The sequence below is a fragment of the Aquila chrysaetos genome, chromosome 11 (assembly GCF_900496995.4).
Source record: "Aquila chrysaetos chrysaetos chromosome 11, bAquChr1.4, whole genome shotgun sequence".
Taxonomy (NCBI): domain Eukaryota; kingdom Metazoa; phylum Chordata; class Aves; order Accipitriformes; family Accipitridae; genus Aquila; species Aquila chrysaetos.
Window position 1 is genome coordinate 31,084,232 of NC_044014.1, and position 121,872 is coordinate 31,206,103.

At 39.9% G+C, this 121,872-nt stretch overlaps 3 protein-coding genes and 1 non-coding gene across 11 annotated transcripts; 2 read left to right on the forward strand and 2 right to left on the reverse strand.

Moving 5' to 3' along the window:
* Positions 1 to 394: 394 nt before the first annotated feature.
* On the reverse strand, positions 395 to 75,744 carry PARG (poly(ADP-ribose) glycohydrolase). 4 transcript variants are annotated; one of them, XM_030031165.2, is made up of 18 exons: positions 75,702 to 75,744; positions 71,893 to 71,959; positions 68,351 to 69,328; positions 65,050 to 65,236; positions 63,751 to 63,873; positions 61,780 to 61,863; positions 60,627 to 60,701; positions 43,117 to 43,209; positions 40,781 to 40,938; positions 27,417 to 27,496; positions 24,906 to 24,966; positions 24,199 to 24,274; positions 21,766 to 21,913; positions 16,197 to 16,275; positions 15,277 to 15,385; positions 10,785 to 10,890; positions 4,685 to 4,813; positions 395 to 3,913 (listed from the first exon to the last, which is right to left on the reverse strand). In XM_030031165.2, the coding sequence occupies exons 3-18, from the start codon at positions 69,289 to 69,291 to the stop codon at positions 3,747 to 3,749; spliced, it is 2,616 nt and encodes an 871-aa protein (XP_029887025.1). In that variant the 5' UTR covers positions 69,292 to 69,328; positions 71,893 to 71,959; positions 75,702 to 75,744; the 3' UTR covers positions 395 to 3,746. The 4 variants fall into 4 exon arrangements, with proteins under 4 accessions (XP_029887025.1, XP_029887024.1, XP_029887023.1 ...); XM_030031164.2 differs by lacking the exon at positions 75,702 to 75,744 and adding an exon at positions 75,222 to 75,689 and having other exon boundaries at positions 65,050 to 65,233; XM_030031163.2 differs by lacking the exon at positions 75,702 to 75,744 and adding an exon at positions 75,222 to 75,689.
* A 15-nt stretch (positions 75,745 to 75,759) lies between these two features.
* On the forward strand, positions 75,760 to 94,426 carry TIMM23B (translocase of inner mitochondrial membrane 23 homolog B). Its single transcript, XM_030031200.1, has 7 exons — positions 75,760 to 75,919; positions 76,403 to 76,461; positions 79,636 to 79,729; positions 79,940 to 80,024; positions 82,387 to 82,445; positions 85,048 to 85,158; positions 93,746 to 94,426. The coding sequence occupies exons 1-7, from the start codon at positions 75,823 to 75,825 to the stop codon at positions 93,859 to 93,861; spliced, it is 621 nt and encodes a 206-aa protein (XP_029887060.1). The 5' UTR covers positions 75,760 to 75,822; the 3' UTR covers positions 93,862 to 94,426.
* LOC115348648 lies at positions 81,553 to 81,755 on the forward strand. The gene has a single exon (XR_003925886.1). It is a non-coding gene; the product is annotated as a small nucleolar RNA SNORA74 (small nucleolar RNA).
* Positions 94,427 to 98,582: 4,156 nt separating the features above from the next.
* NCOA4 (nuclear receptor coactivator 4) lies at positions 98,583 to 111,559 on the reverse strand. Of its 5 annotated transcripts, none has more exons than XM_030031184.2 (10): positions 111,476 to 111,559; positions 105,212 to 105,365; positions 104,618 to 104,758; positions 104,409 to 104,497; positions 104,114 to 104,222; positions 103,463 to 103,534; positions 102,636 to 102,782; positions 101,400 to 102,410; positions 100,955 to 101,044; positions 98,583 to 100,375 (listed from the first exon to the last, which is right to left on the reverse strand). In XM_030031184.2, exons 2-10 carry the CDS (start codon positions 105,350 to 105,352, stop codon positions 100,370 to 100,372), a joined length of 1,806 nt encoding a protein of 601 aa, XP_029887044.1. In that variant the 5' UTR covers positions 105,353 to 105,365; positions 111,476 to 111,559; the 3' UTR covers positions 98,583 to 100,369. The 5 variants fall into 5 exon arrangements, with proteins under 5 accessions (XP_029887044.1, XP_040983358.1, XP_029887045.1 ...); XM_041127424.1 differs by lacking the exon at positions 111,476 to 111,559 and adding an exon at positions 111,323 to 111,403; XM_030031185.2 differs by lacking the exon at positions 111,476 to 111,559 and adding an exon at positions 110,960 to 111,079.
* Positions 111,560 to 121,872: the final 10,313 nt, after the last annotated feature.

Here is a 121,872-nt window from a genome sequence, read left to right on the forward strand (position 1 = left end):
TATCTTTTTAGGGTTTTATTTGCTTTTATTTAGTTGTATTTCCTTCATGAAGTTCAAAGAATAATCAAACACTTACTTGCTTACCAAAAGCAAATTGGAAATTATCATCAAAATGTCTGCATATGGCCATACACCCATATGAAATCTTACACTCATGCTAACACCCTTCCAATTTACAGTAGTTACTTCCTTTTTACATTGCTACGCAGACGGGAGCAACCACTACAATATTGTACAGCAAGAATAAATTACTTAGCTATATTTATGTGTCAAAATACTTGCATTATTAAATTTACTGCTAGAACCATCTGTTGTATTGTGTCATGTACATTCAAATGTGCTGCAATTTCTCTGTCCTGGAAAGTGTATTATGAGACAAAGCACACAATATTGCTTCAGTCAGAATTTTTTAATCGTATTCCTACAAAATCATGTAAACAGTAGCATACAGATCCAGAAAAATCAATATAATATAATGGTGCATAAACTGTAAGTTTAGAAGAACGTCAGGAACACTTCAACAGTTTATAAATTAATATATACAGTAATGGGTACTCATCATTAGATAAGAACACCTCAAAACTGAGGAACTTAGGTGCAAGAGCTGTAAAACAACAGAAGTGCTCCGACACCAAACTTGACCATGAGGCAACATTGCAATCTACATGACTGCTTGTTGTCGTTTCATATTAAGCATTCGATTTAGCTGCTAGAAAGTATAAAACAAAAGTTTTGGTAGGAAGTTTATTTTTATTTGAAATCATATAGCAAACATCCCTAAAGTAATAAAAAACCCAAAAAATTGAATACTCCATAAACAGGTTTCTAGAAGAGTGAAACTGAAGCTTACTAGGCTGCACAAAGAGGTCATTGACATCTCCATTCCATGCTAGTTCAAACAGAGCACCAAAAGGCATCTCTAGCTAAAGAAAACGTTTCAGGTAGTTTATAAATGGAGAGCGGTGGGTGGAGGGAAAAAGAAAGAAAGATGCAGAGCACGTATTGGGCTGATGCAAAATTCCTGCTTCCACATGCAGCATTCTGGGCAGTTTAGCTCTTTATTGAATTAGAAAGTCATGGGAATGTAACACCATTGATAATTTGTTAACTCTGGGCTATTTTGCTTAAAAAAACCCTCCAAAACAATAAAGAAAAATATAATCTTCAGCCTGTCTGCGATCAAAGTCATATTCAAAGTGTTCTTACAACATTGCCCTTTACGAGATCAGGGACACACAGTAGAATGCAGGATATATCACTCTTATTTAGATGACACATTAAACAGAAAATGAGTTATTACTTTCCTTTTCTCCTGTCTGTACAACCATATTTCACAGGGGGGAAAAAATAATAAAAGTATGGTAAACATATCCTAAAGAAATAAAAGGCATTCTTCCCCATATTAGAAAATTTCAGATATCAGTGAAAATACGGACTGCATAAAATGACTAGGATTATCCTGGAAACACCTGACACTGCAAAAACTCTCTTAACTGGGTACCCTATAATATGATTTTCAGAGAATCTTTCCAACATTAAATATATTTTTCTGTTTCTAGAGTTGAAGTAGAATTTTATGCCATCTTGTTTTGGTACATTTTTCATACCTGACCAATCACTTCCCCTTACAATGAAAATTAATACTGCACTAATAAAGGTGCATTTATTTACAATAAAGGGGAGGTCATATCTAGCCACCTAAAGCTTTTTGCTGTATTTTCTTCCAGTTGTTTAGGAACAAATTCTGTTCACCTTTTCTATAGGAAATCCTGAGTAGTAAGGTGAAGAACGTTTGGCAGATAGCACCAATTTTCCATCACTTGTCTTAATTAACAGGGTACATTTATCATCAGCAATGCATCTAGAAGCACTATTGTAGTTGAACCTAAATGCCCAAGTAAGAGCTTATTGTAAAACACTGTTATGCCTGTTGCCAGAATCCGAGCCAACACTAAAACTCCAGGAACAGGAGAAAAGATTTCCGCTAACTCTGAGGACGCAGGTTGCAAACACAGAAAAAGGCCTGAAATTCTAGCCCAAATCTTTTCCTTATAATGGATGGGGGTAGAGAAAACTACAGCTGGTGGGAAGAATAGAAAGAAACCCTTGAACTGCTGTTGTCTGTCACCTTTCAAGCAACACGCTTCCAAGCTGCCCACTTAGCATTAATGCAAAGGTGCAGCACTCTGAAGGTGTTTATAAACGACCCAAACCCTTTGCTATTGCTTCCACCAGAGCAGCTCAAGCAGCGAGTGCTTTATTGTAAGCCAGACTGCCAACAGCTTCCAGCATTTAATTACCATGTTATGTTTCAGGCTTGGAGAGGTTTATGTCTGACATTAGCCGACAGGATTTGGTGATATTAGAGCCCTAGTTCATTTCCTGCTGCTGTTTTTACTTGTATTGCTAAACTTGCAATAGCAACCATGACAGACCAGAAAATCTAACACAGAAGAGGCTAAACTTAGCAATTTGGGCTTAAACTTAAGCTGGGTTTAAACTACTAATAGACAAACATTTCATTGGATTGGCCTTGTACATAGGCCTGGAAAAGTTTTATCGCAGATGTATCTGCAGCTTTGTGTAAACTATTAATGTACTACAGCAACACTAATTTGGTATTCACAGAGATAGTAATAGCACAGTTTTTACACATCTTTTGCCCTCTCTTCATTGTCATTATTCCCATGCCTAAAAAGACACAGGCACAAACTCCTAACAAGACCTCACATTCTTATCTGTAGCCTGCAGACTTCCCTCCCACTGATACGTAAGTGATTTCCATTTCCTCACTCACGTTATCCCATGGAGATCTTATACTCACATATACACGTACTGTGATAAAGGAGAACTGATATGACAATATAAACACAACTAGCAGACCTCAATACAAATGATATCGCCAACAACAGTGAACCTTGAGAAACTCCAAATATACTAACACATCTAAGACCTTGTTCAATGTTGTAACAGATAGCACCAGCAAAATGGTATTGAAGAGTGTCAGGTGAAAATGTTTCCCTCTGCTAACTTTGGTCACATTTCTCATTTTCCCACCCTCCCATACTTTGTTTTTTCTCTACTGCTTCATGCTAGCTTTTGTGTCTGATTTGATAAAGACAATGCAGTTGTGAAATGCATTATAGCTCCCCCAGAATCTTCCCATTTTTAACCATTTATTAAAAAAATAGATTTAAACCAGGACATTTTAAGTTAAATGAATGAAAAAGTTGATAAGAACAATGAAGGTACCGTGGCAGTCTTAAGGAGGTAATCAAATTATGACAATTTTACAGTAAAAACGATCATTACAACCCTTCTCTCTAAAATCATCCCCAGAGTTACATGGCTGCCTGTACTCCATCACTAAGCTTACATGAGAAATCTAAGTAAGATCTCTGAAAAATAAAGGCAAAGGAGTATAGAGAAATCTTCTGAAGTCTTTCAGCAATCTCTTGACTGAACTACAAATGTGTACCAAAAAATCCTGCTTAACAAGGTATAATGCAAACCAGATTTACCAAAGAAATCTTTTCTGTACACATATGAACAAGGTTTTCATGTACGAAACCATCAAACAAAAAAATCTCGTCTCTCAAAGGTGTTTTTTTTTGTTTGGGTGTTATACATAACTACCAATGCAGTCAATATATATTAAGTTAAGCCAATTCATACATTATACCCAGCAATTCACACAATATACCAGTGGGAGGAGATGAACAATATTCTGGTCGAATACATTTATTTTAATCCTCAAAGCACAACCCTTTTTCTTCATCATCATCATCAGTAGAATCTGCATAGGACTCAATAGTGTTGTACATGAAAGAGTACAGCTTGACATCTGGTCCTGAAGTAGAACAGCTTCTGCATTCTTCATTGTAATATCTCAGTAACAGCCTATAAATGTCCCCTTAAAAATGAAAAGAAATAAAAACATGTAAGATCATGCCATATGAAGAACGTATGATTGCAAATGACTAGAAATGCACACTCTCACTGAGATAGTGGCTAGGAGCATCTCTTTAAATGAGCTGTGAAAGAGGAGGTAGACAACTGTATGAGGGGAATGTAACTGTTTCCAAGTTTGTTGAAAACATAGAGTGAGCTCCCTCAACTTCCTGCTGAGCTTTCTGCACAAGCTATCCCAACGTTAGGCTTGCATATGTGTTACTTAAAAGTGTATTGCCAATTACCTATCTTTGTGCTTCTGTCCCAGAAATTAAAGACATTTGACAATTATAGTGGGGCAATGGATACATTGCTTTTCTTGTATTGCTACTGCATAACACATCTGACCACATCTTGCAGGATCAAGCCAGAACCACTATAAGACAAATCTGTATCAAAAATGCGTAAGCAGATTTTCCCTTTTTAAAGCATTTTGAGTTATTATTAAAAACTTTTGCAAACCTTCTGTCTACCACATGTATCTGTATTTTCCAAATTCTGGAGCATAACTCCCAAGTGAATTAGAAAAGGATTCTAGAAGTCTTCTAACAGATTAACACTGCGCAGCGGACCCTGACTCAGAAGAGCTCCCCACTCTGGAAACAGGTACAAAATAAACCAAGACCTATTTGCTTGTGTTCAGGACTTGGTGACAGTAATTCTTATTGGACAATTTCTACTTATAGAGATGGTTAAGTCTCTTTGCTGCATGAAAAGATTTCTTTATGCTTACCAATAGTTTGGCCCTTCTCACAGAGAAAAGTGTGCATGCTGTAAATATCTCGCATCAGCTCCACATCTCCAAAGGTAAAATAAACAACATCACGTCCAGCCTCAGCAGCTGCCAGTATCTGTATTAAGGCTGAAACAACAAAAAAGATTACACACACGAATACAGGATAAAACAATTTGCTGAAGGGAAAAATACAGCCTAAGTTTACAGCAAATAATCACACCACCAGCAGTATGAACAATGGGTGGGTAAGTATTACTTCCACTTTTAAAACAAAGTAAAGAATACTGGGCACTGCAGCTCAGAATGTTGAAGTGTTCTGCTGGAGTCACTAGTGACAACCACCCTTACTTTCCAGATAAACAATGTGCTTAAAAATCAAAGGGTTTTTTTGGTCTGTATCCGCCCCCAAGCACCATGCAACCATTAGTTATCCAATAAATGTGTGCGACAGCCTAAGACGACAGCACCATCTTAGATCCTGGTTTAAGCTGTTTGCATCGAGTCACAAATAGCCAGGTAAAAAGCATCCAGTAGCACATCACAATTTCCATTCTCTACCACCCTTCAGAAGGAATGGAGCCAACCCTTTCACTAGCTAAGCTACACAAAGCAGGAGCTGACCCAACTTTTAGCTGCCAGGAGATCTATGGTTCTGCAGCCTCCTACTGCGCACCTTAAGGTGTCCATCTTACCTATAAGAGAAGCATGCAGCATGGAATATGATGTCTCATTCCAACCTATAAAAAACGAGTGGCAATGCAAGAATGCAATTGAGGTTACTCAACTTCCAGCTTTATGTCAAACTCGCTGGACCAAGCTGCATCCCCAAGTTCTGTCGATGGCTAACATTACAAAATGGACAGACTTTGTTTTCCTATATGGAAAAGAAAGAAGAATGCTTCCTATCTTGGAAACAGATTTTTGAAGACTCATCTTGAGAAATCATCTGGGGCATTGATCAATGGTCCAGCTGAGCCAAGCCAATGACCCACTGCAACTGGAGAAAGTGGCTCTGGTCCAGCTACATTTTCTCCCTTCTCACCCACCTCCTGACTTTTCTGCAGCTCTCAGGTGCTCGTCAGACATCTCACTGAGCCAACTCCATTCACCAACCTGGCAGAAAATTTATATGACAAAAGAATAAAAGCTAACTGTTTTCTGCTAGATCTGCAGTTGAATTGGCTGAGTGAAGGGTTTGCTAAAAGCCAGAGCTGATGTAAGGGAGGGCACCAGACCATATGGCCAAGAACAGGGAAGGGGAGAAGAAAAACCAGGACCCTTTTAGGTAGCACCAAACTATTACAAGAGTGCAGCTTTTTCACCAACCAGTACTGTGAGGCTGGAGTGTCACAGATGCATGCAATCAATCACACATTCATTTCAGGTAATGTTACAACAGTCCAAATAATGGACCCCAGCAACAATTTAATCTATTGCGGCTTGTCTTATTTCAGAGCCTATGGGTGCAGTTCTGATATTAATTCTTTCCTTTTCCACCCAGTAAGTAGAGTTAATTAAAATGTGATTAATATTGTCTTTGTAAAGATTAATTTTAAGTAAAACAGCATACGTACTGCATTACCACCTGCTACTGGAAACTAAATAGAAAGCTGTTCATAGCTCGGCTCAAGAATCTTTCACATTTTTAAACAGAGACCTAATAAAATGCTGCATTCTTTAATCAAAAAAACCTCTTGTAAACCCATAGCTAAAATTATAAATTACATGATTCACATGTGAAATTAATCTCAATCTGGGAATGATATTTTAATTAAACTACTGAACCAGCTGTGGATTTGGTAAAGCTTCAGTAGTTCAGCTTTTAAAGGGTCTAATTAACTAGCTTGCATAGGGGAACAGAACCTAATGAATCTTATTATTCATTCCAAACAAACAATGCAGTTTCATTTTACAGAAGATATTAAAAATATCCTACTGTTTATTTTGAATTGCTATAGACCTTATGAAACGAGGGTCAAAATTTCTGTCAAGAATCAGGCTTCACAATCTTCTGGGCATTGATGATATACAATACCATGTGAAATTTCCATGCTACTGATTGTCCTGGTTTCGGCTGGGATAGAGTTAATTTTCTTTCCAGTAGCTGGTATAGTGTTATGTTTTGGATTCAGTATGAGAAGAATGTTGATAACACACTGATGTTTTCAATGGTTGCTAAGTAGTGTTTAGACTAAGTCAAGGATTTTTCAGCTTCTCCTTCCCAGCCAGCAAGAAGGCTGGAGGGGCCCAAGAAGTTGGGAGGGGACACAGCCAGGGCAGCTGCCCCAAACTGGCCAAAGGGATATTCCATACCATGTGACGTCACGCCCAGTATATACACTGGGGGGAGTTGGCTGGGGCAGGGTGGATCGCTGCTCAGGAACTAACTGGGCATCAGTCCACGAGTGGTGAGCAATTGCATTGTGCATCACTTGTTTTGTATATTCCAATTCTTTTATTATTATTATTGTCATTTCATTATTGTTATTACTATCATTATTATTTTCTTCCTTTCTGTTCTATTAAACTGTTCTTATCTCAACCCACAAGTTTTACCATTTTCCTTCCAATTCTCTCCCCCATCTCACCGGGGAGGGGGGGAAGCGAGCGAGCAGCTGCATAGTGCTTATTTGCTAGCTGGGGTTAAACCATGACACTGATACAGAAAGGAGCATCACATGAAGAGCAATAGACCCTGTGGTACAGGGGTCTGGAGGAATCTGGGCTCTCTTGCCCCATGCACCCAGCTGATGTGATCCCATTTAACTCTTCTAGACTCACACCTGAAGGGATGGCTGTGCTGACATACCTTCTTCTACCACCCAGTGAGGGTGGTAGAAGCATAATACAAATCCCTCTAGGGACCCAACTATCCTCACAGGCCCTACACCTTCAATCCCTTTTACCCAGAGGGAAGGATGTTATCACCAGGGACTCCTCTCCTGCAGTACCCTTGCAGCAGCGCAGCCAAAGTCCAGAGATCGGTGCGAGGCAAGCGGCACCAGAGACACCGCAGGGGCAAGCAGAGCGGAGCTCCACTACTGCAGGTGCAGCAATGCTACACTGGGCAAAATGCCCCATACTGCTTGTGTTGTTGCCTATTGTGTAAGTTCAGAACCACAGTACTATCGTAGTAGCACCTCAATATTGCACGCATTTACATGAGGCAAGATGCATGCTTTTCTCTCCTTCCACTAATCCTACAAGGGTCTTTTTAAAGCTGACAGCAGTCTTCCTATTGAACTTCATTTTCTCAGATAAATAAGAACACCAATTCAGCTAAAAAGTACTTTCTCACAATCATTAGAAGTTAAATTTATGTATTTATGAGATGCCTTATCAGATCATCTCCTTTGCATTTTCAATAAAACAAGACTTTTCCAATCTTTAGACAGTTGCACAGAGCCCCTGCAGCTAGTAATTGTTAAATTATCCTCTGGTTTGAAGAGCAAGACAAGATCTTCCAACTTCTCCCAATTACATAAACGTACTTTTTTCAGTATTGAAAGCCTTAAGTTTATAGTAAAATTTTGTGGAAATACCCCTAACTTAACTGGAATCTGGCTTTTTTACGTACCAGGTCTTTAATTTATAAAGCCAGATTATTCTTTTCCTCCCTTAAGACAACTTCAGTTTTCACATCATCCGTGACCTTGAATGAAACCATATTTTATACACAATCATGCACCTTTAATTCATGACTAAAAAAAAAATCATGGCAAAATATCATAATGCATTATGGAACTTATCCAGTTATATCCAATTATATCAATTACTTTGGTGGTTCTGAAGTCTTTGTTACAGATCCAGATACTACTTCTGGAAGGACAAGGGTATATATTTAAGAACGTTAAATGAAAAAGCAAGTTTTTAAACTATGAAAATTGTTTTGTCATTGCAATACGCTGTCAAGCCTGTGTAGTCAACAAAAGCTATTTATTTGGGTTCAGTGAAACTGTGATACTGATAATCTCAGAGTTTTCTAAAACATACTCAGAAATGAAGAATTTATGACTCCCTATGAAGTGTAAAAGATTATTCTCCAGCGTAAGAAATTTGCTTATAATGAAACGAAACCACTGAAAGAATTTGCAGTTCAGAATAACCCTATACAGCATTTTAGAACAAAAGGGAGAAACACCTTTAGCACTTATGACATATGACGGAGTATCTGTGAACTAGAAAAGACTTCATATGGTAATCACACATCAAATGCAACTCTATTCTGACAAAACCACACATGACAAACTACTGTACTCTTTTAGTAGCTCTTAGTTTACAAAAATAAAGAATGAAGCCATCTTGTTTCTAGTCAGCATCAGCTCAGAGAAAAACATCACATACTAAATGACTAGCTCCATATCCCATAGCATATCACTGTCATTTAATTCTCTTTATTAAGTATTGATTTTTCAGAGTCAACTAAGAAATTAAGCTGAGTTTACAACAAGAGTAACTTAAGTGCAAGTTAAACCAATGTCTGTCTCTGTAAGGTCTGCCAAAAGAACAGGAGAAGACTTGAGAGTACACACATAGATTTAGATGAATTTTTCACAACAGCAGCAGTGCTGTAACTTGCTGTTAAGTGTTAACTCTTGCAGACTTTGGAAAAAAAAAAAAAAATAAGGTTGATCCAAAACCAGAGCAAAAGTTACATAAATGAAAGCTCAAACTAAAACATTAAGTTAAAATAAAACTGAGACAATGTTCAAGACTTTACATGCTCTTGTTCTGGCCAGAGTTCATATCCAAGTTACAAAGCACCACATCTCATGGCTCATTTCTTTGTCTACATCAAAGACTTTTCTTATGGGCTACCTCACCAAATAGACTCAGCTCTGGTGGTCTTTGTCATTATGCTTTAGTTTTGAGCTCCGACCAATGGGGAAAGAAGTAAAGCACTGCAGTGAGCAATCCCTATTCTAAAAGTCACATCCAGTGTTGAACAAATAATGGCTTAGATCAGATGAGCCATATTTTTATCAGAAGGCCATATGTTAAAAAAAATATACATGCGATATTACAGTTCAGATCCAAGAGGAGGCCTTATGCAGATCAAAGCATTTATTAAACCTTCCTAACATAATCAAGTATGGTCAGATCCTGCAGTAAATACTACCTCTGATATTGATGATCTGCAGTAGGCAGCCCATTTTATCTAATGGAAATCAAAAAACAACTGTCAGGAAATCAATGAGCATTGAGGAAAAAAATAGATGCTCAATGAATAAAACACATTAAGAAAGAAAACTAATGAAGCTGGTAGCCTGGTGATTGTTTGTCTCAATATAACTACCTAAAGCTGTGCAGAAAAGCAAATGTTAAATACTATCCAAATGTTTGAAAACAACAAAAATGTAAATTTCTACTTAGAACTATATGAATCAGGATATCAATTTAAATGTCAGGATCCATCAGTTCTTGGCGTGATGGGAAAAAGTCTTAAATGAATGTAGGCATGTGATATCTGCTGCATTATAAATACTCTAATTAAAAATAAAAGAACATGAGAAAGTGAGTGATATAGCAGGCAAGTCAGGAAAGAAAGAAGCGTGTCTGAGTGACTGGAAACCTCTCTGGCATACGGCAATATATTAAGGAGCAAAACTAAACATTAAGCATTGCCAGCAAGTTTGTGAAGCCTTGCAGATTACCAGGTATTTTAAACAGCTTTGCAGAGATACGAATTTTAGGCATAATCTGAAAAGGCTGCTCCAGAAAGGTCAACTGATTTATACGACTGAGAACTGCAATGAACATGTTCTTTTGTGAACTAATATTGCATGTTAGTGCTTTTGAAGGTTTCAGGTCCTTGTAAACCCAGCATTTCACCATAACGTACTTACCTCAAACTTTAAACTGAAAATAGCATATAAAGGCAGTGTGCATTTTTATTGTTTAAGGCCACAATACTCATGGCCTAAAGATCAAAGCTAATGAACCAGTTCTATGGAGAGTTTAACTACTATTCCAATTCTTGGCTAAAATGTATTAATTTGAAGAAAACAAAAAAATGTACTTGAACAACAACAACAAAAAGGCCAAGAATTAAAATTTATTTGATTCATTTGGACATTAATGAATTGCTACAATTTACCTTTTAATCGGGAGTCCCCTCCAAAGGCACCACATCCCCAGTTTCCTGTGGCTATTGCAGAGAGATGCTGAGGTGGAACATTGGGTCGAGAGAAGCCGCAATAGGCCTGCAGGCAGACAAGAGTCAGAAGATGAAGTTGACAAGCAATCTGGTGCAATATTTTCAAACAGTAAGGTGATAACAATAATCAGTATTGTCTTCTAGCAATACCAAATTCAAACTACTTCAATTCACCATTAGTCTTCCTTTAAATTTAAGGTCAATCACTAAAGAATTTAAGGCAGGAATAATTTTGCTTTATTTGGATCCAAGTTAAAAATTAGATACAGGTGCTGACTCCTAAGGATTTCATCACAGCTATGGGAAACTTTTCAGGATAGCCAGAGCAGAGAATAACTTTAACTGTAGATTGTATCACGTTTGTTGGGTTTTGGCCCATTTAGCACAAGACAGCTGAACCGCTGCGTCCAGTATTACTGAAATTCCTCAGAACTGAAAATAAAATACAAAATGGGCATCCTAGAATACAGGTCTGATGCAATAAATGAGGGTAGGAGGAAAAAGTGTGATATTCAATAAGAAATCTTGAGTAAAGGCAGATGCTTCCATGTATAGAAAAAAGGATAAATCTCTTCAGGAAGTTTTTCAACAGTACAAAAATTAATTGAATTGGTACAATTGTCTGGTACAGATTTAAGTACCCACGGTTTCACTCCAATCTGATCTAAGCTGCAAATTCAGACTTCTGTTAGTTGTAATTTAGCAGGGTACCATGATTCAGAGTTTGCATAAGGAGCACTTACACATCATCAGGTACATGCAGCTTCTTGAGCTCTTTCAAGTCAGAGCTATTAGCGTGCTTAATGTCCAAAGCATGTTTGTACAAAACTAGTGGGCCAAGCAAGCTAGTACTCTGGCTGTGTGGACAATAATTCTTCAAACTCCATCCTCCCAGTGAGGGAAATGGACTGGTGTTGCAACAGGATGCCATCTTCTTTTCAGCTTTTACTTAATGGGCATGTATTTCTCAACTCACCAGGACATGGAGAACAGAAACTGTCTTGTCAGACACAATAAGAAAGTCAGCAATTACTTGGAAGGACTTCAGCAGCAATGAAGAAAAATATCTACGTAAGTGCTCCCATATGATTTTTCATAGCAAATAAAGGATAAAGATAAAACTAATAACTTCTTTAAAAAAGAGACAATGCACCAATATTTTAAATAGGTTTCACCTAGGAATACAGGAATATGAAAAAAGCTTTCTGTCCAGTTTTAAAGCAGTTGCTTCCATATGGGAAGCAGAAGACCTGTTCCTTTTGAACTACATAAAGGAATCTGTTTTTAAGTTGTAGACAACTTCAAATATATGGTATCTCATATTGTTTAGAAGTTGTGTGATGTTTACAATTGGTTTGTTTTCATATAAAACTGTTATATATAGTTCTCACAGCTAACCATTTGAAACATAACTGTTCTGCATACCATAATTCTTAGGGAAGCATTTCTTGCCAAATATGAAGCTGTAGCTTTTTTTAATTGGTCACTATCAAAATAGGCTTAATGACATTTATGAGTGGGATTGCAAGCCCAATTATAAATCAGTTGTTGCTTAGGATTTGGAAACTGGAACTTGCAACTGGAAAAATTATTGCTAGTGAGAGTCTTTATTAGGCAATAATCTCAAGGGGCTAGCAAGGATGAAACAGTGACATCTCTTACACATATATCTGCAAACCTGAATGCTGAAATCAGATACAATGGGGTTTTTTCTTATTCTGAACAGCTGACTTTAGACAATATTAATCTTGTTTTCTGAGTATGGGTTACACCAGAAACAAGGGTCAGCCTCAGACAGTGACCTGTTGAGAAAACTAACGAGGACTGAACATCTGGTTCTTTAAGACAGATAGATCTTATAAGGAGAAATCACATAGGCTTATAAGAAAATACAAGTTGTAAGAAAAATCACTTTAAGTTGTTTCAATCATTTCCTAACGTCTAACAAAATAACAGACAAAGAAAAGAACCTCTGGACACTGGGCTCTGTCTACTAATACATAATACACTCGGATTTCAAAGCCTGTGTGCATACACTGCGCTTACTGAGTCCTGGTTTATTAAGTCATAATAGAAATAGAGTTGCAGCTTATGCCACCAACTTGTTTTCACCCATAGGAAAATCTTAAGGTTAATATTAATTTTATATCAAACTGAAAAAAACCCACCACAGTACATTTGAAAATATTTGTTAAAATATTATAGAACCTCCAATAAACTCAATGAAATTTTTACTGTAGTAAACAGAATTAACTCAGGCTTAAAATTTTCTTTAAATACCAATCAGTCCTTATCAAACATCAGCCAAACCAACACACTATATAAAAGTTGCATGGATCTACCATAATTTATTTTAAAAATCCAAACCCAATCAATAATACTGAAAATTGTAGGCAGATCATAAATTCACTAGAGTAGGTAATTTGAATTTTGTACTAAGATATCACTGAAGTTTACAAAATTTATTTGCTGTCTTTTTCAGGGCTAATTTCATTACCAACCATGAAGAAACAAGCTGATGAATGTTACTTTAGTCAAGATGCTAAGGTTTTATAACTAAATTAAATTAGTCCTTCAGCACTGTACATCGTTTCAGGGTGGGGAACAAACCACCACTACCAAAAAACCCCCATAAAAACAAACAAACAAAAAACCCCAAACCACCCTCACCCTCACCCCCACCCCTCCAAAAAAAAGAAATGAGCTTTCAGGTATATTCCCTTTCTCTTTCCAGGTGAGAACTGGGAACACACTGCCCTACGTTTGAATTTATTTACAATGCATCCTATATTATTCTATAACCTCCTATACTACAGAAAGCAGGAGACTAACAGCAGCAGTATTGTGCCCTTATATTTAACACCCTAGCTAAAGCAGAGGCCCACTGCATCTATAAACATAGAAGCACACTAAACAGACTTTATCATTAGCATGTTTTGAACCCAAATATAAGCACATTAATATAGTATAACTGTATAAACATTCTTGTACTCAACTGCCCAGTAAAAATAGCATTGCCATTGCTATAACAGGCCACAGACCTTTCATTACCTATGCCTTATACTAGCCATGCAAGACCCTCATTCCGGCCCATTAGCCTTCTTATTAACTTAGGAGAATTTGCTGTGTGAACTGGAGATTGATACTAGGCATCTTTTGTTAGGAGATAAAATTTACACATGGGATAACAGCAAAGGCCTTGAAAACATTGGCATAGGTTGAAAGCTAAGGCCTCAGAACTATAAACAGCTCACTGATGACAATTACTAGTCATTGGAAAAGTACAACCTCAAGAGCTGGGAAAAGATTGCTTTAGCTTTAAGAAAAGAAGCAGCAGCAAAGCAAGAAGTAAAACAAGTAACATGAAAATCTCAGCCATACAACATAAAGCACCTGCCATGGCTTGGCAAAGTAACCCCACGTTCCCAAACATTATGCAGCACACAGTCCAGCGCAGAGACCAAGGGCTGGGAACCATCTAGAACCTCAAATACCTTGTTTAAGGACAAGATCCCAAATTAGGGAGGGCAGGGGAGAGAAAAAAAGTTGCCCACCGCAGTTCCAGCTTTCCCTGTCAAAGAGCTCTTCAGCCTGGCAACTTTGATGACTACGAGTATAAAGGACCATAGCCATTGGAGCAGTGCAGTTTTGTATACACACAGTTAATCTAGGGTAAGGTCAAGGACTAACTGCTTTGAATACATAGTGATAATGATTAATAATGTGTAAGAATTATTAGCAGGAAGTGTGCTGTTTCTGAACATTAGTCTAAAAGTTTTGTTTAAAGGATTAAAACTGGCCTGATTTACCAGTCTTCTGAATGCCCCCATCACTGTAAGCTCTAACTGGCATGTACATACACATACTCAGTTGCAACAGCCCTTACAGCTATTGTTCAAATAAAGATATGAGATTTATGAACAGCTGGATCTGATCTCAAGAATACATCAGTATATGAAAAGATAAACTCCCAGGTAATATGGCAATACCCCAAGAGCAAACAAGAAAGGTGGAAGAAAAGTAAGTGGCACCGTATTTATGAACTGTCACCATATTAAAACAAACAGGAGGCACCCCCTTCTCCACCTTGACTGCAGGGCTGAGTAGGGTATTCAGCAGAGCCAATCAAGGGAAGAGAACTTAAAATCATCATTTAGAAGCAGGACAGGGAAGAGTTAACAAAATGTACATCCACATTTCATTTACATTTTCGAAAGTTAAATAAAATACACCTTTGAATAGTGTATCAAAGGATAAGAGTCATTCTATTTGACAAGCTGCTTCTTTAACATTGGACAGCAAAACCCTGAAGTACACCTTTTATAAGAGAGACAACTAAGCAAGACCTTCCTTAGCTGAAGATAATAATAGAAAAATATTTTAAAAGCTACTATAAACATTCAACTGCAGGCCACTGTAAGAAGTTACTGGCCTTGTTGAGCTCTCTTCTAATTTTCTCTGGACCAAACTGATCAAGGAAACGTCTGAAGTGAAATGCATCTATAGCAACAATTTCAGTGTAGCGTCGCTGCCATTCATCCCTAAAATTGGAGGGAGAAGAAAAGTAGATGACATTAGTTATTTAATATTGGTGATATAATCATGATCCAAAATAAGCAATTCCCTGCAGAGCTTCTCTGTTAGAAGAAGCTAGAAAGGTGAGCTCATAACAAACAGTGGAGCACTTTTTTTTTTTCTTCTTTGTGGGTTGGGAATGAAAGCAGCATCAGAAGTGAGACAGGTCTCCCTATAAATTTAGAAATACTCTGACTAGACTTTGGGCATAAACGTGAAACAAATCTAATTACAGACGTAAGAACACCGCAAGGTCAAAGAAAAGCACTTTGGCTCTCTGTCTTCCTCCAACATTTAAATGAGAGTACATTGTGTATGTTTCTATACCAAATGAATAATTTTGTGTATACACTGCGATAACCTTGTTGGAGAAATAAATTCAAGAGCTCAGAGCTTTCTACTCAGATTCACGATATTAAATCTTATTTTGCCACACATCAGCTGCACTGTGGCACCTGAGGTATCATTGTCAAACTTCTTCTGGCATTATAATCCACAGTTCAGTCAGTATCTTAACAAAAATTTGGATTAAATACATATAACTGTAAAAGATGTTGGTTTAAGAACTGACATATTGGCAGGTACCATTTATTAGCATTAATATCTCATTATTAATATGAGATAATTTTCTTAGCTTGTTGGCTTTACTGAAGAGAGCAGGATCAAACAGGCAAATTCTCTATTAAGGCAAATGCTAGGAAATACTTAAAGCACCAAGTTTTCAAATTTATAACATTTATTTATTCCTTCACTTGAAATATTTATGTGGAACTTTACCTTGGGGTCTTATCTTCGTGGCTTCTCGCCCACCGGTAAGTTTCTGCATAGCCTGTATACTCACTGTACTGCTCAGTACCTGAAACAAATTATTTTCCATATTACTTACAAAATATGTACATATTTTTTCACTTGACAAATCCTTCATAGGAATCACTGCTTCTCCAAATGAACATGCAGCTCTCAGAAGCAACGGAAAATAAAGACTCATAACTGCACCAAGAATACAAGATCTTCCTGTAACCAGTAGAAGCTTCTTTTCCACAGATAATGCATAGCATCCAGCATAGAACATTACAAGTGCAGATCTACGTATGTTGTCCAGTATAAAACAAGAAGATAGTTTTCAACTTGGCCACTCTCAAGTTCAATAGCTTCTCCATAAACTGCCCATCACCTTTAAGGTTTTACTGGCTAATACCTGGTTAAGAAAGACTGTGAGCCTTCGCGCCACCAGTATTTTGCTTTGCTTTTCTCTTTTTTGAGGCTACTACCCCTAAACACAATGATAAAATAGTCATTCCACTATTGAAAATGTGGCAACCCTACTTCATCACAATTTAGCAAACGTCTGGGCTGACATTTTAGGAAACATAAGAAGAAAAATATAAAGAGATTCAAAAGTGTATGTGGCAAGCTATATGTTTATATATTTTATTTCTCTAACAAGTTTTATTTCTCTAACAAAATTAAAATCCATAAAGCGAAGAAAACCCTGATGGTCAGAAACCAAGCAGATTTCCAACATGCCAGTGTTACGCAGTTTGTAGCCCTACAGTCTCTTCGAGGGCAACCTCACATAAGGATAGGTAGGACTGTTAAGCTTCCTAGTCTCATTGCCCAATACACCTCTTTCCCTTGTTATTGTTTTGTTTTACATTAGTTCAGCATGATTTCTGCGCTATGGCTCCTGACACGAATTCTCAGATGTAACAGCAGTGTATGGCACTGAATGGACCGAAAGGCCACTGCTCTCGGCTGCAGTGGTCAGTACCAAGAAGCCACTTCTGTAAAAGCTCGAGGACCCACAAAACCATGGTCTGGAACATACTTGGCTGCTCTGTGAAGAAGTCCAGCAGGGTATCTTGGCAAGCATTAAGGGCTGTAAGGAAGTAGCTCATTAAGACCTCCAGTAATTTTAGCTATTATGCGCTGCTATGCCAATTCCTTTTTCAAAGGTTTATCCCAAGACCAAGAAGGAGAGCATTTTAACGGAGAGTAAGGATCATAACCTTTCTAAAAGGCTGCTTTTCACCTCATTTTACTGAATTTCAGGACCTTGCTTCAAAACCTGGGGTTGCACAACTGCTTCAAAGAAATACTCCTAAAGTAATGCCACAGCAAAATCACCACCTTCCCCCCTGTTCTGAGCTTGCAACAGCTGAATTTCAAAAGTAGGGGACTGAAAAGAATACCTTGTTTGGAAAATTTCAGCTCATACAGGTACAGTTTGGCACAAGTGATAAACAATATGAGTAAGAAGAGAACTGTTAAGCAACCCCTTAACTACAAACAGTGACACCAGCCATGCCTATAAATATAACAGAAAAATAGGTTTTAGAAAGACGTGCAAGCTGACAGCACAAAACATCTGATTACTAAGACAGCAGTAATGCCTAACTGTTGCACAGATTGGTGATACTCTGAGAACACAAATGTTTATATTTAATATCAAAGTTTTTCAATCTCTAAATAAAAATAAAAAGTTGAAGAATCAGAAACATAAAACTATTCACTTTTAACAAGGGAATTTAAATGCTTGCTTTCAGTAGTCTCAAGCACAGGAAACACAAGCTATTAAAAACTGTTTAAAATGATGCATATACTCCAAGTCATTTTCTCCATCTACCCAAATTCACTTTAACTGAAAAGACTTTTCAGCACTTCTTTAACTCATCTGCCCTATTATCCACCCATTATTTATTTAGATTTGTCTAGATGAATAACCATACTGAGGGCACACAAATACCACTCAAGGCTTTTTGGAAAGCTGCTATGCAAAATGAGTGGTATGGTAAAAGATTCCTCACGCAGAATTCACTTCCTGTTACAAAATCAAAGTCCCCAGAATTGGGTGGCAGAATATGCCTATATATTCACACACATCCATGCTCTTGTACAAAGGACAACTGTGAGCAGCTTAAATATTCAGAAGTCAGCCTTCTAATCGAATTGTAGGCTATCAACCTTCAGTAAGACTTTTCCTGACATAGGTAAAATTCAGTTTTACTGATATGCTTGGAAAAAGTGTCTGAGCAAATAGTAAAAAAAGACAGACAAGAAAGTTATGTGACTCTTCTGAGAGCTCTCTTTAGGGGACAACTTAGCAAAACTTCCAACTTTGAAAAGGAAGCATTTTGTTTGGTGTCTAGCATGTGGAAAGAAAAGACTAGGTTATCAAGATATTGCAACAGGATAGATTAAATGACAGTCAAAGTATTAAGCTGACTTTTTCAAAAGGGTCATTGTTTTCATTTATTTTTAGGGAAGTGCAGTGTCTGATGATGAAAACACCAGGAAACAAACAAACAAGCAAATACACATATATTAAAAAAAAAAAAAAAAAATCAATAACACAGAAACTCAAAGAAATCACACAAACTCTAAACTCATGTCCCAGAAACGCAAAGTTAATGAAAATCAATGGGTTTTCATAAGTAAAGCTCTGGAAATTTGTCAGACAAAAATTGTTATTCAACTGGAAGCACTTTTTGCCTGTGAACTACTGGGATACAAACTGCTGTTTCTGGAAGAACAGAAGCACTATGGGAAAATTGGATATGCTAATGTTTCTGGTGAATCTTTTTGTGGCCAAGCCACAAATACAGCATAATAGCACAGTTCCATCAGAACATTAAAAACAAGTTACAAAAACTAAAAAACCCTAAAGTCAAAAGAAAGTATATACAAGTACCATTCAAAAATACATTCTTTGTGAAACTTGTAATAGTTACAGCATCAAACAAATGGTGAAATTGCCAAGTGTTAGTGCTTATGGGATCTCCTCCACCTAGAGAGAGTTGCAATTATTACTGAATAAAAAGGAGTACATGTGAAAAGCACAAGAGTATAGTTTTGTAGTCACCAACATAAATGCACATTTACTGCCAAAAGTGAGGGGAAGGTCTTTCTCTCCTTTTCAATCAGTTCTGACCCTTATCTTACACCACCATTAGTCTTCTGGCTCTCCAGACAGTGGCACGATCAGTTTGCTAAATCCAGCTGAAAAACAGTTTTTCCCCTCTAAGTAAATTTTCAGCTGAACCAATTATCTGATCTCATTTACTGCACGGGTAATGTGCTTAGAAGTCTCTGAAAATGCATCGCTAAGATGTAGTCAGGACTGGCCGTTGTTCAGTCAGTAGATTTAAAGCAAACATGGAATACAGCTTCATTTGCTCTTAATGCTGCCTGAGTAGACGTCAACTCAAAGAGGAAAAAAAGAAGGAAAAAAAAAAAAAAAAGAAAAAAAACCTGAATGAAAACCACTGATAGTTATTCACAGCTCTACCAGAAATGCAGCTGTGGAAATCTTTGGCATTGCTGCCGACATTTCTGTAGGTAGATGTCTGTGTGGAATAACTTGACAGTTTGCATGACCAGTTCCATATTCATTACAGCAGTGATCTTAACCAGATACTGTGCAATCACAACAAATTTAATTTCTCTCCAATTTCTCAGACTCTTCTGCAAATTTAAGCTGCACAGTTATACCCATTAGGCCGCTGAGTCAAGATGCATCCCAAAGAATGTAATTTATCAAAAGGATTGTGACACGCAGTGGAGACTTGGCTAAGAACTGAGGTGGAAAAGCTCCAGTGATGAAATTAAAATGATAGAATGGCCATTTCCATTAGAGAAGAACACCATATCACAAATACTAATTGCAAAACACTATAAAGTACTCAAGAAAACTAAAAGAATAATGCCGCAGTGAAAAAATATCCTCACCTTGATTTGTTCATGCCAAATCACTGGGTTTTTTTGCAGGGGAATGGAAGAAGGTCTTTCAAAACATCCATTTAGTGTTTTCCCCCAAGCAGTTATTACAGACTGATAGCTGTGCTCTGTTTTTACCCTCCCCGGAGGAGCCTCACCCAGAGGACAGTATTTCAACACGTTAATCTTGTTATAGTATCATATCCAAAATACACAACAGAAATCGGCGATGGCCAAGAATTCTCTGACTCGTTTTTTTTAAAAGGTAATCACAAAAGCCAATTTATCAAGAAGTTTTCATAGAAAAGGCATTAATTTTGGCAGGGTGGAAAAACAAAATAAAACACTCTCTTAAAAAGATTACCAAGTATAAAATGAAAACTAAAAGATGCTCTGCACAGTATAATCAATAGCTCAGGACAGAGTAAGATTTGCAAGATCTAAGCTCAAATTTTTACTGTGCATGCATGCAAGAGAAAGAAGTGCTTTGGAAGGACTTTTCCAAGAAATGTGTTCTAGTAACTGTACAAATTCCTGACTGTTGAGGTAGCTCAGGTAACTAAACCCAATGTTTTTTACTATAGCAGACTGAAAAATATAAAATATACATAGTGTATTACAGTATTTACCCAGAGGATCTCTCTGATCAAATATTTTTTCTTTATAGCTGTTCTTTAGAGTAAATAAAAAAATATTATAGCATCATTTTATTTTTCAGTCATGAAAAATGCCCACTGTGTTCCCATGTATAGAACTGAGCCACACACAGCATGACCTGGGCCTCTCCAGTTCTTAATGGCGACATTTGGTGTTTTGATGCTAACTGTTTTGATCCAATGGATAATAAAACATTCCAAGTTCTATGACAGAGGTGGAAACAAAAGGAAAAACGCTTTCAGAAAAGCACTGGACAGACAGCTCATCTCCATACACAGCCCCTCAACAACATACCAGAGAAGTGTTTAGTTTTTGATGTAATTAGGAACCCGTAACTAACCCACAAGTAACACAAACACATGCTTGTAACTTAACAAGATCAAATTCCTTAAGAGACATTTCCTGACTTTTTACCGTTTTTAATGGATGCTGATTTTCTCCTCTTCTAGTTCCTCCCCTTTTTGTAACCAGAAGGCAGTTCCTCTTCTCAGAGTTTTCAATCCCACTGATCACATCAAATTTTACAAATTCCAGACAGGAACAAAAAAATCCCTGCTCTAACATAACAGAAACATTACCTCCTAATAGCTGGGACCAACTGATAGCTGGTAATTGTGGCTTTTACCTATATTGCCCAACAGTATTCTTTAGCTAGGCCTAGAGACACTGAGTCCTCAAACACATTTATATAGGATAAAAAAAAGTTCTGTCTGCTTGCTGTCACTTTTTTTTTTTTAATCTTTTTTTTTTTTTTTTTTTTTGGTTCCTTCACAAAACATCTATTGAAACAGCAGCCCTATGGTCTTAAGAGGTGGGGTGAAGAAGGAAGTTCTTTGTCAAATGAGTATTTTTTTTTTCTTCTTCTTTTTTTTTTTATCCCTACAGCATTTAAAAATACTAAACTTCAACTTGGAATATATTTTATATATATAAAACCAGAGTAAGATGTGAAACATTTTCTGTGGAGACTAACCTGTGATGATAAGACATTCATTGTGATCCAAGACTTCAGTGATGAGCCTCGATACAATCAGTTCTGGGTTGATTAAAAAACGAATTTCTTCTTGAACTAGTCCTGCCCCAGTCACACCACCTCCAACAAAACGGTTTGCAAAGTCAACCTAATGAAAATATATTCAGGAGGATTATTAGATAAGCAAACAGCATAAAATCCTTTCATTTACCGAGGTAGACAGAGTCCCATACAAATTTCAATAATTCTGTTGAAATCTGCTGGTATCACTTGAAATACAAGCAGCAGGACAGAGCCTGTTCAACAGCATGTCTTTGTATTTTTTTCCTTTCTACTTCTCAGAAAACTTAAAAGATGACAAGTGAGATATTACACAGCAAAACAAAGTTTTGCATCTCAACTGCTCTGAATCCAAGTTTTGTGGGTTTTCTTTGAAGAGCACATATTTAAGAGTAAAATGCATTTCAGCAAATGTGAAAGATGAAAACAGCAAATTACAGTGTTCTTTTTGCATTTTAAGAACATTGAAGAATTACTAAGTTGTCCTTTAATAAGCATTCTGCCCCAGCTGTCCACACTGAAGCATTTTTAGATTAGCATTGCCCCTGTACCAGTTGTTCTGTACCTAAAATTTTCTTACAAATTCTTACGAATTCTCCTTGAAATACACTTGAACAAGGCAAGTCATTTGAATCATTAAGGTTTCTGCATGAAACAGAGAAGCTCTGGACTCTCTTTTTTCTGCAGTAATACATACTTTGCAAATTATGTTTTTATATAGACAACAGTTTTTAAAGGATTTGGCTTATTCAATAAAGTGATTACTATTTATGCAAATTAACTGCCCATATAAATTTATAATTTTAAAAAGTCACTTCACCTTTCAAATGCTATTAGCTTCTTACTGATTTTTATTTAGACAGCTGATGAGAGCACATTTACAGGAAGGGAACTAAAGTTGCTGGAGTGATACGAGCACCTGTTGAAATTACAAACTGATTCAGGAGTCAGAGTCAAGCCTAAGCACACTGAGAGCCGGCCACTACAACAGCAAGCGTTCCTGAAGTCTATCCTGGAAATACCACAGGACTTCAGTTGTTTTAAGATTTGCTGAACTCGATTATGATACAAAAAAGTAACATGAAAACTACCCAAACGTTCAGTGCGTCTGGGCTCCAAATGCACTTTTAACTGTGCTGAGTACCCTCACCTTGAGCCCCCATCCTCGGCCCCAGCGCACGGTCCCCTTGTCCTGGACCTCGCCTGAGACACATCAAGTATAGGCCCATGCCCAGCCCTGTCCTCTGCTGATGCCCATTTGCTGACCTTTGTGACCTGACTCATCACCTTGCCTTTGTCTGATGTCCACCAGCCTGTCAGCAGAAACTGTTATTGTCACCATCCCTGGTCTGCCTGCCCCAGCCAGCGACCCTGCCCGCTGAGGCTGGGGTCACTGTGGACTCCTGCATTGTCTTGCCTTGGTCATCCTGCTCCCTCTTGGAGTAAGCGCTCTTCATCTGAGTGGAGATATTGTGTTTGATAAGACTTGAAACAGCCAGAAGGAAAAATCCTAGGCAATACTCACTTTTACAGAGTGCAACAGAAACAGCACATGAAAAGGCATAATTCAACCTTCTCTCACCTCTGAGGTTATAGTATATTTGAATAGAGAGACAACAGAAAAATAATGATTCTTGAGCAGTTGCTGAGTTCTTAATAATTTCAATACACATTTGAGTGCTCAAGTTTCATAAAGTCATAAGACATTTTGAAGTTTGAGCAAAAAGCATTGCAGAAAAAAGTCTTCCTATTCTCCCTCCTCCTCCTCCTTTGCAGCACTTGTTCCCAGCTAAAGACGTTGTAATGAACTCTAGAAGGCAGACTTTGTTGTTGTTGTTGTTAAAGAAAAGCAAAAACCAAACAACTAATTTGAAAACTCAAATGTGTTCCTTGCTATAGACATGGACAGGACATCCTCCTTATGAATTTTTTGCTGACTGGCTCCAAGACCAAAACAGTGGTGCTGGCAGCAGCAAGAAAGTCTGCTGAACCACTGACCTGGTCACTGTCTGGGGCACAAGAATAATTTTTAAAAAATAAACTGAAACCCTTGACAACTCATCAAGATCACAGCGTGAAACTTATCTTGTCAATCTTTGATCCTGGTTTGAACCAGAAGACCTGAAGCTGTCCAGGCCTTGTGATTTCCTGTCAGTTCTTTCTGTACCAGGTACATGTGCAAAACTAGATGAGCTGGGGAATATTGGCAGTACTAAGACTGCCCATGGAATTAATTTTGATGTTTCTTTTACGCCACATAACATCTTGTCATTTAAGTCAATTGAGGATAAACAAATACCTTTGTTAAGCTGGCAGACCATAAAAGTATGACAAAGACATGACAAAGCCACATTTACTGTTAGATGCGCTTACCTGTAGCATACCTTGCCCATTGCTTTCAATGGTGCCTTCATAGGTGACATGCAATCTAGACAGTTTTTTCTGAGATCTATCATTAAGGAAAAATATTGTACAGAAAGGATGATTACAGAATCTCCACACAGAGATCCATTTTAAAAGGAAACACATCCGAACCCAAACTTCTTGCACACCTTAAACATAAGGTGGTTTAAAAAAAACCCTGGTGGATTAACAAAAATGCATTTTCCTTTCAGAAACAATTTGTAAAGGTTTAACATAATCAATTGTTCAGTTTCTCCACCTCTTCCACCATAAAACCCCAAATGTGAAATTGAAGTTCTACGTTTTTCACACAAGTTTGTCCCACATTAACTTGCTAACCAGCAACACTTCTGTTTTCATGCTGGTTATCATCCATACTTCATTATGTTTCCTGTCATTTCTGAAATCAAGTCATGTCTCTCTTTTTTTCCCCACTCAAGCAACAGCACCAAAGATGTACTACTGTTTTAAAAATTCACTTAAGACTTGTTGGCTTCACAAGCAAACAAACATTCCCGGGGCACTCAAACTACCTGTGACAGTTCACCCACTTACCTCTGTACTTTTCTCCATAACAATTCATACCAAACATTGTCTTCCAGGCCTGAATCAATTCCACGTGAATGGGATTCAGTTATTGATTTAAGAAATTTCTTACATTAACACGCTTGGCTTACCTTTCCCAGTCTGGAAACTCCTGGAGACACTGCCTTGTAAACGTCACCAATCCCGTAGGTTCTACAGGCAAATCAACCCCAGAGGAAAATGTATTAACTGCTGGAGCTTTAGTCCTTAGATTCTTTGAAGTGGTAAACTTTTAAAATTACAACAAACATCATTCTTGGCAGAAACACGAAAGCTTAACTTTCCTCAAGAGCAGCTTTGAATCTTCCCCTGACAGCCCATGCTCAAATTGAAAACAAGTAACATGAAGACCAAAATATACACTTCTCTTCTCCCTTTGGAGTTTGAGCATTTTCTTTTTCCAGATCAAGGAAAAACTATTTCTTAAGTGATTTTCACTTAAACTGTAAACACTACTAGAAAGACTCAATAGCTGAAGTAAAATGTGCTGCCACTTAAAAAAAAGAAATTGTGAAACTTTAGAGGTGACTACTGTTCAGTGTCAACAGGCAATGCACAGAGTACTCAACCCACAGATGGATGAAGCAGCAGCTCGTATTTCCAAGAAAGTCCTACTATGTCAATAAAGATGCAGTGTTAGTGGATTCCATATCAAGCCGTTTTCAGCCCTGCCAGAATGCTAGTGAAATTCACTGTATTTCAACTGAGAAAAGACTCCTGCCCGCAAGAGAAAAAGAGGAGCCGTTACTCATTGCAGGAAGGATGCATTACCACCTTCTCTCCTTATTTTACTCAAAAAAGTTCGGTTTTGCAACAGAAAGAAAATATCAACCTTTTATTAGGTGACGTCATCCTAATAAAAACTTAATTTGAGACTCATTTCTTTGCTCCAGCAAGTCTACTGTGCTGGCTTGCAAAAAAAACATTCAAAACAGTATGTAAAGCACACGTATCCTTCTGAAAGCCTTAAATAATCCTATGCTTTTCTTCCAAATTATAGGGGTGCAGGGGGAAAAAAGGGTTGCTTGCTCTTAAAAAAAGTGCAGAGCTTTCAATAATCAAGTGCTTTTCCACAAGGGAACTCTGGTATCAGTGGTGATATTTTACAAATTAAGCATTCACCTTTTGAGCAGAAAGTCTTCAGCTGATATAGTCTCCACTGTGTTCTTTTACAAGGAATTCAATTACCATTTACAATAAAGAGAGTTGCAAAATTATTACAGTAATTTATAGAGCTAAGTTACTTCAGTCTTACTAATTCCTTGGACGAAAAAGAACAAGAAATGGAGTCTTTTAAAGGTATGATAGGAATTTTTAATTCAAGAAAAGAGCACTCAAGAATCTCATTAAGTATTATTTAAAGTTATAATGTTAAGAAATCTAATACGGTAGTTTCATAAAGCATGTTCCCAACAGATTTCATATGCACAGGGGGTCAGGCACAGCTGCCTAAATTTAGGATTTGGTTTGCATGAAAACATTATTACTCAAATATAAAAAATAGCTAGTACAATCTATCTCTTCTCAGTCCCACACATAGATCATAATTTACTTTTTACCTCAGAGATTTAGTTCTATTGACATTGCTGAAAGTTTGATAGCTGAAACAGGATGTAGCTGCATTTAATTTGTTGTGAACTAGAATGATGAATTGAATCAAGTAAAGGGATTTTTATATTTAATAGCTTAAAGCTGTCTTCCTTTTAAAGCAAACCCTTCTGAGAGAATATGAAGCTAATAGTGAACTACTGACATGTAAAAAAAAAAGTCTTTTAAAAAAATACTATAATAAGGATATTGCTGCAGATGTGATATATGCTACTGCAGTAAAATCTCTTTCTCCCCCAAAATACAATATATAAGCTCTGACACAGTTCTCACAAAAATAAATCTATTTTTGAAAGCTTATGCAGATGTTCAAATTCATGGTAACAACAGAAGATCTGACTATGCACACTAAAGAAAATATGGCAATAATGTCTAAAAGAGTTGCGGATATCTCATGTCTTGCTATCACTTGTTTTATTTGAACTGGGAAAACTTCACAACAGCTTTGCTTTGTGTAAAGAGAAGGTAAAAAACCTGAAATATCAACACAAGTAGTGGAAAATCCCTCAGAACTACAAACATTATAGGCAAAGGACTAAATGTGCACGCTGCAAGAAATCTGAAGCTTGATTCAGAATCTTTTAAGCCTGTGATTTTAATGATTACATATGGTGCTAAGCTCCCTCTACATTCTCACTCTGATGTGGTACAGCAAGTAGTTGCATATATTACAAACGTTATACATATATATATTTTTATATACACATACACTTTATATATATATTTAAAGGAGAGTGAAAATATTACTCTGTTTTACACATCCCTCCACATATATATCTTGGGAAAAAGAAAACAGAATAAGCTCCGTACAAAAAATTTAATTGCATGCATCATCTATATGAGACGAAGTGACATTAATATGAATATCAGTGTACTTAGCAAGCTGGCTTTTGTTACACACTTCCACCATAATGCTGCATAGCCATTTCTAAATTTAATGGGATTAAATTTTTCATGTATCTGCTTTGTAGCTCAAAAGAAGAATAAAGGATTACTTTTTTCTGTGACTCTCCTAAAATAGCAGAAAAGGGTCTTAAGTTTCTCAGGCTTCCTTGGTGACCGTCCTTCAAACAATCTAAAAATCAAGAAATAAAAGCAATTAAATAGATATTAGGGATATAGTCCATAGTAATTAGGCTACTTACTGGTTGTGATTTGATTTTTTAACTATTATGTACATATTTTGATTAGCCTTGCATTTAAATACTCTACTGTAGAAAGAACTCTCTAGACAGCCCCTCTGTAACACCGGTTTTTAGGAGTAACACATTTGTTCACTTGCTAAATTTCTCATGAAGATGCTAAGAGAATACCTATCTCACTCATACTGACTTTGTAATATCAGAAAATGTAATTTCAATGCAAACATCCAGGAAAGCTACTAGTTTTTTTTGCAACAGACTGGCTCAGATTAAAATAAGTGACTGAGGGGTGAAAATATGTGTGTTGAGTACTCCAAGATCCAAATGTCTTACCCCACTTTCAGCTCAGTGAGTTGCAGAGAAGAATTAATGCAACCATATTGCTTTCAAGAGTGGCACGGCACCAGCAGCATTTCTAAAGAAAAGAACCTACCCTCAACAGAAATGGCTTCACCCACTGGGCTACTACTGGCATTCTAACATTCATTTGTAAAAAACCTAAGCATTAAAAAAGAAGCATCCTATTTTTAGCCATTAAGTGAATGTATTCTTCTAAGGTTAGCTGAAATACTTTTACTGCATCATCTATCTTCCAGCAACTTGAACACGCATTACTTAATTTCACTTCCAACAAAGTGACAAGGCATTGTTACTGGCAACACATAATGGAATTTATCTGGGAGGAAGAATAGCGGCGACTTCAGAAATAATATCCTTTGAGTAGGAAGTTCACTAAAAGATGTCTGATACAGTGAAAGCCCCGAGGATGTAAGATTCCCCCCCAATAAACAGTCTAAGTAAAGGAATGACACAACATTATTCATTTGTTTCCATGTACCGGAATGACAACCTGCCTTTAAAAACCAGAATGCTGTCAGGTGAATTAAGCTTTTAGTAGTGAAGTGAACTAGATTTTTCCAGTATTTAAAAATTCTTATGAATTCTTATACATGCTGAAGAGATCAATTTCATCCAAAATCTATATTAAGTCACAGAAACTGATTTTAAAAAGGTTAAAAAGGTTTTATGAAAACTTTTTTATTCTTTGAATAATCAATCAGGACTTTAAGAAGGCAAACTCCAGACTTACACAGTCTATTTTAAAATGGGCCAATATGCAAGTTCTATCAAGGGGCTGTGCTTGCACAACTAAGAAGGGGTTCGTAAAAGAAAGAGTTGATGTGTGCGCATGTGCGCGCACGCATCGTGCCTAAATGCATAAATTACCTCTGACCTTTTATCTGGAAGTCTTATTTGGCATGAATCCTTTAAACCGGTTAATTTATCTATTAGCCCGATCATGCCTTTACTATTTTTGCCTCTTTACATCAAATTGAAATCTTGCTTATATTACAAACTCTCAGGAGAGAGTTCTTCATGTCACAAAGGCCATACGTGATTCGGCATAACTAGCAGAGTGGGCAGAAGAAGTCCAGGACTAGAAAAACTATGCCTGAAATAAGTCAGATCAAGCTAAAAGGCAATGGCAAGGCAGATGAACTTGGTTTCATCCGTTACAATTACGCACCAAAATGCAGTCACTCTTGTCAAGTAGGGAATTTCAACCAAATATTTTTTAAAATCTGCAGTGTTCAGCATTGGCCTGTCTTTTCTCTTGTTAAAAGCTGTGATAACTACCTCTCTTCTTTCTCCTCTGGGATCAAAACTAGAGTAATGCTGATTTGCTTCTGAAAAATCTCATTTACAGCAGATAAATATTCCCAAAACACCATCTACAATTACAATAATAAGAGATATCTGTATTTCTGTTCTAGCCCTATACGGCTGGGTAAAAACCACAGGGCAGCACAAATGAATCTGAAAAGCTCTGGGTTCTGGCACAGGCACTTGCTGTAGAGGAATACTCCATACAGCAGGAATAGAAGAATACTGTGGCATTCAAAATTATCTGTATTTTGACCTACTAGCTATATGCATCCAGTAACTACATGCATCAGATCTTTATAGCAGCTAGCTCAAGAGCTCTCATAACCTTTCTCCTCCTCACAGTATTTGCTTTTCTTCGCTATGACATAACATAAACTGTACTTTCTCTTTGAAAATCCACAGCTAAATAGAAAAAAATAATTTTTAAAAAATTATTTATTTAAAACAAAAGCAGGCAACACCAGTCCTGCACACACGTTTTAGGACTGAATCCACTACAAATTATGTTTGTCCAAAACAGAATGCATTTATAAAGGGATAGCTATTTATGGCAGCTTGAAGACACCACGTCTTAGATTATTATGCTTGAATTTACTTAATATTTTCTGTGTCTAAAATTTACCTTTATTAGTGAGCCGGTGGCAAACTGAAGATGACTATCTGCAAACATGCTTTTTATTATATATATATTTGCAAAACACTAGTATATTACTTGGTCTGGATATATGATAATGCGCAAGGAACTCATCTTCAGCTATTTCAAGTAAGAGTGCTTTACATTAGGAATATGTTTTAAAGGCCAGTCAGACCAGTGGAAAAATCCCCACAGATTTTAATGGGCTACAGCTTGGCCTTAAACCCTCATAGTATCTAATTATTTGAAGTTATTGATATTCACTCAATTGAATTTGATTGCTTCATATGTTCTTTTAAATTTCCACAGAAATCATATCACGATTACATCAACGATTCAGAAGACTTCCCCCAAGCTCTACTAAAGTCAGAAGAAAAGCACAAAACCAACACACAGCCCCCCATACACACAGGCAGCCAAGCTTTTCTAAGCGCAGCATAAAGGAACCAGTCATCTTTGTGAATGCAACAGTAAAAGCAAGTGATATTTACAACAATCAAAAATGGCCCAGTCCTGCCCCATTAATTTAAGTGAGAATATAACATGGCAAAGTTATGAAAATTTTAACCTTGAACCTTACTTCTGAAATGATCCATTAGGCAACGTTATGAGAAGTTTTATTTCTGAAACAAGTATCTCTATTTTGAAGAACAAAGCTAGATAACAGCATCAATAAGATATTAAATAAAATTCTTCTTCAAGCTCTGAGACACAGATCCTACTAAAAAACCAACCCAAAAATGCAAGTGGAAACCACATAATCAATTTTCTGACAAAAGAACCCAAGGCCAAAACCCATTAATTCCAATTAAAGAACTCATCCAATGAAGTGCACTGTAAATCAAATGCAAAGCACCGCAAGCCCACTTTCAATCGAAGTAATTGAAATATTACCGGCAACTGCATATGTAAGCTGTTTTGCTTTGTACAAGATGTTACCACTGCCATGCAGCTAACTTCAATTTAGCAGACACAGGAGCTAAGAAACCTTGCAGGGCTGATCACCAAACACAGCTGCAAATTTAGGTCTGGTTCTCCAGCTTCCAAGCCAGGGTAGCGGCAATGTTAATCAAATAAAAGACCTCTACAGAGATACACTTAAGTACTCAAGAAATCAAGGTCAGAGATTTAAAAACCTAAGAAAGTAGATGTGTGAACAACGTCATAAACACCAAGTAGTCATTGTGGCTAAATTAAAACTCTTTCCTAGCAAATATTCGGACATTAATTCAATTGCTCTGAAGAGAAATCCTGTATATGAGAAATAAAATATTAAAAATAATAAGAACAAATACTGGGAAAACGTAAAAAAAAATTTTTTTTAATTACTCAACAACTGTCAGTAAACATACTGTAAAGTTACAAGGCAATAGTTTATGCTATTTCAATAATTGTTACAAAAATGTATGCATTTGTTTTGCATTAGTGTTTTCCTAAAATTTTAGGGTGGAAAAAAGCATTTTAGAAGTGTAATCAATATTCTGGTTTTTGCAGTCTCATTGAGTGCAAACTCAAAATTGTCTTATTTTCAACCAACATTTCCACCTTGGAAAGCTGGAGCCAAAAGCTCTAAAGAACGTGCTCTTAAGTCCTTCGAGTGCTGAGGCAAGTGGCAAATCTGCAAGATACTTCAAAGGGTGCATTTCCAATAATGCAACATCAACATGATTTAATAACATTAAGAGCTACACAAAGTGACCTTGGCATGCATATAGTTTACTGGGAGAAAGTTGAACCAGCTTAAGTAAACAATTCCAAAATACATTGTTTCTGATTAAGGTATAAACAAAATACAGTAGTTTACTTGTAAAATTTAATTTCCAAGGAGCTAAATTGATCCCTTGAGATTACTTGAAGAACTGGCTCCAGTAATTTTTACAAGCAGAAGGAACCATTACAATCATGTGGTTTAACCTCCCAGTTAAGTAATTTCATATCAGTATTTCCATCTGCAGCCTGTATCTTCCCATCCCCAGGCTGGGCTTCTTTTAAATGTTTCTTTTCAAAAAGTATAATCATGTCTTCACACTGAAATCAGAACCTATCATAAGACTCAGAAAGCTGTCCACACTGTAACAATATGAAAAAATTTGCAGTATGGATCATACTTCAAAGAATACTTCCCATTCATAAATCCATGGCATTTCATACGTGCTGTTCGCAAAAGCATGGATACACAATTTTATACTTACGGTCCCCCAAAATAACTGTGTGTGCTTTTTCTTAACTACTACAGGCACTAAAAAGCACCTTTTACTTTACTACTGTAGTTGAAGACACACTTGTATTATTTCTTGTATTTTAGCATGATCTCACTAAAAATAACATAGCATCTAAGCAAGTGCAAGCCATTTTACTAAAACCTAATTTTTCTCCTAAAATAGAAGTGGAAGAAGGATTTACAAGGAAGTAGTATGGAGAGATGAATTTCACCCAGTGAAGGGACTGAGCAGTGGGAAGGATGGAAAGTTAAGGCAGAAATGAAAATACAGAATCGACATTACCTTCAACCTCAAGAACGCAGCTAATTACTGAACAAAGCTTTAGTCTAATGTATAGGATGACAAAACACTTGGAAAAAAGAAAAAACCAAGCACCTTGCTTTTTGTGTCTTGTTGCATTTCAAGCCTAAGCTTATCTGAGGTATACATGTAGGGGTGGAAATACTGTGCTTACGTCTGTGTCCTGGTTTTGGCTGGGATAGAGTTAATTTTCTTCCTGGTAGCTGATACAGTGTGTTTTGGATTTAGTGTGTGAATAATGTTGATAACACACTGATGTTTTAGTTGTTGCTAAGCAGCACTTATCCTAAGTCAAGGATTGTTCAGTTTCCCATGCTCTGTCAGCAAGGAGGTGTACAAAAAGCTGGGAGGCAGTGTGGCCGGGACAGCTGACCCGAACTAGCCAAAGGGATATTCCGTACCATAGAACGTCATGCTCAGTATATAAACTGGGGGGAGTTAGCTGGGAGGGGTGGATCGCTGCTCAGGCATCAGTCAGCAGGTGGTGAGCAACTGCATTGTGCATCACTTGTCTTTTCTTGGGTTTTATTTCTCTCTCTTTTTGTTATATTCATTAGTATCATTATTATTATCACTATCATTATTGTTATTATTATTATTATAATATTTTATTTTAGTTATTAAACTGTTCTTATCTCAACCCACGAGTTTTATTTTTTTTCCGATTCTCCTCCCCATCCCACTGGGAGTGGGGGGGAGTAAACAAGCGGCTGCGTGGTGCTTACCTGCTGGCTGGGGTTAAACCACAACAGTATTTTACTGTCAAACTTGTATTACTCTTCATATGATTGAGGGCTATTTTCATTAAAAGGCTGAGCATTCTCAATTGCTAGCAATCTCAATGGGAACTACTAAAATTTCATACTGATACATGGAACCCTAAAGGAAAAACTAACATAGTGTTGAATGGCACAATAAACTCAACATTTAGTATTACATTGATTCCACTGGGGAGCACACAAGGAGAATCCCTTCCATCTTTCTCCTTCAATTCACACACCCCCCCGGAAAAAAAGAAAGTGCAGTTCCACAAACAGGAGAGAAAAATAAAACCCTCCCTTTTTCAAAACCAGTATCATATTTGTAATGAAGTATTTCTTTAAGCTTTGATTTGCAATGCTAAGCACAGTTGATGAAAACACTTTGTTTCAGTAAGGGTCCTGTCACAATATTATTTGACATTTTATTCAATTGTGCTCAAGGTAACCTTAGTTACACACATATTAAAGGACTACCTATAGATATTAGTGTATCTAATGTCTAGGAAATCTGTATGCATTAATGTGCACAGAGGGAGAACCCCATCATGTAAGAGCTGGAATGTGTATGTAATTATGTGTGCTTATCACATGATTGCACAGGATAGAGAACAATCTCTTTCACTCTCTAAATATATGAAAGCAATTCAGTCTACCATATAGGAATAACTGGAATTACATTAATTACCTGTATCCTTTGCCTGAAGTTCTTTTCTGAGAAAGCTGTTTCAATTGATTATGTATTGGGGAGGTCCCCCCATACAGAAATATCTATCTGCCTTTTAAACCAGAGTGCTACATCACTAAAGCTTTGCTTCAATGAAAAAGATGGAGATAGTTCCCATCAGTTACCAGTCAAGGACTTCACATGAAGAATGGAGCTGCAACAAGTGTTTCATTGCTACCATTTACGCTCCCCTTATCAAGAGAAATGAATTACGCAATGTTTCGTTCCTGCTTACGTACCTGTATTTTGTGAATAGCAATACCCCAGACCCACTCTGCTCTCCAAAGCACACCAGGGGGTGCGCAAGACAATCCACTAGGATGCAGGAAAAAAGTATTTTTGTACCATTCATAAAATAAAAAATGTTTTAAAATAGTGTTTATTTCATCTTTATCTCGTACTTCTAAAAATTTTTTTTGTGCACGTTTTAGAATGTAATATATTAATACAGTAGCACATGTATGTAATTTGTAAGTAAATAAATACACATATATTGGGGGTGCATGCTCAAAAATTTTTTACTGGTAGGTATGTGCGATCAAAAAAGTTTGGAGACCACTGACCTAGACAGCTTTAAATACTTAAACATCAATTATATAAGGTAAGATGAAAAAACCTTAGCAAATTTAAAATGGGAAATTCTTCTATCCAATATAAAATATAAACCCTTACTAGAAAGTCCTGCAGCCATTGAAAATATTATAAGTGAGAACTAAATACTATTCAGAATATTAAAGTTTCAGTTCATGAAATTTGGACTTTATATAAATCAAAAGCAGAATAATACAGATGAGAAACTCCTCCCAGAGAGACGAAAGGCAGACAAATTAACCAGCTTTCTGACAGTACAAAAGGAAACATCATCGCTGTCCAGATCTTGCACTTCCCAATAGGAAGACATATCACAACCTTACACAAGTCAGGTACAGCAACCTCAGTTCTGCTTTTCTGGTGTCTAGTGTATGTTTCTTCCACTTCACCACATGAATTCCATCCTTCTGTATTAAAACTGCCTTCCTTTTCTCTGTTTATACAGGATGTAATTTAGAGTTTTTGAATTCCCTTGGTGTCAAGTAGGAGAAAAACAATACATTCAACAATTCAACCTCACAGGCAATTTCTTATTTAGTCATGTGTCATTGGTAACGAGCTGTCGTCATCTCAAAGTTATTTAAGATCATCGTACTATTCAATACTCTTATATTTAATTAGAACTTCATCTCTAGATAGTGACTTTTAAGATTTGTATAAACAAAAAATTGAGCAATGTAATTTTGTTGGTAATCTAGATGCAAAAACTATCTTTCCATCTTAGACACACACATATACCCATATCTCTATTCTCTGTGCTTTTTATTTTGTACTTTTGTTTATTGTGGTAAGTAGCTTGGAGCATTATAAACATGCTTTAAGAAAAAGTTTTGGTGATTTAGGAGTCTTAAAGTACATCGGATTAATACTTGACTTGGATGAAATGATAAGATGCTAACTCCAAGTACTCAACACCAAGGAACAGCAGGGTAAAATGTTTTACCCTGAGGATCTAAAACAAAAGACATGCCACAGCATGGTACAACTAAGTTCTGGACTAAATTACTATATTTACTAAGCTAACAAAAAATATTCAGATTGGGTACTGTTTTAATCAGTACAGCAAAGTAATTATGCCAGATGTGTTAAGAATAGTGCCCTTTTAAAGTTGTCTATTTAAAGATTATTTCATCATTCACCACACACAAATGCTGATTTTAAATTTTTCAAAAAATTATACTCAAAGTATTCCATCCAAGGCTAATTAGAACTTGTACTTAAGGTAGGCATAACAAATCAATTTTGTCGGATCAGTGTCTGTAAACTCAGAAAACCTAGAACCACTTTTCAGAGGAGCAATGCATCTCGCAGTCCAAACCAAGTTCTCCCAAAGTTGCTAGATAATTTATTCCCCAGAGAATACTCATTAGTGTTGCAAAATTGATGTTGTTTATGTAGAGACAATTGCATTACTGGTAATTAGGTTTCAATTCTCCTGCATAAATGTACTATACAGTTTGCCCATTTCCTTTCATATATTATACATTCCATGAAAGACATATATATCTTAACTAGGGGGGATTTTCCCCTCATTTCCAATCACTTGAAATTACTTTAAAGGTTTGTTTGATAAAGAAATTCAGTCCTCGTGGAATACTGGCAGTTTCAGACCAGAGCAGCCACTAATATATGTGCCAGAAGATCCACCAGGCTTATGCCATTAGACATACTACCTTCAATTATGAATTCAGCCTCAACTGCTTTGATGGGAGCTATTACAGATGCATAGTCTCTCCAGTTTACTACAGTATTTTTTTGAAAAAGGAAAACAGGAGTTACTGTAACTTGACAGAACAGCTAAGAACGGATCTGTAGCAGTCAAAGACACAGGAAAAGCAAAGTAGGTCCTTGACAAACCTGTCTCCTTTTCAGTCATCCAGAACACTGACTCAAGATTGCAGAAGTTTTTTTCCTCATACTTTGCTTTTACATATAATCAAACTAGGTAGTTTCCTAAATTACCAAATTCTACAGTGTTAATACACAGGTCTGATAACATGGTCAACAAGGGGGAAAGAAAAACCTCCACAGCACCAAGTCTTGTGTGACAGTGGACAGTAGCTGTTTCAGCATCTTACAAAAAATAAATGCAAGAAAGCATAGGTCAATCTTATCTATAATATATTTCAAGAGGAATATGTTTTCTATGAAAGTTCCATGTTAAACCACAAACTATTCACAAAGAAGATTAATTATAAGCATTGTCATAAGAAACTACTTTAAACTGTGCAACGAACATCATAACTGTAGAGATGATCTCAGAAGAGTCAATGCAATTCATGCTCTACCTTCAACCAGCATGCAACTTTCATGGAAAATTTATCAGTAAGAGGAATAAAATGGCAAATTTAATTATTTCTTTCTTTTGTGATGGGATATTTTTGCATAAAAATGCCCAATCTATTTCCATCTTACATACTATGAAAGCGTTTTTAAAAAGAAAAATTGAGCTCTTTAAATTTAACTTGATATTTCGAACAGAAGCAGTATTTTATGCTATTTAGCATGATCTAATGTTTGGCCACTGAACAGCTGTCATTCTATCTACTAGAATTCATAAATATTAAAGCTCTCAAAGTTAAACTACAAATTCCATTTTATTACCTACATTTGAAATGGACTATGTTATTAATGACCTAAGAATCATAATAGGCCCATCCTTGCCAAGCATGAAAGGGAAGAATTCAATTAAATTATTGAGTATTTCATTATACACAGGTGACTTTCAGTCTGTAGCATGAGGAACAATCAAAATAGTCAGTGTCACAACATACTATTAAACTAAGTGCTTCAGTGTCAAAAGAGGAATGCTCACTTTTTTTTTTTTCCTTCTCTCATTTGGCAAGACCAACAGGCAGAAGAGGGGAGGTAAAGCATGGATAACTTACGTTAATACTAACACATACAATGGCCTTCCTTCCAATCAGTTGCAGCACATGCACCAGCATTCAAACAAATTGCCATCATCACTGTACTAATAATGCCAAGCACTAGTTCACCAGAAAATGCTTAACAGAGAGGAGAGGGGAAGAAAAAAAAAAAAACAAAAAAAAAAAGAAGAGGAGAGGAGAGGAGAGGTAAAAAAGAAGAAGGGTGGAGGGGGAGTAAATTCTTAGTATCTTGCACTGACTGTCTGCTGTTTTGTCAAACAGATTTGTACCTTGGGGGAAGTAGGGGTGGAAGTCACATATGCTAGTTAATACCACATAAAAACCTAAAGCAGGGAGAATACTGGGAGGGAAGAGGGAATATGACAACATTTAAATGTAGAAACTGTAATTATTTTATAGTGTATAAAAAGATATTAATGCTTAAGTCTGCATAAAGCGAATTGATAAACAACTGTTGCGTAAAATTGAAAACACAAGAAAGAAACAGTTTACACAGTTGTGTTTCTAACTTAAGGCACAAATTTTATTTTTTCAGTCTCAAAGATTTGAGGGGAGGGGTGGAAGCCTTTTGTATGAACGTAGAAAGGGCATGTGTAGTGGAATTGAGGAACACCACATTTACTAAAGAAAAAAATCCCTCAAATGCCAGCATCCGCTCAGTAATTTTGCTTCGTTAGGGAACCATGGCAGATTATTATTTTGTACCCAAAGAACAAAGTCATTCATTCAGTCATGTAGCAGATGAATTATGCTGAGGAAAGAACTAAGTCTGGAAAAAGCTGCAGACCATAATACTGTGGGGAGAAAGAGTTGCTGTGTGGAACAATCTGTTATGCCCATCCCTAAGCAGACAGCAAAGCAGCAGCCTCCAAAGCCTTTACATCAAAAACATTGTTATAAAGAGGAAAAAAAAGTCACAAACATTTTAACTTCAGTCATTGCCTACTGCCTTTTGAGTATATCCAGCTTCACAAAAGGCTTTTTTGTAAAAGCTGAAAATACGCACTGCAATGGACCAAACCTTGTTGTCTTTACAAGACTGAAACAATAGCTGAAAACTTGACATTTTATTCTCTGTCCTTGCTACTAAAGAACTAACTTTTCAGGGCGATAAAATACAGGGTTGACAGGAGGAAAAGAAATAGGATACTATCCATCCTCCTCCTCCTCATTTTAGATTTCAACTAAGTCAGGTTATACACAGTAGCATGATACAAAACTGTAAATTCTTGTCGCACTCTCTCCACCACTCACTCTCTTCAATCTCCTTTTGTTTTTATTCTGCCAGTCCCCCTCTCACTGAGACATTCCCTCTTATTTTATCCACTGCCTGTCACACCTCATATTCTACTTCACTAATCTGCTCCTTATCAAATGCAAAATACACAGGGAGGGGAAATTGTGGTCCAACAAACCATTAAGTAGAAAAAGGACTGAAAAAGGAAACTGTAACTATATAAAAATCACACAAATTGGCAAACACTGAGGAAGAGCCACTTTTAATCCTCAAGAACCAGAGGACATCACCTTCCTTTCTTTTCTCCAGTTTGGCAACAATATTCTTGCACTTAAATGAATAAAAATGGCTTTCTACCCTATGTGACTAAAAGCTGAGCATTACCTCATCCATAAGGCAAGAGGAAGGTCTGAAGATTGTCTGCTGTATTACCCCTTTTAAATAACATTGTTGGAACTTACTCTGAGTGATAGGACTAGGAAGCCATGTCAGAAAACAAAGGAGGACGGCTGGAATAGCATAGAAAATCCTGAATAGTTAATATTTTATACTACTGATCATTCTTTAAGTCTATGGCAGGAAACTATTTACCTAATAATTTGCCAAGGCTTTTTTACTTAGAAGTAGTTCAAAATATTGTGCCCCAAGTTAACCACTAGTATTACACTGTACTACAGTGACTTTACATTGCTGTGCAATGTTCATAGAAGAGAATATGAATTTACTGCACTGATTTAACAGCATTTTATTCTATAGTTGGTAAGAATTTAATTGCTTAATTTATAACATGCTTAAGTTACAACAAAAACTGGTACCTTAAAGTCCTTTAAAAAAACCCATAAAATTCAGCTAGAAGTGTGTAGCTGGTGCAGTCAAACAGAACTCTTTCCAGAACTTTACTGTCCTCTTTCACTGCTCTGAACATAGATCTTCTTTAATGCATGGATGGTACTTTCCATTTATTTGTTCTTATGAACTAATGGTGGAAAAAATATGCTGAATGGTATGGTACATTAATGCCCACCCACAATTCTCTTCTGTAACCCACTGCACTGTTGGAACACACACCAAGACAGTGACCCTGGTCTCTCTTCTGAAATACACAGTATAGAGAAACGTGTGCTAGCCCTTGAAGACAGCAAGCACCAGAACCATTATTAGTACATCAGCATGCCTGACAATTTATTCTGGGAAGTTCTAGTCTAATATAGCTCGTGACATGCATACCCAAGTGTGCTGGATCACAGGTAACAGTATTTTTATATTTCATCTCAGTTTTCAGAGCACATACACTACATATGTTAACTGTGAGGAATAAGAAAAACCTCTAGATCAATAATCTGTCCAAGCTGCAGCCTAATAAACTTAAGGTTGATCCACAGAGACTTGTATGGAAGTGTCCAGAAGATAACAAACTCATTTCTAATCTACAAGTCCATGTGAACCATAATATTTTGCAGCAGGAAATATCTCCATCTTCTTCCCCCATTTAAAATTGAAATAAGTATATTTAAAAAATAAAAGATGTGAAGAAAAATTTCTAATCAAATTTGTCTGTAAACTACCATTGAGCAAAAAGAATAAGCATGTGTTTAGAAATCAGAGTATCTTTAATTAAATTCTTATTGTGGTCTTGAAACCTTTTTAGGCTAACTTGTAGCAAAAAGGACAGCTTTATTTTAACACGCAGCTCTACAACTGCCTTAAAATGATAAGAGACTGTATGGATGCTGAAGAATCAAGTCCTATTGATCTGACTTAATGTGCAGATCACCACTGCTGACACAAAGGAGACAACAGTAACATGGCTAGGGAAACACCGACCTTTAATTTAAATACATATAGAACACTTGGAAGCACAACTAAAATATACCATTTGCAGACAAATGGCTTATGAGGAGGTAGGGAACTGTATCAGCCTAATTATGCCACAACAAGAGTGTGCCTGTGCACGTGCATGCATGAAGAAAAGAATAATTTGGAATATTAAGCGTATCTTCCTGTGCACAGGATCCTTTCTTACATAGTTGCATAGTTTTCTTGTCCCTTAGAGGTAAACAGAAAAGACAGAAGCAAACTACTGAAATTAGTGACAGGAACATGAAAGAAACAGGAGTTTCTCCTGTAAATGACAACAATAATATTTTCATTGAAGGGTTATCAGCTTCATTTACTCCGGAGTGCCATACCTGTTGAAGTTAATGTCTGGATAACTAGAATATTCAGACTTCATCTTCGCATTGCGACGTGGAAAAGTACAGAAGAAAGCATTGGCTAGAAAACTAGCAATCTGTTCCTGTGACATTGTGATGGAGTGATTCATCTTTTGTTTCAGTAGAGGTATTGGCTACCAACAAAGGAGTGAGGGGGAGGGAGGGGCAGGACAGAAGGGAGGGGAGGAGAGAGAAAAATAATTAGCTTACCCATTTTAGAAGAAAAAACAGGAGCACAAATTACATTTGTTAAATTAGAGCAAGAGTAATTTGGGCCATTGGTGAACCCTTTAATCAGCAGCACCATTAAAGTCAAGAACCGTTTATTCAAGACAATTAGGAAAAAGCTTGCTTGATAAACTGCAGATTTCTAATCAATAATAAAAAGAAAGACCAAGAAAACACTGCTTATCAAACAAAACCATGGGTAATGGCGGGGGGGGGGGGGGGGGGGGGGGGAGTAGATGGGATGCTGTAAATCCTGGGCAATCTTAAAAACTGAAGTAAAAGCCCACTTCTGACAGCTGTATAGTTAAGAACCCTTAAGGAATGCTTTCAGCTACAATAACCATGCTTTACGCTTTACAAAGAAACGTGGAAGGCATGCCACAGATCAGTCTATGACTTGCTCTGAATTTTTTTCCATCCTACTTGAAAAAATAACACTGGTAAAATTTGCAGGAAGTGCATGATTATCCATTCTTTTATAATCACAATGAACAAGAAGCTCAGCTTCACTTTGGTCTTCAGTTTGGAGTTTTATTTGACTTTAGTCAGGGTTTCTTTAATATAAAAAGAAACTAAGGGGCAGGGGGAACAAAAAAAAACCCCACCTGAGGTGTTATACATCTTCCATTTTATCGGACTTTAGCTTCCTGATTTGGAATTTTTGCTCACCACATTCACAGCATTGTATTTTTTTTTTTTTTTAATTATGTGATAATACTAGAGGCGGGGCTGGGCGGGGGAATCATTCTGACTGCTAAGGAGTCCAGCAACAATTATGATAAACCCATTTGACAGGAAAAAGAACACCATTTTCATCTCTTCTTCCAATATTCTCAGCCATCATCCTTAGCGTAGCTCCAGGACAGCTAGGCAGCTACATTTTAATCTTTCTAGTTGTGAATACAGAAATTGCTACTAATCCAGGCTGTTGAATACACAGCCCTGTTTACTCCACAAAACAAGTTTTCCTTGATTCTTATAACTACTACATTCACGTTCACTGAATCTCATTCTGTCTTCTGGCTATTTAATTAACAAGCTACATTATAATGTCCGAAGTCACACAGCTAGAGGGGGGAAAAAAGCCTGACAAGCTCTCTCTAATAAGGTCTACAAGCCTATAAAAATAGGATATTTTGTACAGTATGTTATATTGGAATAAATTTAGCTTTATGTCTAACCAAAAAAATTAGTCTGACAAAGTTCTTCACAATTTACATTGCCTAACAGTACATCATCTTTATAAAAGGCCTTACTACATGAACTTGCAAGTCTTACGCTTGACTTTGTGTTCAGAAACTTCACAGCATTCTCAAAAACTTTCCCCATCAAGTGACTAGTAAAAACATTTTTAAGAAATAGTCATACTGTTTGAAATTATCTCTACTGTAGGACCCCTGCAGCACAACAAAGTAGGGAGAGATATTCCCTGGTCTTGTCCAATAAAATCAATTTAGAAAATTGTAACAAAGGAGGTTACAAATTAGTTATAACCCTGCTAATGTGTTACCTATCATACACCTTCACTTGATCAGTCCTATTCACTTTTATCAGCTTTACTACCTACAAAACTGATTCCCATAACAGTAACAAAGAATTAGTTAATGTTTGTATGTCCGCAAGTACTGTGATGCTTTAACTAGAATAAAACATGTTTCCAAGTAAACAAAGGCTTTATGAAAATACTACTTGTAGGATTAAAAAAATTCTAAAATAGAATAATCTTAAAACGTGATTTTTAAGTAGTTCAGTTTGTAAGTGTGATTTTCAAACCTGGAATGTTTCATGGTATTTTCATTTTAAAGAAGCAAGAAGCAACTCCAGTATATAGAAAGGAAAGCATTACTGAAGTTCAGGCTAAAAGTATGACAGCAAGATATATAATTTTTTTTTTTTTTTTTTACATTCCACTATATCATTATAGAAGTGCATTGTCCGTTCTGCTCCCTAGGCCTCAGCTACATTCAACACAAAAACTATAGCTTTTATTATAACACGATCCTGATGTTTTGACCTTAGCCATTAGTTACAGTTTGCAGAAAAGTGGTCTGCCACAGAGCACTTAGCTAGCTCTATTTACTTACCTGGGTGCAGATACTAGGGAGACAGAGTGCCAGCTTGACCATATCAGGAAGAATGGACTGGAACAAATGTTGAGCCTCTGCATCTTCAAGAACCTGTTAAAAAGAAAGAAAACAAAGAAAAAAAAAGCTTTTTACCTCAGAAAAAACGATTGTACAAAAAGTTTGTGAAAACAGGACCCATCCGAAAGAAACAAGAGAAAAAAATAGGTCCTTTTAGCTTCATGCAAATCTGTAGCATTTTTCGTGGTAGTACCTCACTACATTTTACCTTGCAATAATCCACTAACAGAAACAACTCTTAAAAGTTGCAGTTGAGAAAACATGTCACCAAACGCCCTATAAACGAACCTTGAATAAGTTATCATTTGACTCTTTCCAAAGCAATGAACCAAATTCTCAACTGACAGAAATCACCACCTAACCACAAAAGTACTGGAACAATTTACTCAACTTTTATATTCAGGTCGTAGTCCAAGACAAGTGCCTGTGACATTCTCCTGTTAAGGACATATGAAACACACTGCTGGGTCAGATCAGTGGTCCTCAGCAGCAGCAGGAAATGCTATGTAAGAGGAGCATGCAAGCCTGGGCACTTTCTGCTGTCCATCCCCACCACGTTCCCTAAAGAACTATAGCCGTTGGATTACATCTGTTAAAGGGTGCAGCCTGCCTGGTCCACATGCTGAAGTTGCAAACTTTTCAGTCTCTTCCTGTAAGACAGCTGGTCCTATGACTATTTTAGCTGCCCCTCTCTACCTGCTCTAACATTCTTCCAGAGAAGGAGACACCAGAATTGACAACATTAAAAAACAAGTGGGGACACCAATGTTTCACAAGGCTTCTCAAAGCTTTTATACTCACTCACATCAATCCATTTTTGTCCTATTCACAACTGCCTTCCTAACACTGTCTGGCCCACTGTTGACACCTTTGGCTGCCAAAGTGTATCAAGCCAATGTATTCAGAGAAAGTCCAGGATCTCTCTTCTAAGTTGCAACTGCCAGTTCTGAGCATAACATCATGTACCCAGGGTTTAGATGAACCCACCCACGCCCTACACCCCCATTCATGTATCATACACCTATTTTTAGAAGGTGCAAAAGGTTCTTTACCACAGGCAATGCTCTTCTAAGAAAAGCTAGGATAGGCACATGAATGGGAGGTTGTGAAAAGAAAAGCAACATAAAGCAGTGCAGCTGCAATATGCAAAGTGGCACAAAAGCATGCCATATCCTCAAGTCTCATATTCTGCCATATGAACCGGCTGAAGTAAGATCAAGGAGAGAAAAGCATTCTCCATCTTCCTGTGCAGTGGTGCAGTTTTTCCCCTGATCTAGGGATCCAGGCACCAGATGTGACTGGCTGTTAGATTTGCATGCTGCGTTTAAGTCAAAAAGCAGAGAGAACACACAGCTTGCACTACAGCTGGGGAACAGAAGACGAAGGTCACAGTTCAGCCTTCTGCCCCCCTCTTTCCCCTGCATCCAGGGAATCTGTATTTGAGACAACTACCTTCTACCAGTTTCTAGATTAAAATCATTAAAGTTCTGAAACTGTGGCTTTAAAGCTACAGAATATTATTTTTCAAGTAAAACTGTTAGAAAATAATTGGATTTACTACCAATTTCACACAAAAACAATAGCAGACAGAATGGATGAAATGGCATCAAGGTATTATCAATTTTAGTCTCTGCAACGCTTAAGACTAATTGTGAAATCACAGGAAGTGATCTTTTTAGTCATATAATCAAAGCTTTGCAATTCACACTTCAACGGAAAGTTTCACACAGCCTTCAGAATGTAAAAAAGATACTGGCAATTTTCTTGAGAAGAGGAAAATATGGTGCCTCTGATTCAAAGCATACTGTTCCCCATAAACGCCAAGCTGAAAATATTGTTTGAAGGCTAACAACTTCTGTTCTTCCAAGATCATTAAAATAACTATAGAGTTATCTCTGTTCTATTCCCCCCTGTTCCAAGTGATATAAAGGGACAAGAGTACTCAGGAAGTTAAAAAACAAAACACAAACAAATGCTCAAAGGACAAACAACTTATGGCAAGGAAGGGGGGAAAACAAAACAATCCCAACGCCTACACAGTTACTTTCCATGCATTATGTATGCTGCTCATGGAGACATACAAACAAGGCTTTAGTTTAAAATTTTAAATTGAAACAAGAGCTTACAAAGAACAGCAAGCCTAGAAAACATGAAAATCATTTGATATAATAGAGGAGGAATCCAAGTAATATACAAATTATTACTGAAAGGCAACTTTTTTTTTTTTAAGGTTAAGAAATGAACAAGATGCATCTCTCCTGTTGTTGGCTGCATATGCATCTACATATTTACACAGTATAAGTCAGATACTGAAAATTATGACCTAACCTTTATGATCATCTGCTCTATCAGGAAACTTTCCTCTGTTCTTAGGCACAATGTTTTTAAGTGACATAAAGTAACAAAATAAGCATTTAAAGGCTGGAATTTCAGATCTCAATACGTAAAATGAATATGTAAGTTAAATCTACTCAAAAGATGACATTTAACCTCAGATGTCTACCAGGCTGTCAAATTCTGATATTCTCTCCCCTTCGGGTAACACTTCTTCTCTTTTAAAGTTGACATATAAATAGTGGCTGCTATGCTTTGCTGACTGCCACAGACTATACAGTATCACTTATCTGGTGACACATTATGGCACTGGACTTTGTCATAGCTGTCAAGACTTCAACCTTTTCTTTATGCTCCTTTGAAAACAACATAATAATAGTATGAGACAATTTCTTCCCAAAAACCGAAGCAGGGCCAGCAATTGCACAACTCAGCTTCAATACAAAATGTGTAACTACAGAGTTCACTTCTTAAACTGAAATTCTACTTTTCCTTCTCTTTACCTTCCTAATGTTGCACCAGAACATGCTCTCCTCTCTACATTATTCTTATGCATGACTTTTACCAGGCCTCCAGTAATGAAAACCTCAAAATTTGAAGCTGTTAACAACCGGAAGTGTTCTCATTGGACTTCAGACAGATTATTCTTACGTGTAAATGACAAATAAGATGGTTTTTTTTGTGAAAAGTGTTGGGTGCCATGAAAGCCTTACACTTTCAAAAGTCACTTAAAGAACACCACAACTTTAAAAAGATGATCATTGTGAGCGCTAAGTTCACAGACCTTGCCAAGAAACTCCTAACTCTGCATAATTCTCTAATCAAACCACCAAGTAGCCTAAGCATCCTTGTTTTGAGTACTCCCCTATTTAGGCAAAGGTCTCCTAAATACTTCAGGGAAGCACACCAACAGTTTTCACACTCAAACGTAGCTTGTTTATTCCCAGAAGTACCAGAAGTTCACAAAATAGTTGCTGCAGTAAGTAATCCAAGAACTCTGTTGTTTAACTGCAGGTGCTGTTGTTGGTTTTTTAGAAAACAAAGAAACAAACAAAAAAACCCCAACCAAACCCCTTTCTCCCTAATAAACTTTATCCCTAAAAATAACTCCTTGGTCAACTACTCAGTCCTCTGCTTCCCATTTATATCTTGAGGCTATAACCCATTATTGAACAGTGGCAGTAAGCCAGAAATACGTACCCTTCCTTGCTTTAAGTTTTTTTTAAAAACTAAGTAACATGAGTCATGGCTACATCCATGTAATTGTAACTTCCCCTTTCTGCCCATGGGCTTTTCCTGTACAGGTAACATTCCTATGAGGTTTTTATGAAAATGCCTGCAAACCCCTGGCTGCTTGGCCCTCATCCTCTTTTGACAACTAAACCAGCATGCCACCACAGCTGCAGCTTTGTAGACCAACCACTGTCACTGCATATTCTCAGCTATGCTCAGTGCAACAGAGCCTGGTTTTATCTGTGACAGCCTTTTCAGACTTTGAAAGCAGCAAAAAAGAACACTCAATCATGGAACGTAAAAGGATTCCAGGATGTGGAGTACTGACACCACAGCTACATCTGACAGATATCCCATGATGAAAATGCCAACCTGGAAGAACCTAGCAACAGCACACAGAATACCTGGTCACAGAAAGGAATGAAGATTTATTTAGAAGGAAAGTCTCTTCAGAAAGCAGTGACTTGTACTGATGTAAAATCCAGCACATTTAGAGCCGCATTACATATGCTACTTATTTGTTGCTACTGAAAGAGGGATGTGTCATTCTAATTCCCCAAACACAGGCACCCATCATTTTACCAGTTCCTATGTTCATCTGATAATTTCCTGAGATCCTTCAGCTTGCTGATGCTACAAGAAAATAACTTGGGGGGGGGGGAGAGGTATTCTTCCTCTGCATTAATAAGTCAAACAAGCCTACCAAAAAGTCATGCATTATTAGATGTTGTGCAGGGTGCGTGGTAGGTGAAACAGAACTAGTCACACCCCTTGTCAATGGTCTACAAAGGCAGATATCAGTTGCAACTTTTCTCACTGAAAAAGCAGTAATACTCTAGTTAGTATGAAGCTGTTACAACAAGCACCTCACTGTGAAGTAAATCTCTAGTACAGGAACATCTATATGGATTCAGTAATGTGCTTTTAACTGTGTACAATCTTTTTCAAGGCTACAACTATGCAAAGATTATGAGAAATGATTGGATTTCCCTTGTTTAAAAAAAATAACATTTCTTTTATAACTTAAGGAATTCTAAAATATTAAATGGTTGTCAACAATTTTTGGTAAAGGAAAATACACTAAGTATAGCAATTTTGGTTTTAAACAATTGATCAGTTTCCCCTTTCCTTATTATGCATACATGTCCTTTGCAGCTTCCATCAGGATTTGAAATAAAAACAAAAATATATTGTTGACTTTATTCATAGTCCTCCAATCATGCAAAAAATTATTTAGGAATGAAATAAAAGCAGGGGCTATACCCCATGGGAAAAGTATATGCAATCAGAGTTGCAAAGCATGACTTGCTTTTTGCCAAGAAATCACTTGGCGATTTCATCAGTATTTGCACTGGAGTGACTGATTAAATGAACATGACTTAGGGCTCCAATTCATAAGATGCAAATGGTTCAGTGAGCCATAGCAGAGGTAAGAGCTCTTGGCCAAACTTGCATTGCAATTTTGTAAAATGAACATTTATACTGCAGCAAAGAGGCCTGACTAAACACCACCATAAGTAATGGCCTCTTGTCACTATAAACCAGTCCTCCAAAATGTAATGAACGAGCATGCCTGACAGTCCTAATAAGAAGGATCTGAGGTAGCATGGGGTGATAGTGATGGTAGAGAGTTTAAATCTAAATCTGACAGCTCATCAAAACAAACAAACTGCACATACAGAACACAAATTTGGACAGCTCTATCTATCACATGGGAAGGTAGAGTCATCACACCAACAGGCAACCAGCACGCTAAGACAGCAATGGCTTAATGCTTTCCATTTGTTTGGTTTTATTTCCTGATATTAACTTTTGTGGCAGAACAAGGACCAACTGAACCACATTCTTAAGGATGAAGGGGAAAACCAGAGTGCTTCCTTCAGATTTTGTGTCTTTTATTTCCTAATTCTAATGGATTTTGAGTTCTTTTTCCTTCCCAGCTGCCCTAACACCTCATGCACTTTCTTAGAATTACTTTGTTTCAGTTTGTAAGTGCTTTGTACCATCAGTTACTATACTGAACTGTCTTTCCAGTTACAGCTTTCCTAATTATTTTAATGTAAGATATCATATGGTTAGAGGTGGTAATAGCCTCCTAACTAATTAGACAAACTGCATAACTTCTATGTACTCTATTCACAGTAAGTTCATTTTCCTAATCTCAGGAATAATTTTTTTCTTTTTCTTTCTTCACTATCTTCAATTTGTCTCAAATAAAAAAACATCTCTGTATATTTTTACAGGGCATTAAGACCCACATGATAAATACTTCCAAGCTGAAAAACTTGGGTTGCAAATAGAAGTGTAGCAAATAAGGGTATATATAGCCTACCTAGACATAACATCATTATTAAACCTCCTTCAAGTCTGCAATTCAAAGAAAATAACAAAGATAGATAGCAAACAAAGAAATACTAGTCACATTCCCACAAAGAGAAAGATTTGCTCAGTGCCACGTGCAAGGAACATGTAGGTGGAACATCCCATGAAGTTTAAGACAACTTGGAATGGTCTCCTGAAAAAAATTTGATCAACATTTAAAATTTTGCAGTTTTGGTGAGGATAACATGGAAGGCAAAAAACTGGAAAAAAAAATATATATATATTTGGGGAACAAGGACAACATGAACTTGTGTTTGAAGGCTTAATTTCTTTTTAAGACTGTTAACAGTCTTGTTCTATCCATAAGCATTTAAAACGCTACTTATTTTCATTCAATGCATAGACTGTACCTCCCTTCCAAAGGCTTCCATTTTACTGTCAAATGAGACTCAAAAGTTCAGTTGTGCTCTTGCACTGTTCTACAAGATATTGGTTCTTGTGCACTTTGGGATAATGTTAGCAATTTCAATTTCCCACTTTTTTTTAAAGTGTATTCCACAGAAGAACCTCCCAGGCATCCTGAAGCATCTCCCTTACCATTCCCCTCAAGCTAAGACTTTCCATTGAGATGACACTTATACAAAAACTTGAATGTACTTCAGCAATCACAACATGTGGCTGCTCCTTTATTGCACTAAGCAATATTGTTTTCATTTTCTTTTCCTTCCAGAGCAGCCTGTACTTATTTACTTGTTCTCCTGTCTCATACAGGAGTTGCATGCTTTTTGTATGCTGTTTGTGTAATACTTAAACATGGTGGAGTCTAGATCCATGACTAGAACTCCTCAGTGCCAGTAAAACAACCAAGTCACTGTCTATGATGTTTAAGTCTTTTAACTGAAAGTAAACCAACCTCAGACTGCCAACCTGTACTTGCTTTCTTCCCCTAGTCCTTGTCATAAATGCTTTTAAATATTATAGAATCATAAAAGCAGACTCTCTTGATCTGTTATTTGGGACAGCTGGGGAAAAAAACAAACCAAAAAAAACAAAAAAGCCTAAACCAGTTCTTATCAGTTAACTTTGAAAACTAATATACTAACTTAATACACCCCCCAAAAAACCAGAACAAGCTTCACTAAGTCATACTCTCTACAAAGCCTTTTCTTCTGGACAGGGAGTAGATAAATTCTACTTAAACATATTGCGCCAAACTACCAGCGTATCTGATACCTAGACAGAGACACTATGCTGCAGACCGCTGACTTGTATGCCTATGTAAAACAGATTCTTTGTCATAATGTAAAATATTATACTTATAAACAAGATTGAAACCAAGAAGCAAAGTGGGGGTCGGGGGGTGGGGGTGGATTTTAGTTCCCATTTTACTGAGTCAATGAACTTCCAAAACAGGAAGGAAACAATAAACTGTCATCTGCCTCCTTTTGTTCCCTTACAAAACTAATTCAGTAAGAAACACACTTAGCTGTCAAATCCATCCCATTTCTTGAGCACTTGTCTGATTAGAAACCAGAGGAAGGACAAAGTAATCTTTGGAGGGAAGAGGGAAAAAAACCCATAATGCTGGAATATGCAGAGAAGAATCTTATTTGAGAAGAATGCTTCTGACATTTATCAAAACCACAAACTGACACTTCAAAAGGAAAAAGGAAGACAGCTTACAAGGCAGAGGTTAATTCATTTTTGTTTAATTCCCCCCCCCCCCCCCCGAAGGCTCATTCACGTCTTCTGCCAATCCAACCCTGGGATGATCTCTCAGGTGTATCATCCCTAACAATGGCAGCTTTGTTCTCAAAGCTTTTCACCATTCTAAATAAAATCTGAGAGAAAAATGTATATTCATATTTCCATCTCCTCTTAATGGTTTCAGAAGCCCAGTTTATACTTCTAAGGTACTGGAAATCTAACCTCAAACATTTTCATTACCAACAAGTGAAACCTCAGCCCTGATTCTCTACAGGCCACCAATAGATTCCACCCGCACATTTTTGCGGAACAATTCTATCATGAGTAGAAGCATCACAAACATTTCCAAAGCAGTGGCAGAGTCCTGGGAAGAAAAGTCAAACACTGCTTTCTAAACGCTTTTGAGTTACTCTTCGGAAGTACGAAGTAGTGGAAAGGACAATGACCTCGTTTCTACAGCAGTGCTGTAACATGAAGAAAAAAAAAAAAAAAAAAAAATCTTTCATCTGACTGACATAACCCATCGTGAAAACAATCCATTTCCAGGTTCATTCAAAACTTTTACCTCTCTAAACACAGTACTTGGGGGGGGGGGACGGGACGGACGGACAATGTTTAATACTGCTTTGATTTTAAAAACATCTGCTACAAACCATAGTGTGGAAGCATTCAAAAGCCATCAGATATTTAACTACAACTTTTTTCAACCACTTTTGTAACTGATAACCTTGGCACTAAAAGCTTCATGAGACAACATAGCTACTGCCCTTATGAAAGCTGTATTTTCTTTAACATTACCAAAAAAAGGTCAAGCACAGACAGAAGTGGAAAAAGAAGGATCAACTAAAGATAAAACAATAGCATTGTAGAATTCAACAAATCTATAGACTGGGGTTTTTTTGATTGTCAGAATTATAGACTCTTGGAAAAAATATCCAGTAATTAAGATTATATTGGCCAAATAAGACCCTCAGACCATCTCCAGGGTACACACTCTGCCACCTTTGCAAACCTGCTCTTTAAAGAATGCATGGCAACTAATAACAAACTCTGCAAGGAAGCAATATAAACAAATTCAGTTTTTCAGATGAAAAAGCATGAGAAGAATTGGGAATATAATTACAATACACTTCATTTATGCCTTCATAGTCATTCTAACAATGGCAATGCCTCCTTATCGCTTCCCTACTTCCATCTACACTTTTTCAGAGAGTGTTTCTCTTGAAAGCTTTGACCATCATCAGGTTTTTTTATTCTAACTGCTCTGGACATTAAATAAAAAATAAATAAAAAACCACCCCCCCCCCCCCCCCCAAAAAAAAACCCAACAACAAAAGAAACCCTAAACAGACAAATAAATCTAAAGGCACAAAGCAGCTAAGGAAAGCCACCACAACCCAAAGGGGCTTCTCTTAGTCATTTGGGATAGATAAGTGAGCACAGGTAAATGACAATTTACACATAATCCAATGGAAGCAAAGAAATATATTCATCAGCCCCCTGCTCCCAAAACACAACAAAAAAAGCAACTATCAGAGGATAGCTTTTAAAACCAAAACATTTATATTTACTAGATTTTTTCTTTTCTTTTTTTAAACAGGAATGCTCTCAATACAGTGAAAAACTATGGAAGAAATCCTCAGGATGTACCTCTACATTGTCTCAAAGCATTAAGTATCCACAAACACTTAAGACACATTATAATTAAAACTCTACACCTGGTATGTGTAGATATCCCTTCCCTGGTAATTCTGAGTCAATAGTCTGATGCAACAGTCATTGCGATGGTGCTTACAAAACACCACTTAAAAGATACTCAACTGTTTTCCTGAGAAAGTACAGACAACGAAGAAGCAGCCTGTAATTCAGTACTCAATGCTATTTCTTCTCTACAATGCTTAGCTTCTAATGTTTTGAATGTGTACAAGATGCATATTCCCTCCACACCAGAAAAGTGTTTTGTTCAATATGGGGACAAATTCCTTTCTGCTACTGTAAAAAGAAAACCCTTCATGGCACACTCAAAAGACCTTTTCAGTTTAGATTTTAAAAAGGTAATCTGATGTAATGAAAATTGTTTGAAAACATCTGAACTAAAGTGAAATCCAGCAAGGAGCAATGGATAGGCTATTTTCAGCCTTGGGACATTTTGTTTCTTGTTTAAAAGCCTACATTTGTAGTGCTGACATCTCTAAAATGCTCACTTCTGTTAGTACTGTCCAGACAATTATAAAAATGATTTATCAAAAACCCAGTCACCAGAACAATTTGGTACTTTAAAATTCGTTCTATTCCAGTATCACTGATTACAGCAATCATTTTTTCAAGCAGGTCATTCAAACAACAAAACATACAGGAAAGACTGACATGATTCATAAGGCCTGCTAGGAAACGAGAGTGGGGTAAAGCCCTATCCCCCAAGATATGCACTTACTTAACAGTAGCAGGTGTTCTTAAACAGTTTGGTCTTTTTCAAATAAGTGAAAATCCAGAGCTCAACCATAATCCAACTAGACTATACTACAATCGCATCATCTTCAGATGTTGCATTCATATTCTTTTTTTAGATGAAAAATAGAAATAATGGTAAAAAAAATGAAAGAATTATTTCCAAAATTGTCCAGGTAATTTCCAAAATTTCTTAAGGTTATTAAGTTTAAGGTTATTAAATTCAGGTTATTAAGGTTAAGAGCACACATGCTTAAAGGCTGTATGGTTCTGTGGCTGTTTGAAATTTTGCATTTGGAGTATTTCATTGACAAGACAGTTCTTAATTTCATTCAAATCAGCTCAGTGATCTCAAAAGCAAGCAATTCTTCTTAGAGAGGAAGCAGACATATTGCCAATATTTGCACATCTGATTTTTCTGCTCAGTTCTCTAACATTTAATATGCTCCATCTTAATTCAATTACTGGCATCTGACATTTTCTGAAAGTACCAAGTTCAGGCCAAACATGCTAGTATACTACATAGCAGCACACATTCAAATGAGAAACTATAGTGTGGCAAAAAACCCACACTAAGCACATTCTGCAGATATTATCCCAGGTTTTACTAGGTTTATGCCATAATTCAGCAATTCAATAACACACATTTGTTAGCTTTTTTTCACTGAAATATAAGAGTTTTCTTCCATTTAATTATTCCTAAGTACAAAGCATTGACTAACAGAAACAAGACTCAATGCAATATGCTCCCCCACTCCTCACTTTAAGAATATTCTCCTATATCCTGGAATCTGTGCAGAACACCTGCAGTAGAAAAAAAGTGGTATCTTAGAAAGTGTGTGCACATATCTATATGAATATTGCTAGGCCAAAATTTAAATAGTAAGGATTTGTGCAAATGAAAAATAATTTCTAGTACAATAACTAACTACCGATTTTTCAAGAAAAGGAAACCAGACTTTTGGAAGAGCAAAACATCTGTAATAGGGATGTGTGATATTTATGGAAAATAGAAAAAATTGTATTTATAAAGTGATTTATTTACATATTTATCTTGCATATTATCTATTAATAAGTTTATGTATTTGTAAATTACATTTATAGAAAGTTTGAAAAAGGTGTTAAGCAAGGTTCTAGAAATTTACAGGTAGACACTTGCATGTAAAAGCAGACAGTAATGAAGCCTCATATCCTGACTGCTCTGGACTTCTAAAAGGATCTAGCATCCAGAATTATGATTGTCATGCAAGCTTTAATGGAAAAAAGCAGGGAGAAATAGGACTCCTTTTCTAATCCTGTTTCAAAACTAATTACAGCTGTAATTGTAAGACAAACATTTTTAATAGCCCATATTCTATATCATGTAAAAGCATAACTAAAGGGTGAAGAAAAATAGCAATATATTCCTTCAGCTTGACAACTGACCTTGTTTTCTTCGTATATAGCTTTTTATCAGATTTTAGGATAAGCTGAGATTTGTGCCATAAAAAACTGCTAACAGCCAGTTTTGAGGCTAAAATCAGTGAATTCATGCTTGACTGGAAAAGGACAAAAAGGAGCACAGACAAAGTCATCTGGTACGTTATTCCTTTTCCTTCATGCTGAAGGTTCTTCTCTGCAATTAAGTATAGACAGGAGAAGAGATTGGTCTTTTTAAAGAGCATTATCATGTTTCTTTCAACCTCACAGAAAAATCCAAATGTAAAAGTTATACAGCTTCTTTCATAATAGAAAAGGATTTCCTGAATGCTGAATTTATATGGGAATCAACAGCAAATATGCAGATCCTGGTCATTAAATTGATTGATTGGCTTCAAACAGCTTTCCCAAATGACAAGACAACCACAAGACATCCATAAACAGGCACTGTAGACACACACATGCTTTTTCCTACACTAAAAGCCGGAAACTGAGTATTATACAGTGGAGAATGACAGAGTGTCTTTGTAAAGATACCGCTAGCATATCCCCTTTAAGTCTTCCTACTTGCATCAAGTAGGCATCAAGGGTTTAAAGTTCTGCAGGGAGACTGGAAAAACAAATTTTAAAAGGCAAGTGCCTTCGAGTGAGGTTCATTTAAAATGTCAATTACATTTACTATTTTGTCCTCCTAAAAGAGGCTAGTGTATAGATCCCCATGCCTTTCTGTCAGCAATGTCTCATATTGGTACTATGCCACAACGGGGCCAAGGCCACTGCTGCCTCTCAACTTCAACCCAGCAAAGTCATAAGAATGTAAAAATGGACAAAAGTTCATGAAAGTCCATCAATAAAAAATGTCTAGAAAAGTCTAACAGCAAGAAAAGCAAGTAATCAGCAGCACTTCCTCACAACACTCTTTACTTGCAGTCATCAGTTTCAGAAATTTCCAGAGTCCATCACAGTATCTGTGTAGATGGTCAATGGGATCTTTCCACCAGCAATTTCTCCAAATCCCTTCAAAACCTGATGTAAAGCCATAGCATATTCCACATGCCCTGGACAAGGAGTTCCACAGCCTTTTATTCAGTATCTAAATAAGTAATTACTTTTGTCTGGTTTTGAAACCCTTACCTGCAAGGAACACTTATCTGGTGTCCCTTAACTGTTGTACTAGAAGAACGAACAGTCATTTCCTCTTCACCCTCTTTTACATTAATTTTGGACACCACTGTTATACCCATTCTGCACTTCTCTCAACTAAGATGAAAAGATGGAACAGTCCTAGCTTTGAATTCAGACGTTCCTCATATGGAAACTATTACATACATTTACACCGTTCCTGACTCCTCTCATTGTATCTTCTCCATTTCACAGACACAAATTTTCCGCCAAGATGATCAAGCTCAAAGAGGCCAGACAAACATAAAAATATTTATGGATACAATGTGAACATCTGCAAGACGTATTGTGATCCATTTTTCAGATGACTCACAGAAGCTCAGAGACAATCACTGTCTAATGCCACACAAATTTACCTAAACTCCAATCTTCGGTCTATGCTTCTTAAGAGATCAAACTTACGTCTAAACTATTTGCAATTTCCAATACATGAGTAATCACCAGAGATTACAGTTTTGACATGCCTAAATACTGGATTTAATAATTTTCAGCACTGAATAGCATACAGACATTATTTCACAAAGTAACTCTTTAAACACAAATATTTTGGGAATCCTAAATGCTAACAGTCCTGCATACATGAGTCCCTCTCTTTCTGCTTTGTATATACAAAAAAGCACCAAGAGTAGCTAAAAATCAAATTACTAGATCTGACTCCTTCCTTTTACTGAAGCATATCAGGAAAACCTATAACTTGTATAACTTGCAAGTAAGAATCAAGAATCATATGAGCATTATTCTTTTGTTTTCTGACACTGATGAAAATGCTACAGTTCTCCAAGTTTCAAAGGAGTTTAGAAGACGACTGAAATTCATGCGAGCAATAAAAGTGCCCATTGTTGTTTCATTGCCTGCAGAGTTCCTTTTTGTCACTTTAAGTGTCTGTCACATTTTTTCAGTAGATTTGTTATTAACTTAAGTATTGCTGCTAAAACTCACAAGTTTTAGAAGGGACCAAACAACTCAGTTTGATACAGCTCTACTGTAAAGGACAAAAACAAGTTGTGAGGCTGCTCACTGACTGGTTCACCTCAAAAGAGCTCAGATTTTAATGACAGAGGTTCTATATCATGAAGGTTCCTGAAGCTTCACAACATAAATCCTGCTGACTGAAGTTCTTATATACTATGCAACTAAAACCGAATTTAAAAGAAGGATCACCTTTAGAGAAAGTTATGCACTGCTTATACAATCTCATGTCATTTTCACATTTAAACACTCCTCTGTTCCTGAAAGAGCAAGACAGATGCAAGCAATAACAGGAAGAGTTCATGAAACAACATTAACAAGAATTATGTTTAAGCTCTAAGAGACTTTAAAGCAATACAATAAAAACAAAGCATGTCCAGAACAAGCAGGCCCAATCTAAAGCAGCAGACAAATGTGACTATCTTAAATTATAAAGCCCTACTTTTCTCTTTAAATAAAGTTGCTGTTGTTGGAGATTAGTCTAAGACATAAGCCTTGAATGACCTCACTAGGCTTTTTGTTTCATGCACTTGGGAAAAAGCAAAATAATTTGGTCTTGCCTGGAAGTGGAAAGGCAAGTCTACAAGAAAGAAAAATAAAAACTTCTACAGTATGTAGCACTGTTGACCAAAAGCATGTAATAAATCCCCAACCTATCATCATTCACATAAATAAAGCTCATCTACAACACATTGTGGGTCCTGAGACAGCTCCATCCACAGCAGTTTCCTCACATTTCTGTTTCTGCTTGTTGTTTACTCTTTACTGTCTGGCTTCTATGTAAGTTCTGGGAAAACTGATGCAAGGATGACTTCCAAGTGACAAGAATTTTGCAAGTAGGAAGAAAAATGTTAGCACTAATATTTTTCATCCACTAAGTAATAACTTGAATAAATCCTAAGCCTGTTTGCCAATATTAACAAACAGATGGCAAAACAAATCAATACAACAGTGTGGAAATTCCATAGAGGACAACAAAACTGTCAGATGTCTGAAGCAAATAAGCTACTGAGAGCTTTATGTACATTACTGATGGGCGCTATGAACTTTTAAAAAGAAACAAAAAAACCCCAAGCTCCCAAATTTACTTCAATGTACAAACAGGAATTTTACTTCCAAACATTAACTGGCATCCAAAAGAATCTTTTGAAAATAGTGTGAGGGCTCCCTCTTCTGACAACACTTTGGACAAACTGTAAAACTGGTCAGCCTATACATGTCAGGGTATGTTGTTTTGGAAAAAAAATCCGGGGTCACATACATGATATTTATTTCCCATGAGTTAAGAAAGCTGAAAGAGTGTTATTCTTAAAGGAAAATAAACTTAAGCCCAAGAAACTGGTAATTATTGTTATTACAAGGACATTGATTTGAATCTTACAAGTAGGATTTAAAAACAATGCATATTTTGACTGTGTAACTTGGAAAGAAACTACCTAAAATAGGAAACGCAATGTAAGACTGATATGAAAGCATTTAACAGATTAATAGATAAGGTGAGCTGTGTCCAGAATCAGAAGATAAAATAACAAATGGTACTTTATAATTCACCAAGCACAGACTTATTGAAGTAATATCTGAATACAGTGGCCTTAAATGCATCACTAAAATAGACACTATTAGATTTGTGGACCCAGCTGCCTTCTAAATCAGACCACAGAATTCTTGGTTAAGAATGCATTGGAAGCCAATAGTACCCAAGAATATAAATAGATATTTGAGGATCAGAGACTCTGTTTTAACCTTTTTCTTTTAATATATATTTGTGACTATTTCTCCCTTTGTTGAGCTGCTGCCCCTCCCTTTGGGCTGATTATTCAAGCCAGCTTTCCTTTCAACCAACCCTCTCAACTTCTGCTGAGCAAACGTCACTTGACACAGTTCCCCTGTTCCCTCAAAACAGTAAGATAAACAAGAAAATACACAAGCCAGTGGTAAGCCCTTAATCATTAACTCCCAAATACAGTAACTTCAAAAGCTACATTTCACTACAGGCTAGTATATTTAGGCATTTCCACAGAGGATCTCAACTTTTCACTCAATAGCTGCTGACTTAAGCAGACTGCAAACAGTCTTTGAAAGCAGATGCCTTGTTAATTTACAGAACTTGAAGAGTTCACACATCCCTTAATAACAGAACAGATTTAAACATCTCTCTGCAAGATGTATTCCCCCCACGTTCTGTTCACTAAATTCAATATATTCAATAAACAAAGCCAGGGTAAGATTTTGCTCCCGTGGTCTACAAGGAGCCACTGTCTTACAGTGCTTCACTGCTCCTTATTTAACATACTGCTGCACACTCTTCACCTTGGTCAAAAATCCATGTTTTGAAACAGCTCTCCTCCCTTCATCTGGGAACCTCACAAATAAATCATCATTCCCAGGTGACAGAAATTGCCTTTTCACCCTCAGTGAAAGATTGATGCCCAATACATAGTTTATTTCCCTACTGTTCCTCTCTTCTCTGGAGACAGCTGATATTACTTATTCTCCCTGGCTGATGATCTCTGAATCTAATCATGCATAGTTTCTGAACTCCCAGACGCACGATATGAACACATCAGGACAAGCTCAGTTGTGTTTGTAGCAATACGATGCAAATCTGGTACATTCCCGAGTCAGATTTTAAATAAATAGTTTGCTTGTACTTTAAAACATTCTAATAATTTAAATATGTATTCTTCAATAACACAAGATTGAACAGTTGAACAGCCCAAGTTTATTTCAGTTAGTACAAGAGTCAACAGGAGCAAAGAGGCCAAATATCCACAGGCTCTACCAGCCAGCCTGAAAAACACAGTCACCCCACAGATGAGAGGGGGGAGCACTAACCTGGCAAGATGAGCGAACACAGTAGCGCTCATGGCTAGCAAATATGATACCACCGGTAGTTTTATAGGTACCTTCTGCAAGTAATAAAAATACTGTGTTGCATGCAAAACAAAACTCATTCTGTAAAATAGTAGTCCCTATACGCAATGGAAACAGGCAATAGAAAGAACAGTTCCTCTGATCACATGAATTAAGTAGACATCTATTTTAAACATACAGAACTGACAAAATTGACTTCAAATCAAATTTAGTTTCCAATGAACCTTAATACAGCTTAGCAAGCCCCTCCCAAGACAACAGGCACACATGTTTTAAAAGCACTTCTGAGTTGGTGGAAAAAAAACACAATTTCTACTGCATCTCATTTAACCTCCCATACTGCTTTAATTAGCATAGTTTCTGAACATCAGTCAGGGTGTACATTAATAATAGTCCAACTTGCATTTGCCACCTACTATTAATTTTTATTTTCCACCCTCTTCCAGAAAAGTAATGTGAAGTCATAAAAACCATCCCAATCTTTCAAAGGCTCTGCAGTTTAAATTCATCATCTCAGCATACAGCAAAATTTTACTGCTAGACCAGCAAAGCACAGTCTATACAAACATCACTGTATTATAACACTAAAGTTGTTTAAAAAAGGAAAAAAAGAGCAATACTTTTTAAAACAGAGAACCATTACAGTGGAAATACTAATACAATTTATTAATAATTCTGGTTATAAAACAGAGAAAAGGCATTTCTCAGCTTACCTTCAGTAACCTTAGTTCTTACTGAAGTACCCAAACTACCTGTGTAAAATTTAAAATGAATCCAGCTTATAAAGTATAATTATCATTTCAACTGAAGTTACCAGCCAAATAACTGTCCACACAGATTATGATTGCAAAACCTTTACTCTTGAAAAGGGAAATAAAGCCAAAAGCATTGAGACATATAGACAAAGTAGTCACTTATATTTTTTATTTTTCACTTTTCTTCCTATTTTAGACTTGGTTTACCTTCTCACAGAAGTCAGTAAGAGCAGTGAAGTCCCATTTCTTGGAATAAGCAATGTTGTACCTCAATATAGCCTCCTAGGGAAACAGCACAACAAAATAAAGCCTAGAGATACTTAAGAGAAGAAAAATGATTTTATGAAATTTCCTTTTTGAAGGAACAGTACCATCTAGTGGCTAAAACCTGTCACAGAGCCTATCAAAATCCATAAAACTGTATTAGTACAGTGTGACTCCATGGTACTGAATCCTGTATTTTAGGTTTAGCACTGAATAAGCTTTAGTCTACAGGGTTTTCCTCCTAGCACAAAACAAGATAAGGCATGCTTGGATCTGCCTAAACCACACAACATAAACATTCCCCACCCCATGCTTGCTCTCTTTAAAAATACCAACCTCAGCAATATAACAGAAGTTTTACCAGTTTATGAACTTAAAGAATCAGAACCGCAACAAATTAAATAGGCCCTTACAGCAACAACCACCTTTAAAAAATTCTCCAGAAAAAATAGGAAAAAAAATAGTATTATCACGGGAAGTTTCATTAGATGCCAGGGGAGCACTATTTATTTGTTTAAAGTTTATCTGTAGCTTTTGCATCCTCCTCCTTCCCTGCCTTTCAGGTATAATCTAGATTACATTATTCTTCACAAAAAACATAATAGCAATTCTAAGCTGCTCCAAATCACAATTCATTAAAGCCAATGAGAACTATAAGTTATCAACAGAGCATTAGTCTCCAAAATTTACAGATTTTTGTTAGCAGCTTGAATCATTGCAATTTTAGTGGAGTATACTGGTATGAACAGTTACTGTTTCAAACCCTCTAACCTGTGCATCTCCCTACCATCTGGTTACAGAAAAAGCCTACACGCTTCATTTACCACAAACTAGTAAATACCGCTGGACAAACACAGTTTTGTGTAGACTTATAAAGACAATTCATTTTAATAATACCTAATAAATTCAGTGGTAACACTTAAGACTCATTAAGACCCTTAATTCATTAGGGAATCCCTTGAACAGCATAGATTTTTAAAAACTTATTTTTATAAGTGATTAAACAAATAGGACCAAGTCAGAATCACTAACAGTACATGGAGAGCCTGAACATACATAAATGTACATAGATTTGATTTCGAATTGACAAGCTTACCTTCAAATCATGCGAGCAAGTAAATTTGTTAAGTAAGGCAGTTTGGATTAGTTCCCATCGACTTCCAGCAGTTCTATCTCCGTTCTTTAAAACAGAAGCCCAAAACAAAGTCAGATGAAGTTACTCAAAACAGAAAGACATATTTACTAATAATTGTCTTCCTTGCCACATTTTTTTTAAATAAAGTTTGTTCTATTTGTGAAGTTCTTTAAAAATAAACCACATATTTTGAGTAACTGTAAAGTACTTCTGCAACTTCTAGTCCACTACCTTTTACTTCCTTAAGAGTTCCTTTTTAATTGAAGCATTCACAAAATTCATAAAAAGATCTCTTTTTCATACATGCAGCACTCTTTCTCATGTGTCCTAGTTTCAGCTGGGATAGAGTTAACTGTCTTCCTAGTAGCTGGTACGGTGCTATGTTTTGAGTTCAGTATGAGAAGAATGTTGATAACACTGATGTTTTCAGTTGCTGCTAGTAGTGTTTAGACTAATGTCAAGGATTTTTCAGCTTCTCATGCCCAGCCAGCGAGAAAGCTGGAGGGGCACAAGAAGTTGGCACAGGACACAGCCAGGGCACCTGACCCAAACTGGCCAACAGGGTATTCCATACCATATGACGTCCCATCTAGTATAGGAACTGGGAAGTGGGGGCGGGGAATCGCCGCTCGGGGGACTAGCTGGGTGCCGGTCGGCGGGTGGTGAGCAATTGCACTGCGCATCATTTGTACATTCCAATCCTTTCATTATTGCTGTTGTCATTTTATTAGTGTTATCATTATCATTATCCGTTTCTTCTTTTCTGTTCTATTAAACTGTTCTTATCTCAACCCGTGGGTTTTGCTTCTTTTTCCCGATTTTCTCCCCCATCCCACTGGGTGGGGGGGGAGTGAGTGAGCGGCTGCGTGGTGCTTAGTTGCTGGCTGGGGTTAAACCACGACATCATGCCATCTCATGAAGGACAAATAATGCCCTTCCTTGTGAAGAAAGGAGATTTACATGACCACAGTTTATAAGATCTGCAACTCAAAAATATAAAATGAATCAACTTTATAAAAATGTAATATTAAGAACAATAAGAGCACAGATTCTAAAAGCATATTGCTGTGGCTGACTCTTGGGCCAACCCAAATTTAAGACATCCTGTGATATTTTTCCTCAACAGAAAGTATTATTGCCTATTGCAAGCAATAATATTTCTTACAAGACTACCACAAAGACAGAGACAATTCATCTTGCTCAACTGGCAAAGATCTTATGAATGCTTTATCTCTGAAACATCAGTTAAATATATTTTATACTGTATCTGTAAAATTGATAAATGAAAAAACCAAGAGTACTTCCTAGAGGCTATAAAAGTTCTTTGTTCCAGATTCAAGTATCAATAATCATTATACAGTCTTCACCACAGGACACACTTGCTCATTTTATTCACCACACTCTTAAGTATTTCAGCGGATATGTTTAAGTAATCCTCGAGCAGTGACAAGAACTATCACATCAACAAACCATGCAGGGCTAACCCTAATCTCTCTGTCATTGTTTTAGCAGAACAGCAGACATATACCTCAACCTACCAGCAATACCTGACAGAATATTATAATCAGAATGTGGTTACAAATTCATTCACATCTGTTGGCTTCCCAAACTGCTTCACAAAAAGACCCACAAAACACATAAATATATAACTTATATGGAGTATAAGCTTATACTCCATATAAGTACAGAAATATATACACCATCAAATCAATAGCTAGGTAAAATAATTACTAGGAAAAAAAAAAAAAAATCTTCTGCTCTGCCTGAAGCATCACGACCCAGAATCCAGCTTTTCAGACCAGGTATGTTCATCTATTTGATTTTCCAATTCCATACACACAATTTGCTAACTGAGCAAATGCAGTAAACTGAAAACTCATTTATACATAAACAAACTTATTTGATTACACAACTGTAAATATTTTATCTTACCTCATCCTCTACAGGGTATAAATTTTGTTCTGAACAAGGCATTTTAACATGTTTGTTGTCCCACAAATCTTTGTAGTGAGTTGGAAAAGGTTTAGGCACCTCTCCTTCCCTCAGAAGATCTACCTGCAACACAGAAGGTGGGGCGGGGGGAAGCTCAGACTCTCTATGCAAGTTTTTAAATGGAAGAAATAAATAGTAAGCAAAAACATAGTTAAAAAAGCTTTCATCTATGGCCATCCTTTTTGGAGAGAGGAAAGCTACAACTTGATCACATGATGGATATTCAGTTAGAAAAAAATCCATCTGTTACTCTGTTACTTTTATGTTATGTTTGGTGAAAAGAATACCACCTTATCATTTGACCTCTTGAAACATACTGAAATAAATGAAATACATGCAATTATTTTGTGTCCATTTATCAGCTAAATACTTCCTCATTTATGAATTTAACTATCTACATAGTTTCATGCAAATATTTTCAAAATGTAGTTTTAAATCTAACCATAGTTGCGTGCAGAAATAACATTTTTTAACCTAACACTGAAGAGGATGGGAAATCATTATAGATATAGCAGTATTTCAAGTTTACTCCACAGAATATCAGAAATATAAAAATAAATAATGCAATGTTCTTAAAGACTTAATCTGCTATATGGCCTTCTGGCAGCACTGATTCTCTCAGAACTTGCATTTAAACTTAACGTGCTTCTCTTTTGTTTGTGATTTATCCATTACCCTACAGACTTCTGGTCACGTGTTTTATTTCAACAATAACTTGACTGCATACTACTCCAAAGGGTTAAAGGCAAATGTATCCGATTTGATCTAAAATGCAGTGGTAAAATTGCTCGAATCTCCTCTTCATTCTTTGTCTTTATCATATCTTGAATATCTTGAGCGTTTTGTGTATCTTGAACCCAAAATAGAATCATATTAAAATGAAAATATAACATAAAAACACTGAAGTAAAGATTTTACTTGCAGATGTATTTAAATTGCCACAGTTTACAACTCAGCCAAGGAAGTACACACACACACCTATGCAAAAGAAAAATACTCATCCCTGAAAGCCAGAGGCATTAAAACCATAATTACATTGCTTCTGGATCTTAATATCCTAATTCTGTGCATCAGAAAGGTCAATTTTCAGGAATATCAGTTGCCCCAGTCTGCTCACAAGGAACGGCAAAGAAAGACTTCCACAACCCGCTAATACTACAAGACTAACATTTGGCATTTCATGTTCTTGAACAATTCAGTAAGAAATTTGATTTCAGGTAATACACTCAATTATCGTACTCTGACGGTTACTGTATGATTGGCTGAGGGTCGCAGATGAGGAAGACGGGCCCCACACATAGGCATTCTTCTCATCTCTTCAATTGGTGTCCCAAACCATTTCTTATTAGTTGGAAGAGGAGGTGGCATATATTTAGGAATCTTCCTTCCTGGCCTCTGGGGTTTGAATTCACACTTTTCTTTTCTGCTGTTAAAATAAAATACGTTGAAACATTTTATTTCCACTGAAAAACCTGGTGAGCAAATACATGAACTTCCACCCCAGGGTTATGTTTATAACTGAATCAGTTTATTTGCTAGAATTTGCTGTGGCCCCAGGCCAAAGCTTTATTTGGCGAAAACCCCTGCCACCACCAACCTCTTCCTCCCCAACACAGACATGTACACAATGTCTACCGAAACACTCTTCTCTGCAGGCTTACAAACACCTTCACAGAACTGCAATATGTTAGCAAGGCAGGGTTCTCCTCTGCAGAGTCATGCTCTTTCCCAACAGGATCTGTTTATGCAGGGACAGGAGACAGACTCATTGGTCTACATTTGTCAGGATACCCTCTACAGCCCCTTCTCAACTGTTAGAAAACAAACACATGTACATGCACAGATGCACATATTCCTTTTTCAAACTAAAAAAAAACAAACCAAAAAAACACACAAACAACCCCCAAAACCAACTTCTTAACCACCTTTTCTCACTAGGGTTCCATTTTTCATGCCAAGCATACAATACTTGCAATGGAAGTAGAAATTTAAAAATAGTCAAAAAAACACTTGCAAAAATCAAATACATGCAAGAGCTGATGAACTCATCCTCTTTAATGATCAAAGGTATCTGAATGGATCTGAGATTTTGGGGAAGAAAAATCTGAACCTGCTGTATGTTTGACGTAACATACCAGATGTTTCTCATGCAAGAGAAAGTTCTCAGAGCAAAATGCAAAACAAGTTAAAAGCCTACACTTTGAGGTACTGTTTAGACCTCTAAATTCCCATTGGCAAACTCACTCCACCCTTGGATAAAGATGTTGTCCAACCTGTTCGCTCCATTTATGCATGTGCCAGTATCTTCAGGTGCAGACAATGCCTCCAACCTGGCCGATCACATGCAAATAGTGTAGCCACATCAGCATGACACTGGGTACAGACCCACTGTGCTCATCTGACAGCCAAAGAGTAATTCTGGCATAGCATTACTGATGACTGAAACCTGTTTGATACATTACTGCTGCCTTCTCCACAAGTTCAGATTTGAGCCACTCTATTATCTTATTAGACTTGGTCTAATGAAAACCAAGAGGAAAGCTTTAAGATTTCCTAACTGCCCTCTTAAGCACTTGTCCTGGTTTCAGCTGGGATGGAGTTAATTTTCTGCCTGATAGCTGGTACAGTGCTGTGTTTTGGATTTAGTGTGTGAATAATGTTGATAACACACTGATGTTTTAGTTGCTGCTAAGTAGCACTTATCCTAAGTCAAGGATTGTTCAGTTTCCCATGCTCTGCCAGCAAGGAGGTGTACAAAAAGCTGGGAGGCAGTGTGGCCAGGACAGCTCACCCGAACTAGCCAAAGGGATATTCCGTACCATAGAATGCCATGCTCAGTATATAAACTCAGGGGAGTTGGCCAGGTGGGGCAGATCACCGCTCGGACATCAGTCAGTGGGTAGTGAGCAATTGCATTGTGTATCATTGTCTTTTTTTTTTTTTTTAATTATTTTCCTTTTCATTACTAATATTATTATATTTTATTATTGCTGTTGTTCATATTACATTTTATTTTACTTTAGTTATTAAATTGTTCTTATTTCAATCCATGAGTTTTACTTTATTCCCCGATTCTCCTCCTCATCCCTCAGGGCGGGGGAGGGTGAGCAAGCAGCTGTGTGGTGCCCAGTTGCTGGCTGGGCTTAAACCACAACAGCACTATAGGCAATACCACTATTTTGCCTGGCACTGAGGTTTATAACCTTCACATCATCTTGTTTAGGCCCCCAAAAGAAAAGGAAAAATAGTCTCTCTACAGCCTCATACTCTACCTTACTAATTATTCTGTAAAGCATTGCTAGGATTCCCATCTATCCACACAGCAAAACTTTTGCATGAGTTTCCCTTCTCAAACATGGATTTATTGTAACACACGATGCTCTAGCACTGACAAACACAACCCGCAACCTCTGCTGCTTTGCTACAACAGCAATTCATATAAATTAGTGAAAAGAGTACTCCCTAAGGCCGTCTTTTTAAACTTTATGACCCCCTTTTCCATGCTTTTTTTAGCAAATTCTTCATCCATCCATTTTTCCTAAAACTACCTTTTTTTGTTTTCCAAATCCACTCTCAGCCTACTCATCTCTTAAGATTTCTCAAATGCAAGCTCCCATCGCTAGTTAGCCACCCTCCATCACCTCTTCTTCATTTCCTTGAAAAGTATGATTTGTGCTGCTCTTCACATCCAGAAGGGACCACCCAGTAAAGATGTACAAAACTACTTTCTTGCCCTGCTTTAAGGATTTCAGTCTATGGAGATCATCACTTATCACACCAACACACACAGTCCTCTTCTTTCTGCTTACTCCTTTGCTGTTTATTCACTTTCTCAGTTCCCACTGAAATCTAAACTCTTCAGAGCAAAGATTATCCTTTTGTCCTTACACAACACCTAGCATGTGGAGTTCTGCGTCATGCTCAGCACTTCTATTTCCATTGCTGTAGCGTATCATCACCAGTCCTTCTCTCTCCCAAATTATGAATAAAGCCAAAAAAACCCCAAAAAACACTCACACGCATCTCTACAACTGCTTTCAAAAGTGAATTTTTTCATGTCTATTTCAATCAAAGCACCAGTAGCACTGATGCTTCAATAAAATAGATTCAGTATTTTTTGACAGATGGAACTAAAAAAACCAAGAAAACGTCAGTTTCCTCAAGTATTCTGAATTAAAGAATGAATGCTAGAGCAACACTCCATAAAGCACTCCTGTACCACCATTCATTTTCAAGCATTCGAAATCCCATCATCTTAAATCACTTCTCTGATAAAGAAAATCAACTTCCTACAGTGTCCTTAATTCCGAATTTTAACAGATCTCCAATGATTTAAAAAATTGTACTGGACAAATGTATCCTTTAAAAAATCCACAAGTAGTCCCTTAAAAATAAGTTATTTCAAGCTTACATCAGTTGTCTTTGTGTCTTAACATACATTTTGCAAAAGTCTTTATACAATCCAGCCTCCAAAGTGCTATTACCAAAGTGGAAATTTTTAAGTGTGAAAAAACAGATGAAGAGGCAGACAGAACGCTACCTTTTCTCCTCTACTTTAGGTATCCTCATGAAGTGAGAGGTGATTTTGGAGTCTCTCTTCACACTCTGTTTTGCACCTTTGCATTCTGACGATAGAGTAGGAGAGATCCCAGGTGACTTTGTATGCAGACTATCCTCTTTAACAGAATTATCTATTTCCTCAAAGCTTTCACAGCCCTTGGCAGAAAACCGTGACTTTCTTGACTCCAGTTCAGCATCCCCATATTGAATTCTAAAAGATTTGTTTATGGATTTTGACATATTGATGTCCTCTCGCTCATCAAGAAACTGACTTGTTTCTTCATCAGCCTCTGACCCATGACAGCTATTTTTAGAATTATCTACATCCATCGGTGACTCCGGTTCACTTTCTTTCTCAAAAGCAGGTGAATCCCCTGAACTGCTCTGACATTTGCTCAGTTTCCCAGGACCTCCAAGATCAGATATACAAGCGTCACAACCAGCATCTGAAAGTGGACTTTCTGGAACTACATCCCCTTCTTCTTGTTCCCCCGTTAAAGAGACAGAATTGCAACTCTTCAGCTTCTGTGAATTGCACGAAGCCACTTGTCCATCTGTCTCAGTGTCTTTTGAAGAAAGTTTTGTATTTCCCATTTTCAAAGACCGGCCTGATGATAATTTCCTCTGAGTCCAATTGTCACTGCTTTCTTCACAGCCTCTCTGAGCCTGCTTGCCAGTTTTGTGCATCTGATCGATGTTGGCATTTTTAAAGAGGTCTCCAGACTGCATCCCCTTTACAGACTCTGTGTCTAAGACTGGATCTTTGTCCTCAGCCTCCCAGTTATACATGCTGCCTGTCTGAGGTAAATGTACATGCTTTGCACCAACTTCCACAGATATTTTTGAATAATTTTGCTGACAAATATTCTCTAGTTTTTTCACATCATGCTCACAAAAGTTCTCTTTTTTAATGGAAGTCATCTTCAGATTTGCTTCAGTATTAACTTTGCTGTGTAAGCTGTGGAAGAGAAGTAAAGGAATTTAATGTCTTATCTCCAAATAAAATTTCTCTGTGTGTATATATATTTAAAGCAATGATTATAAACATACAACAGAAACTACAGAATTTTACCCATTGTACTCTCTAACTGAGCACTACCAGGATCAACAAGTTTTACTGCACTGGGGAATGTAGCTTAGTAACAACCTATTTCCATTTAAAGGCTCCAAAGGATGATGAATTAGTTGCTTACCTTAGAAATCTACTCCAGTGATTCATTACCCTTATTTTCAAATCTAAACAGTATTAAGCTATTATTTAGTTATTTTCTCCAGATGAAAAATGTTAAAGTCATTATAAAGTCCTCCTTAACTTTAATTTTAATCAGTTAAATACAGTGAGCAAGGAAATCAATGGTTTTGTAGCCATTCCCTCAGAGCTACAAATTCATCTTTCAGAAGAGCAGGGCACAGTAGTCCATAGTCTCAAAAACATTCTATTACCTCCTTACCTTTACAAGCAGCCCATGACTCTTCAAAAAAAAAAAAAAAAAAAAAAAAAAAAAAAAAAATCACAAAACAAAAACATAAGAGTAAAATCTATTTAGAACTGATAATAAAAATTAAAAAGACACATTAAATCAATTATTATTTTTAAAGAGAAAAATAACCTAATTTGTCCTGCACTGTCTTACACAAAGAATGGAAAGAAACGTGTCCTGGTGGTTACACAGGGAAATGAAGCGAGTTTTGTATCAGCAGATGAAACTTTTCAAGACGACATTGGAAAGTCATTTCACACTTATGTATTAATTTTTGTGTAAGTACATACTTAGATGTCATATGAATATTAAAAAAAACCCTAACTAGTCTTGGTGAATATATCACTCTGAACAATACCCTCTCCTGAGTGTATTGTTACAGCATTGTATATAACCAATGCAAACTAAGCACGCTAAACTCTATCACAGTCTGGTCATTGCCCAGTTTCCCATCTACACTAAAAATATGCAACTATCACATAATCCTAAATTCAGCAACTGAACATCTTAATAGACTCCTGAAGGCATTAATTGTCTCCGTGAATGATAACAGATTGTCTTCAAAGAGCACTCTGGATAAAGAGATAGCATTCACACCTTTACCGCTACAGAACAAAAAGGGGGAAAAAAAAAAAAAAAAAAAAAAAGGGGGCTTGGAGCAATAGATGATAGCTTGGAACTTCACCCATATGAAGATTATTTGAAAACAAAAGGATTTTAGAGGGTTTTATGTTATGATAATTTAACTCCCCATCGATGCACTTGTTCCTGCACTGAAAATTTTGATGAAGAAAAATGAAAGCTATCTTACTGCTGCCATCTCAATAAATGACTGTTCGAAGGTATTGACAATATCTGTTGTCAGCTTAAGATGAGAAATCAAATCTCACACCGTGTTCAAATTCAAATAAATTAAAATTGTGATGTTAACTGCAACAGAAAGGCACATGAAGTGTTTACACAACAAACCTGCTGCTTAAAACTGACTAGGCGGTAATCTGTCAGCAAGGCTGGAGGAGAGCATATAAAAGCAATACTCTAAAGGGAATCTTAAAACAAAAACAAAAAACCACATTCCCTCCTTAAGCAACCTCTTAACATCTTTGCTTTACTGCAACCTGTGAGCCTGTAATTGAGCCCTGTGTACTTCTGTATTAATCATTACCACAAGTTTCCCCAGCTATTTTAGCACTGCTATGGATTTCAATTTCTATTTATTAGCAAACATCAATGAAAAACAAACCAGCACATTTACAATTGCAATTATAGAAAAACAATATCTGATACTCCTCTGCATCAGATAGTTAAACTCTCAGGAGTTTAATTTTAACGCTGCCTTGCAAACATTCCTCCTGACAGACTACACTAGCAGAAAATACCAAACTTTACCTGGCACCATTCAGCAGCAAAGCTTTCATAACAACTTTCACAAAATACCCTGAATGCACATTTGAGCATCTGTAAATTCTGGTCCAAACTAAATCAAGTTGTACATGCTTATACTACAATCCCAGTCCAATGAGACAAACCAGAACAGACTTTTGTCTGTAAATTAACAACAGAACTGTGAGTTGAATGCAGGACCACCAGCCAAAATCCACAAGTCTTATTGCCCTATGTTAAACAAATAAAATCAGAGCTGTTGACTAAGAACATAGTCTGATACTACAGCTAACTCAATCTAGTGGTTGGCTGCCACTGGAAGCAGCAATCCCACTTTGCCTTCCCTTGCTGCAGGTTCCCATCTTTTTCTTTGCCCAAGCAGCAGTATTTATTCACCTAAACAGTGAGGTGCTTCAGGAAGCTAAGTCAGCAAAAGAGTTTGGTTTTGGGGGGTTAGAGGGGAGGGGGACTAGTTAGCTTTTTGTAGTGAAATTCTGTCAGTTGGTTATACTCAAGAGGATGCGCCAAGATAAGGAAAGCAGCAGAAACAGGGTTGCCTTTTTTTCAGTAGCTAGCTGTACTGGCAACCTGCACTTCGAGCTCCCCACAGGCCCACTCAAAGAACACAACTTTTGAATAGGTATGCTGTGTATTTTACCTTTTGGACTCAGTTGTCTTGGGTCCTTTATTCTCCAACCAAGTGGTAATTGTCCGTTGTTTACAAACTGAAAAACCACAGTTCACTACATTATTACATGAAACATGATAAAACTGCAACAAGATTGCATACGAATAAGATCACTCATACCAGATGAAGATAAAAACACCTCACTTAAGTCCTGATTATCATCTCTACTATAGGGAGTATCCAGACACTAACAGTATTAAAACTACATGTGATGCAATACTTAATTTGTATCAGTCAGCAGCTGTAGCTTCTGTAATAATCTTTATAAATGCCAGGCTTGGTGTGTGGTGGGTTTTTTTTAATCCAACTTCTTTTTTTTAATATGGTTAAAAACATACAGTTTTAATCTCTAGATTAAGAAAAAAAACAAAAAACCCCAAAAAAACCCCAGTAACTTGAACTTTCCAGCTCTCATTATTACCTTTAATTACCACCACCGCAGTGAGCCCTGAAAGACTTCTGCTGAACTTTGGAATGAAGAGGCAACATGACATAGCTTAAAACAAACAAACAAAAAAAATAACAACTAGGCATCTTAGAAGACCCAGCTAAGAACCTTATTTGTATGTAGCATACTGTGAAACATGAGGTTTAATATAAAGATTGTATATTGCGGAAGTGACAAGTGCTGAGAAAAGGACTTTTTCTTTTCCCTTCCATGCATAAACAATTTCTGAAGCCTATCAATGCTTACTCCCCCCTAAACAGCAACAAAATGTGAAGGACACAATTTTTTCAGATTTACTACCAACGACACAGCTCCAGTGAACGTGATCAGTCTTATCTCTGTGATGTTGCAGTTCAGACAAGCTTTTAATAGAACAGCCGCACATGAACTAATTATGCAGAGACTTGGAGGGGGAAACGGGGAGGAAGAACTCAAAGCAGTTATTTCACAACTGGAAAGTAATCTTCATTAGTATAAGAAGGGTTTTTTAGTTTTCTTTTCTTGTTATTATTTAAAGGTAACTCTGAAAATTTGGCAACTAGCTTCAGTTCCCTTTCTTTCCATTTGCCAAGAGAAATTATCTACCTGTCACTGCTGAATGCGCAAGGTGTTAACTCACTGCTTTCAACTGGGTAAGTAAAATCTGTAGTTCCCCTATTGCAACAGTAGTTTTGCAGAACTTAAAAACCTGTACAGCAGATCTGGCTATTCTGATTAATAGTCACTACAGACAGACTCCACATTTTACTGCAAATGGAGGTTGTGTAACTTGTAGCATAGGTAACTTAGGCCACAGGTAACTTAAGAGACATTGTTTCATAAACGCTTTCCCTAACATTTGAGGCCTTGAACGCTTTTCCACAGCTGGTTATCAAGTATCCTCATCAAAAGTACAGAATTTCTAGAATGAAAAAGTAATCTCCAGGAAACGTTTAAATAATTTTAAGTTCTTCTGAAGCAGCAAAAACGGTAGTGCAAAATTGCCATCACTTGACTAGGCCACCAGGGAGTAATGCCAAGCCGTAGGTAGATTAGAAGCACAAGAATACCTGTGCCACCCTCAGCCATACAATTTTTCAACAAACACTCAGCTTCACCCCACTGAGACAAAAATAACTGCTTGATGGATTTTATGAGCTAAAAAATTTTAGTTCTAAAAATTCACTAAAACCAAAGTCTATTAGTCATTCTGTTTACCAAAATTCACCTTCTTGTATTTGAAGTGTTAACCCAAATTGCCTACAGGAAAGGGGAAAAGAAGCAGCCAGAAAAAAAAACTGAAGAGACATGTTAAAACATGGGACGAATAAACCTCTTCAAAGGCAGCTGACTACCTCTTGAGGTATAAACTTGCACTGAGGAAGGAATACTTATTCATTGGCACAATAAACAGAAACGATAGCAGCAGCATCAGAACAGAACAAAATGGCTTTGGTCTGAACTTTCACATCTGACTAGCCTTTTAATCCCTATAACCAATGTAACACACATCATTTTCCTTAATACTACTAACATCTCTTTTTGCTACAGATAAGGTGGTATAAACATAAGAGGCAACAAAAAGACAACACATGCTGACATTCAGTATAAACAAAATTGGACTTCGGTGCAATTTTTTTTAAAGTGGTCTCTAAACTTCTATTCAAGATTCCCCAAATCATTTCCATGAAACAAACCATTCCTCAGAATCTGCCACTGAGGAAAACAACTGAACTTTTAGAAGATTCTTATTTACCACTCTGTAGGAATGCGTACATATAACTTCAAACTATTACCTACTCAAAGTTGCCTCTTAGTTACTGGTGACTGAGGTTTAACTCATCAACCAAAGACCACAGCAAATCTGTTTGGGTTTTTGTTGGGGTTTGTTTTTTTTTTCCTTCCCTGCATTCCTTTCTACTCCTGAAATAGGTGCTTTATTGTGCATTAAAATTTTATTTTGACAGCGTTAGCTCCAAGTAAAAATAACCTAAGGATGCCATGCGGGAACTTTTTCCTATGCAGCTCTGTTACACAGCAGGAGGAGCACCCCACACGACCAGCAGCACTCCAGGCCTGCAGCCACGTGCCCATGTGGGTTCCTGTCATCATCCTTAGCTCTCCCTGCCGTGACAGCCGGGCACAATACCCTGCTGAACGTCACTTCTCTTGCAGCAAGTAATTCTCCTCTCACATGCGAGACACGCTACCTTTAGCGGCTCACACCTCACTTGGATGGTTGCACTGTTACCGAAAGTTTGTAAAGGATCAGGCACAAAGCCGGGATAACGATCCTTACCCAAAGCCGTCTCCAAAGGAAAGCAACACGCACTGCCCCACACCACGGGGCTCGGGTACACGGGACACGCTGGCTCCGGGAAGCCAAATTAGGGACGATTCAAGCCCGACATTGAAAGCCAGCTCCGGGGAGGCTACGTGCACCGGCACAACCGGCCTCTCGCCATTTAACGCTGCCCTCCCTCCGGCGTATCACGCGAAGAGAAGCGCAGCAGAGACGCAGTAAGGGGCAGAGAAGGACACCGCAACTCGGCGGAGCCCCCGGCCCGGCCCGGCCGCCTCCTCCCGCCAAGCCCCAGGCGCGGCCGCGGCTCCCGCGAGGGCGGGACGGGGCGGCGGGGGCCGCCGAGCAGCGCTCCGGCCCGGCTTGGGCAAGTTCAGCACCGCCCAGGCTTTGCGGGCAGAGCCGGCCCGTCCCCCGGCACCTCGAAACCGCCGAAAGCGGGTGGGGGGGGCGGACGGACGGACCCCGCCGCGACGCGGACCCCGGCGAACCCCCTTCCGCGCCCGGCCCCGGCGCTCGCCTGGCCGCTCCCCCTGCCCCGGGGAGGGCGCAGCCCCGGCCGGTACAAACCTTTGTTCCCCACGGCGATGGCGGGGCTGCCGCCGCCGGAGCTGCTGCCCCCGGGCCCCTCCTGGCGGGGACCGAGCGGCGGCGGCGGCGACCGCTCTCCCTGGGAGCCGCCGCCGGGGCTGGCGGTGCTCGGCCGGGCTCTCTTCCGAGGGGGGTCCCGCCCGCAGCCCGCACTCATCCTCGGCGGGCCCGCCTCCGCCCGCCCAGCCCGCCTCAGCCGCGCGGGCCCGCCAGCGGCCGCCGGGGCCAGGCGGCAGCCGCCCCCCGGGGACGGCGCGACGACGCGGCGGCGGCGGCTCTGCCCCTCCGCATCCTCCGGCCCCGCGGCGCCGGGCTCGTCCCGCCGGCCGCGCCCTCGGCGGGAGGGCGCGGAAGGAGCGCTGGGGCCGGGGCCGAGCCGCGTCCAGCGAGGGGGGGCCGGGGGCTGCCGCCGCCGCCGCTCGCAGCAAAATGGCTCCCCGCCCGCCTCACCCCTCTCACCATGGCGACCCGCTCCTCCCCCTCCGGCGGCGGGCGCGCGGGCCGGAAAGCAGCGCGGCGCGCTTTACGGCGGCGCGCGGCGGTCGTTGCTGCGGCGGCGGGCGCGGGGCCCGGCGGCGCCATGGAGGGCGGCGGCAACTCCAAGGGCACGGGCCTCGGCGGCCTCTTCGGGGCCGGCGGCGTGGGGTACTCCCACGCCGACCTGGCCGGGGTGCCACGTGAGTACCGGCGCGGCAGGGGGCGGCCGGCGAGGCCCTGCGGCGGCGCCCGCCCTCGGCCCGGGCGGCGGGGGGAAGGCAGTATCCGCTTCCCGCCAGCGGGGCCGGGCCGGGCCGGGCCGGGCGGCCGATCGATCGATCCCTGCGGGCCCGGGGGCGGCGGCACCGCTCTCGGAAATCAGCGTGGCGCGGCCGGGGCAGAGGGCCGGGCCGGCGGAGCGCGGCCCCTGAGGGGCCGAGGGCCCGCCTCGGCAACGGGCCGGGGCCGCGGGAGGCCGAGGCGCAGCGCTTCCTCCGGCCGGCCCTGCCGGGGCGCCGGGCCGGGGAGGGATCGGTCCCTGCCGCGTTTTAGTCAGTCGCGTGTCTTCGCGGCGGAACGTCCGCTGCTTCCGCGCACCGGGCCTGGCCCCTTCTTACTTACTGGGCGTGGAATTGCTACCGGAGAAACTGGTGTTAAAGTACTCTATTGTTTTTTCCTTTCAGTAACCGGAATGAGTCCTTTGTCGCCGTATTTAAACTTGGACCCCAGGTATCTAGTACAGGTGAGAAGGCGGCCTGTTTTTGTGTTGAACTCGAGTCCGTTGTTTGTATATGAGGTCATATGTGAAGACCTCAAAAACCCTGCAGTGCTGTGCAGTGTGTACTGGAGTCTCGAACTGATGAGCAGTTGAAAGGAACGATTTTTTTCAGTATTGTTCCTAATAAAAGCTTGCAGCGCCATGGCATCAAGGAGAAGAAAACCAGTTTTAATACAGAGCGTAAGTAAGACTGTTGTGTCAATATAAGCCTGCTGCTATGGAAGAGAGGAGGTCTCCCTCCCTACTCTGAGGCATACAGCCCCAGTGCACCCTTGCACAAGTTCTGGCATTTGTCACACCCTCCACTGAGCCCCTCCAATCAGTAAGAGCAGCCGGAAACTCTCCACTCTTGATGGATTAGCTTTCTGTACTGTGATGAGTTCAGTCGGTTTACAGATGTGTTCAGCCAGACCCCAGACCTGATACAGGCTTTGTCATCATCTGTGCTGTCATCACAGCAGCAGCAAATTTCACACCACTTTCCTTATGTCATTTCCCAGCTGAAGGGAGACTGTCATGAAGTAGAGCTTTCCCTTTTATTCTACAGAATAATGTAGCTGTTGTACTTACACAGCTTAATACTAGTTAACCTAACAAGATGGCCTGTAGGCCACCATAAGGAAAATAAAATAATTTAAAATCCTATAATGTTTTCCTTTATCAGCAGTATTAACTACAGCTGAAAAGGTTTAAGTTAATCCAATAAGGATGTATGTCTTAATGATTTTATTTAGTTAATATTATCTATATATTTATATATATGACCTATATTATTTCAGAACATTAAATTTTGCAGAAGTAGCACTGAAGGTCAACAGTTGTATAGTATCTGCTAATCTGTATGCCTTTTATTTCATGGTACACTGGGTCACTGCTGCTTTTGTAAGTTGAAAGCTCTGAATGCAGTTCTGGGGGCTGTTTTTTATATTTCTCTTTCATGAGAAGCTGTTGTAGTCAAGATTACAACATAACGTTCCCACAGTGGTAGGAAGCAGGGGATGTGCCTCTGTTTGAAGTGGATTCGCTAGCATGATTATCTTGCCTGCTGTTGTTGAGTGGTCGAAAAAATGCTAAGTGATTATTTAGACCTCTTCTGAAAATACCCTCTAAAGTTGTCTTGTTTAGTTAGTACAGTATATCTGGGAACATGCTGGTGTTAAAAATGGTACAACAGAATATTTGGAACAAAGCTTGTATATACTGATAGATTTTTTTTTTTTTAAAAAAAGCTTGCTTTAAAAGAAAAGAAGGTATTGGCATTAGCATCATGACTAACTTGCAAAACAGTTCTAAAAATACCTATTGACATAACACTAGAGGCTACAGTTTGTGTTGTAACACTTCACTGCTCTTTAGGTTTAGCACTAGCAAGTACATTGAAATAAAAGGGAATTCCATTTAAATGTGAGAAATTTTTTTTTTATTTGAACAAGTTGCCCAGGCAAGCTGTGGAGTCTCCATCCTTGGAGATGCGCAAAACCTGGGCGCGGTCCTGAGCAACCAGCTAGTGCTGACCCTGCTTTGAGCAGGGGGGTTGCACTAAACAGTCTCTGCAGGTCCCTTGCAACCTTAACCATTCTGTGATTCTAAAAATTGAAAGAAAAAGACATAGCTAATATTTTAAAATACAAGAACTTATATTATTAGCCTTTAAAATTGGTTTGTCTGTGAAGGTGTGTGTGGAGGGGTGAGGGTCTCCTGTATTTAAAGATCATCAGTTTGCTTTCAGGATGCAGAGAGAAAGTCGGCCTTATTGTTGAGAATCTTACATTTTGATCCTGGCCTTCCCATAATAACAAATGCTACAGTGGTACTCGTGACTTTAAAACCCACTTTCTATGTTAGTCCATTAATGCAGGCACAAACCAATGTGTTTTCTGCAATGCTTTTTTTACCTTCAGCAGGTATCCATTATAAAATAGCATGCCAGCCTTTGTCACAAACCTGGAGGATAGGCTTCCTAGGTTGTTGTCTCTGTAGAAACATAGAGGTTACATACAGAGGACGAATGCTTCATCTTGACTTTCTGGACAATAGTGAAAACTCTTAAGAAACTGCTAAGTAGTGTATGCACTGAATTTCTCCAAATACCTAGTTACAGGGAAGATAGAAACCATAATATAGGTTCAGTTAACTGATAAAGTATTCACAATTTTAGAAGTTGTATATTTTTTATGTATTGCTGTCCATGTTTAGTGGCAAGTATGGACTAAGAAAACCCCTTAGAATGCAATTACTTGAGCCTGCAGTTGTTGTGGTCATATATCAGTTAAATGGGGGGTGAATAATACTATGACTGGAGAGCACAGAAGCAGAAAGGGCAATCTTACCGTTTTAGCACCTTATCAACACGTGTACATCTTGTCAATGTCTCATCTTGAAAAAGTGCTTTGGCCCACCTTATCTCTACACATATGCTAGTTCTCAGCCCATTTCTTTAGCTTTTTAGACCAATCTGATTTAGGAGAACACAAGCCTGTCCCTGTGGGAGAAAGATGGACAAGTAAAAAACTACCAGCCTTGCATATTTCATGCCTGATCATCACTAGTTTTGAATGCATTCCGTGCTTTTTCATGTCTTCAAAATAGGTCACTTATTTCAGTGCAAGGAAATACTTCTTTCAGTACAAAGGCAGTTTTTCTTTAGTGTCAGAGTAGTGGAAAAACTTAATGCATTGCTGCATAAGTATAGGTTGCTCAGTGAGGAAACAGTGCTGCACAGTCAGACACCAAGAAGATTTTTAGAGAGCAGCGAGTCTTGTATTGCCTGCTGCAAGCTGTAATAAATAATTAAGCAAACAGTCATTAAAAAAAAAAAAAAACAACCACCCACACAATATGAGTTCTGTGGCTGCCCAATGTAATTTATAAAAAGTTAGGACAGGTAGGGGAAAAAAAAAAGCTCTCGGTCAGTTTATCTTTTTAAAGTCTTTTTTCATTCATATTGAAGTATACACATAGCATATTCCATTTCTGTGCTAGTGTGGACAACAGTTTTACAGAAACACTGGTTGTATATGTCTTTTCTTTAGTTCATTGTATGGATTAAAGAAAAAAATTTATTATGGCATACATTTTGAAGCAGGTACACTTGGAAAATACAAAAGTGTTTGTTGGTTTTGTTTTGTTTTCCCCCAGGATACAGATGAGTTTATCTTGCCCACAGGAGCCAACAAAACTCGAGGCAGATTTGAGCTGGCCTTTTTTACCATTGGAGGATGTTGTATGACAGGTAGGTGGCTGTGTTTTTCACTTTTCCCAGCTGTCCAGGTAACACCTATGTACTACAGTAATTGACGAGACTGTAAATGTCTTGTTCTTAAATAAAGAGCTATTTGACTTCAGTCTATACACTGAAGTCTATTCTCAGTGTTTGTTTCTAGTATTGTTCTTTTTGTTCCTTTTCTTCTTAAAAAGTAATAACTGATATTATGCTAACTAGGGGCAGCATTTGGTGCGCTGAATGGTTTGCGACTTGGCTTGAAGGAGACACAGAATATGGCGTGGTCAAAACCTAGAAATGTACAGTAAGTGTTTAATCCCCCCAAAGAGTACACCTTAGTGACAGAGTTGTTTCTTTCAGCTTGTACAAGGTTAGATCTGAATATACCGCAAAAATAAATGTATTTTTGTGTCTTTAGTGGGGACAAACAAGAGTCAGTGTTTGTCTTCATCAGCTTATGAAATGTTTTTAGTTATAAGGATGTTCAGTTCAAGCTTTTTGCTTTTCATTTTGTGACAACTGGTGTGTCCTCTGACTTACCTTAAATATTTGAGAATAAATTACTACTCTGGTATTTACTAGAAATCTACTTCAAAGTCAAAACAGTGTTTTTATACGTTGAAATATTCCCAGAAGCAGCACAGTTTGCTTTGAGCTATTTTTTGCTGTCACTTACCTGAGAGTGAGTTCTCTCTTCTTTCCCAAACTTTTCAAAACCAGGAAGAGATTAAAATACAGAAGCTGGGCCTGCCTGGATTTGCATTAGGGACAACATTCGTGCGTGCTGCTGAGCAAGTGTTGCATGGTGGAAGTTGTTATGGATTACGGCATCCACGAATACCCACGGCATTCCTGTGTTTTTACCTTACCTGATTATTTGAAAGAAAGCAGTAAAGATAGGAACACATTTTTTCCAGCAGTATGCTTCTCCTAGAATTATTGGTAGTTTAGATATAACTATAAGAACACTTAAGTGCCTGTGAAGGAGACATAGCAAACTAGAAGAGTGGAATAACTGGGGGAAAACATTTTCACTCCCACAATACTTTGGAAAAAGGGAATTTTAGAAGAGGCATTTAATATTTCCTAGGATAGTTTGTACTGGCTCTGCTCCTTTTTAAATTCTCTTTCTGTATTCTTCATCCCCTTCTTTACCATTTTTAGATTTACAGCTAGAACCAAAATATTCCCCACTACAATTATGACTCTTCCATAACGTCCTAGATGAACAGAGTTGTACTTTATGTATTTGGAATGAGCCGAGTCACAAAAACATGTTAAGGGCGGACTTTGATGGGTCGAGTCCAGCAGGTGGCAGTCAGTGCTCATGCTGCTGTTAGTACTTGCCCTTCAAGGGAAAAGGCCTGCTGAAGGTCATCACCTTGAAACTGTGTATTAAATTCCACGTTTTCCTAATCAGGTGCAGGGAAGAGACTTGCCTAGCTAGATTTCCTTCAAATTTATCCTTAATATACACAGATTTTTTTTTTTAATGAATTTGAGTTTTGCTGTTAATCCCCATCATCAAACATCTCACAGTATGTCATGGTTATGAAAATTATGAATTTTCTCATCAATTGAGAATTGATGTAATGTTAACAAAATGGGGATGGGGGTTGTAATTAGGGGGAGATTGTCAATACTCTAGCCTCTTGGATTTTTTCTCTTGTTTTAAAATGAAGTTTTCCATTATTGTTTGATTCAGTACCTAACCATCTTCAGTAATGGCCTGTGTCTCCTAATGAAAATTATTAAAAAGGGAAAGTAGTGGAAAATAAATCAGAAGGAACATAATGTGTGACACTTTCATTGCTTTAAATGATAAACTAAGTTCCAGTGGTAGTCAGCTGTCCAGAGCAGTACTGTGCCTGTGATAGTGTTACACTGCTGGGAGATAAAGATCAGTCATTTCTTCTGGCTGCTGTTGTCACCGTTCTGGAGACAGCTGATGCCAAAAAGAAGTGACATTGTGCTTCCCTGAGAGTGCGCTAAAGATTTGCTTTCCCTCTTTAGTGCTAGTCTGGAAGCACACATACAGAAATACTCCGAGTACTTTACCTTTTGTTGGGTGCTAAGTTTGACAAATGGAAGTGCAAAAGATTGCCTCTTTTCTTCCTGACTTGCTTTAGTTCAGACTTGCTTTTAATACCTACACCATTTGTTCAGGCATCACCATGCTCCCTGACACATGGTCCCTGTATTGCTTGCACCTTCTAGAAGAGCACTCTAGTCTTCTTGGAGGTCTTTTACCCAGTTAAGTCAGCATAAGGGTATCAGTCATTCTCAGTAGCTACGTGTAGTCACCACGTAAGGAACATTTATCAGCTAGGGTTAGAAAGTCATTTGAAGGGAAGAGATTGGATTCTTGGTAAGGGGCAAGTTTGACTTGAAAAGAGAGAAAGATTTTCTTAAGACTTGACAGGACTAAATATTTGCCTTCAGTATTGCTTGCATTACTATTTGTAGTATGCGTGATAAAGGAGATTATGTATTACCAAGCTGTGTGCTTTTCCTCACTGTTTTGTTTTGAAGGGCTTTTGGTTCATTATTCCAGTTTTATTAATCAAATGTATAGTTGTAAACATATTACACCCACTATCATAAACACTGCGTCAATGTAAACACAGAGACCTAAAGGTTTTAATACCTTTTTAACTCCTTTATAGAATTCTAAATATGGTGACAAGGCAAGGAGCTTTATGGGCTAACACTCTGGGATCTCTGGGTAAGTAAACTCGTTATTTTGTAGGGAAAGCAATTTAAACATGTAACTGTTTGATGGGAAAGTGTATTCTCTAAATTTTCATTATGAAATCCATCAGGAAAAACTGCAGGTTTTTTTTTCTTTGGGACATGAGGGCATTTCAGTAAACATTGAAAAGGAAATTAAAGGCTAAAATAGGATTTGAAGCATAAGTAGCCAAAAGCCTGTAATTAGAAACCAAAATTTTTAGTATATTACGAACAAGAACTCTAGCTATAGAATAGCAGGGATAACTGAAAGTTATAGATAATGCTTACTTGTTAATAAATTCCAGTTAAATCACAACTTAAGTCAAAAAATGTAATTGAATACTTCAGAAATAACTTTAATAACCTAAGACTCAGTGGTCATGTAAGCAACTGCCTGATGTCTGTTTCCAGCTAAAGAGTCAACAAAATTTTATCTGTAGAAGAAATGTGATAGTGACTACAAAGACTTACCCTTTTATGATGGTAGCTTAGCTAGAAAAATCACATATGATACCACCCACTTTAAATGTTGCTTATAACTAATTCGGGTTACAAAAAAAGAGAAAAGAAAATGAACAAAAGCCTGATGTATGAAAAAGAAACTTCTGTGAACTGAGATTTGGGTGGGGAGGGGGCTAGGAAATAAAATCACACCAGTTGCCTCAGAAAAACAACTTCAGATGATTTCATAAAAGTCAGTGGAATAACTAATGCCGTAGAGAATACAAGTTCTTTGGTTCCCCCCACTGCCCCAATCTTAAAAGACCAAAGGGTGCTCAGTTTGAAAGGAGAAATCCAAAACTGATGAAATTATTTTGAAGAAGATTAATGATGGAACTCATTGCCACATGAAGTGATAACAGAAATTAGCAATATTTAAAACAAGAGATTACATCATACTTTAACCCAGTCTACATATATTTGAATTTTGAAAAATGCATCAAAGCATAGGCTAAGTTGCATTTATTACATTTTGTTTCAGTCGTATTTCTAAAGAGTAGATTAGTCTGCCATTTAACTCAGACATCAGCTTTTGACGTATAATATAGAGGCCATGGTTAGAGATGGGCTTCTGAACTACAGTGAGAATGGCACTTTTCATAAGAGATGCGTATTGCCTAGTGAGTTTTGTGGTGGGATGTTTGTTTTGTTTTTCTTATTTTCTATTCCACATCTAATCGAAACGTCTGAAAACTGAGATGCAGGCACACTGCAGTTCAAGGTTGCAGGTTAAGTGACACATTAACAGGTTTTTTCAGCTGTGTTTGAAGAAAGATTACTCAAGAAAATGTTTGTGCATTCCAGTAACAAACTGTTATTTTTCTTATAAAATATGGCCTGCCAAGCCACAGAGCTAAGCAGAACTTGTTATTTTGTGATTTGGTATAGCTCTGCCTTGTCCTAGGTACCAGAGAAGTTCCTTTCAAGGAGCTGAAGTATTTTTGCCTCTTAATTCACTTGTGCAGCATTTCTGTACCTCAAAGATTCCTTTTGTCACTACCAACAATTTTTGTCATTTTGTTCCTAAACAGAGGTAGCAACATCTGTGTTAAACAATTTTTTAAAATGTTGAATTCAGCTTTTCCTTCCCCTCATTGTTAATACTACATGCTACTAAGACAAGGTAAAATACCATTGCCTATGCTGAATGGAGAGAGATGCTACTGTTCAACTCATCAACATTAACATGGTTGCTTATGAAGTATTTACATGCTTTTTAGCAGAAGTAAAGATTTCAAATTCTTGGAGGACAAGGGATGATTTAAAGTGTCATGGTGTCTTTTTCACTTTAAAATGATGACACACTCTACTGTTCTTTGTCAGCATGAAATGTGATTATAGCATGAGGGGTGAGGATGGGGGTGCCTTCTCCCTTCATCAAAATGCATAGATGATATATGCATCCATACTAAAAGCCCATGCATTTCTCTTTCTAGTCCTTTCCAGGACAGTCCCCAAAGTTCTCCCAAAGCAAAAGGCCCTCTGGGGACAAAGTTTTCTTATGCAGGCAGAGATGAAGCAGCTGTAAATGTCAAATCCCAAGCAATCTAATAGTCATTTATACAGGAAATGCAGCCCATTGTACTTCAGCCCTTGATAACATGATCTGAATGCTGCACTTAACTTGCATTTCATCTCAGTCACACGTGGGCAACAATTTTCTCTACTACCTAGAAAGTGTTGTTAGGTTTAGTTTCACACAATCCACAGAAGACAGTATAAAGTCTGCCACTACAAAGTTAAACCCTCAAAAGTTTTTTAAACAAATTTGAACTAGCAAAATGGGCTTAAACTTCAGTCAGTGCTTTATATCACATATTTATCATGTCTTGAGGCAGTACTAGATGTCATGAAGAATGCTTCTTTATAACCAAGCTATAGCTAGAGAACTAAAATTATCTGTAAAATAGAAATAGGTCTGGAAAAAACCACAAAAGACAGGATTTGGCAGAGGATTCCCCCCCTTTAAATAGACAGAAAGTCTGTGCTTCAGAAGCATAGTCTAAATAGTTACACCGGGACTGGATTCTAAGCCTTGTGTCTCAGAGAATGGGAGTTTTAACTTGAATTTTTAATATGTTTTTCTTTCTCAGCTCTACTTTACAGTGCGTTCGGAGTCATCATTGAAAAAACACGAGGTGCAGAAGATGACCTGAACACTATAGCTGCTGGAACCTTGACAGGAATGCTATACAAAAGCACTGGTAGAGTAGCAAAATGTTTCTAGTTTTCCTGTTCTTGTGCTTTATGGTAGTTATTAGGATTCTCATTACTTTTACTAAATACTGTCCTGCTCTGAAAATCAGCAGTGTAAAAATGGTACACTAGGAACGAAGACCTATTAGTTCAGTATCCCCTAACCCACACATTGTTTTTCACACAGCTAAGTCTACTCAAGGAAAACTTGCACTTAAAAAAAAAAATTCCAGCTGAATTAAATTGGATTCTTTCCAGCTTGCACAGGACAATAATCATGAAAGCCAAATTATGTCTGTTACATACTGAATAAACACTCAAATATTTCCTCAGATTTGTAGTGAGATGTATAAAATACATACCCAGCTCATTCTTAGCCATGTTTTTCAGGTATAGCAGGAATAAAACCAATAGTTTCTCCAGTCCATGAGTGGATGCAGGCAAATGGGAACTACCTTCCAAAGTGGAAGGGGGCACGGGAGGGGAGAAATACACAGAACACAGTTGGACTGCATCGAGATGAAACTTATTACAAGTGATTCATGTGATAGTACCTGGAGCTGCAAAAAAACTATACACATAGAGAAACTGGTATATTTATAAAGTTATTACTTAGCTGTTTGTGAAACTGTTGTCTTGTGGTAGGACTCTAGTCTTTGCATAGTGGTCAAAACCAACAAACAACGTTATTTGAGAACAGTGTGGATTTATGGTTAGTTTGCTGATGCGTAGTGAATTGTTTGCAGAAGAGAGGGTCTGAGCTTCATCAGCAGAATGCCTCTTAACACATATTCCAAGCTCAACAATTGAGGGGATCATCTTTTGAGGACTGCTGGGTACCACAGATGGACATTACCACAGGAAAAATGTATATGTTTTAAGTACCCCGATAAAGGTTTTGCTATAGGATTCACCTCTATTTTACTGAGGAGATAATTCTAGAATTAACCTATGTACTTTTACATATCTAACTGAGCCTCAGTGTCTTAGAAGTGTTCCTGAAGGCCAGCTTTATATATGGGGCAAAACAGTTTGAGAAGTCTTATTTTCCTGTTGGCCTAGACTGATGGAAACCAAAAATAATTGGCTTGAGCAGCCTTCATAAGTACTAGCTTGTGCACTTAACCTTGCAAGAGCACATAGCTCTCTTGTAATCAATTACTTATTTGGGATTTCACGAGTAATATAACAGATCACCAACAACAGCTGAATAGGGTAGCAGTATAGAAGTCTAACGTTTTCTGTAGGAAGTTATTAAGAAGGAGAACTGTCATCTACGCTCCAGCAGAAGCTTGGTGCAGTGCAACCATGGGGTAACTACTCCAGTCACATGCACAGTCATCTGACACTACAAAAATTTTTCTTACCAGAGCACAGTGGGACTTTTGTTTGTAATAAAGGATTTACTGAGCTAATAGTAGCACTGATAAAGGTAAATGTAGTCAATAAGTCTATATTCATTACAGTATTGTATTTCAAGTATGTGTTGTGCATATGAACTGTAGTGCGTAGAAACTCCAAAGAAATACATTTTTCACCATATGCAGAAAATTTGAGTGGCACAGCAGACCTTAAAGGTCAAGGATTAGTTCTGGAAGTGAAAAAGTTAATTCCAATCTTATTTTCCTTTCTTTTCTTTCATGCTCTGTCCCTCTTGCTTCCTCTCCTGTCACCCTATGCCAGAATGCCCTTCCTAATTCTGTATAGCAAAGCTTCCTTCTAAGTTGTGCCTTTACCCAGCATCAATATATATTTACCTAAAAAACCTTGACTATTTAAACCATATGCAAATGATCAGTTCACATCTGGGACGTATTTCAAGGTTGTAATCATTTCCTGCGTTACATGTTGTGTTGGCATTAACAAAGGAAAATTTGAAAGCCGTCAGGGACGTTTCTGTTATGAATCCCTGTATTTTAGTGTTGGCTGGAAACTCCCACAAACAGGCCATTTCAAATCAAGGCTTTCTGTAATCCACAAAGGGTGGATACGGAGTTCAAGGCAGTGCTGTTCAAACACTCAGATTTCCCGCTTCCATCAGTCCTGTTCTGTAAAGAGATCAGGGACATTTTTAAGAAGAAACTGTATAAAGTATAGCAGGTTTTTTTATTATGACTTTCTGGTTAATGTTTAGACATAGCACTGATGGGAGAATCACATCAGCAACCCTGCTGCACTGAAAAATACTCTTGTGTACACTACACAGCCTAGATCAAATTTCTGAAACAAATGATTAAGCCTTTGCTGAGGGGGATGAGTGAACAGGAAAAAAAAAAGTGGGAAGACTTTTTGAAGGCTGAAATTTCTTGCCCCAAACTGGTCCCAGTTTTCACAATTTGTCCTTGTAGAGGTGTTAATCATTACCAAAATGCCAGCAGTCAAACCAAAAAGGCTTTCCAAAATACACACATTCTAGAGCCATTAGATTGTGAGCAGTTATGTGTGAGGCTACTTAACACACAACTCGTGTAAGAGAAGGTAAAAGAGCATTAAAAAGTCTCCAGGTGAGCACTGTGGAAGTTCAGCCCCCCTGTGTTCACTGAAGTGGCATTAGTCACTGAAAGTTCCCCACTGCAACTGACTAAAGCAGTTAAGACACCCAGACTTCTGGTCCTCCTCAGAGTGAGTCAGGTACTGTTAACTTGCCATTATAAATCAAGCGTTAACTGGAATCCTTCTCAGCATACTGTATGGCTTAAGTTAACAGATGTTGAATTGAGTTGAAGGTAAAACTGATTTGAGGAGCTTTGAAACAGCATACTAGTTGATCCCTTCTTTGACCAAAGTGATCTCTAGCTTTCACATTTATTTGAAATGAAATTTAATACCAAGATTACTCACTAGATTTTAGCCCAAATGTAGCAATCTAAGTACAGTATTAACTTGTTACACTAGACTTGCAGCTTTATGGAAGCTGCGTTTTGAGTTCACAACTTAAACAGAATGTTCTGGGTAGAAGTTGAGTGATGGAGGGGAAAAAAAACCCTTTGTGTTCCTTTGCCAGTGGTATATGTAGTAGAAATGTTGTTGCAACTTAGTCAATCCTGTTTAAGTTTTGCTAAAAGGGAGTCTGATATCCTAAGTCCACAAGGATAGCTTTTCCATTTAATAAGATATTATTCTTTATTCTTCAATTTCAAGCAAAGGCAGAAATTGAGATCTGTTATGCCAAGTTTTTTCTGTTAAATGTTACAAAGCGCAAATACTAACGTATCTTAAAACAAACAAATATTTAGCCCTCTTGCATGTGTTTTCAACCTCTTCTCTAAATCAAACAGCTTTATTTTGTTTTTTCATAATTGTATTAGTTTCTGAAAGTAGCAAAAATCAAAAAGATTACTGTCACTGTGAACTATGTCACTATTATTCCCTCCTACCATGAAAGTGCATGTGGTTCCAGTCATCATGTCACAAAGGTACAGCTGGTTGAGGATCTTACAGTCCTCCTCAAGCATGCAGGATTGATCACTCAGGAGAAAGATACTGAGCTAGGTGGGGACTTTGGTCTGACCCAGTGTGACAGCCATTAATTTCTCATTGAAATTCCTGACAGAGGCTTTAGTAAGCAAAAAAGTTAAATAACCTTACCTCTTATCTGAGGGTTACACAGGCTGTAGATGTTCTTTTTCTTAGATAATTATTTTTTCCCCCTCTTGAGGTTAGGGAAAACAGGAACGAAAATAATGCTTTGGACAAACTAAATTATTTTGTTTACTGTACTTCTGTGCAGTAGGAACCCGATACTAGATAGAACATCTCATGCCTTTTGCACAATAGGTGTTACATAGTTTGGTATAAAATGGTATGCATCTGAAAAGAAGGGAATTGCATGCTAGCAATAGCTGAAGGGAGTAGTTGTCATTTTAAGACCTCAGAACACAACCCTGAAAAGTCAATACATTATGAGTTAATTAAGAGGGGCTAAATGCTTTATTGCTAGCAGTAAAGTCTGGCCAGAGCTAAAGATAGGTTTTGTGGCATTCAGCGGGTAGGAGTTCAGGGCAGCTGTGTTAGCTAACTACTTCTTGAGCTATAAAAGCCTCTTTCCTTTGGGCTCAGTCTGGGATGGGGGAGGTGCAGACAGGGTTTTTTTTCTTGTTTCTGTTTGGTGAGGAGGGGGAGGTTTTTGCAGACTGCTGGAGGTATGGCCCTGGGATGTCTTATTTTTCTGCATTATTTGGAGAAAAGGAAGTAAAGGATTTGCTTCTGAATTTTGAAGTTCCGGGCTGTCAGGCATTTTAGAAATTAAGAACCTCTGTCAAAACCTGCTTTTAACGTAACAACTTTATAGGACTATTAATCAAATGGTATTTAGTGAAAGTATTTTGTTTCAGGTCTGAAATAAGGAAGAGATAAGGGTAGAGTACAAGCATGTGCTACAGGTAATAGCTTGTTGAGGCTTTCTTTGTCACTTGAGGGCTAACATCTAAGAATACGTGTGGCCACTGAGAGCAGTGCTGCCTTCTGCCCTGCTCTGCTAAGCAGAATCAGTGAACAGAAGTTCCCTGTGCTGCAGGAGACCTGTAGCTGAAGTAGTCTCCTGTCGGTCAGGTGCTGGTGCTTTCACTCAGTGAGAAGACAGGGAATGTTAATAATGTTTGCAAAGTAATTTTAACAGCTTTAATACTTCTAAACTTTTAAATTAAATTGTAAATTCTTACTGTTTTTCTAATTTAGCCTTCACACCACAGTAAGTACAGGAAGTGTTCCCTGTCTCAAGCTTTGCTGTTTCTGTATTTTAACTACAATACTGTCTTATCTGCAGCAGTATGAAAGTGGAACATGCTTTTCTGGAATGTATCTTGTTTCCAAAAAGAAGTTTATCAGTTTCCTCAATAATTTCTGTACCCACAGACTTTGCCCACACTTAGAAGATTTCATAAAGTAACCCCTGTGGAGCAGCAGGAGGAAACTATTCGAATTTTCTACTGACATAAGACCACCCACAGATGTTCAAACAAATGTCTGCCTGATGGTTCAGAGGGTCTGGCTAGCTACCACTGTTCTTGCATTTGGAGAAAAACTGAGGTTGCCTTGTACATTTGAAAAGTCAAGCCCTTTAAACCATTTAAAAATATTTTTGTTCCTGGAAGCCCTAAAGGAAGAGAAACTGTTTGCATTCTGAATATCAGAGAGAGAGATTGGAAGACAGAAAACTAATCACAGCTTTACTATTACAATTCTTTTGTTTGGCATAAATACCTATGTCTGGGTTTTCAGTTAAGGTGTTTCTAATGTTTGCTGTTGGATGGTTCTTGCTTTAAACATCCCAGGAACTATCCCAGGATAGAGTAACACATTCTGAAAATAGACACACTAAGGTCCTAACTGGAAGATTTTGCCCTCGCGTTATGCCATATAGATAACAATTTTACCTACTATACGAGTCAAATTCAGTGTTAGGAGTGGATTATACCATGAAGAAATGCAAAGCTGCACTATTAGAATGCTGTGTGTCGTTGCATAGCGTACTCCAAAACCTATTCTAAATGCATAGAAGAGGGACAATACTCTATGGTGAAAGGGTGCAGCAGCTAAAGTCAGAGACTAAATTCTCATTTAGAGAACATCAGATGTATCTTTGGAAACCCATAGCAGTTCTCAACTATTGTGCAAGGTGCTTGGTCTCAAAATACCTGCTTTCAGAAGTGTCTGTCAGCTGGAACTTTAAGTTATCTTATTCTGACGTGCAAGATTAGGGGCTTATGACCATGTTTCTAGGAGGGTTTGTCAAGGCAGACTTGGTATCAGAGGCTTGCAGAGAGCGATTGCAGAGGAGGGGTGGGAACATGTTCTATCATGCAAACACAGCTGGGATGGGAGTGGAGAAATTTTGTATTTATTTTTTTTAACAAGGTAATCTTCTCAGAGGGCTTAACATTTCCTGCCCAGCAACTGGGCTGCGTTCTACAGTGCATTACTGTTTGATGCCTGCCACAGACTTGGAGATACTTACTCAAATGCAAATCTAACCAGTTAGGGAAAGTTTTTTCTTTCCCTTTTTTTGTAATTACTGTGGATAGTTCAGAAGCCAGGTGCAACTGCTACAAAACAGATGACTGGCAAAATTTTGTAGCAGAAACATAGGGAACCTGGTAAGAAATATTTCTTGCATGTTTTCTTCTTGGATTTTTTCTAACTCAGTAATTTACCTGTACCAACTGCACAAGCTTAGTGCCTGTTCATTAAACAGACTTCCACTGAAACATCTTCTTCAGCAAAGTCCCCAAGTTGTCCACAAGACCTACAGACTGCTTTAGGCCTGGTGGTTGGCACTTTGTAGGTGGATTCGGAGCTGCCAACCTCACCTGGCTGACCTCAGCACATGAAAATATTATCATTATTTTTTGTGTTAGGAGTAGTATGTCTTAGCAGTGCTGTGTCTAAGTCTGCATGGATGCTAGAAAGTGGCTCAGCTATCCAAATTAAAGAAGGTAACTTTCTTGTACAATCTTGACTTCACAGAATCTGGAACCAGACTTGATCAGCCTTCAACCTACCTTTCTTCCATAGGAAGAACAGGATTTTAAGGGGAAAGGAGAGGAATTGAACCTGGGGCTGAGGGAGGAGTCTATGGGAATAGTCATAGCTCTGTACTGCGTTGCATTCTGTGAGGATGTTCCACGTTTCATGCATTTCCCTGTATACCATAATGGTTAGGAGCCCTCTTTGGGGGTTTCTTCTGTAAGCAATTGCTTTCTAATACAAACAGCGGAAAATCAGGCTCACTAATGTTTTATTCATTTTCCCAAAAGTAACAAGGAGTTAGCATTTTTACAGATTATCTCAAATATTTGTTTTGCACAAAGTGTCCTTTAAATTTCACCTGTGGCTTTTTGCCAGAAGCTGCTTGCACATGGTTAGTTCTGTGTACCCAGCTGCAACCCCTTCATGTGAAAAGCTTTTTGTGCAACAAATTCAGGATGACTTACCAAAAATAGAAGTCTACATCTGCATTCCTAAATCCTGATTTAGGCACGTAGGTGCATAAACAGTATGGCTTTCCTTCGAGCTGTTGAGTTCTCAACAGTGAACTCAGGCTTATAGTCCAAAAAACTCTCGAATCACCACAGCTAGTCTGGCAATGAAATTTCTAGAAACTATGGCTAGACATGACCTCTAGTGCCAAGTCCAACTTGTGCAGCTTCTTGGTTTCATTACATGCCTGGGCAATGTGAGTAGGTTTAGCAACTCCAATGAAATCCATTTAATCTTGCAGCACAGGTAATGCAGTCTCAGTCTGGCTGACACCAACAGCTTCTTGCCCCACTACAAGCCTAAATGCAATTCTGTGAGACAACTTTATGACCATAATGGAAAAAAAAAATTACTGATTACTGAGACGCATTTCTTTTCAAGTTTGAGGAACCTGAATTCCACTGTCAGTTTTACCAATAAAGCAGGCAGGTTTTATCTAGCTGTGAGCAGAAACTGGCCTTGTTCTATATACCATACACATTATCTAACTTGCTTCGGCTGGGATTGATAAACATTGCAGAATCAAACTCAGTGAAGTTTTCCTAGTGTTGAGGGTCATACTCTCAGGTGTTCCTGCACATTTATAGTGCGTTCTGGGAGCTTTACCAAGGCACTTTCTACTACTGAGGAATAGAAGCATTTTGGTGTTTAGTAAAAGCAACAGAAGTTTCTAATTCTGTCCCTGTACACCACAGCCCTCACATGGATGGAATGGGGTTGTGATGCCATCTGACTCCCAGCTCCAGCCAGGTGTGCTGGCTGCCAGTAGTAGCCAAACTTGCCCTGTATTTTTACCTTCACAACTTGCAGAAGCTTCAAGTCTTGAGTGAGCAGTAAATATAAAATAAAAAAAGAAAGATTTTTTTTTTAATCACCTGTGTGACTCAATTTTTGCCATTGCAAGATGATAATTTTGAATATTAATAATAGTAAGAATAAAGAAAGTTGTTCGATGTATGACCTAGTAAATTCTTGCCAGTTCGTCCCTTTCATCTTTTTTTTTTTTTTTTTTTTCCAAAAGGCTTTAAGATTCCAAAGACACAAAAGCAGTGATGATAAGTTCTCTGTGATGGCCCTCATTAATCTCTGGAGCCCAAGGTCATGTCCACATCAGCTGCTGTTGTGTTCAGTTATTTCCCTCCTGCCCTTTCTCCTCGCCCCCCAAACCTACTTACCATAACTGACAAACATTATTATTATTATTATTCCTCATCTGAAATCCTAAATGGAGGAGTTCTTAAAGCAGGAAGAGATCATATCTATCTGTAAACACCTGTGTTGAGGACAGATGGAATAGATAAAGTAGGACTTACAAAAAGCCACCTTTGCTTCAAGTGTTCTGTAGTGGTTCACTCAGGCAATAGTGCTAAAATAGTTTGAGAGGAAGTCATACCAGCAGAATTAGTATCAGGATCAGGAATGACCTTTCTTGAGCCTGGCAGCAGATTTAAGGGCAGGGTAGAATTAGCACAGGTACCCTTTCTGGAAAGTTATTCAAAAAAGAAAAACTGTTTCATTAAGATGCCTCTGGATTTGAACAGCTTCTTGGAAGTTGCTGTAGCTGATCATTTCCTCGGATGTAACTTTAATGGGTTTTAATCTGTTTTTCTATTTCAGGTGGAGTGCGTGGGATAGCACGAGGTGGTATTGCAGGTCTGACGCTTACCGGCCTTTACGCTCTTTATAACAACTGGGAGCACATGAAGGGCTCCATAGCCCGGCAGTCCCTCTGAGCAGGGCAGCCAGCGCTGGACGGAGGACACGCTTGCATAGTCACCAATCAAATCAGTTGCGAGATCTGTCTGGTGCCCCTTCCTATTTTATTTACAATTAGTGTGAAACTGGAGGAAGCTATGCTGGGAGGAACCTCTTGACACCATGTAGCTGGACTGGCCCTTTTCTTCCCGCCAGCCAGTCGCTGGAGAGGCAGCAATATTTGTTGGACCTGCAAGTAAGCAGAGTGGCCACCGAGATAGAGTCTCCCTGACACGCTCACCAGCTAGCCCTGGGCCAGAGCTACGAGGCATGCTCGAGTCCCATAGCTGTACCTGCTGCGCTACCAGGTTTGTTCGGTTGCGTGTGCTACCACGATAGCGCTGCATAATAAAGTCTGTGTCCATAGAGCTATTCACTGCAGTTTTTCAACGTGCATCGCCTGGGCAGCCGGTGCCCCAGCAGCTGGAGCCAGTGGAAGCCTTAAGTAGCAACTGGCACAGGGCAAGGCTTGTTATTCTGACAGCACAGGGTAAGCTGTAAAAAGGGACATCATCATTAATAAAAAGGGTGGTACTTACACAATGCTGTTTCTATGCTTTGCTGTTCCGACTACTGATAAGACAAAAATGTGCTGCATCCAGTGACTTTTATTTACTTTTATTTTGTTTTGGAGGACCGATGTGATAAAATCCTGGGGGAGTTAGTGGGTGAGGGGGGAAGTGAACTAACAGGCTGATGGTCTCCTGATGCGAGGTGATGGTGAGGCATACCAGGGCTTGACTCCACTCCCTTATTTGCACTAATAAATAAGGAACTGGTTGTTTCTGGGCGAGGTACGGTTGCTGTTGCAGCTGCCAGTGGATTATCAAAGCTCATGGGTACTGCAGGATCTCGGAACTCGTTTAGCTAACAGTTAGAAACCAAGCAGTATAAATACTCCTCTTATTGCCCATTACAGGATTTTTAATTAGTGACAAGCTTTTTCCTCCAAGTAATGTTTGTAGGTTTTTGGCAGAATGAAGACGTGATGAACCTACACCTTCTCCAGTGTTAAAATTAAACCATGTACCAAGCGTCGTTTGCAGATAAATTAAACAGTAAGTTGCGAATTAGTTCAGTAATTGGAATTGCTATGTAACAGCAACTTTTAAATAATTAAACAGGTCTGAGACAGCACGAAGGCAGGTCAAGGGAAGAACAAGAAACTTAGCGCTCAATAGACAACTTAATGCAAAACAAGAGTTTACTTTGAGTTTTCCTTACTAAAACGGTTCTTGGTAACTACATGGCACCCAACAACATAAAAACAACAAAAAAAGCAGCAGAGGGAAGGTGGTACCTCTTACCTTCCTCTGAGAAGAAATGCCACTTTGCCAAGAAGCCTCTTTAGGAGGAGATGACTGCTGGGACTAGCTTTTTATAGAGCAAGTGCTCTAGCTAACGAGCCTTCATAGTTGAACTCGATTAGCTTTGCTTGGATACCAGGTCAAAGTAGATGCTTTGTGCCGGCACTTAGCTAGATGTAGCATAAAGGAAGGAAAAGAGGTCTTTTCTCACCTGCTTTGTAAATGCTGTTTCTCGTTAAGCCGTATGTTCCACTGTCTTTTAGTGGGCTGTGTGTTACTGTTGTGGTGTTAGAGCTGGACCTTCTAGCATGCATTTTTCGAGGGCTGTATCGCCAAAGAAACTGTCCCCTACTCACAGTCTGCTGAAAGGTGACATAGGCACCAGTTGCACAGCGCTGTCACATGGAACATCGGGAAAACACGTGCACTTTCTTCCCAAGCTTTTTCTCTCCCCATTGGCATCCGTGAGTTCTCCCCACCCGTGTTTCTCGGTCACCGTTAACAGGATTTGCACTCCTGCACGCTTAAGAATGCTGGATGAAGGATTGAGTGCTGCTTTGGGGGGCTGATGGTGGGCAAGGGTTGCTTTTTAAGTGTCAGGAACTTCACAATGTATCTTTTAGGTTTTCTAGAGACTTTTTCCAGACTGAAATATGACCCAGGAGCTCTCTGCCCCTAACTGAAGTGGAAAGCTGTGAAGCTTAACAACTGTCTTTCCTCCTTTAGGTGCACTGGAGATAATGTAGGAATAAGCTTTTGGAAGTTCAAAGTTGCCACAACCTTCAGGCTAGGCTGACGCTTGAGACAGCATGTGATCTGGTCTGCAAAACCCTCAAATTTCCTGGAATTGCTTGCCTCGGGGCAGAACTGAGTGCATTTTTCTGAAATAGCTGTGTTTCCAAGGCTATTAAAAGCTTTAGTTCATATCCTAGTTGTATGTGGAGTGATCCATAGCTTGCGCTATGAAATACAACCAGCACGGAGGCAGCAGTGAGGAAGGTGAATTGTAAGTATGGAACACAGAGAACATCTTTATGATGTTCCATGTCAAGACTTCCCATGTTCACAATTTAATAGTGAACAACCAGTATAAAGTTGCCACTTAAAGCTGTGACCAGAAGTATATCCGGGTTCAGTAGGAATAAAAGAAAGTAAAATCAAGTTGGAAACGGGATCTGGGAAGCAAGTTATAATCCTGCCATGCAGTATTACGTGAATGCGAGCATGGGAGACCTTGGCCATCTGGAAGAGCTGTGTTTTATCCTCTTGCCATGCCAGTCATGGCATCTAGTTTTGCTGATAGACCTGAGACAGCTTTCTGTGGTGTGGCAGCAAGTGAGGGAGTCTGAGACAACAGGTATAATGAAAGAAGGCTTTTTGAATCTTGTCAAGCTGCTTTTGTATAGTCTTTGGAACAGAGAAAGGCAAACCCCGTTCACCACTCCCTGTCAGCAGGTGACTTCTCTTACAGTTGGGGGAATTTGTTGGAACAATCACTAGTCACGTGGTAGGAAATCTCCAGCTTCCTCCATGAAGCAGAAGCTACTGCTGAAAACAGGAGGGAAACATATGCTAGGGCAGAAAAAGGATGCAGTGTTCGTAGCCTGCGTTTCCTCTGACCTAATCTGGGACTGAGAAAGGAGGGGGAAAAGCCTCTTTTATGATTTAACAGAGGGTTACCCCTATGCTTAATAAATTCTAGATAGGACGTTGGTATGTTTTAAGTGGCGCTTTGTGTACTCTATGAGTATTGAACTGTGCTGTTGAATGCGAGGCACTGCAGGGACACCAAAGGGTACTACGGCCTTTTTTGGTACTTTCACAGCATCCTTAATACCGGTCTTGTGTTCCCCTCGGGTGTCTCTTCCCCCTCCATGTGAGTGCCGCTGCCAGACTTGCACCACAGCCACTTCGAGTCCGAGGAGTGGAGCAGGCTGGTGCCCCAGGAACCCTGCGAGCAGCCCTGCTCCAGGTAGCTGCCTACGAGGGAAGGACACCTCTGCTGCCACTCGCACCCTCCCGTGCCTTTGTTACGAGGCTCTGCGTAGGGCCGACTCACACCTTTGTAAAGGACTTCCCCAGGCTCCGTGGGTGTCTTAACAAACAGAGGAGATGGCGGTTTGCTTTCTTGGCTCACCTAGCCTCTACCGCAGCCTGCGCTGCTGCTGTGAGTCACTGCCCGTCAGGCGCTGCCTTGCCCCCTCTCCTCGGCCGGCCGAAGTCTGGCACACCTTCCCTTGCTGCCCGCAGCAGCTCTCAGGGGCAGGGATGTAACAGGCTGGCCTTCACCAGGCAGGCTCTCGGCTTGTAAAGAGTCTCCCACCCGAAATTGGCCATAAAGCTAAAGACTTTCACCAATGCGTACGTGACCAGAAAGCATTTTGGTTATTTTGCACAGAAGCAAGTTAGGAGGATTTGTTTGTTACAGAAACTCAGCTGAGGGAGAAGTGGCAGGTAATCGCTCCAGCTCCACCAGGAGGGAAGAGAAATCGAATTAAGCATTTCAGAGAGGACCCCACTCCTCAGTACAACCCAATAATCCCAGATTGCTCAAAACAAGGTCTTCAACTGTTACCCAGAGAAGCCAAGAAAAGCATTCTCTGCTCCAGCTACTCTATCTTCCTTGTCTTTGGAAGACCTGCGGTACTTTTTTCCATGTCTTTGAAAGCTATACTCGGGATACATGTTCAGTTCTGCATGTGGCTGCTTCTAACAAAGAACCTCTAGTCCGTTTGGAAAAACTCTGTGTGTGTGCACACCCACGCAGCAAATTCAAGGTACTGTGGTTGAAAGGCTGCCAGGCCCAGCTGCATGCTGTCTCATGAGAACATTTGTTACAGTACAATGCAGCCTGGAGTTTAGAGGAATGGAAAATCCTCAAAGAAGGAACAAAACATGCAGGGAGCCTGATGTTCAAAAACCAGGAGAGCAGAAGAGCCAGAGAGGAACCAAATTCCAATTGCGCAGCCAGACCAGAGATGTTCTACAGCCATGGTAGAAGAGGACTGAAGGCCGCTAAAATCCATAAATCCTGCTTAAGTATTCAAGAGTGGTAAGAAACAAACGCGTCATTTTGTCTAAACCTGTGTTTCTTACTGCACCCGAGTGAAGGCTGGGTGATTTAGACATAGCAGCCGTGTGTCCAGGGGCTTACATTGCAGTGCCGTAGTTGGCAGGAGTTACCCATTAGGTGTGTACCTGGTGCCAGGGCTTCCCGGCTTTGAGAGCGGGGCTCTGCGCAACTGCCGGCAGCGGTGGAATAAAGAACCCAGACATGTGAATCCAGTACAGGGATGGAAGCGCAGCTGCAGCCACATCCAAATGTAAGTTAACTAGGCAACGTGCCACAGCATTTTCTGTTAATCATCTTGGAAAGGAGAGGTACCACACCCTTTGGTTGCAATTATTTTTTAATGGAAAAGACGAATCAATGTTTTACATAAATATCAATTAGTGAGAACAAGTCAGTTGAGTAAGTAAAGGAATACATACCCCCAAGTTTTAGAGGCTCATAATGAACTGACAAAGTAGCACACAATGACAACTACAAGGAATTATAAGAGGTGGGCTGCACGTCAATCACCTTCATTAAGTTCAACTGCTAATCAAATTAGGCTATTATTGGAGTTGGTCACAGTGCAGTCTTCCCATGCCACAACAAGGACACGTTCAAAGGGGAAAGTGAACTTCAAAAACATCTTTCTGCTTCCAGCAGAAAGCCCCAGCTATGAAAGTACGAACCACTCGAGTGGTCCACTGATGTTAAGCCCTTTTGGGGTCTGGTTTCAGACGTGCAGTGTCCCCATCTCAGACTAAAAACTTATTTTTAACCAAATGCACAGGTTCTACCAGACGGGAATGTGTTCACACTGAAAAGGGATACCAAGATTGGATCTTGCTAGTAATTTCTTTTCTACAGGGTTGTGAAGAACTGCAATCACTTTTATTCCCAGACAGGCTGCAGGGATGGGGAGAAGGGGAGGCTATTGTTATAGTCATTAAGAGCAATTTGTTAAGTAAGTAGAAGCTGCACCAGAAACTATGTAACTTCACAGTTTTTCATGCAAGCTGACGGGCGTGATCCACATTTCCATCTAACATCTCCACACTCTGTCCTATGGGCTCAAAATGCTGAATACCTGAAGAGGCATTGCTCATATTACGTCCACAGCTACAGGGATCAGAGTTACTTGACCCCACTTCCATATGCATAACAACATGGAAACCCACAGATTAAATATCTTTAAAATGGATCAGTGGGAGCCAGGCAGATTGCCAAGTTAGTGTTTCCCAATCAAGGAGCATGACATCAACCTGATGAGAAGGCATCAAATTCCCCAAATATTACCTTCCAATATTATGTGGCTAAGATGCTTGCTTTCCAGTGGTTTAGTCAATAAAAGTTCATTATGAATTATCTAAAACTAGCAGAAATGTACGAATTTAATCTTACAGCTTTTTCAGTGAAATTCAAATAGTTATTAAATGCAGTATGATCTGATCTACTGATGCACGAAAATTAACACCCCACCCCGTTCTCTGAATGGCTTAAAAATTTGGAAGCAAAGTTTTCATTCAAAACCAAGCTACCAATTCTCCTGTCACGTGTCAGGTCCCATAAATTCATGTCTTCTTCAAAATCTGGCCTACACATACTCAGCTGGGAGACACACCAATACAAGTTAGCAACTGCTCAATAAAAGAAATTGCTTCCAAATACAGCCTAAGTTATCTTGCAATCCCAGTAAGCGGGAACCCAACTCACGGCAAAGTTGTAGCAGCTAAAAGGAATGGCAACACTTCTGAAGTCACTGCCAAAGGTGGACCTTTTACAGCACCAGAGAGATTTTGCTTTATACTTGCACTGGCTTCAACATACTTCAAGTGACAACCCATTAAAGGAGATTCACGTAGTCCCATAACAAGATACGAATTTACTAACACCTCTATAGTATCGGATTGCTTATGCTCAGTGGGTTTACATTTCAGAATTAATCCTAACGAAAAGGCATCTTCTGCACCGTAACTCTGTTATATGAGTAATCTTTCTTTTTGTTACAATTTCAGAAGAAAAAGCAGATGGCCAAACACAAAACACAAGAATTCAGCTGGCTGCAGTCACTCAGCATGATGTGCGATTGATCAGCAGGAAGGGGATGATTCTGATGCTTCCAGTTCTTCACATCTAAACAAATTTAAAATGGGGTTATTCTCTTGGATAAACAGAAAGCAACACTTGGAAAAAAACATGTATAAGACATCCTGGGGAAAAAAAAAACCATACTGAAATACTTCCTAAAACTGAGTATCTTGCCTTTTAGGGTTTGAAGTATGCCTGCTAAGAAGGACTTTTTTCATGAATTTCAAAAACAATGATAAACAGTTACCTTGGCAGAAAGGAAAAACATCACGTCAGCTGTAAATACTTTACCGAGATAAAAAAGAAGCTGCCTGGAAATTTAGACGTTAATTGCATGTTCTAGTTACAATAGAAGTTACCAAGATTTTACCAAGTGTCAATCAGTTGAAGAGTGATTTACTCAAGAACGTAAGTAATTCCCTCCCTGGCTTGTGATCAAAAGAGGAATAATGAAAAAGCAGTACAGTCCAAGCTGTTAGAAAGGTATATGTGGAGGAAGTCACAATGCTGTTAAACATTACATTTAGAGAACTCTGAAGACAACAGTTAGCTGCCAGCGTCTGTATTCTGTACCCCCAAGTCCTGTTTAGGCTCAGCTGTTCTGATACATCCTGTGCATCCTACCTGCAAAGGAGTCCGATACAGCCATTTTTCTTTATCTCCATTGAGTTTCATACAGGCAAAAAGGTCACAAACTGCAGGAAGGCCGAAGTCCTGAAAGAGAAGTCACCTTAATTACTGATCTCCAAACATAAATACATTCTGATGCATCTTCAAATTCTGTCAAGTGTTCAAAAATAACACTGACTTCTGAGTCTTTGAGATTAATACTTTCTTCATTTAGTAAAACGTATTAACTTGTTTTGTGTTAAATGCTGGCCTCATCTACTCAAGTAACTAAGTAATAATCACTAAAAACATTAAAAGAGCTAAGAAACCTAAAAAATTGTCAGTCAGTATTATCCAGAAGAGCTATGAATTTGGAAGAGAAGGCAGGCATTAAATTCAGTAAAACGATAAACCTGACACATTGGCTTGAGACACAGCAGTAACAAAAACTTATGCTCACTTGTGCTTTCTTGCGTAGAAGCCATTTATCTTCCGCTGGAGGTGGGTTAGCATTTTCTAAGTTGTTTGAAGTCAACACCCAACTGTTTACATTCAAGGGGAGGTGGAATGGAGCCAAGAGGTCTAGGAAAGGAGTCTTGAAACTATTATCTGCTTTTTCCCTACTCGCTTTTTCTTCTGCACTTTCTGCTTTGTGCTCAGACTTGGCCAGCCAGCTTGTCAGAGGCCTTTCGAGCAATACTTTCAAGGGTTCTGCGATCTCTGCTGAATAATCGGCTTTCTCTGCACTAGCCAGTTGCCCCGTGAGCTGCTGTGCGGGGTTAAGCCAAGTATTGGCAGCAGACTTGGTCTTCTCGTGCTCAGGGTTCAGTACATCTTTCTGGCTGACTGGAACTCCATTTTTATCCTTCCCTTCTTTCTTCAGAAGCCATTTACACAGAGCCTCTTTTCCACAGTTTTCATCACACACACATTCTGAAAAGCTGGCACACAGCTCATTAGCTTTGCACACATCTTCCACTTTAAATGGGGCCTGGGGATGCTGAAGAAGCCAAGCATTTACAGCAGATGTAGTAGGCGATTTCTTTCCATCAAGATGCTCATTCAGGCACTTCAGATTTCCCAGGTTCTCAATTTCCACACTTTTGATCTGGCTGCCACAACAACTGGTACATGTTTCAGCTTTGAGGAGCCAATCATTCAAATTAAGTTCTTCCCTAAAAGGTTTAAATTCATACTTCCATTTCTCATCTGAAGCAGTACTTCCATTTTCTGTGTTGGGAGTAAGCAGCCAGTCAGAAAGGTCTATCTCTTCTTGTCCAAGGGATTCCAATTCCTCCACCTTTTCAACAGTGGAAAAGGACGAGTTGAAAGTAGAGATAGAATCCTTGCGGCCAGGGGAGTCTGTCTTCCCAGCAACATCACGCTGTTGATTCTGCAGGAGCCAGTTTTCCAAATCTTTCAGATTTCCCCAGGCTTGCTCAAAATAACAGACTTTGGAAGAATTTAAATCCTAGTAAAGACACATTGAAATGCATCTATTAACATTAAAAGACAATGTTCAGTAAAGGCACAGTTACAGCTTGGAGCATTCTGATAGTAAGTGCAAAAGTATTAGTTGAACACAAGGCAGAGTGAACAGAATTACAGAAGGTTTAATTCCCACCATATTCCACCTGCAATCGGACACTGTGTTTTCCCCTTTATTAAAAACTAGGTTAGCACATGAAAGGCTTACCTGGCTGGGCTCTGACACACATTTTTGCGTAACCCATTCTTCAAGATTGGTGCTAGGAACATACGGAGCCTGGCAAACACCCACAGGTCTGCTTCCAAGTAACCAGTCAGCAAGTGAGGCACTCACTGTCCCACACAATGTTTTCTGCTGAGAAAGAATGTTCTTGGTTATGAGAAAGTCCAATTGCTGAGGCAATCTATGGTGAACATCAAAACAGGCATTCAACATGCATCAGAATTTCTGAACCGAAAGAAAAACCAGTCCCTTCTAATTAAGAAAAGGTAAATCTTCATTCGTCTCTATGACTTTAAGCCACTGCACTGATAGATTGTTTTGTGATCCCAGGTTCTTAAAAGAGAAAATGACAAGAAAGGGAAGCAACAACTTTTACCAGACACAGTTCTGGGATGTGTAACCCAGCCATAACCCTCCTTCTGACCACAATTCCCATTCCTAATTTGCTACCCTGCTTCACTGGTGCTGTTTCTGTGCAGAGCCCAACATGAGATTTCCCACAAATTTCTGCATTAAAAGGCATCTGATAGTTCCAAGTCCTGGCTTGACAACACCAAGGAACTTTCAATTTAAAAATTCTGACTGACAGTCACACTCCAAATTCACTTTCATACTATGTTCTTGTACACCTGTTCCTGGAGCAGCTAGAACATCAGATCACTAATGCTCACCACAGCGGCTGTTACTGGCTACTCAAACATCTTAACAAACAAACAGAAGTCATTACTCAAGCTTGTGTAACATACTGTGCTTGAGTTCTCCTTTTCCCTTTAATACAATTAAACATTCATAGATACAAGTCTTAATCTTACCTGCTCACAGTTCATCAGGGCACAGTTCTGCCCTGGGAACCAGGGAGAAGTATTCTCTCTCTCTGAGGTCTGCTGTAAGGAAAGAAAAGTAAAGGTTAATTTAAATCTCAGTTTTGTCCAGTTTCTAGGATGAATTCCACAATAAAGCAGAAGTGCAGTTACAACTGGTCAGTTCTTTGTGGCTAACGATTTTCTCAACATTTAAAAACTGAATGGAGAAATATTTACTATAAAAGTACTACCTTCAGTCCACTTCCTTTAAGAGAATGATCTCCAATAATACAGGAGATCTGCTGCTTACGTAAGAATCCCAAAATATTTATATCGCAGAAAGCCACCTATGATGTATAACTATTAATATCTATAGAAAACTGTGACGTTAATTTTTCAGTTGCTGGAATAGAGTGAGAATACAATCATCACTCCCTCAGTCTCTGCCAAAATATATTCAAATAACACATACAGAACTAGATCTAAGCTCAGTCAAAATCAGAACTACATGCAATAATTAATAAACCACTGTGGATATATTATACAGCTAGAACTACATGACTCGTACACAAGATCCATTCAAGCTATGTATCACACTACTGCCTCAAAAAAAATCTTTTTTTTTCAAGTATTCCAACCCAGAAAAGTCTTGGTGCTTACCATCGTTTTAATGGAACCAAAGGAGGTAATAGCCTGGCGAAGGTAAGATGTGTCAGCCTCAAAATTCAGGATGGAAGACTCCTCTGGTTTAAGAGTAAGACTTTCCAGTCTGAAGGAGCAAGACAATAGTTACAGAAAAAAAAAAAAAAAAGACCATCATCTTCATCTGTCATGTTTTGGGAATCAGTCCGTTATTTCACAAAAAGGCTTCCAAAAGGCTTCACAAAAATCAGATTAAATTTGTAAGACAAAATAAATACCAATTGTGTTAGCTTGCATCATAAAATATATTTACCTCTCCAGGCAAACTGAAATCTGGTTTGCTAGTTCGTTACTATAGGAGCGTTCCAGCTGATGAATAAGGCAATTGAATTGTCCCAAATACTGCATGGAAGACAAAACACATGTTATTGTTTTGGCATCTAAGATTAAAATTGAGAAAATACTTGCAAGGACAAAGTTTACTTAAAAATGCCAGTGCAACAATTTAGAACCAAATCTCACCCAGTAGAGCTGCTGCGCCTGCTGCTGCAACGCCTCCTCTTTCAGCTGCTGAATGAGATCTACCTGCTCAAACAGCCAAACTTCACGACTGCGCAGGCATTCCAGGTGGCGGCTTATGTGGCTGTGAATCTTCGCTTTTACCTGTAAGGTAACATGTACCATTTTTAGAACATCTGTCAAACAGTATGAACAAACATGCTGCGCTGATTACAAAATAATGTTTATCACAGATAAGTGATATTTTTGGAGCAAGTTATTTCTCAAAAACTAACCACAGTCACCAACAGCACCACATGACTCAAGTTGGTAAAAGTTCCAAGGCTACCTTTAAAGAAATATCAAAGAACAATGTTATTTGCAGTATCTCTCTATTCTGATGTTTCAACCAACAGCTTTAGGAAATTCTGCATGCCTAAGCTAGTAATACAGGAATACCTTTATCAAGAGCACCACCAAATTACACAGCAAGATGCTTGCAAGTCTCTAGGAAAACTTCAGACCATCATCATAATAGAAAGCACTCTGGAATAATAAAAACTGTCATTAAAGTCATGTTACTTATTAAAACATTTTCTAAAAAGGGGTTAAAATTACCTCCCGCCAGTTCTCTTTAATCTGTTGTTCAGCTTTGACAATTCCAGATATAGCTGTTTCCAAGTCCTTCTTTGCTTGAAGGCACTTTGCCAGAGGCTCACTGCTGCAGGAATTTCTACTCCTGTCTTGTGGTGGACTCATTCTTGAAGTGTTCCTAAAACACAATGAAAAAAAACCTTCTTAATAGTTTCTATTCCTCTTCAACAGAAGAGGAAGGGCATCACATGAAGAACCATCTGTTCTACTTCGCTATAAAGGTGAACAAAAAAAAAAACCCTAAGACCCTACACCGATGCAAGTTTTCTAAACATAGATAAAGCTTTCTGCAGGAGCGACAATGGTCTCTCCAACACCTCAGCCCACAGGATTTGCACAATCACAGGAAAAACAACAGGTATTTGACAACAGCTTCAACCGCAGGAGCTTAGGCAATCCTCCCCTGCCATTCCCCTTCCTCTGGCACTTATGTCTAGCCAGCAAACTCCAGCAGCTGAGGGCTGATTCAGGCAAAGTTCAGCAGCTCTGCCGGAGCTGGAGGAGAATGGCCCGACGAGGTGCAGGAAATGTTTCAGTCACCCTTTTTTCAGCTGCAGGCAAATGAACTGGCTCCCATAAATGAGAAAATTCTAATACAGTTTGATCAACTGAAAAACCAAGTGTTGATACACAGATCACTCTTTACTAAGCTGCAAAAGCTGAAACTTATAGCAGCTGCCCATTATATTTGTCATGGTCACAGCCATGGTAACTTACTCAGCTTCAGCATATCCTCAAGTAAAAGGGGCTCAGATACAAAATTTCTACAGAAGTTACACTGGTATGGATTCTGCAAGTATGGGAAAAAAACTAAATATGGATTTTTAGTAAAAATGAGAAGCATCAATATAAGCATTTTTTCTAAACAGTGGGTATTTTGTTACTGAAGAGTTTCAATTCTCCTAGTTTCATGGGGTTCCTGAAGCACTAACTAAAGATTCATAGTAGACATTTAAAACAAGTCTTCAGCAATGACAACTGTGGAAGTTCCCAGCAGAATTAATTAAAGCATACAAATGTGCCAATCTAAGTATTTCATAGAGGGAAACTGAAAAGAGTATTTTGAATATGACAGGACGACCACAGAGCTTCTGTTACTGAGCAACTATTTAGTCTGCAATTTCCAAGCCCCAGGACCATATAAACTACAACCCAAAAATCCCTCTACAGCCAAGACGCACCAGATATATCTAAGTTGTGTATTTCAGAGAGCAGAGGGCTAGGAGTGGTTCACAAGTGGAAGCTGACAGAAAAAGCCAGGTTTGCTGTGAGGCTGCGGCAGAGATTCCATCTCCCTTGATTCCCTCCACACCACGGGCCTCCCGTCCCCTGGGTGCCCCCAGCCACAGAGCAGGCACAGAAGGCACCCCAAGTCCCTGCATGCAACTGAATCCCATTCTCACCATAACATCTCATCTTCTAGGAATCGCAGAGCACAACTACAAGAGAAGTGAACTTGAATTTATTTTTTAAGCCTATGTTAATTTTACACCAAATTAGACAGGGTGCAAAAGTCCAACGTATGTCATTCTCCCTTCTGTACTATTAATGCCAGGTTTGTCCTTGTATTTGCATACTCTAATTCATCCACAGGTTCAGTTCTGTAAGGTTTCATGATCTTTACCATGCTAGTGATGTTCAATAAAAGGTAAGATTTCTCTTCACAACACCGCTTAGATTTTACCTTGCTTGTCAACTCTCTCACGTACAACCTACAGGAAAACGTAAGTGGGAGCCCTAGCTCTCAGATGTAATCTAAAACTATTAAAGCAAAGGCAGATGGAGATACACCCAGACAAGAAAACAAGGATGTAATAGGTATATTAAAAGCTACCATATACTCAAAAGTAAACAAAAAAATTGTTTTGTTCTTTATTATTTCATTCATCATACTCTTACATAATCAAGTCAAAGCCTGAAAGGCTAAATGTAACTGCGATGTTTGCTCGCACAGTAGATAATGTACTTAAGAGTTTTGTGAAAATTATGTTAAGCTGTGTATCTACAAATGCCAAGTCCAAAGTATGCTGCATTACCATTTATGTGTTTTCTGAGTTTATGCCACTAGGGAATTGGGCTCAATGCCTGAAAAAATCCTACTTTTTCACATTTTGCATTAGCAACTTCATACTGGCACAGTCAAATTTGAGAAACTTACACATGCTCCTCTAATGATCTCTGAAAATACTTCCATTTGTTGCTTTTCTGGTTTTGCATTTGATTGCAAGAGTCTCTCTCCAAAATGTATACAGAGATAATGAATGCAGCTTTCCTCCAGCCAGCCAGGTCTTGTAAAACGGCTGTTCTTATGCTTTGTTAAAAATTAATCAACAAAACTACCATTACTGTTGAGGATGAGAGTCCATCCATCCTTCTTTTCAATTTCTGCAAGCCTCTAACAAAAACAAGTGGGGTTAACTACCTATTTCCTTGCTTCCCAATTACCACCAAACAGCACTAGGAGGTTAAGACCTTTTCAGGTCCGGTGCTCTGAAATACCCGAGACGATACACTTCGGCTCAACAGTAGGAAAATACAATTACTTCTGCAACAGGATACATGGTTGCAGTACAGAGTCACCATTTTTGGCACTTTCCATGTCATCGAACTGTTTCCAACCCCACGGAGGTATCCCACCGTGGCTATACTGCCTCACGGGATGCACGCACACGCACATCGGCTGAACTTGCACTTACTTTCCGAGCGAAGGAAGCAACTCAGCAGCGTCCTGCTTATAAAGCCGTTTCCATTTTCAACCTCCTATTCTGCAGAGTAAGCACGGGCTCCAAAACGCTTTTAACCAGCCACGCGCAACTGTTCTCGGTCCCGCCGCAAATCCCGCTCCAAGCGGCGGCTCGCTGGCTGGCGCGGACCGGACCCGACCCGACCCAGATGACGGCGGGGGGGGGGGGAGCGCAGCGGGCGGCCGCCCGGCTCCCTGCAGCGCGGCCGGCGGAGGGAGAGGGAGGGCGCGCGCCCGCCGCCCCGCCCCGCCCCGCCGCCCCCCGCGCCTTATCGGGGCGGCCAGCCCGCGCGCCCCCGCAACCGCCGCCGGGGCGCGGGAGGGCCGGGCCGGGGCCCCGCGCGGGCCGGGGCCGCCAGCCTTTCTGCAGGGCGGGGACCGGGCCGAGGAACAGCCATTTTGCCCGTGCCCGGCGAGGCGGCGGCGGCGGCGGAGCCCCAGCCGTGCTCCGCTCCGCTCCCCTCCCCCGCCCTCTCACCGAAAACACCAAGTGCCTCCGAGCATCCCTCCGGCAGTTTAAACCGCAAAACCGGAACGCTTTGCGACAAAACCGCTATCGCTTGCAACTTCAGAAGCGTGGCAGTCCGCCCTTTTCAGCGAACAAACGCAAGAGAGCGCGCCCGAGGCCAAGGCATTCGGCACGGCCGCCTTCTGCAGCGACTAGGGCAAAAAGGGCCGCGAGCCTACACGGCGGCCGCGGGGAACCCTCCGGCCCTGGCCGCACGCAAACCCCACCACCGAGAGGCTCCCCAGGCCAGCGCTGCACCCCTGAAGTCCCAGAAATCCTTCTGGTAACAAACCGCACTTAACTCCTGCAGGGGCCGAAATGACACCTGCACGCGCAATTTTTATCACGCCTACTCTTGCTTCCACCATCTCAGGCGCAGATGAGGAAAGCACGTGTACCTGTCTGCGTGCAATCAGCAACAATGTTAGAGCTGTGAAACCAAAAGAACTGCCCAAATGAGGCAGGAAGATAATATTATTGTTCCTAATCGCCGTTTCTATTAACACCCAAAAGCCACACTGGAGAGTTGTCACTGCAAAGACCCAGCAGCCCAAACTCCTGGTCACGCTACTACTTCTCCTGGTGCCCTGAACCATCTCCAGTCTTCAGACAGGCTGCCTGCCCTCCACCCCTGAGGTGTTACTCCCCGTATTTGTCTTCCTTCGCTTTGATTTGTAGATCAGAAACTGCTGGACAAAAATCATTTTTTTAGATTTTAATTAAATATCACGTGGCTGGGGAGCAGAGGAGGAGGGAACAGCCCTTCCTCGCTATGCAGTTTGCTAACAGGCCAGCAGAAAACTGGTTTTACCAGCTTTTCACTTTCAGCACAACCATCCCTGCTGCCACTTCTGAAGATCATTGTTTTCCATTTCAAATGGGTGTTGAATAACCTCAAAAAGATGGCCCTGCAGAGCCTTAGCTGGGGAAAAGCTTCTGAAGGGAACAAAAAAATCATGTCAAAAAGACTCTGTTTATAGATGTGGAATGATTTCTTTCAGTTGGCAGGACGAGGCAGGCTGTTCCAAAGGTCTCTCCGACCTGACTTCATGTGGTTTTAAACCAGCTGGCTTGTTTGAACTGAAATCCCTCTTCATTTCCATTTTGCCACACCAAAAAACAGTAGTTCCTCTTAAGTAACTGTCCCAAATTAGGTTCGTGGGAGCTGTGGTCAGGGAGCAAAGTACTGTAAGTATGCAAGCCGAATCTCAGAAATTTCCATTTATCATCCAAACATAACAAGCATTTTATACAGTACAGCATTAAAATCACGAGCCAGTATCTATGTGGAGCTTCTGCTGGGGGGATTATTTTACTCCAAAACAAGTATGTACCACTGTATTTTGTAAGTCACAAGCCACATCCAGAAAAAATGACCTCTAACAGTTCTGAGTAAGAGAGACAATGAAATTAACCCCTTAAGGATTGATAATAAAAAAAGTTCAGGTAATATATTTTCTAAAATTCAGGTAGTTTTCGTCTGCCTGCACCGTATTGGATCTGTGCCACAGACCTGAACACACACAACTGCCTTTTCAGCCTATTTTAGCCCTGGAAGAGGCTGGTCAGTGCACAAAGCACGTGTACTGAGACATTTTCACAAGAGCTGGGTTCTGAAGAGTCACAAGTCACCAGTGCAGCTGAGACAAGAAGTCTAATCATCATTTTATTCCACCAATTGTGAATATATTTACGTACAGCACAGCAGGACCAAAACTAAAATCAAAAAATATCGGAAGGCCTGAAATCACTATGCCATAATTACATGCAATGCCAAAGCAGATATCCCAGAGTGGAAAAGACACACTGTTATCTTAACACAGATTTTACACTACAATACAACTATCTTTCAGACTTTTGCATTTAAAACCCTTTGGAAAACAACTGACAAACCCCTTGCTCTGTTTGAAGTGTATGGCCCCAAAGATAGCATTGCCATACTCTTTGTATATCCATCGATACAACCTTATGCACTCGCAGCATTACGAATGGTATTTTTTACATGACTGTCGGTTTTTTCCCCTCCCGTGACTGCATTCCTTACCTAAAACCCCAGCGGAAGACGACCTTGTTCCTCTGTCAGCTTTTCCCATTAATCCCAGCCACAAATACCGAGTTTAAAACTGAAAGAATGCCTAACAAAGTCCCTGAAAGCTCTGGCTCGAACCACTTACCAATTACCTAACAACATACATTCTCCAAACTTTCAGTAAACACGGTGCACGACAGCTCCTGATTGTTTTTAAGCCAGACTGTTATTGCTTATGCAACCTTTGAAAGCGCAGCTGTTGACAAAAGATTTTGACTTTTCAGTTAAGGAGGGAGATGACTTTAGGCGTGCTAGCAGCTTAACTTCTCACGGGCATAAAAAGAAAGCGAGATCAGTTAAAAAACCCCGCGTCTTCGTATTCGATCAACGTTAGCCCTCCACCGCACAATTTTAATTAATTCCCTGACTGACCTGCCCGGTCACGACCGACCCAAGCCGGGCCCGCCCGAGCGACTTCCAGCTGCCTCCTGCTGGGTCGCGTGCAAAGGCCGGACCGCAGGACAGCTCACCTCCCAGCGGGCAGCGGCGGCTGCAGCCCGAGCGGGCCGGGCCCAGCAGCGCTCCGCCGGCTTTGCGCGCCCGCCCGCGCTCCCCGCGCGGAAACGCGGCCTCGCCGCGCCACCACGCGCGGGGGTGCAGCCACCCCCTCCTCGGTAACGCGGGCGCGCGTTTCTCACAAATCGGCCTCGAGCAGGCGGCGACGCCGGCGCTGCTGAGGGAAAACCCTCACACGAAGTAACGACACCACCTCCTCCTCCTCCCCCCCTCGCACACCGCAAGGTAACGCGTGTCCGTCCCCACGGCGCGCAACCGCCGCCAGCTCGGCCCGCGGCGGACCCCGACCCCGGCCCCGTCCCCCCCGTCCGTCCGTCCCCGTCCCCCGCCGCGGCCGCGGCGCCCGGCGGTCCCCGGTGAGGTCGCGCTTACTCAGCCCCGGCTCCCCTCAGCCCAGCGCCGCCGCAGCCGCCCGGCGATCAACGGCAGCTCTCGCGAGAGCGCCGCCCCCGCCCCGCGCCGCCGCCCCGCCCGCCCCCTGGCGGCTCGGCGGAGCGTGCGGCGGCTCGGGAGCCGGGCGGCGGAGCGGGGTGCGCCGCGGGCGGCCCCCGCGGGCTCGGAGGGCGGCGAGACCCGGCGGCACGGCAGGAGGGACGGGACGGGGCGGGGGGGGGACGCCGCTCCACAAACCAACCAAAAAACCGTGAACCACAACAAAGCCGGCGCAGCGAATCCCCGCCGGCAGCCGCTGCCGAGGCCTCCGTCCCGGTGGCCCGCACGCAGCCAGCCCCACCAGAGCCTCCCCCCCCCGGGACGGGGCCTTGCAGCTCGTGATCTCTGGCACCCCCTCCCCTCTCCCGTGTTCTCTGTCACGGCGGGAGAGCTGCTCGGCGGGACGGCTGCCCGGCCCCCTCGGCCCCGCACGGCCCACGGGCTGCCGACCCGCACGGCCGCAGAAGGTCTCCGGGTGGCACGCGTTGAGGTCGCCGCCGACAGCCCGGCCGGCTCCAAAACCTCCGGCAGCACTGGGCCGCCCTCCCCGCCTGCGACAAAGCAAAGCAGAGGAGAAGGATGAAGTATGGAACGTGTCAGCAGATGTGGCAAGCCACCAGTTTTGGTCTCTTTCTGTCCCCGCTGGAAAATTCCCTGCGTGCATCGCTTGGTTTGGCTTTACATAGCGCTTTGCTTTGGTTTTGTGTTTCCCCAAGCGTGAAGCACAGCAGAACGCTTCCTAATGTCTGCCGTCACGGTTTTCAGCTGGGAAAAGGATCCAGTTACTATTCTGGAGGGTAGCGAGAGCAGGCTGCGCTGCTGCTGCCCATGCTTTTACCTATTCAAGGCAAGGAGATCCCAGCCTTCCTGGGACCACCCAGCCACCACCTCTGAGAACGCATGCTTGTGGAGCGCTGCCTTTTATAGGTGTTTGCACAGTACTTAAAACACACATTAACAGAGAAAAGGGGCTTCAAATGGAAACCGAAGTAGCTGTACAGCTCTGCATACATGTGGTAGCTGAGTCACCATTTCCTATGCACAGGAGCTCCTCTGGGCACAGACCAAGGAGCTGTTCTTTTGAATAGGATCATACTTGTGGTTAGGGCTCATGGCTGCCGCCAGAGTGCAAATAATTCAACCCTGACTTACGAGAAAGTAGCAGTCAGTCACCTAATCCCAGATGTGCTGTTACCCTCGAACCTGCATTTCAGGTATTTGGCTTCCTCGTCTAAACACGTAGGAGATGCAGAATGTGTTATATAATCCTTCTCTGTGTATTTGGATTTAAGAAAAAAAAATAGGACCAACCCTGTCTGACCTTGAAAACCAGCAGCGCTCATCTATTTGTTGTGTCCCCCTATCCAGTTACCCAGCAGGACTGTCACAGGTAAAGAGAGCAGCCTCTCTTGGGCAGGCAGGCATAGCGGACAAAGCCATTTGCTGTTATGTCTTCCACAGGCTTGACCAAGGCAGTATCATAATCCAGATGGTTTGAGCGGTTTTCGTGGAACCGCTCATGCTGGTAGATTTGCTTCACACGGTAAGCTCTGTGTGGATTCATTGCGGCTAAGGTTGTCCTTTCCTAGGAGGTTTTGCCTGTTGGATACATCTTCCACCTCACCCCTAAAGGAATTTCAGAGTAAGGAACCCTACGCATATTTGTAATGGGCTCTTTCCTCCCACCAGTGATGGCAGTACACACCGCTCCTCCCGCTGCCCTACCCTTAGCCACACCAGATGTGCCTTTTTACACAAACCTAAATAGAGGATCAAAAAATGAAATTTAAAATGGCATTAGCCTAAGCAAAGGACAAATTGGTAGTCTGCTAAAATAGGGACAAAAGGTTGGGTAGACATGTGATTTTATGGAAAAATAAACAAGATGATCTCCTCACGTTCAAACAGTAGCAAAGATGGAGACTTATGTACCGTGTTGCTCCTCAGTGCTGGATAAAACTGTGTATTAGTATTGACAACAAGCCTCCCACCAGAGTACAAAGAGAAGCATGTTGGATGCATAAAAGGGATCTACGTACACATCAAGAATAGTTAATCCAGATAAATGCATGCAACTTTTCCCTTGGGAAGTGTTTGACACCACGTAATGTGCTCCTGTACGCAAAATTCAATACTATTGCTTGCCGAATGGGAATCACGCATGTAGTCCTGCAGCTTAAAGCTCATCCTTCCTGACAAGCCACCACTTAGCTTTGCCTTGATTCGGCAACAGTGCTTAATGACCCTCTTTGTACACTCAAAGACGTTCTTCCTTGCTCAGCTGCAGCATGAGAATAAATGGCAGGGTGGGATTCATCCCTCCACAGCCCCTTGAAACAGGAGCCTCAGTAGAGAAGTGGAAGTTTTTCCTGCAGTTCTCAGGTATTGTCCTGCCAAACTGTACTACTCTGCACAACCCAAAACACAAAGAACTTGAGGAATGTTCTGTGCTGCAATGATTTTGTAGCAAGTTTTATGGGGTTTATGCACATGTTCTTAAAGAATGTTTCTGGTTCCTGTTTAGACCATTCCTCTTTCAATAACCGCAATAATTTAGTTGAAGAGAATCAGTTGCGGTAACTTCTATGTTTAACGCCCCATAATGTAATTTCCCTGTTCTGCAACTGTTGTGGTTTAACCCCAGCCAGCAACTGGCTCACTCACTCACACAGCCGCTCGCTCACTTCCCCCCCACCCAGTGAGATGGGGCAGAGAATTAGGGGGAAAAAAAGTAAAACTCGTGGGTTGAGATAAGAACAGTTTAATAGGACACAAAGGAAGAAAATAATAATAATGATGATGATAATAAAATGACAATAATAAAAGAATTAGAATGTACAAAACAAGTGATGCACAATGCAATTGCTCACCACTTGCCAACCGATGCCCAGTTAGTTCCCGAGCAGCGATCCGCCCCCCCCCCCAGCCCAACTCCCCCCAGTTTATATATTGGGCATGACATCACATGGTCTGGAATACCCCTTTGGCCAGGTTGGGTCAGCTGCCCTGGCTGTGTCCCCTCCTGACTTCTTGTGCCCCTCCAGCCTTCTTGCTGGCTGGGCATGAGAACCTGAAAAAAAATGCTTGACTTAGTATAAACACCGCTTGCAACAACTGAAAACATCAGTGTGCTATCCTACTAAATTTCATACTAAATCCAAGTATTCTCATACTAAATCCAAGACATAACACTATACCAGCTACTAGAAAGAAAATTAACTCTACCACAGCCAAAACCAGGACAGCAACTCTAACACACAGTTAAGCAGCAAGCACATCGCTGCCTTTTAAAAGGGAAATAAAGAAGTGCAGCACACTGACAGCGGCGCAGCAAGTACGGCGCAGCTGGAGGTGAAGCCAGATGCCAAGGCAGACTAACAAGCTGACAGCAGCTCCTCTCAGAGACAGCAATGGTCCCAAAGCAGAGTATGAAATTATAGAAGAGTCGTCCTTGTAGGCATCAGGGAAATTCATGCAGCTCCTGGGGGAATCAGCAGTTGCTTCATGCTCTGCCGCTGGAAGCGGGCTGTTTTCTCTTTGGCCCTGCCAGCCCGGGTGCACAGCCCTCCCTCCCGCATATCGTCTCTGACGTCTGTCCTTGGTCCCCTTCCAGGCAGGCCGTGACCTGGCACTCAGTCCCACAGCTGTGTGCCAGATCCATCCCCAGCCTTCCCCCAGAACTTGTCCTGCCCGTGGCCAGAGGCCAACCTCGCAGCCACCAACCCGTCCACGGAGCCGCGCGGGGCAGCAGTCAGTTGTGCTGAAGTCCAAGGCTTTACTTCCCTGCAGGGGATTTTCAAAGCTCTCTGTGCTGTATTTACTCAACTTGAATCTTTACTTTTGTGTCGAGCTACCTCAATGCCAGAAATAAACTAAATATTTTTGAACTCCCACACAAAGGGTTTCATATATAGACTGTAAGCAGATGTTTTAACAATCTTTTCCTGCACCCCATACTTGGCCTTTTTTCCTTCCTCTAGTTTAAGGTTTTCTCATTTCTGCAAACTGTTTTTAACTACTGTCTATTCATCTATCCCACAAATAGTCTATCCCCCTTCACACGAAACAGAAGTACAGACTACACCTAACTCCACATGCATCTTTCATTTAAAGAGGTTCCCGGAAGGGTTTTCTGTAGCTTCTTCAGGAAGTCTAACCAAAGGCAGAACTTACTTCTGGAAGCAATGGGCTGCAGTGAGAACCCAGCATTTGTGAATAAGGGTCCCGCCACAGAGGGGAACAAATCTCTTTACTTGTTGTGGTCCAAACATATCAATGTAAAAAATAAGAACCGAAGTTTTAACCAAAGAAGTGTCATCCCCGAGTAGAGGGACAGAGAAAAGGAGCACATTAACTTGTGATAACACAAATTGTTTCTCCTGTGCAATAGGGGTTACTAGCAATTGTAGAGGGAAATACCTTTATTTATGTACTACTACATCATGTATGCAATGAAGGCATTAGGACTCTGTCGTGGTTTAACCTCAGCCAGCAACTAAGCACCACACAGCCGCTCACTCACTCCCCCCCCACCCGGTGGGATGGGGGAGAAAACTGGGAACAGAAGTAAAACTCGTGGGTTGAGATAAGAATGGTTTAATAGAACAGAAAGGAAGAAACTAATAATGATAATGATAACACTAACAAAATGACAACAGTAATAATAAAAGGATTGGAATATACAAATGATGCGCAGTGCAATTGCTCACCACCCGCCGATCGACACCCAGCTAGTCCCCGAGCGGCGATCCCCTGCCCCCACTCCCCAGTTCCTATACTGGATGGGACGTCCCATGGTATGGAATACCCACCCCTTTGGCCAGTTTGCGTCAGCTGCCCTGGCTCCGTCCTGTGCCAACTTCTTGTGCCCCTCCAGCTTTCTCGCTGGCTGGGCATGAGAAGCTGAAAAATCCTTGACTTTAGACTAAACGTTACTTAGCAACAACTGAAAACATCAGTATTATCAACATTCTTCTCATACTGAACTCAAAACATGGCACCGTACCAGCTACTAGGAAGACAATTAACTCTATCCCAGCTGAAACCAGGACAGAGTCCATACCCTACGCACAGACCTGTTGGTAACCACATACCCAAAGACTCTGATGTTTGCCAACACAGCATCTTTTGTGTGATAGATGCCTAGGCAAGTAGGCTTTCCTAAGGGACCCACATGTTCTCTAAAACAAAACCATGAGTATGGTCATTTTAATCCTCACCCATTTTTTTCTGCTTTTTTCTGTTACTCATTTTTCCCTCCTGAAACCCTCCAAAGCTTCAGCTGGTAAACGCGTCTCAGACAGCAACCACTTCATACACACATATCCTTTTGCAGAACTGGGACATTCTTTGATGGCCAGAAATTAAATGTCTTCCCACCTATCAAGGGGAAAGCACACTCAGTTCAGGTATGACGGATAGGTACTGCAACTCACACATGCTTTACAAACAAGAGGAAATGTCCATGTATGTTTTGGGGGTTACAACGGGCTTGACCACATCCGCAGCGACAGCAGGAATGGCCCAATAGCTATGCAAAAATGCGCCAACACAAAGTCAGTTATTTGTCAGCAAGCGTGTTGCTGACTTCATCGGCAACCACTTCCAAGATAGTGATATTCATGTCACCAAAAAATTGTCGTAAAGGCTGTGCATACCTGTATTGAGACTTGCTAAGGCCAGGAGTGTGGCTTTTCTTCAGTGCCTGATATAATTCTCCCTGCGGTGTTTGGCTGAAAATACCCTCTGCCACAGTTTGCTGGCCAATCTACAATACACAGAGAAATACATTCAATAAGCAAAGTCACATCCCAACAGTGGTTCATTGATCCTAGACTCGGTGGCTCCTATGGCTTGAAATATTCAGAAAGGAGACAAATAATAAACATAAATCCTTAGTCATATTCCACATACTCCACACACTCCACACAGCCATTTTTTTACTAACTGCCTGGCACACTTGGGATGTTAAAAATGCTGTAAATTTAAGAAATGAGAACATGAATGCAAAAGTTTCCTATGCAAGTGTAGAGCTCACTGTTAAAATTTCAGAGACCTATGGTTTCCCGAAGGGCTGGGTTTTGGGGTTAAACCCCCCATGCCTCTCGGCCTGCAAGTGACTAGCTTTTGGGACAGGGCAGCCGCTTTGCATTTGGCTGCTTGGAGGATAGCTCAGATGCAGGCTAATGGAGAGCAGTTAGTGTTCAATAACTGGGCATGAAACTAAGTTTGAGTTGGCTTCACGACATGAAAAACTATTTATTCCCAGGGACTCACTTTGCATTTTAATTAGAAAACAAGCAAACAAAACCCACTTGATCCTGCACAGTGTATTTCTTTAGATCGTTCATTACCTCCTGCTTTTTATGGCAGGGTTGAGGAGATGAGCTTAAACTAGGCGAGGTTATTATCAAACATCTTCAGCAGAAGACAGTTGGCTTCTGTAATGCTGGAAAAGTGGGAAAGTGATACAGGAAAGAGCTGGTGTCTGGCACAGGGTAGGAACCTCCAAATTTAATATCCCCAATGGAGAGAAGTATTTTATTTTGTGTAAAGGCATATAATACCCAGATATTCCATTTTTCTAGGAGAAAAATAACAAAAAAACTGAAATAAGAACCTAATGAGGAGAAAATGCACAGGGAAGGCACAGATCTGGTGACCCAAGTGGGGTGCTGGCCCCACCACAAACACCTGTATTCGAACACGAGGGAAGGGCCTCCAGGGAGGCAAAAGCAGAGGAGATGGATGTCCACACTTTCTGCAGCCCCAGGCAAGGTCTCGGCGTCAGTGCTCAGGCACAGCACCAAAGGGCTCACACTAGGAGGGAGGGGGGCATGTAAACTGCCTATAATTTCAGTCAATTTTAACTAATCTAAAATCATTTTTACAAAGCTTCAACCTACTTCAGAAAACTTGTTCTATCACATAGATTCAGCCTGTAGTAAACCACCCGTGTGATTTTGATCACTAAACATTGTGAACTTTTTCCCCCATATAGATACACACACATGTTCCAGTCAAAATTGGAGCAGGAAGGGACTCTCAGTGCAGGTTTAAAGCACAAGGGCTGTTTTATCTGACAACTATGCTATGTTACAGCTCTAGAGATTGCTCTTATTTAAGTGAAGCGGGTTGTTGAACAACAGGCATCACGCAATCAAAACAGGTCTCTTCTGCTTTCTCAGAAACACTTGTCTCATATTTTTCCAAGATCCTTTTTAAGAAAGCAGCTACAGCAGCATGGCACAAAATTAACCCCTAATTCTACTGTTAGAGTGAGCTTGATGCTGAAAAAGCATGAAATTTAGCAAACACAGATCACTATGAAAACCAGGAAGAAACTGCAATATAAGCCATCACACCACGAACTCAAATTAGCGTACAGGCTTTCCTAAAACTGGATTCTCTGGAGCAATGGCATTTGTAGGGTTTTCCGGACAATGTGAACACAAGACAGCATTTAACTTACCTACACACAGGAATTTCTGCTCAGTCCCAATCTGGTGAAGCAGCTTGCACTACAGCCAGCACCAGAGGCAGGGCAAGCAACTTATCTACAACCATTGCAAAAAGCAATCAGAGGAGGTGAAAGGACTGACGTTTTATGCGTGTGTCATTACTGAGGGTGTTCTGTCTGTGGCAGGGCAGGGACCAGAAATGCCAGCTCCTGCCATTGCTGTCAGGGCAGTACAGTGCAGGTCAGATCGTGGCACCCAAGCCTGGATAGTTCTGTGTGCTTCGTGCACTGCAAAGAGCTGCCCGTCAGCAGTTGCATGCTGGAAAGCACAAACAAAAGGGTGTTTTGGCAAGGTTCACTGCACAGGGAGCTGTGACCCCATCTCTGCTTTACAGTAAAAATGGTAGGAGGTGAGCAGGGACCAGAAAATGCAGGGGACAAAGAGTGGGTCTGTACCGCCAGGCTCAGCACCAGGTGGAGCTAGGAGATGTAATCCTGGCCAGCGGGAGTTCACAAAAGCTCTTGACCCAGATTCATTATGTTACACTACCTTTAACACCACGGGGGACAAAATCTGTCCTTCATTACACTGCTGAGCCACTGCGACACCATTGCTGCTGGGGTTGCCTTTTCTGCCCGTAGGCGGGCAGGAGGTGGCTGGAACAGGACGGAGGTCTGCAGTGTCATTTCCTTGCTTGTGTTTCCCCCCTTTGTTTTCTAAGCTTCCTTCACATGTCGTCCGAGTGGCGTAGCCCACAGTATATTGAAAGGCTGATAATAAGATAGATGACAACTGTTTAGGTCACATATTAGATAGGATTAATACTTCTAAAGACTTACAAGCTACAGCTTAGTACTCTGCTAGCTGAACACATTGGCCCTTGTACACGTGATGGCTGTCAGCTCAAGACCCAGCACTACTACAGCTTGAGAAAGACGGGAGCCGGCCATCCGAGTGACCATGGCAAAGGATATGCACCGTTCCCTCCACTGACGCAGACCGGCAGTAAAAGCTGCAAGTGACCGTGTGCTTAGTCTTGCGAAGGAGCTCCCGGCAGAAGAGACCCCGCTGCTCTGGTTTTGCCCGGGGCAGGTGTGCTGCCCCACAGAAAACGGACACACTCATTCCAGCTTGCAGAGGTGAAAAAGGAGCACACCCATTTTTACGCTGGACAGAATTTTTGGCTGCGAGTTTCTTTTCAAGCGAGAAAAGGAACAAAATTCTCACTAAGCCACACGTCGCCCACAAAGCTTACCCGTCTCTTCCCCTTTATAAACCACGTGGCTCTGTAGCCCCTGTAGAAGGGCAGAGGAGTGGGATGCCCCGGACTAGGACATCAGCAGAAAGCACCACTGCTCTGTCCCTCGGCCGGCACGCAGCACCTGCAGACACGAGCAGCCCAGGGCTCTACGCACACGCTCACGGGCGTTAGATTCTCCTTATTTGCAGAGCATCAGCCGGATCTCGTGACCTGTGTAAATAACAAGGCTTTGGAAAGAAGCCCAATAGGCACATTGTGTTCTTCATTTCAGATCCATAGTTCTGAATGGAGGGAAAAGAAATAAAACTTAGAAATCAAAACTTGCTTCACTCCCTTAAGAGTCCTAAAGTCCCCTGAAAGGGAAAGACACAAGTGACTGATGCAGCAAGTCCCATCAAGTGATTTAATTAGTACTGTGGGAGTTGATTAGAATTATTTACTTCCAACTCATAAACCCACATGCTGCCTCTTTCTCTCTTGCCTATTAACAGTATTACTTAGCACTAATAGACTGCTTTCATTTTCAAGGGGCTTAAGACGACAAATTAATCACCTCAACATGTCTGAAAGGAACAGATGGTAATGAAGTATTAACATTGCAATTTCACAGTTGGAAAAGCTCCTGAGAAAAGGGGCTATAGCAGTGTCTGGAGGGTACCTGGCCCCGCTCCCTGTTTGGAGCTGGGGTTCCTAGGTCTCACCTCTGCTCTGGGATTGTGCTTTATCCCAACCTCACCACACATCACTTTTCCTAAGCAAAGCTACACAGTTTTTCTTATTCCATCTTTAACAGGCAGTATCATTCTTCCAGAAGGCCTCTTAGCTCAGCACATCTCCAGACAGGTCGTTACTGCTTTGGATTTAAAAGACTAAATGTCTATCCAATAATGCAATTAGTCCAGCTTGCCATTATTTCTTACTGGGCTATAAGCAGAGAAGTGATCAGTTAGAAACACATTCTCCTGTCTGTACGGTGGAGATGCTTTTTTTCCATGAAGCACCTTTGGCTGCAGTTGGGTACAGAACAGGCGATTGCGTTTTCCTCCCCACTCACTCCTGTCTCAGGGGACCATGGGCACAGAGCAGTGTCGCTCCGTGGGGCCTTTTGGCTCAGCTGTACGACACACAATTTCTTAAGCTACATCTGGCAGGAAGATACGCTTACTCTAGAGCAGGGGTTCCTGCAGCAAAACTCCTGCATGAAGGGTGAGATCCGTGGCCATCCTTAGCTCAGGATCAAGGCTGTAGCAACTAAAAGGTCTCTTCCAGCAGCACAAGGCCAAAGGCAAGTGGTCTGCAGACACCGCAGACCGAACCGGGGCTGCGAGAGAGCCCGCAGCACCCCGTCAGGGGGCTGCCAGCTTCAGAGAGCCCCTCGGCTGCACACCCCCATCCCTGCTGCCGTCTCCGCATCGCCCTGGGGGCAGCGGGAACTGCTGGGAAGTTTGTTACGGGGGCACCTGTGTTACTGGGTCTGGAGTGAATTTGGTTAGGTGGCCCTCCCACCCGATCCCCAGCCATTAAGCAACCTGTCACAAACACAACGCTAGAAAGCTGGTTCTCAGAACAAATTGCCATTTTCAGGAGAAGACCAAAGAAATAAATACAATGATTTT

Coding starts and splice junctions, on each gene's coding strand:
- PARG (XM_030031163.2), bottom strand. CDS start 75,399: ATGAGTGCGGGCTGCGGGCGGGACCCCCCTCGGAAGAGAGCCCGGCCG. Junction 63,874..65,049: donor ATCATACAGTAACCGTCAGA/GTACGATAATTG, acceptor TCTGTGTTGCAG/GTAGATCTTCTGAGGGAAGG. Junction 16,276..21,765: donor TGAATGTCTTATCATCACAG/GTTAGTCTCCAC, acceptor AATTTGTTTCAG/GTACTGAGCAGTACAGTGAG.
- TIMM23B (XM_030031200.1), top strand. CDS start 75,823: ATGGAGGGCGGCGGCAACTCCAAGGGCACGGGCCTCGGCGGCCTCTTC. Junction 82,446..85,047: donor TAACACTCTGGGATCTCTGG/GTAAGTAAACTC, acceptor TTTCTTTCTCAG/CTCTACTTTACAGTGCGTTC. Junction 85,159..93,745: donor AATGCTATACAAAAGCACTG/GTAGAGTAGCAA, acceptor TTTCTATTTCAG/GTGGAGTGCGTGGGATAGCA.
- NCOA4 (XM_030031184.2), bottom strand. CDS start 105,352: ATGAGTCCACCACAAGACAGGAGTAGAAATTCCTGCAGCAGTGAGCCT. Junction 104,759..105,211: donor TTAAAGAGAACTGGCGGGAG/GTAATTTTAACC, acceptor GTTACCTTACAG/GTAAAAGCGAAGATTCACAG. Junction 101,045..101,399: donor TTCTACGCAAGAAAGCACAA/GTGAGCATAAGT, acceptor CTTCTCTTTCAG/GACTTCGGCCTTCCTGCAGT.